General features: G+C 42.0%; 1 protein-coding gene across 1 annotated transcript; it reads right to left on the bottom strand.

Moving 5' to 3' along the window:
• Positions 1–10,166: 10,166 nt before the first annotated feature.
• On the bottom strand, positions 10,167–115,730 carry LOC104364513 (protoheme IX farnesyltransferase, mitochondrial). Its single transcript, XM_033000288.2, has 7 exons — positions 115,557–115,730; positions 114,886–115,010; positions 112,939–113,263; positions 103,757–103,881; positions 43,745–43,815; positions 25,103–25,335; positions 10,167–12,487 (listed from the first exon to the last, which is right to left on the bottom strand). Exons 1-7 carry the CDS (start codon positions 115,597–115,599, stop codon positions 12,045–12,047), a joined length of 1,365 nt encoding a protein of 454 aa, XP_032856179.2. The 5' UTR covers positions 115,600–115,730; the 3' UTR covers positions 10,167–12,044.
• Positions 115,731–126,007: the final 10,277 nt, after the last annotated feature.

Here is a 126,007-nt window from a genome sequence, read left to right as displayed (position 1 = left end):
AGCCATCGTTCCACAGGTGACACAGGCTGGCTCTCCTGGACCCAGATTTACTCACCTCTTTACTCGGTGTTTTGTACAATTCATAATGAAACCTGCTGCTTGCGTGCAGAGGTTGCTCCATCGCACGTTCTAACGCCCATGAGGTAAGAGGAAAACCCTTCAGATGGAATAATTCTTGTTCCTTATGTCCACCAGCACCAGCCAGGATAACATCAACAAATAGTCACAGAAAGTTTGGTTTAAGCCCTTAATATATGTCAGCTGTAGCTTGTAAAAGTTGGATTGGCTTTTTAAGAAAAATAGCCCCAAGATAGGTTTTACTGTAATTGTATCTTTGACAGTTGGAAGTCAGAAGTTTTTTCCCTAGCAATGGCAAATGGATAAGTGATCAGAAACAGCATCTGAGCAAAGGTAGGTCAGGAGAATGGCTGAGCCCGCCCAGTCTGAGCTCTGGGGGCAGGTTTGGACAAGTGGGTTGGGAACCAGTTGTGGGTCCATCCCCCAGACTGACCCCCATGCCCCCCGGCACCCACCTTGGGTGGCTCTTCCCAGGCCACGTGTCCTGCAGCCGCAGCCAGGCGCTTCCCAGCAGCTTCTCAGAGTCTGACACAAGGCAGCACCTCCCGGTGCTGATCCTACCCTGTTGGCCCGATGCTGAGTTTCAGCTTGTTGCTTTATCTCTGCCCAACTAGAAAATCCGTATGTCCTTTTAGCAAACAGTATTTTCCTGCTGCTGAATAGTCCAGTTCTGAAATGCTCGGCATATTTATTTCTTCTGAAGTAGTAAGACTTGTATGTCAGTGACAGAGCACACACAGCTCTTGACAGATCTGCGGGACCCAGACCTGCTGGGGTGATAAATAGGAGCAGGTACCCGAAAACAAGCCAGCATGCTTTTGGTTCCAAGCCAGACAGGATGCCGTTTTCCTGACATGGTCACAGTTCTGTTTGGAGAAAAATAATTCACCATTTCATGATGGTAATCAAGTGCACGCTCGTGGGAAAATAAGGCGTTCTGGAGCGCGTAACCCTGGAGTGACCCGGGCAGAGGAGGTGACCAGCCACCACCAGCTCCTTTCTGGGAACATACAGCACCCAGCACACTGAGATGCAGGGCTTTGGTGTGGGGCTTCTGCATGTTATCTTGTGCCCTCCTCCATACATAGGTATCTATAATGTTTTTGTTTTTTGTCCTCAGTGGTCTTTTGCAGGACTCTGAGATGCCCCTCAGCCATGGGTCCATGTCCCCAGCTCTTGCTCCCTTGCAGGGTCCCAGGAAGAGAGATCCCACATATCTTTATTCCACTTCTTCCGCCCTAGGAAGCCCTCGGTGATGTCCCCTCTCTTCCTTTCTGCCACATGTGTCCTTTCCAGTGCACCCTGTGGGCTGCAGCTATTTCAGAGCAGAGGGGAGCTGAGGATTGCTGATGTGTAAATCTTGTGCCTCTGTCAGCAGCCTCCTCTCCTTTGTACTGCAGCAGCTCCACCACTGCACACATCTGCTGGACTCATATTAAAGTCACGATAGTGAGGTAAGAGCTGGGGGAAAGGGCCACGGGCATTTGGGAATTTGTCCTGAAAAATGCATGTGTTAGTATTAACCCGCGGAGGCACAGCTCGCAGTGAGTGCTACGTGGGTTGGGATTGCTGGACCAGCAGCCAGGGACCATCCCAGCTGCAAACAACCAAATGGTGGGACCGGGCCACTCTGGGGGCAAGAGGCGGTGGGGTGGATGCGGGTAGCATCACTGGGACTCAAAACAGGTCAGCCACCGGCAGGAAAAGCGCCCAGGGCTTTAGGGAATCCCTCTGCACATGATCCCGAGTGCCACGTACTGCCCTCGAGCCCTCAGACGTGGCTCCGTAACCAGCCCAGCGCGCAGGGACACCCCAGGGACATCGCTGCCTCTTGCAGCGTTTTGCTGCCGAGTCCCGGGCGTGCTCCCACCGCGGCAGCGGGCAGCACCGCTGTACAGATGTAAGAGGAGATCTTGTTTCTCTCAACCTGAAACCATTTCCTTTCCCCCACTGCCCTCCCTCCCCTCGCCCCCTAATTTGTCCCTGGGGTTTTAATATCTATTTCTCCAAGTGCCACGGGCCAAATTTACTGCCCGCATAACTCCACTGACTTCAATGGAGAAGAGCGTTTAGGGTGCTCCAAGGAGGCATAAGTAGGAGTGATGTGATGGAATTGAGTAAAGGAAAATATAGTCTGACTGTCAAGAAGAGTTTCCTACCAGCGAAATCTATAGACTGTGGAAGTTTCCCATGGGAACAAGCAGAAACCAAGTTGCTGAAGTCATTTTAAAACAGCACAAGAGAATAGGAAATCAGCCCAGTGACTGGCCAAAAGGAAAGGCGAGATGACATAATGCTACTTCTCCTTCTCTAATTTCTGTGGCTGCATTGCTTTGTCCATGGAATTATTTTCATGCAACTGGATTTCTCCTTGTTTTCTGAGCGATGCAGTGGCCCTTGCTGCTTCTGGAGAGGTTTCAATTCCTCCGCTAAATTCTGTCCTGGGTTAAAGCAACACGTGCTGCAGCCCCCATTAGTCCTCCTGTTATTCCTGCTGCTTGCAAAACTCTTCTAGGGTCTGTTGAAGTTTCTTCCCTGATTTACCTGAGCCTTTGGCTCCAGTTCCGTACTTACGCAGCTGTATGACAGGAGTCGGCCTCATTCGGGGATAGTGGCAGGGCTCATCCAGGCCAACCCCGAGGCTCGCTGGGCTACACAAGCTGTCAGACACGGATCTGTAATTTACTGGCAAGCAGGACAGAGACAAGGGATGGAAATCTTCCTGTCCACAGAGATCCTTCTGGGCGATTCCTGGGAGATAACTGCTGGAAAATCACAAAGGCAATTAGCACATGGTGAACCACTGCTTCCCCTGGTGACTTTTGGTTCCGGTAACTACTGCCTGCCCATTTTGGGCTCGGCGTATAAAGCCAGGTCTGCACGTGCAGTGGGCATGCCCAGCTACCACTCGGCGGCTTTTGCAGTATTTTGCTCATGGAACTTCCTAATGTATTTATGAATGACTTAACATTCGCTCACCATCTCAACATTAGCAACTTACAGCTCTACTGCTAGCAACCTCCTACCTCGCACATTTCCCAGATAATTACAGATTAGAACCGGCTAATTTTTATTTTTGTAAAGCTGTCAGAGATCTATGTTTGTTATTATTGTCTCCTAGGTTGCCAGTTGCATAAATACATATGTAAAAACCCCTTTGATCTCTAAGTATAATGACACAGATTTATCAAATGTTTGCCTTTTTCTGTCTCTTTGAAAAGGCTGATTTATGGAGTGCAGTCCCTACCTCCCTTCCTCTCTTGAAATATGAAGTGTTTGTGAGCAGCCAAGGTAATATTTAATATCCTGCCAAGAATCCTTTGCACTTCCTAACAAATGAACTACAACCTAACCAAATGGTTCACATCTGTTTAGCCTCTTCTCCTTTTTAACTAAACAAATTAGCATTAGAATACCTGGGAGGCACACAAAGTCCCTTTCTAGATGACAGAACACGGACAATTATTAGCAAGGGGAGTAACTGTACTGAAAGGAGCAGGCAAGGACCGAGCAGATGTTTTCACATCTCCTGTAGTGTCCATGAATGACCCGCGCCGCAGCGGACATGCTGCCACGGCCTTTTGAAGTGGGCGAGGAGTCCATTCACAGTCCCCCCTTCTGAATGAAATTCAAGGCAGCGGCCTCAGCTAGTTAAATGTTTCATTTAAACCGCTTCCAACAAAGGTAAATTATGCTGGGTGGGTTTTTTTCCCCCATAAATGGCTGAAATAAAGAGCATCGCCCTGCTCCTCCCCACCCACACGCCAAGCTTGGAGACAGTGTCCTGCTCAGGAGACAACGGGCGGCTCTGGTTTTATTTCTGGTTTCAGCAGAGGGTTCTCATCCCAAGAGCATCAAACCACCCAGCCTCGTTGCCCTTTCTCCCTCTGAAAGAAGGTATAATGGGTTATTTGGGATTTAGGAGACTCGCAAGGCACAAATGAGCATCTGCAAAGTATATTTTGGATTATTACAGGCTTCTACAGTCTACACATAGGCAATTACAAAATCGCACCCCCCCAGCCACGCGGGACCTTTCAAGCACCCCTCTTCCTGCCAGAGTCTCCAACACCTTTTAATCAGAGGTTCAGGAGCAGGTTTTGGGGGTTAGGCAGGACGGGATGGGGTGAGATGGGCTCTCCGCTGAGCGCTCATTTAATTGGATTCATCGCTGGAGGAGGGAGCCAAACGAAACACACATTTTATTAGGGCTAACACTTAGCTTTTGTTGTAAATGTGTTGAAAAAGAAAACACTCTAAAGCCTTACAGAGATACTGCTGTTAATATATCATCCGAATAACAAGTGATTAAAACCAACAACAGCTACTATGAAAATGTGGCTTTGTAGCACTGGACCGCATGGGACGCAGCAGGGAAAATCATTATGAACACACCAGCGGGGTGCAATTATAAATAAAAACAGCTCTGCAAAGGCTACAAAAGCAGCAATAATCAGTCCGGTCTGTGGTTTAGTACGGGCTAAAGACACTTACGGAAGGTGCTATTTATTACCAGAGACAGGGACACCACTGCATTACGGGGTGCAACTTCAGGAGAAGTCAACAGAGGGAGTTCACTGCCATCACGGCCAAGCAAGACGCAGCCCGCACCTCCCTGCGAGCGGCCGGATGGCTGCGTGTCCGTCTGTCTGTCCCTCCCGCGTGGCTTTCCTGCGGTCCCTGCTATAAGCAAAGCACACGAAGGGCCGGCGGTGCTGGAGCAGGCTCGTTAGCCCCGAGCTGGGCAGTCAGCCCGTGTCCCTGGTCCGGGGCAGGACTCCACCACCAGACCCCGGGGCAAGGCAGGTCCTTCATACCGGCGTGGTGGCTCCTCATCCCACCCACGGGCAGCTGGTGAACACGCTCGCCGAGCAGCCCTTGCAGGCAGCCCAGCGAGGTGCGGTGCAAAAGCCGTTGCCGATGCTGGGCGACCCGTGGGGACCAGCCCCGCTGGGCAGCAGAGCAGCAGCGCGGAGGACAGACCCCCTTCCCATCCCCAAACAGAGGCTTTCGTCATCTCTGGCAAGGCCTGGGGGCAGTGCCCGGGGTCCCTGGGGTTCCCACGGGGAGGGACCAGACCCGCACCCTGCGCGGTGCTGCGAGCGAGGAGCACAGCAAAGAGCTGCTGCAGCAACATCTGCCTGCAGGTGCTTCCGCCACGCTCTGCCCACTGCTCATCTTTGAAGTGAGGAGGGTTAATCAGCCTCGCTGGATGCATCGCCAGCTCCTGCCAGTCCTTGCTCCTGCTGCAAGCTGAGTGCACGTAACAGTGGCTGTAAGCAGCAGGCCAGGGGCATCAGACTAAGAAGAGATCTAAAGAATATTCCTCTCTCTGCTGCTGGGTGACCGGGTGGCCCCAAGCATCGCGCTTCCCCTCGGCATGCCCCCGTCTCCCTTCTGCGCCGGCTGGGAGCGGGTTGGGGCAGGGACGGCCAAGGGGCAGCGTGTCGGTCCCCCAGCCCTTCGGGTGCTCTGCGGAGCAAGTAGCTGCACCAGCCTCCAAGTTCAGCTGATAAACTCAGGCTGTTCCCTTCCCCGGTTTGGATGGCGGCCAGCAGCTCCCCTGGAAGCACGGCGGAAATGCCTTAATCACCTCGTTTGCGTCTCTGTTTCAAGTTTAATTTGATGCAGTGCCTCCTCTCCCCGGCCAAAAAAAAAAAAAAAAAAATAAATCCCCAACATCTCCCAGCCTTTCTTGGCAGCACAAATCTTTATCTTTCTCATTGCTCAGAAAACAAAAGATGAGTCCCTGTGCTGGTCACTTCTTTACAAATGAGCTTCGACTGCCATGCGCCCGTCTGTGTCTGCGCAGCCTGTTACCTGGCCTGGGGCCGAGAGGGTCGGGGCAGAGCCCATCCTGCCCAGCTGGAAGCTCTGTCCTCCCCCGGCACCATGGGCTGGCCTCTACCCCACCCCACCCACAGGGATGCTTCTTTCCCTCTTCCCCCTTCTTGCTTTTTGGAGGAGGAAGATGGGCAAGGTGTCCCTGCTGGTCCCAGTTAGGGACAGTTTGGTCGGTCCGGGAGATGGGAGCCCTTCTGTTTCCAATCACTCAGGGCAATTCCCCAAAGTCTGTGTTTCTGTTTAAGACAAGACAGTCTGGCTATAGCTGCAGATTAGACAGGTGTAAGCAATGTATTTTGTAGCACATATTTAATGAAAAAAATGTACCAAAGGAAAGCTGCAGTTACTATAGAAAGCGTTAAAAAGGAGAGCTGAGGACAGTGAGGACCTTGCTATGCGTCTTGGACAGCAAAACCAGGGGGAAAAAACCTCAACCACTAAAGTGTCCCAGGCTCTGGGGCCGCACAAGCCTCTGAGAGACATGAAAACCTCCCTTCGGGTACTGCACTCTGCCTCGCTCAGCGAGCAGGACCAAAGCAGGGCTCCTAGAAAAATGGGAATACAGGTATGAATTTCAGGCAATTTTTCCAGCTCTAGCAGGGACAGCCAGGCAGCCTCCTTTCTAGGCTCCTCCTTTTAGTCCTTGTGCTCCCCTAAAGCACAAGGACCGTGGCAGCAGCTCCCCAGTACAGTCTGTGCCCATCACGCGCAGAGCATCTCTTCAGAGGTGTCAGCAGCAACGCTCAAACAAGCATTTGGAAGCAGTAACCTCTCAGGGACTTGGGAAAACACACGGTACCTTCTGAGAATGGATAAACGCACCTACCTGAACCCGCACGAGCCCGCTGCCAAACTGTCAGTTCTCGCTCCAAGGCCTGCAAGTGCCAGAACTGGTTAGGAGCAGTAGGAAAAACGTCTCCACATTGTGGGAAAACAGCTCCTTTTGCCAACGTTGTTCTGTGAAACACTTGAACTGTGCCTTTTGTGAAACACTGGAAACTAAAGCCCAGCCTGAGGCAGTGACCCAGGCTGGAAAATCTTCAGCACAGTTAAAGTCTGGAAGCAGAAAAGCAGAGGTGATGGAAAGTGTACAAGGCAGAGCTGATGAGAGATATTCCTGCCAGCTCTTTTAAACACGTGTACTCCTGATGGCGGTCTAAATGGCTTTGGGACGCTCTGCACATGCTGTGCTTGAAAGACCTCCTTTGCTTTGGGTCAGGGAGAATTTGGCCGCTCTGGGCCTGCTAACAGCCCGCCGGAGGCGCGGGCATCCTCGCGACATGGCAATCCAGACCAACGCAAGCTCTAACAGAGCACAGGAACTGTCTCGTGTTCAAGAAATACTGCAAGCTCCGTTGACAGAAGGGTTTGGAAGGCAGCTCCAATGCGTGCTAAACTTTGAGTCAAATCCCTAAAAGTCTCCAGTACATTTACTTCAGAAGAGACTAAAAACCATCGATGGAACCACGCAGTAAGTCACCGTCTGAGGGACTCTGATGGAGGAGGGTCCTCACCAGTGGCACTTCTGACCTCACGACTCGCTGTCGTCTCCGACTCCAGATTACCAACATGCCGTTTGGGAGATGATGAACGTTGAAACCAGGCTCTGAAGTGTCTTTGGCAGGGCCAAGTGTTGGACACACACCTACGGGGCACGAGCCCTGCCCCGCAGGACTGACCTTCTCCGTGACTGGAGGAAGAAATAGCAACACCAAGAGGCAAACAACCCGCCCAGGCCAGGCTGCCAGCGCGGGTGGCATCCTGCATCCCACGAGCCCTCGCCGGGGCTGGCTCTTTGCCTGGTTAACAAATACCATGACTAGAAATGCCATCGGGGACAGCCTGCAATGGAGCTTCTAGTATTACCACCTCCAGCAGAGCTGCTTGGTAGGAAAACAGTGCCTGAGATTTCTGTTTTAAAAGCAAAGTGTTCTGTAGACAGCCTGTACTTCCAAAGGAAGGGGAATATCTAATCACCTCTGGAGAGCAACCGGGACAACACACTTTCTATCTGTAATGATAATGATTTCTAATAGTATCACTCTGTTTCCATTCCTACTCTCCTGGGATCATCAGAACTGAAAAGGACGTGTGTGTTTTGTGTAAGCCTTGAAATGCCGTGGCCTGGCTGAGTGGGAAACGCTGCTGGAGCCAGGAGAGTGTGAATGTGTTACTCTGCTGGGGCAGATTATATCGGAGATTGATACAGGAAGCGAGAAAAAAAAAAACAAAAACAAAAAAAAAACCCAGTGGGGGAAACGAGAAGGGAAAGAGCTGTGTGTGCAGGGATTGGGTTTCCTCATTCACGCTGGAACAAAGCGCGGAGCCCCACCGACTGCCTGGCTTGCTGGGACGCTGCCACGCCGAGGCACCGCAGGCGGCTTCACGCAGGACCCGGGGGCTCCGTGCGAACGCAGGAGCGCGGGGCAGTTCAGAGGCGCGTAGCTCAGCTCCCCACGCTGCCCTGCGAGGAGGGCCTTGCGCTGAGATTAAAGGGATTTGTGAAGGGCAGAGCAAAGAGGTGCGGGGGGGGGGGGGCACGACCCAGCGCCAGCTCTGTGCAACCCTCCTCAAACCCTTAGCCAGCGCTCTCTTTACAGGGCCATCCAGAATAATGGGCACGGGACTGACAAAAACATGAGCTGTTTACTCATCCAACAAGGCAAAACATCATCATCCGTATTTTACAGACGGAGCGCATTTCTTCAGCAGAGATCTGGAAAGAATGAAGATCCCCTGAGCCTTAGGGCTACTGTTTTATCCACAAAACCACACACACACAAGGTTTAAAGTTCAAATAGACTAAAACCAGCTTCATCCTCTTGAGTCACTGGCTCCGATTCCTCTGTGAGCTTCAGCAGAGGCTTGTAGTGGTGCAAAGCTGCCCGCTGTAACAGCAACACCTAGACGGGACCATCTCGGTTACCAGCAGACCCAGGGCTAGGAGGGACTTGGCACATTGCTGCTATTTTTTTCACCACCCCATAAACAGCAGGAGAGCTGTTTCAAGGGGAGATCCTGAGTAACCGGGACAGTGAGATGACAAACAGTCTATATTCAAGTTCCCCAAATGGGACAAGGAAAAAAACGGTCGCAATTCTACGTGGGAACCGCTGTTTCAGATCCAAGGAGCCGTGCAAAGCCCGATGCTTGCCCGGCCCAGCACCCAGGTGCAGGATGCCCGAGTTTAACTCCCGGCACTGCCCCGGCCGTGCAAAGCCACCGCAGCCAGACACTCGGGCACCTCCTGCAGAATTCTGGCAGCAGGATCAGCAGTGGGGATGGCTGACATTAATCCTCCATGGAGGGCCACAGGGACCACCAACCCCCTTGTTTTCATTTCCATAGAGGCGCCAGCAGTATGGAAAAGGACACCTGAGAGCACCTACAGTACTGTCTGTCCGCAGCCAAGATTTCAGTTTGGCAATGTTTTTATTTTCAGAGCACACGCAACAGAAAAAATTCCTAAATGCAGTAAAATGACAGTAGATGGCTTCATCCATACCCAACACATGGCCATTTTGTAGCAAAGCAGAGAACACCTTCTAGGTGAAAAAAACTTCTTTTTTTTTTTTTTTAAACTAAAATATTTCTTACCTTTAAATCCCAGATCCACTCACTGTAAAACCATGCTTCCTCTCCAGGCCAGAACAACTGGGTGTGGAGATGCTGGTGCAACTCAGTGACCTGCATTTTGCAGACACTTAGTAATGATTACAAAGCTCCTGCCTAGCCCTAAAGCCCATGAATGTTACACATTTTGGCCCAAGAAATGAAGACGACTGCTCTTCAAAATGGAACCACAGGCACGTCCTTGGGACCTTTAATCAAAACGGAGTTTGCCAGGACAGCACCGGGTACTTCAGGCCCTCCTGAAGCCTGGCTCAATAATGACTTAGGAGAAAACCACAACCCTCCTACTTCAGCACCACTTTCTGCCTCTGGGAGTGAAATCTGCGGGTTTTGTGAGCCATCTGCTCTTTTCAGGTTCTCCTCCCAGCTAAAGATTGACCAAATTCTTTGGGTTTGCACAAACCCTTTCTAATCACATGCAACTTAGCTTCAGCGTGCTTTTTGCACAATAAACCAGTATTTCACAAGCTGTCCTTGCTCTTGCAGTGATCAAGAACATTGTTGATGTGAGAAATGCCAGAAAACTATTAAATACCTTTTCCATTAACTGAACTGTACCAGAGTTTCAATCATAAGTGAATTTTTTAAAACAGATTTTGAGCACTCATCTCTTTTTTTTTGTACAGTATGCACTTTATTGCAGAGAAGACTGGATGCATTTTTGAAACAAATTCAGGAGTTGCACAGTTTCCAGACATTTCTATGCAGTGCTGCCCACAGTAACTCGAGTACGATGGACTCCGTCAGACAAACAGTAAGGGGGAACTCAATCCTGTCATCTGCAATCACTTGAGAGAGTCAGAAAATCTTGCAACCGATTACTTACGAGCCATGTAAACCAGGTGGCTCTGCTCCTGCGAGCACCTCCGCCAGCAGAACAGAGGTTAACCGTGTCACTCCTGATTTACACCAGTGTAACTGAGACCAGAAGTTGGGCCTGTATCATGAAAGCAGCCAGTGAAGATTTTTATGTCAGCGTGATATGCACATGGTGGCAGATTTGTGACGTTTCCTGAAGGGCTTTATTCAGGATCAGATTAGAGACAGTGTCTCCCATTTCAGGTATCACTGTGTCTTTGGATTGATGCACAACCGTGCTGCCCAGTCCCTTTCCACGTGGGAAAGAAATCTTGGCGTGAAAACACATCAAGTCATAACAGGCACTAACTACCACAATAAACTATAACACGGACTTTGTCTACCCTGGATGCTGCTGTGTCTGGAAGCATCCCAGTGCGTCCCAGCCAGCCCCGGGAAGGCTGAGAGTTAGCCACAGCCCCACACTGGGATCACGAGCACATTAGACCGTGGTTAGAAATGTTCTTCAGCGTATCAGTTAACAAAGATAATGCATTTTCCTGGTGAGACCATCCACAGCAATTGCTTTTGAGAGACACTGGCTGCACCAGCAATTTGAACATTATAATATTAGATAAAAATCCCAAACTTTTTTTCTGTAAAATATGTTTCCTTACTGATTACAGACCCCAAAAGCGAGGCCTTCTCTCTCAGCCTCCACAGGGTGATATGAAACACAGTTCAAACTCTCGATGCCAGTCCAGAACTTGTCCGAGGACACTGAGGCTGAATGGGCTGGCACAAGACACATCAGCATAGAAAAACCTGGAAACTACCAGACTCTGAGACCTAGTTCTCACCTCCTACACCTTTTCAAAGCTTCACTGACATAAACAGTAATGGCAATTTTTACCAGCTGAAGATCTGACACACAGGGCTCAAACTCTAATGGCATAAAACCACATGGGAGTCAGAAATTCCCCGTGATGGATGTACAGCAGAATGGCTCAAAGTGTGTTCAAGGTATATGCTACAGGAGAGCCGTTCATCTGGTTAATGCTGACGTGCAGTGTGCTGAAAGACAGCTTTCTTACTCCTTTAGCATTGTGCCAGCTGTATGAAACCGAAAAATCTACTGGGGTGAATGGGAACCTTGGGAAAAGTAGCTGATTGAAAAAAGCCTCAGGAACGGAAGGCTGCTGTGTAGTATCAGAGCAGGGACGGCACAGACCAAAGCAAGAAGAGTTCACCCAAGCCACCAAGTGCTTCAAAGCTGAATTTGGAAAGGACGCTTGGGGAGAAGGGGTGCTAAATCATTCATCTGTCGCTTCCTGACGGGTTCGCCAAGGCTGCCAGTGCTGGCGGTTAGTAAGTGTGCGCATGTGACTTGCTAACTGAAAACCTAGCCACGAGACGAGCCCACGGCTCATGGAGACTTTGGAAGGCCATCCCGAAGCGAGGTGCTTCGGACGTAGGCTAAATTGTACCCCGTGATGAGTGAACAGGCCTGAGGCCCGTGAATGCTTCCAGCTCTCGTGTCTATTCCCTTTCAGAAGAAAATAAAAAATTATCGCATGAAATGGTCACTAGGCACAAATGATTCTTCTTCAAACAGTTCCCCACAGGTTTCCCCCTTGTAATTACTAAAATATACTACCTGATGTGTCACAATGATGACAAGTAACTGACATTTAAGGCAATCTAATTTCCATAGCCCTCCCATGACTTTCACCGAGCAGATCGCCTTTGTCTTCCTCTTCTAGGAACGGTTTCTTGCACGTGAACATGACCAGCAGCAGCAGCGGCAAATGCCACAGACTGCAGAAGAAGAGCTTCCTGGAGCTGCTGCGGTCTGCATCCCTGTAGAACTGAAAGGCGAGGTAGGAGATGTAGAGGTTGATAGGGAGCGAAATGATGGGGAAAGTCCACGTGGTGATGTCGAGAACGGGAGCCGCCGTTGAGAGTCCAATTAAGGCCAAGCAGTGCCGCAGAGCCACCCGCCTGCACAGCCCTGGGTGGGTGACAGACATCATACAGTATCCTCCGCGGGAGTAATCCTCCCGCAGCCCCCAGCTCAGGGCGTTGAAGTGAGGGAACTGCCAGGAGTAGAGGATTCCTCCTAACAGTAACGCGCCTGCAGTGGGAGAGAGAGAGGGAAACGTGTTAGCAGGCCAGTGCAGGAAGGGCTACGTAAAAACCGCTGCAGATTTTGGGCTGTGTCCTCAAAAGGGCAGTGCTACGGACCCGTTACGTCGCTCTGTGCAGAAGGCAAGGCATGCTCTGTAAGATAAGGCATGCTCTGTTTTTAACAGGATTTACACCAGGTTATGCACGGTGGTTCTTCTATTTTTGGAGCGCTTCATTTGAAAAGCATTTCAACAAGTCACTGCCTCCTAATGCACCACTGCTCATTGCTTTCTGCACCAATTCGGTCTCTACCTGAGGGAAGATTGATGGAAATGAAGCAAAGTTGGGCGAGAAACTTTTCCTGGGAGCCTCTAACTTCCACTCCCGGGTTCCTGAGTTGGTGCATCCGAAGAAGAAAAAAGCCGGCGGGCAGCGTCACATCGAGCAGAAACAGGGAGCCCTGCTCAACCACAGCAGAGAAGGAGGATAAACCAGGAAAATACCAGCACCCTGGTAGCCTGGAGCATGGCTGAGCTTTGTGTTTGCCCACTGCGTGGAGGGAGGGAATTGCCCACGGCACAGGAGCTCCTGGATCACGGACCTTGGCCAGGCAGGAGTTGCTAATGAGGTGAAAGAAGATGAAGAACTTTCTATTCCTTCAAACCAACTGTAGAAACTTCTAAGTAGTTTGATCAAGTAACTTTATTCATACCAGTTAGCTTCTTTCACATTTAAAAAGAAGCTATGGAAGCGCATTTTTCACAGCTATCCTCAGGACACGGAACAGGGCTTATCGAGGCAGAAGCAGCTTAAATGCTGATTTCAGCAAGCTCCAAGGAGGCCCTCAGACTAAACTCTCTTTACTAATTTTGTCTGAAGACACAAAAAATCCCCCAAGGCTGTTGCACATTATGAGCATTCCTGGATTTTCCTTTTGTTTCCCTAGCTCCCAAACACTCTGCTACAGCATTAACACTTTATTCTCATCTCCCTGCCTCCACGAGCTCATTCTCTATGGAAACTATTCCTCAGTTGGAGCCGTGAGTCTCTCATCTTCTTAATGATTTGACAGAAACAGAAACAGCAACGCTTATCTGCGCACAGGTCAATGTATTTAAATTCTTCCCCAAATGCTCACTTCTCCCCCAGTAACTGCTCGGGCTCTAACAGAAACCAAGTCCATCTCCTCTGAACTGCCTCGTGGTTCCCACCTTTTCTCCACCTGCTCTGGCTCTATGCTCTTTGGGGCTGTGCATGTCTAGTTCCTGTCTTAAACAGCCCACCATAAACTGCTGTTGTCTTGCAAAAATCAATAAGTTAAGTTTGCAAAAGAGCCTTTTTTTTTGCCCTACCTTATCAACCAGTGAAGGAACGGTCTGTTAGACTTAACGTGGGTTTCCACTTGTTTGTAAGAACCAGTAGTGGTTTAAAAGATCTGCCTCACTGCTCTTTAAAAGGAGTAACAAATACTCCGTTAGGTGAGTATGTGCCTCAAAGTTGATTGCATGGACACAGACACTCACATATTGGGCGTGCAGCTTTCAGATCAGCATTGCCCACTACAAATTACAGGTGATTTCCTGCATTACGGTCCAGAACTTCTGCAAATTCTGCCATTTGATCCTGCCAAAGTCGACTTTCAGGGTGTGGATGCTTAACACCTTTTCTACAATGGAACCTTTTAAGATAGTTGAACACGGTGCACCCCAAAATCACCATTAATTTCAGAAAATCACGGCAGCAAAAGTAATTTTGGCCCTAACAAAATAGGATTTGATTCAGTTCTGCTGAAACCTAAGGGAGCAGCTGTACTGAAATAAACTGAAATAAAACTTAATCAAGGAGCAGTACTCCCTACAGCAAGGGAACGGATGGGGAAAACGTTCTTGTAATATGTCATTCTTTCGCTTTTTCCTGTTCTTGTAAAACATATTACCGGAGGCAAGATCCTGAATTTGATAAACCTAAGATAGGAATATTTTTCAAGTTTCACATCTGAAGTGCTTTAGAGACATTAGCCTGTCATTTTTCAGAACTCGGGGAAGGTAAGCTGGGATTACCCATCAGCTGAGGAGAGGGAACAGGAGGAGCCGGGGCCGGGACCCTGCGGCAGAGGCTGTCCCCGCTTCCCTCGCCCGCCGCCCAGCCGGCTTCTCGTCTGGCACGCGCCGAGCCCCCGTGTTTCGGCTGCAGCGCGGGCTTTGCTTATTCAATTGTTCAAACGTTGTGTGCAGCCAAGCTCAAAACACACCCTAACCCCCAAACACAAAAAAACCTTTACCAGTTCTCTAACTACAACACCATTAAAAAGAAAAAATAGTCATCTGAAGAAACTTTTAAACGCAGAGACCAACTAAAGGACTCGAGGCTGGATTCCCATTTACAGAGCTCTGTTTTTTTCATGCAAGCCTTCGGAATTTAATTACTTTGATTACATTACAACCATGGAGATAATTGATATTTTACAGAGAAGCTGAACAGTAAAACAATTTAATAGCCCATTATGAGGATTTTAACTGACCCGATCTTTCTGTTAGTTTCCCATGTGCCTTGGACATCCTGTAATTTCCTCTGCCCAGGCTGAGGTTGTCAGGCTGTCAGAGATTTTTAAGTGTCACGTAAGACTGATGACTCGCCAAGCACAGCACATGGTACAGTACAATTCAGCACCAAATGAGCCCACAGTAGGAATCCCGTCAAGCTCAGAGCAGACACTGTAATACTCATTAATTACTAGATGAATGTTAACTATGTCATAATTAGGTCAGCAGTGTTTTTAAGCAATATTACAGCGAGATTAACTCTGGGGACTAACCTGGTTCAAAACAGCGCAGAGTCTGCTCCGCTGCTTCTGTGCAGTTCCCAGCAGCTTGGGAACTCAGTTTAACCAATGCAAATCCCCTTTTCCTCTACGGAGTTTATAATTAAGTGAGGACCAGACGAGGTCGTTGGCAACCGTACCACGTGGAGCTGGCACGGAGGCTGCAAAAGCAAAGGCGGCCGTCGGAGCAGAGCCCCCCCGCACCAGCACCCCGCGGCACGGCAGCGCCCGGCCACCCTGCGCACCGGGGAGTCCTGACCGCGGGCGGACCGGCCCAAAGTCCTGCCAGATCTCGCGGCTTATTCCACAAGTGTTCATGAACTGCAGGACCACAAGCACCTGGCTCGTGGGTATCTCAAACTCTTTGGCCCTTTTGGCCAAATTGCTAATAGCTGCAGGTTAAGCCCATTTATGGCCACTTCCAAACGCTTCGCTTCTCCAAGCGTGAGAACCTGGGATGGCTGTGAGCAGACACATAAATCCTGATAACTCGGCAGCCGAGTCCTGTTTGATTTTGGAAAAAAAAAAAAGAAGTCTGTTTAGGCAAACGGGAGCCGGGTCTCCAGTATTCTTTCACTTTTGTGTGAAAAATAGGTATAAAATGTTTCTTCGTTGAGTTCCTATTGTTTAATCACTTTGTGCTAGCTTAAATCATCAGTTACAGGATTGCAGCGAACCAGGTAGGTCTTACAGCATCCACTGAGTTGAAGACAAATAACAGGTTTTACCGTTCATCATGTATTTTAAGGTTAAGCTATTATTTCTTTTCTTAAATTCTTTTAGAAGTATTTAAATAGCAATATATCTTCTTTTTAATAAACAAGAACAAGCTGAGATTTTTATTTTATTTTAATATCTAAGATAAAGCCAAAATGTCAAGTGGCAGTGAAGAATGTAGAAAATGGTTTTCTTTCTGTAAGTATATTTTTATCTAGTGAAATACTGAAGCTTTATAAATTGCACTTTTCCTAAAACAAACAAGACACTAAATTCCACAGTCAGTCGGAAACTGCTTGGCAAGACGTTTTAAGGTTCAATAAATTTGAGTAAGACTTGGAAATAATGGTGAGATGAGACTTACAAGAGCAACTAGTGATTCTGGGCTTGCAAATCGTGGTAGCTGACAGTCTAACTTTCAGAATTCTAAGAGCAAGAAGCATCCCCCTCTGAAGTTATGCTCTTCACAATGTCAAGAAGGCCATGTGGTAACTCTAAACTTTGATTAAAATTTTACGGTTTATTCCTTTCAAAGCAGTTTATGATGACCTTATTTGCTGGATGGTCCAAATCTCAGGCAAGGGAGCAATGTCAGCCCCTGAGCCCGTTGAGCCCTTAGCCTCTCTGCTCAGAAGAGCACCTAAGAGAAGGACACTGGAAGATGGTTTTTAGGGTGTAAGCCCTTGCAGGGTGTGAACTCTGACCACTGGCTAACAGATGGAGAGGAGAGCCGAGCAATCAGGTAGCAACAGCTTCTCGTCCTGTCCATCCTGGGTATGCACCGGGATCAGCGACCCAGGGACAAAAAGTTCCAGACCCTAGTGTGAGTCCCCCAAACTTCTCATGTCCTGTAAAGGATACAGAGTCTATTCAAGTCTATACATCATCTACTCAAGAGAGTGGACGCATTCAGCTGCTGAGCTATCCGTGCCAACAGATATCGTGCCAGTAGCGTCGCTCTGAGCAAACCGTTTCATCCATGTAAAGCAACCTGAGCACTGCAAACCTATTTTCTCGTCCACTAAAGGGCAGAAGTAATGTTTGGATCTTGCTTGACTGTCTCATGCTGAGGATGCCACTCTCTTAAGCAGCGATTTGAAATATGCCTCTTTTATGCTGGCAATACCTTTCATCATCAAAGAGCTTTATACATTGCAGAGTTGGCACACGGAGCGGTGGCGATGATTTCGCCTGCAACTGAATTGTTTCAGCTGTCTGCCTTAAACAAGGCACAATAGTTTGGGATGATCCCATTGAAACTCTTCAAAAAATTTCTGAAGGCAAGTTCTTCCAGGGCAGAAAAGGACTTGAGCTACAAGAGGGCACAGGCTGGAGCACAGCGTGTACTGGTGGAGCACCAGCCTCTGGAGCAGGGCCAGCTGGAGCCCAACCAGCCGGGCAGGCAGATGAAGGTGGGCCTGTCCTGTCTGCACAAGCCGAGGCAAACATGTCCAAGGTTATCTACAGAGACTGCTGTATCAACATTGTGTTCCTGAAAACACAATGGAGATGAACAACTTATTCTTTCCTCTTATCCTTCTCGCTGTTCTTTAGACAACACACAGTGCCTTCCCTCTACGTAGTGTTCTGCAAACATCTTGTATTACTTTCAAGCTCTAGACAGGACAAACACCTACTTACTTAATTAAAAAAACAAACAAACAAACAAACAAACAAACAAAAAGAAATAAGGAAAGGGGGGAGCTGATCTGTAGCATCAATTCAAGAACAGACTCATTTCTTCTGTCTTTGCTTTGGTGCTGCATATGTATGACTGGGAAGTGGCCAACCAGGCATTAAAATAAACATGGAATGGTTAAAATATCAGCTCCAAAACAGATGTTGAAATCTTACTGCATTTCCCAAAGCTGGTGTTTACTGCCTTGGCAACCTAAGAATGCTGTTTTGCTTAAAGCACAGTTTTAGTAATTCTTCTGCCTTGAATAATGTGAAGGAATTTTAAAATTATTTCCAGACCTTGGTAGCTCCCTGACTTATTAGAGGAAAGCACCGGCCTTTTGTCTCTAGGAAACTGGTACGAGTTTGGCTGCTGTCAGGAGGGGAAGGCTTTGGTAGTCTAAGCTCAGCCTTTTAATGGATCGTAGTCAGGAAACAACCACACACCGTTTTACTTGATAGCACACAACTGGCTCTCCTCCCTTAAAAGATGTTGAACAAATTACTCCTCTTTAATCCAGACAAGGTAGATTAGAGCTCAGAGACTTGACTTGGTCCAGATGTATCCACCTGTTTGCGAGCAACCACACTGTCTCAGACCACATTTTTCACCTTTTCTACGAGAAATGTAACATTACCAGTCCAAAACTCTTCACTGTGGTCCTACATGATTTTTACAGGATGTTAAGCCTGCCGGAATGTACTGGATACAACCCCAAAGGTTTTATTTTCTATCTTTTCTTTCCTGCTTGTTCACAACAAGTTTAACACAGTAGTCTTCCCTAGAGACTTCGAACTATGCAGCAATTATGGGGGTAAATAAATATGTTGAAGTCTTGTCAAAGTCTTGCTGCCCATTGCAGATTTGATGTAATATTAAACACCTAAAGGATTGTTTGGGGGAGTTGGTACAAATTTTCAGTGTTTTGGAGAGTCATGTCCATAACATGGCTGTTGTGTCCTGATCCGTAAGGATTGGTTTATTAAGCTGACAGTGGTATTTGCTGTTTGTGAAGGAGGGTTGGAAGGTGTGATAATTACTGCCATTCCTTCAGTTTGTTTCAGTAATGGAAAATGACTGTTAGGGTAAATCAGTTGGCCTCCGATTACAAGTGTTCAAGATACTGCCCTGATCAATCACTCCTGAGGAAAAATGTTACCTACTACTTAATTTTTCCCATTGTCTTTGGGAAGTAGAAAAGGGATTAGCTCTACAAAATTTACATCTTAATTTGTGACTACGAAGCCTTCTCAAACACAAAGACATTTGGGAATTATCTAGTCACGAACCTTAACCAAACCGAGGCAACTCCCCTCTGTTTTACCACTGCGGCATTTCCTATATTAGCACCACAGCAAGACAACAACCGGCACTTCTGCTTCCACTGGAAAACAAAAGCAGATGCTACTGCTTGTGTCAGATGCCGTGTGAGCAGCTAAGCAGCCTTGAGAAGGAAAAAAGGAAAAGTATCGCTTCTAAAGCTTTGCACAAGGTCTCTGGGCTGCAAACAATGGTCCCGGCTGTCAGTGCGGGCACGCACGGCCCCGCGCGTGGCCCTGATTGTGAGCCTTCAAGGTTACACAGTCATGTAAACGAAGGGCGAGGAGGAAAACACTGGAAAACTCAAAAGCTTCATGGTCATGGGTTTCAATAGCTGTTTCTTTTGAAGGAAGGCACAAAAGGCGTGTGGAACAGGAGTTCTCGGGGCTGCGATAGACTTCTCCGCTGCAGCACATAAAGAGAAGGGGATGCTGGCCGTGCGTACGGCTTGTCTGCAAAACAAACGATCGTCCGTGTCCACCACGAATGGGAAATGAAGTTGGCGGTGGGGTTTTTCGCCTCGAGGGCGTGTTCCTGGCCACTGCCCTTAACAGGAGGAAACCAGCTGTCCTCAGGTACACTCGCCACGTGGAGAAAAGGTGTCTGAGTATGGGTGCACACAGGCGTGCCCACTTTTTGTATGACACACAACAGGTTATTACAGCCAAAAGCCTCACAGGGAAACACCTTTCATTATACAGGCAAGGCTGAGAAAAAAACCGCTGTACATAATTTGTCTTAGATAACCCCAGCAACAGATGCCATAAAAAAAAGCAAGCCTGTTGGGTAAGATGAAAATATGGTCTTTGCATAGACCATTCGTTATGTGCAAATATGTTTAGGAAGTTATTTGCCAAAGGACCAGACTCAGCAGGCTACTGCAAACCTGCAGAGCCACGCAGGGGCTCCTCATCAACCGCCTCTTCCAGGCTCCCTCCGGGGCTCTCACGTAGCCCCAGGGGGGGAGTCCCTCCTGCAGACCCCCCCCCCCTCCCCGCTGTGCTTCTCCTGAGGGTGTTGTGTCTCGCACCCAGGGCCGTGGGGGCTGCTGCACAGCTCCACCTCCTTCCCCTGCCCCATCAGCCGTGCGTGGGGCAGAGAACCGGGTAAGGGCATATTGCCTGTGAATTCATGAGGTGTGTCCCCCAGGTGCCCCAGCAGCGAAACTGCCATTTCTTTTGTCTCTTGTGAAGATGGAAAAGGGGAAAAAAAAAATAGCCCACTGGCTTTTGTCCTAAATTCAGACCAGCTGCTTACTAGTAATGTCCCTCTGCCTCGTTTTTTACAGTTTTTACCCCCACAAAGCACACTCCTGGGGCCCCCAGCTTCCAATTCTCATATGTCAGTGACATGAATATCTCTGGTTCCTCTGGAACAGACCACAAATTCTGCCGTCTTTCATCTGAGAAGTGAAACCCCGAAAAGCTGAGTTTACTAGAGAGAGTTTATAGCCGGAGCCACCTCCGCTCCTGCGGCAGGACGGAGCTGCCCTGCTCCCGCGGGCAGCTGGCTCCCCGACCTGCTCGCACGTCACGGGGCTTTGAAAGCTCAGAGTGCTTAACTGGAAGGGACACAAAGATCTCCAAGCTTATTTCGCAGGCAGTTAAGCTGTTGCTTTGCTCTCCCTCCTCCTGGCAGACAAGTGCTACACCAGGGAAGGTAAGAGAGACTCCAGCCCTTGACAGGTTGGGCGCAGCCCCCCCTCTCCCCTATTCTCTTTTTTTTTTTTGTTACTGAAACCATCCATCTGCCAAATGTCACTAGCTGATAAGAACTGCCCGTTTTTAAATCCCCATTTGTAAATAGATGTTGGCTGACATAATTAATGTCTACCATACAACACAATTTGAATTACAAAGTAAAGGCAATTTAAAAATCAGCCTCCACATGATTACAATTGATACTCAGTCTATAAATTCCACAGCCCCAGGAATTATTTAAATTTCTGAAAATGAATGAAAATCAGTACAAGATGTCGTTCAGGAAAGCGAGACCAGAAGTGGAGCATCTGAGATAAACTAAATAGTCTCTTGAGATAAACATTCTTTGGTGCAGTAATACCTATGGCTCCAGGCCACCATGGGTCTGTAATGTCTGCTATACTGTCAGGGCTGTTATCTGCTCTGCCACTGCCACCTACTCAGAATAAATCCCCTCAACTGATAAGCACATTGTGTTGAGGACCCCTGCTTGTCACTTCCATCTAACTGGGTGGTTTCTATGAACGTGGTGGCACTGAATTGCTCCGCTCTAAGACACCGATACCGTTCGCTGGCTGGGATCGAGCCTTCAGTGCATAAGCACAGGAAGGTTGGCAGACGAAGTGCAAAATGTGCAACGTAAAAAATACTACAGCACTTGGAAACGTTTGTCCCAGATTCAGTTCAGTTTCTAACTAGAAACAACAAGTTTAAATGGACAGCAACCATTTCGAACAAGCAAATTGCAGCGTTAGTCTGGGGAGAAAGATCAGCAACACAAGAGTAATTTAAAGCATGTATATGTTGTGCCCCTCGTACGCCAAAATAAATAGCTGTTACTTCCTAAAGATGTCTGTACACAGGCTCAACAGCAGCGTGGCACAGCCAGGAGCTGCAGCACGTGGACCCCGTGCAGGAGGAGGATCCAGCACAGAAGAGGACACGCTGCCAAGCTTTGCCTCTTTTTCTCATCTCTATGCTATCACTTAAGGCTTTAAGAGAATTTCATTATCTTTCTGGCTAGTCCTTCCTTCGTAAAATCGGGAGAAATAATTTGAGGGTGTCTAGCTTTACTAGAAAAAAAAATCTCTTTAGAAATAAATAGTACCACCAAGGAGCAATGAAATCTTCATTCAAGGAAGTAAACGTGTTACTGCAAATCACAGGCTGGCAGTTAAGTTCTGCATAAATACACCAGATAAGTGGCAGCGACATCCATGTGATAAATTATGTTTATCACACACCTTTGACCATCTCACCTGCACTCAGCTCCCCCAGTGAGGAAATGTTAACATTCCTGATCTTTCATCACTTTCAAACAGCTGCCATTAAAAAAAAAAAAACACAAAAACCCCCAAACCCACAACAAAGAATTCCACATCTTCTCGGAGATAACCTTATCTTTTACTTTTGAAATGTGAGGTTTCCCCTCACAAAATCCAGGGTTGGGGGCAGGATGTTCAATCAGGCTTAAGAGCGTAGAATTAGAGGTACCTATCAGGGGCAGAAATGGAAGCAAGCATCACTGGGAATCACCGTAAGATATGCAGAAGATGTGTAGTGTAAGAATTTCCAGCAAGTGTTTGCATCACTGGAAATATAAGGGTCCCAGATTTTTACCTGCAAATATGCGCGATTTGTTTCTTGTGCAAGAAACTGTCAAGGTATTAAACTTTGAAAGCAGCAAGTTACAAACAAAATGAGGAAAATCAAATCAAGGCTGCTCCAGTCTGAGACGCTTTGTTACTGTCTCTGGAATCAGAAACGAGGGATCATCTCCAACTCTCTCAACCGGCCAGGAGCATCTCGCAGCCGGATCCCTGAGCCACGCCGGCGCGGCTGTCCCAGGGTACCACACAGTGCAGTGTAGCACTTGGTTACCCCCCTCAAATGGTAATGAAAGGTCTACACTTAAATATTGTTTTCCCTACAGCCAGAGACGTGTACAACAATGTGGCTGCTGTGAGAAGATTACAAGGAGAGAAAATCCACAGGAAAATGTAAACTCAAAAAAACACCAGTTAAGGGGTGAGAACCTTCCTTCTCATTAGTTTTCTAACTCCTTTCCTTCACATTCTTCTTTGTTACTGAGTGGAATGATCTTTTTTTTTTTTTTTTTTTTCTTTAAACGAGGTGAAAATGCATTTTCACACCTCTACCTAAAACTAGGTTAAGTCTCCAAGCTAATTACACATTATTAATGAGTTCAACAACTGTGGGCAGGCTGGTTAGAGAAAGGACACGGGTCTGCACGTCGTGTATGTATGCACACAGATGCACGCTTGTACTCAGCACGGGGCAGATGCTGCCAGGTGCTGAACACTCTTCTTGTTTGCAACAGTGGAATGTTTAACACTGAAAATCATGGCCTACAATGCAACCCTTTTCTTCTACTTCTCTCCTTTCTTTTTAAAGATGTTTGTGGGGTGTGTTTTTGGTTTTGTTTTTTGTTGTTGTTTGGTTTTTCATTTTTAAATACTGAAATGCACTAAAATATTACATCCAGGTCACCGTTTTCAGGATTCTCCCCAGGTGTGCTTCATTATAAAGACCAGGATCGGCTCAGTAACATTTCTTCCTCTATCAAACAAGCTGCCTGACCTCACTGACACAGACTAGAAAGTTTTAGTTCCCCAGAACACACAGGACATTGGGTTACGCACCAGTGCAGATCATCATGTTTTGGCAAACTCTGCTCTGGTGGTTTAAAGTTATCACCTTCCAGTGATGCCATCACTGCCAGAGCTGATCCCCTCCGCAGCAGAGCCGGCCGTGGGACACGTAACCACAGCTCAGTTGCAAATCAGAGAGGAAGCACCAACCCGGGAGGGCAGCGGTGCTCTCTGCTGCCCGCCCTGCCTGCCGCACGGGGCCAGCTCAGCTCTTTGCGAAATGGGTCTCAAAGAGCAAGATATAACTTGACCAATTAAAGGTAACGAAAATCAGTCTCAGATTGCTTTCACGCGCTGGGCTTTAGCTGCAGCAGTTTAGTTGCCATTTTAAAACCAGGGGTGAAAATCTGAACTGTGACAGCCCCTACGGCGAGGTATTTTGATGAGATGGGGCTCTTCACTTCAGCTTCCCCAGGCTGGACTTTGCAGGTGAAACATGGGCCCACGAGCATCATCTTTTAGCATCAACTCTGCAAAGAGATGTCAAAACCAATGCAGAAATCCCTACACAACGCAAGATCCAAGATCTAGGCAACTGCAGCCAGAACGATACAGTCCTTAAAAATATGTATTTTGTGCTTTTAATTCATTCTCTTCTCTTTAGAAATACAGAGCTTCTAATATGTCTGTTACATACTCCTTAACATGAGGCACTATACATACACACATATATCATTTATAGGTCTAAAGATAAAAAAAAAAACTTTTAGAGAAGTAGATGTTTGTATAGAAGCAGTACACATGTTTAAAAAAAGCCCCACAAAACCTTTCATCCTGGCTCTGGATTAGATTTGTATCAGAACATCCGTACACAAAGCCAATTCAGACTGACTTTTATAGGAAGTGCGTAGCATAAATGAAAAACAGATTTTGCAGAGATTCTGATAATTTCTGGTTAAAAGCCCTGCTGTTGAAAGTATTATTCAAGCCTTAAATATGCCACATTGTGGGATGAGTGTGTGCTGAAACAATTCTTAACAGACCTGTTAATTGAACTTCATTAGTTTCTTCAGAATATAACTAAGTGGAGCCACTTTGATTCCTAAGTTTCTAGCTGGCAGGAAAAACAAGCCCTAATTGTGTCAGAGTTTAGTTGCTGAAGAGATCAGTGTTTTATGAGAGATGTAAAAATGGGTCTCAGTTACTAAAATAGAAATATTCGTTTGCTTTTCAAGGAGGGGGCAAGGAACATTTATAACTTGAGTTTAGAAATGGGCAATTAAGAAATACACCAATAAATTAATCTTCCTAGGATATTTTCTGGCTTGTGGAAAGACAGTAATAAACACATCTGGGAATTTTCCAGCTGAAAGCTCCTGACTTGTAAATTGGATCTTACTGGGTATGGTTTTAATCCTGGAATTATGTAACATTTTCTTCCATGTGAACCCCAAAGACACTATTCTCTTCTAGATCTTTTTTTAAGATGGCCTAAACACATATTTAATAGTTCACAGTCTTTTATCAGCTGACGTTTGCCCCTGAAATGCCCTTGTAAGGAGAATGATACCATCATGTCTACTCATTCAGTCCTCAGCGTATCGTGCTCTAACAGACTTTGGCATCGCAAACAGCAGAATATCTCTGCTTTTGAAGAAGTATCAGGTCAACAAGCATAAAGAATGAGGTTTACTGCCTTGTGAGTAGGTCTTTTTAGTCATGCCGAAGGCAACGCTGACAACTGCTCACCCAGATGTGAGGGTTTTATACTCACCAGCATCGAGACTACCAGTAGCCGCCGTCCAGCCCATGACAGGGGGAATGGCACCGACCACAGCTCCCACCCATGTGTTGGCAATGCTCATTCTCTTCATGGGTGTGTAACAACACGTGTACAAGAAAATGTTGAAGGCTCCCAGGGCGCCAGTGAGGGGGTTTACTCCCAGCGTCAGCAGGGCGATTCCCGGGACTCCGCAGGAGGCGGCAAAACAGACGGCGAGCAGGGGGCTGCGGGGAGAGAGCCGGAGACACACTGAGCAGGAGTCTGTCTTAAACACTGACTACCGTCCCGCTCCTTCTGCCTCCTCCCAAAGAGTAAGATTGGATTTTTGCTGTTTGTTCACTTGCCCAGCCCAAATTTTCCCATCTGAACCCCCATCCTAAGAAATGCCTTCCTAAAAAGTTAAGACAATCTTGCTACAGGTTGGCAATGACAGCTGATACTTCTTGTGATCAACGTGTTCACCAAACAAATTCAACCCCTGCAGGTTAGACAGCCCTTATAGAGAACTGCTGCTTCCAACAGATCTTTTACTTTCAGTTTACTCTTAGTAAATTTTGACCTCTGGAAAAAGCACTCAGGGTTTAGAGTAAAGGAGAATGTTTGGAGCTTTTCAGATTTTGTATTGATTGCAATTATCCAAGGGATCCTTTGACTGAAATGCAACAGGGTTAAACACAAAATTAGGAAGCATTTTCAAGAAAACAAGTACATTTAGTAATTCTGAAATTACATCAACAGGAATAAAGTATCTTTTGTCTTTACTGAAAAGAAAGGCTGAATATTCTACATTCCCATTTATCTTATGCCCCGTGCTAAGTAGCACAACAAAGCAATTTGGCAACAGAATCAAAATTAAAACTTACTAGCTTCTAAGTATGACTGGAACTAACTGAAGATATTTTAGGTTTGGTGAAAAACAGCAAACAACAAAGATGCAAATTATTTCTGTTGATTTCTACTGCATATCAGCTAAGATCTCAGGGAAGGTCGGAAATTCCTGTTAAAATCTGTAAGAAAGTAGCTGAAGCTATGTAGGCTTCTGCTAATAAGTTCCACAATAAACATCCAAATATGATGAACAAGGATTTTTTGTTTGGCTACCAGAACCACACTTCACAGGCAGCACCCTGATGCAAACCTAAGGAAGCTCCATTTGTGATCCCTTGCACCACATCAACATGTTTGCTGCTGCTGGGCACCTCTTCACATGTGCTTGTTCAAGGGCGTTCGGTGTAACGGGAAGAGAGAATTAAATGCCATGAAGAAATAATGTGGTGTGGGAGACCTCTGGAAGGGAGGAAAATGCCATTATCTGAGTTGTATTTAATAACCCATGTGGCTAAATACACACTTCTAGTCATCCATGAAAGAGATGAAAACATGCATGCTTGCAACAAATGTCTCTGCATGAAGTTAACCTTCGCACATTTTGTCTAATTGAAAATTATGCTGTCTTTGTCTTCTATGATCGCTCTGCCCTCTGGCCAAATCCTTAACCCGAAAATACGTGTTGCAAGCACTGCTCCAACCCTCATAAGAAAAATTTGCTGTTGGGGATGAAGTTTATGGGAGTTTTATCAGCCAAAAGTCCTACCATTCAAATTTTGATTTTTAAGATCTTTGTTGGATCAATATGGTATGGAGATCCTAAATAACTGGAAGAACTAAAACAAGCAAATCTCACACTAAAGATCTGCCTTCAATTTAAATTAAATTGACTAAGTCATTTCATCCAGCTTTTCAAAACCATCAACAGATTTTAGGTTACGGAGCATTCACAGAGCACATTTACACTCCTGCATTACCAATCTTGGTGTTACTAATATATCATGAATAGGGCAGGGTACATCATCACCATCCATTGACAATGAGATGTATAAAATTTGAGACTGTTTTCAGGAGCCGTACTGTGCAAGGAGCCATACGGTGCTGTGCCCTCTGGTTTTGCAGCTAGTGGTGTTCTTTTGCAGAAAGGCAGCAAAACACAATCTGTACCGTAAACTGCCTCATTGCTGACTACAGTTGCCGTACTCTGTAGATGTTGCCCCTCTAGAGTGAAAGCCCGACTGGGTTTGGTTAAACAAATCTATCTTGACTGATTCCTGAATAAAATACAGTCAGATGGTAAACACCAGATTTACACAATACACACTCTCAAGGTGACAAAAGACCAGCGTGACCCTACGAGGCCAGGCTACCCACGTTCGCTCCCACGGGGGCTCACAGACACAGTTTGACCTAATGCAACAAGCGCTTTTCTCACTAATCAAGAGCAAAGAGTCCTCTACACGTCTCCAATTCAGATGAAGGCTACACACCGTGAGCTGGTCACGGAGCAGACACCAGCCCTCCAGGCCTCTCCGGGGAAGGCCAGGCGAAGGCTGGGAGTGCAAAGCCCTCCTTCACGGCTGAACCCAGCATCGTGTCTCCCACGTCGCCTCCCTGCAGCAGCAATAGCCCCGCGGTGCCAGCCCTGCCACCAGCCGTGTGCTGCCTTTATGTCCAACTGGTGGATCAGAAAAGTACCTTAAAACAATTAGGCTTTATCAAAAGGGAAGGGTGAAGTCATGTGGCTGAGACCTTCGAAAAAGTTGTTCTGTTCCCAGTGGATGAAAACACATTTTTGTTTCTCAGTTTCTTTCCTTTTTGCGTCTTTAAAAGGAAGTTCCTGGACGCAGTCTGAGTAGTGTCTGTAATAGTCCTAATGACCTCAGGGGAGGGCACTAAGTCAATGTGGGCTGTCCTTCATAAGCAGTTGAACTATATTACTTTTAGACAACTTCAAAGTATCCCATTTTCCACTTCTCTCCAATGTTTCCTTAACAAGCAAGGAACTGTAAAATTCTTCTGGAAGAGTAATTGTCTGACTTACAAGTGCCTGCCCCTAAAACTCCAACTGAGATCAGAAACTCAAACTGTGATTTGATGATTCAGCTTTGTTATTTTTGCCCCTTGAAATACTATTTGGCATTACAAAGACACTGCAATCAGAAATTAGGACCTTGCTTTCTTGGTGAGACACGAGGTAGAGGAGAATTCAACTCCCTCTCACATAAATATGTCATGTTTATAAGGTCTAGGAGGAGTATAAGCACATCCTCATTGGGAAAGAGAGAATATTTGAGGAAAAACGCAGAGAGATTGCAGTCACTGGTGCAGTTCTTTCTGCTTCAGTGACTCCCAGGATTTTAAGAACAGACTGACCCTAGGTTTAAATCACAGCAGTTTAAGGGGTATTATGATTGCTACTAGTTTATGGTCTTCTAGGGACCATTATGCACCTCCATGCTGACATTAGGTCTGTCAAGACTCAGGCACATGGTGTGAGACTCACTGATTTGATGCACCTTCCTTTGCCAGGCTGCCTGTATCTCACCAAGGGAGCACAGGAGATCAGGATCTTACTCTGGAGCAAGAGAAAGGCTGTGATGCTGAGCTGTCACTGGATTTGCCCCATCACCTAATGTCCACACAGCTCCTCCCACTACAGCCTCGTGCCATCACGCAGTCCAGCGTGCATCACAGGAACATCAGTCTTGGGTAACCCAATGCCAGGGAATTCTCACACAGTGGTCAAAAGTAGCTGAGGGGTCTCTGCTGGTTTCCTTCACCCCTAAACCATCCCATGCAGTAAGCACAGGCTGATGACAGATGCTGGTACATAAGCCTCATTTCACTTGGGCGTTCACTTACGCTAAGGGAATCGCTCCCATGGGAAAAAAAGGCAATCTTCCATTGGAAAATTGGCCAAAGAGCCAGCTCAGAAAGCAAACATATTGAGTAAGAAACTAGGTTTTATGATGGATTCTTGGGAGGAGTTGGTTTCAGTTATTTGGCTGATGAAAATCAGACTTTAGAAAAACAGTACAAGTGCCAAATGAGTTCTCTTCAAATTTCAACTCTAAAATACCCAGTATGTCACCACATAAGACACCTCCTAAAGGAAAACCAAAAACAGGTAGTTCTGCCTCGTTTCTCTTATCTCCTGTATTGAGAATGCATATGCCAAAGTCTGCCTAATAATACCACTAAAAGACATTCACATTCAACTAAAAGCTTTTGAGAGAACTTGAGCTTGAATAGTGAATAATCAAACCTTTCCTGATCCACTTGACTCGTGTAGAGTTCACCCAAGACGGACCCTCCCCAGTCACACTCCACTGAGAGCATCCGAGAGGAGCAGGAGCAGGGGGAGGAAAAGAGCCCCAGGTTTCTCCTCATTCAACTCAGAGCTTTTGCTGACGCAGAGGTGTCTGGAGAGATGCTGTCGGTCAGGCTGGGGAGGATTGTCCGGGGACAGCCCGGAGCTCCCGGGGGGAACAGGCAGCAGGAATCCCACGTGGGCGACAGTCAGGCACTCCCTGCACACACAACCGCGAGGCGTCTGTGTGGACCCTCACTCATCAGATTGTTGACAGAGACTTTGGACAATGCAGCAGCCTTTTTTAATTGATGTGCAACAGCATAATCTCCAAATCTAGTTGCTCTTATAGATGATCCGGTTATACCCATATAATGGTCCTACATACATGTGCATGAAATATGTTTATTTAATAGGCTCCAGAGTCATGGATAATAGTACCTATTGACTCACAGCATTACTTGGTAAAATTGACAGGGGAAAACAAATTAAAGCATTTGCCCATCTATAAAATTAATGTACTATTTTACCTATTTCACAGCAGCATTAGCGAGCTTAATGTCTATAAAGATCAATAGCGTCAGTACTACATGAGCTTTTCATGCTGTCTTGGCTCTTTGGCAAAACATTTTGTGTAGATGACTGTCAAGGTACAGTTCAAACCACAATTTAAAAAACAGTATTAAAAAGGGGTAAAAAGTTTAAAGAAAATTTTGTTTGGAAAAAACAATCAAGAAGCTAGACAAAATTCCTGCTTAAAACCTATCAATATTTAGAAATATGGAGAATTCTTGTATCAGCATCTAATGCTTTGACCTATCTCTGTGAATATATTGACACTCCCATACAAATACAGACACAATGCCTATATGAATCCTGAATAGGTGCTTTCATGCAATCAGCAGTTGTATGCAATTCATGTTCAGATGTTATGTAAGTACATAAGAAACTTAATTTGTGACCTTGTGTTAATGGGAAATTGGGCATGCAAAACATATTTACCTAAAAGTGTAAGCCTGGATGTAAGTGTCCATTTAAGACTGCCTGCATATTTTTCAGGTGAAGCATAAATGCTTATATTTGAAAATCAGATTCAAAGCCTAATACAAAAGATAATAAAACAAATTCTGTCTTCTCCCTGTCTGTCAAAAACCTTTTATAGAAACATGACCCACTTCGAAAAGGGCAAACTAAAAAAAACCCAAACCAAAACAACAATGCCCTTTTGTTTTGCTGCAGCACGCACAGAATACCTTAATGGATTGAAACATTTTAATTCCCGGTTGATTATTTTGTATTAGATCTTATTATTATTGACAACTGTCCCTCGAGCAACAAGGCCTGGGACCCGTTCTGCCAAACGCAGGGTGATGATCTAACATAAGCAGGACGGGGATGGGGAAGAATAAAGTGCGTCAGGCAATCGCTGTGCCGAAGGGCCGGCAGCCGCGCAGAGGCCGGGCACAGCCCCGCTGCTCTGCTCCCGGGCACCTCCAGCCAGGCTGCACCTCCCCGAAACATGTCCCCTACATCCAGGATTGGGCCGGGGGTGAGAGGGAAGGTGGGAAGAGAAATAACTTATTTAGAGTCGTTTCCACATGCAAATGAAGCCAAGATAAGCATCCTCGCCTTCCTCTGCATGGGATTTTAGTAATGGCAAACATTCTGCACAGACTACACTCTTTAATCAAACTGCAATTTTACTTATTTTCTGATGAGACAGAAATTGGTATTGGTTTTTAGTGAGTTTTCTGCTTCACTCAAGACACAGGTTCAGCAGGGCCACCACGTTTCCTCCCCTCGCTTGTTTGCTGCTGCCGCCCACAGAAATGGTCCTAAGTCAACCCTGACTTCAGCATCTTCCACGGCGGCAAGTAAACAGTGACGACACAATAAAGGTGAGATTGACAGCTCAGATTAATCTCAATATTGCTACTCTGAGTGCAAATTCCATCTGCATATAGTGTCAAAACAATTTGTTGTAACAAGAAGAGGAACAGCCTGAACCAGCACAGACGGGCTGAAAATAGCGGGAGCTCGGAAGAAGGTATTTGGCAGACAAGGAGCACAAGTGTGATTCTCATCTCTGCAATTTCATTTCACCATCATGGGCTGAGATACAAGTCCAGTGCATGAACACTGTTCCAAAGCCATAATTAAAATCAGATTTCAGGAGTAAGCATCATAAGTTGCTTATTATTTCTGGAATCTGTAGGTACTAAAAATGTCCCCAGACTACTCGCCATTACAAGGCTGCTGGAGGAAGCCCCCTCGTCTTCCTAATTTTTTCCAGGACAGCAGTAAGTTACTAAGGATTCTGAAGCCACTTACAAGCTCAGACAAAAGCATCAGCCTGAAGTTTTTACATTTTTCCGACAGCAATGAGAGGTTACACAAACTGAAGTCCAAGTCACATCCCTCTGAAGGTTTCTACGGCCTCAAAAGCCCACGGTCGTTTCGAGAGGAGAGGATGTCCACGGAGATCCCCAGCACAAATGCACCTAACCCCATGCAGAACACCATCATTCTCCCCAGCTGCTGGTTTACAGTTTTGCTCATCTCCTGGCATCTTCTGAATTCCTGTGCAGCCAGGCAACACTAAGAGTTGCCGAAAACCAGTCCCAGGGTAGGAACTGAGCCTGTGATCACCATGAATGTCATCTGGTACTGAGCTATGACTCGGTCACCTCCCTCAGCCAGAGAAATATCAGCCAAGGGATTTTTTTTTTCAACTTTTATTCATTTTTTTAAAAGTTCAGAACCCAAGAACTGCTAAACCGTCCCCAGCAGCTTTTAGAAATCCACCAAGAAAATCAGGGAAGACCATCAACCCCAGGCAATCCCACCCGGCTGGGAAGAGACACGAGGAGCTGAGGACGTTACGCGCTGCCGCAAGCCTGGCCTGCAGAGGAGCCTTCCTGCTCCTCCGACTCAGGTAATGGGGATGAAGGCCCAGCTCCCTCACGCACACATCTGGATTGCATTTGTGCAATTTCCAGCTCTGCTTCCCCCGATGGACAGATGCCTGAAACCAGCAGTGGGGTCGTCTGCTGGCGCAAGCGCCGCAGAGTCAGCTGACTGCGAAAAAAGAGCCAGAAGGCTGGAAAAGGCACATTTTTGCCCTGAATAGCAACGGTAGCTTCCCTGAAATTATTTTTGATGGGAGTTTAAAAAAAACACTCATACAGCTTCTAAGCTCAAAGTAAGGCACAGAACATTCAAAACCAATCAGTAATCATGGCAGACAACTGAACGATGGCAATCTACCAACAGTGAAATTAAATTTTAACTTTCCACGCAAATCCTTTCAGGCTGCATATTTATATATTTAGTAATAAAAACCATATTCATGCCCATTGTCAGCCGTAAAAGTTCTACAGTAATAACACCACCACTAATGGAAACTGAAACTGGAACAACATTGCCTGGATCAGGAGCTTCATCGCTGATGACTTTTCTAAAATGATTCTAATCTTTTTGCAGAAGACATTAGAATAAACTCCAGAATAGTCCTACAGACACACTGGGGATGTACCTGATAGAAAAAACATCCACACTCAGATCTGAGTTTTCAAATCGAAGTGGTTGCGTGATGATACATTCTGACCTCTAATTAGTGTAGTTTTGAGGCAGCATATCTTATTTTTTTAAAGACTCAAAGCATAAGTGACAAAATATTTTTACATTCAAGTACAACTTTCAATTACAGATTGGATTAGTCTCAAGGAGAGGTACTTCTTTCCAATTAAAAGGAAAAAATAGCTTTAACACTGGCAGAATGGACATATTGCTAGAGCCCTTTATTTCTTTCATGTAGATCTGATTCATCATCAGAAGCTTCAGTAAACACAAGCAACCCACGCTCTCACTTTTGCTATCATCTTCCACAGGTATATTGTGACTGAACATTATGAAATGCCCAAGAACCTGATGATTAAGCTTAAACTTGCAACGTACCAGAATTACATTAAACTGAACAATATCAATGAGCAAAAATTGTACTATTTTTAAGGGAAAAATGTGGAGAAAGATCTTAATAGATATTCATTTATTTTCCCTCAGTCATGCAAGAAAGTTCATGACTCATGACAAGGGGTGAAGGATGATGGACTTTAAAACTCAAATGCGAAACTAAATTACACTTTTAATTGGGAACTCAATTTTTCCCCACCAACTCCAAATATCAGAATACATGCTTATCTATCATTTGCCATTGAAGACCGACAAGACATCCTTTAGGAGGTGCAAACAAACAGGGAGCTTTGTCAGATCTTTCTTTTTTTTTTTTTTTTTTTTTTTTTAATTAATTAATTAATTATTTAACTTTGTCTTCACAGGTTAAGAAGTAGTGTCTACATTCTGTCAGTGTCCTGTACCTCATCCCCAAAAATATGTTGCAGATCAGGCTCTACAGCCACTACAAGTACTGAATTTTATATCAAATCCCCTTTAAATAGGTTTAACACTACTACAATTTTTAAGATTGCCAGAACACATTTGTTGCAATTCTGCCTGCTTATGTTTTTGTAACTGGCTTTTTGTGATTTGGTTTCTGGTAATAACTGTGACAAAGCTGTTGATAATCCCAATTTGGACACTACTTTTCCCTAAATATAAAAAAAATAGTGTGGAAAATAGTGGAAAAGTTCTAAAACCAACTTGTAACACAAAATCTGAGCTGAGGAGGAACTCTGTATTAAGGGGTAGTATGAAACTAGTAGGTGCTCCCAGAAAGCCTAATGAGCTGGGTTAATGGGTAGCATTTAAACACACTTAAATCAGGAGTTCAACACCAAAGCATTGTGTCTCCAGACGAAGAGTTTACAGACCTGAAGCTCAAATAAACCCTTTTAAAATGCAAATCTCTGTGAAAGGAATCGCCCCTAACACCTTGCCTTTGTCCACAGGGCTCAGCCAGGCCCATTAGCACCAACCTGGATGTGGTTTTGAATGACATCTGGACCATCAGCAGGGAAACGGGGCAGGATTCCATGAGTGATGTCTAAATCTCCCAAGGAATGTCATACAGTGAGAATTTGGCATATATGGAGCTCAGTGATGGATAAACACGTACAGCTGGCTGGGTCTCATCATGGAGTTGCCTTCTTGAGTTTTGCCACTAAATTGCCAACCCATCTCCGGCTTCGCTATCTAATATACTTGTTCAGAAGTGTAGTTAGTGTAAATAAATACAGAGTAGGATAACATATCCCATGTCTGTGTCAATTCATTTCTCTCCCAATGAAGAATCAACCCATGCATGGAGCCCAAGCCGCCCTGTCCTGACTGTGTATTGCTGTTGTATAAAAGCATAATCAACACTGTATTTTAACCAAATTGGAGGCAATTAGTTCCCCTCGCTCCTCAAGAATCTGAGCTGCAGATGTTCTGTCTCCCCTGCCAGAACGAGGGACTTTAAAACCATCATAAACAAACACAGCTAATTTAAAAGCATCATTTCATCTTGAAAGGGACACATCTCTCTTTTTATGCTTGTGTAAATCAAAATTGGCTCGATCGATTTTGCTGAAAGTTTCCACAAAGACACGATGTGTATGTTAAGATGAGGCAAGAGAAATTTCAACTTGACTGAAAAAAGAGAAATCAGGAGTCCCACCCTCAGTATGGAGCTTTCTCCTAAACATATCCTGCTCTCATTTTTACCAGTCTAACTCCAGGCAAATGATGCCAGGACCTGGTCTTTCATTGAGCACAGGTTCAAGAGTCTGCTCAGAGGACTGAGACTAAAGCAACCACAGGTTTGGGATGAGATAGCTCAGCAAACTGTGGGGAGACTTGCAGTTCACAAATACAACATTCAGACAGAAATAAAACTTTTTATGTTGGCCTTTGTTATTAAGCAGGAGTTCCAATCGGGCCTCATCACTTCAGTCAAAGTAAAAAATTAAAAATGAAAAGGACCCATACTTATAAAATGTTTATGCTCTTATTACATTTGCTATACACACCGGAATGCTAATCATAACAACCCTAAGCAACCCTGCAGAGCGTTAGCACGCTCCTTGTTATATGGCTTTGTTAGGTAGGAGTGAAAGGGTGAATAATAATATTCACAGCTTCCCTGCAGTCATGAAAATGTAAATATTTTTTTAAAGTGCTTACAAGACAAACCTACAGTAAATTTGAAAAATGCCCCCCATAATATTTAAACTAAATCCTCCTCTTTAACCTAACAAACCTAACCTTACAACACGGCAGTTAAGTAATCCATTCATTTTATTTCAAAATCTCAGTTCGCTCTTTGTTTAAGAACTAGAGACCAGCTGACAAACAGAATGGATAATATGGTCTCTCCCGAAACATTTTGCCATGATTTAGATTGATTAAATCTAACATGTGCTTCCACCGAGCCCTCAGCCAACATTTGGAAAGCAGTGGGTAAAGAAGTCTCAGGCCAGTTCTCAATCTCTTTAAGATGGAGAAAACTGAAGTTCTAGATTATTTATCAACCTGTTCTTCAAAAGAAGGAGAAAAGATAGTCCAGCCGTCCTTGGCACAGGATCACTGATTCTAAATATATTCCCAGGAGCAATGAAAATGAAGGAAAAAGTTATTTGCTACAGCCATAGACAGCAGGACAAGAAGCAGTGGTCTACAGCAGAAGGAGGATCAGGCTCTAGACACCATTAAGTGGAAGAGCAAACATGCAGATGAGCCTGTCAAATTGAAATTTAAGTCAGATACTTCCTACTTATCTGTGAATTCCTCTGCAACACTGCAAGCATGCCTCTGATATTCCTATCAATAGTCTATAGCATGCTCTTAAGCAGTTGCTACGTTTCACCTGAAGAGGATGAGGATGGTTGTATTTTGGGATTTCTGCATTATTATTTTGGTAACTTATCTACACTTAGCATCTGGAGTCATATTTTACAAATATTTGGTGGGAAAAAAAAACAAAACAAACCAACCCATCAGATATACCATCAAAGTGCATGAATACAACATAATTATTGTCACACAGAGGCAGCAATATGAGTCACTGTGGCTGACACTCTTTTACAGCATGATTTATAATATAATATTCCTTGTGATTCTATGTCCCTAGCAAAAGAAATTAAACATACTGAAGAGGTTCTCCTCATTCTCAACCTCAGGAATGCAGCTTTTCCAGTCATTAAGACTGGACAACAAGCATCTGTGTTACCACAGCTAGCTAAAGTGTAAGAAAAACCTTTTTTATATCTGACTTGTGAAGTTGATAACAAGTTATAACTTGTATAAGACATGATAAACACTGTCCTTCATAGAAAGAAATGCACTTCTAACATGACTTACTGTAAACAGATCTCAGGGTATAGCAGCTTCTAATCAGAGGCAGCCCCATAATGGACTTGTTGAGTGTTGACACTTCCTACACCACTTGGCACACGTTGAGTAATGATGCTGTTGTGGTTAAACCAGATAAGGTTCAATACTAATACAAGGAGCAAAGAGTGGGGATTTTGACTTCCATTAAGCCAAAATTTACAAACATGAACCTGAAATGTTTGACAGACATGGGAAGAAAAGCCACCAGGAGAACATCGCACTAAGTTGGGGAAAGGACCTTGGGCTTCGAGCTTTAATTTTGCTTGTTTGTGCAGTATAAGGGAAAAAACTCACTTGAACATCACCTCTGAAGAAAATAACTCATCACTAGTCAGTTAAAAAAGAAAAGAGTCAAGGGTGACAACTAATGTCCAAGAGGCCCGTTCGTATCGGACACAAAGATGGAAGGATTAGCGTACAATAGCTTGGTTCCCTCCAGCTCACGGGGCTCTACCCCCCAGCGAGGAGCTGACATGAGAGGATAAGACAACTCCATTAGGAGCCCGTCTCACTTCCCCGCAGCGTTCCCCACAAGCAGATGGAGCAGCTATTTAGCCAAATGCACCGTGACTCCTGGTTTATACATGAGCATCTGGGATGTTTCCTAACGTGGGGCGATGTACAATGTACTCCGATTTATCAACTGTTCCACATGCAATTAACGATTCAGATACATAATTTGGTGGTAAAGGCCCCTCGGCTGAACTGAAAAGCAGCAAGGAGTGAGGGGTCAAGTGTTTCCACAGGATTTATATTTACCAAACAGAGCTGCCTGCAAAGGAATGTCTCCGTTGAGCTGCAGCAGAATTAGGTCTGGACAGAAGGAGCGAGCTGAAGGTGCTAGCTGGATAGCTAGCAATTTCTTCGTTTCAACTGAAACGAGTTTGAATGTAGCATTAGAGTTATTAAAACAACCCCCCCCCCCCCCCCCCCCCCTTATTACCCTAAGGAACAAAATATATATGTAGTTAGAGCTATATAATTTCCTGCTAATACACATTTTGATCTGAGGATAATGTGCAGTATCACCATTTTTTTTTGTGCATTCTACAAAAGGACTCTAATACCTTAGAACCATTTAATCAACATCCTATGCAGTCAGTGAATAGATAATTGAAATATAAGTACTGTCATCTATATCCCCTTTGGGAAAGTGACACAGTAAGCATTATATCATTCCATTAGTCCATCCTTTGATGTGGGTTTTATTCTCATTAAACTATGTTTTAGCCTCAAGGTTTCTTCCCCCCTCACCTCTCCATGATGTGGCCATGCCAGAAAAAAAATTAAAAATACCCTGCTGTTCAAAAGGCAAGAACTACATTTTTACAAGCAATTGTACATGTCAAAAATATAAAGGTGCCTTTTTAATTTCTTGTTTACTAAATACAGTCAATGACAGCTTCTGGAAAACACAGGGTGGAAAAAAAAAGGAAGCCAGGAGGGTGGTGGTGGGGAAGGAATGCATTTACTTGTTTTCAAATAATAAAGCCTGAATACAAGCAGGATAAAAATGCTTGAAAAGGCTGCTGTGGTGGTATCTGCTTTGAATTGTGCCCTGTTTAAACAAGAGGAAAGCCTCCCACTGAAAAAAGAAACATTTTTATCATTCAAAAAGATCTCAGGGCAGTCCCTTTAAAATGAGGTATTTTCTAAACAAAATATTGGAATGTTTCCCTGCAGGGAATGAGCATCTGATCTCTTAAAAATGATTATTCTTGAAGAACTGTAGATTTATGGAGGTTTTGTTTTATTTGTTTTAACTTAAGTAGAATGAAACCTGTCTGAAATGACCACCCAAGGGAGCAGACCAGTCAGCTAAGCAGAGGCTGATCTTTAAATGGGAACCGAAGTTGTACTGAAACCCTCGGGGAGGTTTTAAACTGCTGGCTTAAAACAGGGCTGGCTAAACGCTTAATGCAGGTTTCAGCATAAGCCGAGGACACGGATTTCCTCTCACTTCCATCAGTGTAGCTCCACTAACATCAGTAGACACGTTCCTGACTTACATTAGTTAGCAAGCAAAGCATCAAGCTAATTACACTGAGTTATCAACAGTGATTACAGGAGGATTTTTTTAAAAAATGTACACACTTTTTCAGCATGGACTGGTTTTGTTGCACTTGTAACAGTAGGTCTTCTGCAGGCAACCGAGTGGAAAACTCAGCTTTACACAGGAATAGACTTGAGTCACAATGTGATTTTGAATAAATAGGGAAAGTTTGATAAGCTGCAATTTTCTATCAGTTTATGAATGCTCAACTTATACATATATGCAATTATAACAATTCATAAATATAAGCCTTCAGTGAGAAACATTACTAGCTTAGGAGCTCTTTTTGGTCTGATTCATCAAGAGTTTGGCCTATAGTTTAAACTGACCAAAGTCAACACTCCACTCAGAAATGTCAACAAGTAGAAAAAGCATTACTGTCTCCATTAATTGCAATAAGCATCAGCCACGGCTGTAAGAAGGAAGAAGCTCATATACAGAACACAGCTCCTTGTGTGTTGCTAAGTGAGGAGGTTAATGGGATTCTAGGAAAAAAGATTCACCAAACATCTTTTCTTTTGAAGCATCCCAGGTATTATCTGTGCTGTGCCACCTTCTGCCAAGTTAACAGACTTAAAACTTCTGAAATGCACAAGGAAAAGCAAGCTTCAGAGTGCAAACATTCTGCATAAGGAGAATATAATTAAATTCCATAGCGTATTATTCTTATATTGAAGGTTTTTCAGACAAGCCTGGATAAAGCCCGGAGCAACCAGGTCTGACCTGAGAGCTGACCCTGCTGAGAGCTGATCTACAGCTCTCCCGAGGTCCCTTCCAGCCTGAACCATCCTCTGACGTTGCCTGGCCAGTGTTTCACCGCTGGGTGACAGGAAACGTGGAGGCAAAGCGAGGGAGAAATCCCATCACCGTTCCCAGGCAGATGCTGCAGCCACTGCTAAGAGCAAAGCCAAAGGACTTGGTACAGAAAACAGCTGCAAGTTGCAAAATATTGAGGGAGCAGAACTGAAAGGTGTCTACATGGTCATGAATTAGTTATTTAGAACACGCTGTTTGATGACTTTTTTTTTTTTTTTAAAGATGAAAAACTATTCTTGTACAACTATTAAGTTTTTTATGAGTGCTTAGCACAGCAGATCCAGCAGTACTGTAAGTTCATAAAAACAGCCACTTTTTAACAAGAGCGTGTGCAGTTCCATGTAGAAGGGCAATCAAAACTGCCACTTTGTACAATATAATGGAGCAGGACACTTGTCATCCTCGAGGCTAAGCTCACTCAGCTACTGCAGCTAATACTAGAGATTTATTTAAATTAATCTGCAGGAAAATTAAATCCATTACCTTAAAAAGCAAGGGAATAAATCATACCCAACAGGAAATCAGGAAAAGCTGCTGCCATTTCAGTCGAATCTAAGGTTGTGTGAGCACATGCCATTTTTCCTCGTCAATGACATAAAAACAATTCATAGCAGGAAAAATAATATCAGCTGTTGTTATAATGCAAAATGCAAATATGCTCAATGAGTTTAACACTGTAGCCAAAGTATGAAGAACATCTCAAGCTGTTTGTATTTCCAAACAAGACTTGAGGGGTCAGAGGAGGGAGGAGGACATGTGGGCAGGCTGGAATGATGGATGGCGTTTAGTGGCATGCTGTGTTTGGGTCTACTCTTGTTATTTTTGCAACAGGATGTCTCTGATTACTCTCTGAATAGAGAATAAGGACGGTTACGTCTCACTGCTCAAAGGGAACATTTTTTTCAGAGTCTTACAAATTAAAGGGGACATTGTAAAGCAAGCAGTCAATGAACTATCAGGTGCTGTTTGTCACAAATCTAGCAAAAGTGTCAGAGGATTCCCTGGTGGCATTAGTGGTGGGCTTCGGGCTGGCAAATAAGTTATCTCTTGTCCCTTTGTACAACAGACCCCAGCTCTGCAGAGTCTTTCTCTGTCACTGCCTGCACAGTTTGGTCCAGACAAAATTATATAAAATCTATATAGCAGGGGCACACTGAGCCATAGAGTTGATGTAATATGGAGAGGACTTCCTGAAGGATGGAGGACAATTGTTTTTCCAAATCCCATCCTTCCGAAGACCTTTGCAGAACTGGCTCCTGGCTTACAGGGTGCTGCCTGGAACGATGGTCAGGCCAAAGCTGCCTAACTTAAACACTTTTGGAGTGCCACCAGTAAGATAATGACACTGTCCCCAGCCAGACCTCAGAGGCCATGACGATGGTCAGAGTCCACAGTGCAGCCCTGGCCACAGAGCACTTCCTTGAAAGCTACTGAGGTTCATCACTGATACCAAAGGAAACTGCAAGTCCTTGGCAACTTGTAGAAAAGGCTGAGACGTGGGGACTGGAGAGCTACAGAAATGTGTATGCAGAGAAATGACCACACACAAGTGTTGCCAAGATGAGGGGGGGGGGCGGGTGTTGTTTTCTCAAAGTGAAGGCTTCAGGCAGAAAGGAAGGGGAGAATGTTGGAAGCAAGGGCAATTAGAACTGCCAGCTGATCTTAAAACTAAATGAACTCGGAGCTGATGTTGCAAATGGAGGCCACAAAGTGAAACGCACAGGAATAATTTCTCTACAACGGCATAACATTTCCTAATGAGCCAGGTCCATGAATTAACTTATCTAAAATAGAGACACTAGCTCATCCAGGGACTGGATGACTCAGTAACGCCACGGACCTCTCACTGGGGGTTACCAGTCTGATTCTGGCCCAAGCTCAAAGCGTCTAAGAATTGTCTTTGTCATGCCACAACCTCTATACAAAACGTCACTGGTCTCAGTGCAGTTCCTCAGTGAGCAGAAGGTCACATCCAAGACACCATCGAAAGCCTTTCCAAGAAGCGCAGTGAGCCACCACGATGGACAGTTAACAACCTTCTCACTCTTCAAAGGGGATCTCAAGCTCAGGACTGGATCATACAAAAACTGCTACCCATACTGACCAGTTCTGTAACAAGGACTGTGCAAAATAAATAAAAAGGAAGGAAAGAAAGAAAAAACCAAGGGAAATCACAATATATTTACAAACAGTGCAAATGAAGACAGATTGTAAAATGCCCCATTTGCATTGGATATCGCAGATGTTATAACACAGCAGAATTAAAAAAGCAGCAAACGTTTCATGATCCGAAGCAGCTAAAGAGAAGAAAATGTCAAAACTCAAATGTCAAGACAAATTTTGGGCAAGAACTCTGTACATACCCAAGCTCTCTGGATTCCTTCCCAGAGCCAAGACACCAGCCTCTTACATACAATCTATCCACCTCTGTCTTGTCTGTTTTTGACTAGTTTTAGCATAACCATTTAAGGGGTTTACTTAATCAGCCAGTAAGGAAATAGTTCAAGAAACACCAGGGAATATGTGGCAAAATATAACAAGGTTAGATCACTTGCACTGGATTATTCTCCTCTGGCACACCACAGAAGAAATAACCCCACTCAAGGCCTGCATGTTCAGTGGTCTACAGGGAATGAGACCGGCATTATTCAAGGTAAGTGACACTTTAAAGAACTTTAAATTAGCTGTTGACAGTCAGGTAGATAGATTGAGGAGTGATTACACAAAGTCCCCAACATTACCATTTTGTGGTGAAAGCAAATATGAAGGGGAGTGGAAGGAAGAAAATCCATTAAATACGGTTTTGCCAATCTGTGGTGCATTCAGATGACAGTGAAGTTTGTTTAAGGACACTGGAAACTTACAAAACAAATTGCTTTCTCTGAATCAAAAGCTGAGAGAAAGCTTCCTAGCTATATTTCTGACTTCAGAAATACTGCAAGCCATGCTAGTAGACTATGATAAAAAAAAATAATAAAAAAAATTTCCCCCCATCGTCTTTCTTCTTAACAAGTATTCCTTCTCCAGGGCTAAAGGACCACAGGCAAGCAGAGCAGAAGTGCAGCTCCCCTGAACTGCACAATTAAGGCTGACTTACTGTATATACAACAGATGCCCTCACTGCAGTGGTCCCTAAAATATGTTTTTAAATAAAATTAACTCAACTCAGGAATCTGTAATTAGCACCACCTTCGAGAACAAATCAGAACAAGTTTACTGAAGAGCTCTAACTATTTACAATGAGAATGAATTCACCCCCGAGGTTCACTTTGCTATTTTGTCTCAATTTTCTTGTAATTTCATCCATCACATTTTTTTTAGTCCTCCAAAGGTGATGGATAAAACACAGAAATAAATAGGACCAACTGTTCGCAGAAGCCTAAGGGAAAACATAATTTTGTTATAAATAATCCTTGGCACAAATCATGGAAATGCAATACTAAAATTGTTTGTTGAATCATTTATGAATTGGGCCTTCAGTTTTAGTTTGCAAATAAGTTAAGAGTTTTTTGTTGATGTTCTTTTTCACTTTGCTTTTTTAGCTGGAAAACAGCCTTTGAGAAAACTGAACTGATATATAATCCAGAAAACACAGTGAATGAAGGACTGAATTTTTTTAAGGGAATCCCTATGCTAGTACAGGGATATTTTTTTTTTTGGGGGGGGGGGGGGTGGAGCCTGTGGAGGGAGGAATTTACTTATGGATGATGATAAATTAAATTATGACAAATTTTTACTTTATTTTCATAAGATGCCACCATTGTGAGTTTTAACCCCAGTTTTATGCTAAACATGTAGAAAAGGCAAAGACACATTGCCTTACAAAACCACTAAAAAACATTTGCAGATACCTCTGCCATGAGATTCAAGTGAATGGTCATGATCTAACAGATAAATGTGACTACTAAAAACAATATACAATTTTGTGTTTGTTCTTAGATGTGAAATTTGGAAGATTTATAGTTACTGACCAATGCAAAAGTTCAGTGGAACATAACTGTGTGCTATCAAGCTGTGCATGTAGTCGTCGCACATGAAGAAATACACAAGTGTAAATTCTGCTGTCTTGAGAAATGGAGTATTTTAGAGGACAGCTGATTACCCAAACTCCTCACATGAAAGTTATAAACACGAAGAAATACTGAAGAACAGAGAGGTGCATTTCTTTCTTAAGTCTTTTGTCTGAAATTGCTCTATTTCGTCATCTGAGGAGTGAGAGAAGCTTGGAGATAGATAAAAGCATCGTGAAGACTCATTTCTCATTAACCAGAGCAGGTGTGCATAGCCTTACCTGATCTGTCCTCGCACCAGTGGTCTGTTTTTTGTCCTGTTCATATTTGAGTCAAACGGAACCTCAAAGAACTGTAATAAAAAAAAAAAAAAAAAAAAAAAAAAAAGGAAGAATCAAAATGAAAGGATGCCGGAAAGCATGCCATGCATGGAATGTACTGTCTGCATCTGCAGGTACTTTAATCTCTATTTCTGAAGGTTTAGAAATACAACGAAAATGGCAAACTCCTTTTACGGAGCTTTGATAGTCTTCATTAATGCTTTTGGCATCCCCTTAGAAAGAAAATCACCTGGAGGACAAAAATAGTTTGCGCAAGTCCCCAAAAGTTGATCATTTGAAGTAGAGTTTGATTCCAACTTCTGCTCTCAACAGGTTTGACACAGCTTTTATATGTACCTAATTATATATACACATACATACAGCCCTGCTCTCAGTTTTATATTAATACAAACAGCCCTTGCAAATGTTGTGCTTCTGGTATTTAAAAGACAAACACTGAATTTTTTTCAAGATCATCTAACTTCTGAGAACCTATAACCCACCCCAAAATCAATCAACTCTTGTAAAATGCTACTGAGACTGCACTGAGCATCTAGTTCTAGCAGCAGGGAACAAACACACCATATGGTGTTATTTAATGTCACAACCCAATTTGACTTTAAACACTGCCTATGGGAAAATTCAGGCAGCGCTATCTTCACGCTAGGAATTCCTGCAGGCTTCTGTATGATCCGTTTTACAAAGAATGTTACTGGAAACGCTGAATGAGCTTTGCTATACAGCAAACTGTATTTAGTTTTACGTGTGCAAAATAATAATAAAATTAATAAGCATATATTTACTTATAGACAGAGTAGGATGTATTTACAGAAAGAATATTTTCTGCTGACGTTACGTCTGAGGTTTTGGGGTAGGAACCCAATTATGGTGAATATGTAGGAAAAGTACCATAACAAATCATAATTCCAAACAATCAGACTGACAGTAAGCTGTGCACAGTCAAACTGCAGACAGATTTAAGGTGACTATATGATAAATGACTACATGATAAAATCTATGTTATTCCAGCAAGCTGATGTAACCTTTCATGCAATGAAAGACAAAATTAACAAACATCTTCATTTTGACAGTTTCCTGGTCTTGCTACTTAATGGGGCTGCACTCCCCGGAGAATGCCGGCGGACAGGGACCCGGGGAGCAGCGGGGACCCCATCAGAGCCCTTCAGGTGCACACCAGGGGAAAGAGGCTTCGTTTACAGGCACACAGAGGTTACAGGAACCACCTTTCCCTTCTATTACTCTGAAGTAATGACTATATCACAATTTGGGAACCTCTGCTGTGGCTCCTACCTATTGCAAGCGCAGCAGAGACGGGGTACACATGGATCATCCTGCCCAACACAGCCCACAATATTCTCCATTTCTGGTGACATTTCTAACCTCAGGTTGAGTCATCCTGCTGACGGATCTAACCATTCCCTGGAATAAGGTTATAAGAAAGTCCTGCGCGCATATGGGTGAGAACAAGTGAATGCACATGCTCAAGCTCACATGATCAAGTTATCCTGCTTAACCAAAACTTGCTAACAGTACGCTTTAAAGCCAAGAAATTTGGCAGCAGGCATCATCTTCATGTTTCATCATGCTTGGTAAACTGTCCAAACCTGGGAAAGAATGAGACTCAGGTGGTGGCAGGGAAGTGACGGTAGAAGGTCAAGGAAACAGCAGTGTCAGCAAGGGGGTCTCTGGCTGGGGGACCCCAAACCTGCACTCCCCCCCTGCCAGCCAGCAGCTGTGAAACCTCTGGGAAAAACAGCTGCCTCATCCTCTCCAGTGGCTGGCCAACACAAATTAATGGATAATTACTGTCGTTAACTAGGCTGAAGCCTGTGCTGCATATTGAAGTCCTCAGTTTGTCCATGAAGGATCCAAAAACTACCACGGTTCCGCAGGGCTGTCAATTTGTGTTAAAGGCTGCAGATCAAATGCGCAAAATCAAGAAATATAATAGTATTGGAATTGATATCATCAACGCAGCTTTTAATTACTAACACACATACAATTCACTGAAATTTCTTGCCTCCATCTGTGTGGTGGAGCTGGCTGGGGCTGTGTAGCCTGTAGACAGTTTGCTCGCAGTAAGCCTCCATCCGGAGCGATTGCACAGAGCACCTGACCCACATCCAATTTCTAGCAACTCTCAAAGCCTTCCAATTTTATTATCAATATTCCTGAAGCAAACTCAGGCTTCTCAGCCAAGAACTATCCGTGTGAAAGAGGAACTTTAGGAAGAAAATGGGTTAGTTTATACGTCTTCCATTTTGCCAGAGCACTGGGGTACAGTACGAGGCAACTCATTTATTTCATTTTAGCTAGGCAGCTAATAGGGTATTTCTTGTCCTCTGTTTGTTATGCCTGATCTGGAGCGGCAATGGTCACTCCGCCGAAGTTGGAGGAGACCCTGGTTTAGGAGAAAAGCCCAGAGAAATCTGGGGGGCAGGTAGGGGCCCCAGCGCAGGGAGCCTGGCAGCTCTCGTCGGAGGGACAGGTCGGATCCTCGCGGCTGCAACGCTGCCCTTGAAGCGCTGGGTGTTTCACAGAGAACCTCCACTGGAAACTGCTGCCAGTACCTTTGGAGAACGGAAAGCACCCCGTTTGGATCCGAAACCAGTGATTGCTTCTGACAGCCCAGCATTTTGCTAATGGTTTGTTTCACTGTTACATTTCAGAGACAATTACGTTAAATGAAGAAAAAATGTCATTTGACACCAGATTGGTAGAGCAATACAAGGGAAAAATTCTATAGAGCTAAAGCCTCCTGAAAATATTTTGGGCTATCCGCAGTTCTGTTTTGTTGTTTTTTTTTAAAGGCACGATTTTTACTTATATTTGCAAAGTCTGACTTCTTCGAGCTTATTTCCAGTTTAAACTTGTGCATGTGAGGAGACTCAGGCTCACTTGAGAGTATTTAAGGTTACGGACAAAGGTATTCCATGTGTGATGGACAAAATCAAAATAACGTGCAAGTTTTATACTCAGTGTGTCTCAAACACAAAACGACTGAAATGAAGAACAGTTGACACTCAACACTTGAAAGAATTTAAACTTATGCAGTTATCAGTATAACCTGACAATACTATAATCGGTGTACAAAATATTTCCATATATTTAATACAGTAGTTATCCCCTGAATATAAATTTTGAGCAAGAAACTTCTCTGCTGAGTTAAGTAGTGAAAAAATGTCTGTTTCTGTTGTATACAGACACGGCTGCTCCCGAAATTAAGATTACTGCATGACTTAAGTCTGAATTTTTTCGCTTTTTTAAATCTGACAATCTGAATAATCTGTTACTGTCAACTGTACGCATGAAACTACATAACCAATTGAACTACAGTTAAGAAAAATCCTTTTATTTGCAATGCCCTAGATTCTTTCACTGAGCTAGTTGCTATTACATGTCAGCAAGATGCCATTTATCAAACTTTTCCCATTTTGCTCCCAGATGTTCAGCAAAATTCTCTCTCCACTTTAAATTATTTTCCCCTGATATTCTAGAAAAAATGGAAAAAATGTACATCTCAAATATCATTCCATAGGAGTGAAAGAGTGAACTCAAACATATTGTCTCATGCCAGGCCAACACAGTACTGCCTGTTTTAGCAAACCGTAAATTCAGTAAGATGAATCCTGGATAAATAAATATTTTAGAAGCACTCAAGAGGCTTTTTCCTCAGGAAGTCTGAATGCATCAGTTCAGCTGGACAAGGCAGAATATTATCTGCCCTGGGTATTTGGGAAGCTAGCCATCAAAAGGACAGACAGAGGGTTAAATCTACAGCATCTAAAAATCCCTGAGTGATAAAACTTGGCAACAGCTTTCAAGACCCTAACCTAAATTTTAATCAGTAGGCATGAACATTTAAAACATGATGATGGAAAAAAATAAATCAGGCCAGCTAGTACTTTGTGGTTTATTTCTCTGGCAGGCTCATCAGACTCTTTGTGTAGATTTCATCTAGTTAATATACCGTAATTATATCTTAAACATCCAACAATTCTTAGTTTAGCTGTCACATTACTGCTTATAGCTGTTTACACTCATCGGGTTTTTTTACCTCAGTTTCCTCATACTGGTTACCACTTTATTTTTAAGTGAAACGTTAAAGAACATTTAATTTCTTCAAGCTACCTCATGGAAATAGCAGTTCGTGCAGAGGATAGCTCATCATTCAGACCTCCTGGGGGACACATAGATTAATAATTTTATTTGGACTAAGCCAAGATTCCCATAGCATCACCTTGCAGATACAGACGGCATTACGCTACACTGGCACTTTGGGGACTAACAAGATACAGAAAGAGCAAGAGAGCATTCAGGGCCTTTACAGGACACCCTCTTGCTCTTTCTGTATCATCAGTTAAACACCAACACCACCTATTAAGTTTTCAGAGACAGTGGCCTGACTATGTGCAGTTAATTAAGCCAGCGGAGCGGATGGAAAGCGCTGAGCACGTGCTGTGTTTACCGCCCGTGGTCGTTCCTGCAGGAGAGATTTTAACGGCTGAATTATGACAGTTCAATACCTCTACTCCTATTCACATGAAAACATAAATAGAGTGCATTAAGGGGAACAATATGTCATATAGTTTATCAAACGGATCACCCACACCTAGGCTAGTAAATGTCTCTCGTATACTGCTTTGGATTTAGAGCGTACCAAGCACCAGCCTGGCCCCGGTCCAGGGCCAGCTCTAATCTGTGACACATGGTGGAAACAGCAGCGGCTGAAATAGGCAACCAGTCTTTCATGTATTGACATAACATTTTACTCTAATGCTAAACACATATTTACATCAGAACCAATAATCCTGTGAGACTAAAGATGGAGTGGAACCCTGCTATTAAAAGACAATTTAATTCAAGGCAACTCAGAGGTCTTCCTATTGCAAAACCACCCCTGCATCTGAGCAGGTTTCCACGTGCTCTTTGGCAGCAGAACTGCCCTCTGTTGTACGTATTTCTCTCCAAGCCCTCTCTGAAGGGCAGTTCAGGTGAATCTGCAGCGGCAGTGAGTGAATGAGAAGATGATGCTATTGCCAAAGAGCTGTCACCTCCTCCTGCACTTAAGTGCAGAGGGTCTCCAAAATCCTCTGTGCCTTGCACTGCACCGGGGAGGTGGAAATGAGCTTCCAGGATGGGTGTGGGTGGTGGCCAAAGCCTCTTCTCTTGCTACAGACCCAAGCAAACATTTTTAGCACAATGCAAGTAACGACCAGTACAACTGAACTCCCCACTCGAGCACTTCACTGAACATCTATAGCCAGGGGTGAAACTGGGCTGCATAGGGCAAGTCTGGCAAATATTGGTCTTGTTGAATTAGATGTTTCAGGGGTTCTCTGATTTCCCCTGCTCTACAGTAGGTTCTGATCCTCTTTGGTTTTCTTTGGTATTGCCAGAGAGCAGGCAGTTAACCAGAAACATTACTGAAACACACATTGGAAATAAAAACAGCGCGTGAACCAGGGAGGAGCGGGTGGGCCAAAACCAGGTGGAGAGCGTGGCGGCAGAGTGGGGTCTGGATACCCGGACAATAACCTGAGGTTTCCCGGGAAGGTGACATCCAGAAAGCCATTCCTCACAGCTGGCCACGCAGCCTCCAAATTCATCAGGTTTTAGCACTAGCCTTTCACGTGAAGGCTCCTGATTTTCCCATGCATTCAAAGGAAAGTTGCTCTAAGCAGCTCTGGAAACCCATCAGACCACGAAGAGTTGAGTTCCTTCCTTTGTGAGCGCTCTTCCCCTCCGTATTACCCAATTATTTCTACCTCGTGTTTACAGTGATCTATCTTACATTGTGATAAAGTAATATATAATTACATAAAAGGAAAAGAAAAAACATAACATGTAATTTAGGGTAAATAAGATCAAAGTCAAGATTATTATTATAGGTTTTCTTCTGGTTTCCTTTCAATCACTTTTACAAGAAAACAACAAAGAATAATTAAAGTATATTACAAAGGTCTTTTTATTCAATTGTACACAGATGTGACTAAAAAAAAAAGCAAAGGGAAGGATTTTCAAAAGCACTCATGTACTGATCTAACACTATTCTCACTGAAGTCAATGGCAGTTTGACTTCAATGAGAGCAGAGACAGACCAACACTGAGTGATTCTGAAAATCCCACCCTAATTGTACAAACAAGGGAAGGCTTTAGAGATTGCTGGCTTGGAGACTGTATATTTGAGAATCATAAAGGGCACACAGCACCTGTTTGTCTTCAAGATATGAAAATAAAGCAAAGCAAATATTTTAAGGATTAGAAATGGGTTTTTTCTTTTTTTTTTCTTTTTTTTTTTTTTTAAGGCAGTATCCGAAAACCCTCTGGCTCTGCAGTTCCCAGTCTAGCTATAGCTTTGCTTTAATATTTTTCATTTCAAAGAAGATTCTAATTAAAAACAAGATTGATGCAAGCCTGAACAATGTTACAGATAGAGAAGCGAAACTAAACTGTCGTGTCCCAGAGAACCCAATAAAGGTCTGCTAGGTAAAGCATCTACCACAGTTTCATTTATTATTTTTTAAAAAAGCTTCCACAAAAGACACATTCTTCTTTTTAGCCAGTGTTTAGAAGCCCTTTGCTGTGTGCAGGGAAGAGAACAGGAAGTAATTGCAAAGAAAATGTTGATACCTGTCACTTCAGAAACATATTTTCAGGATGGAGAATGCAAAGACACACAGCCTTCAATTAGCACTGATTTGTCCCCTCAGATCAACGACCTGACACATGGGCTCTGCTTTTAAGTGCTCAAGAGGTGACATGTTGTTATTTCTTTGACCACTTACAAGCGCTTGGCTTTCTAGGGATTCCCAGAGACATCCACAGCCCTCAAAACTGAGGATTTTTTAGATTTTCCATTGCACTTACTATTTGAGTGCACCTAACTGGCAGCAGCGCACAGGGCTGCGGGCACGCCTGGCACGCTGCTCTGCTTTCAGTCCATCCAAATCCTTTTACTGGGTCTGACCGACAAAACAAGTGGCTATTAAACTCTTGCAGCTTAGTGGCCTCTTCATCAGCACTTTGGCCAAACAACATCCTTTGGCAATATCCGAAGTACTGCTACAAAGAGCTTGAAAAGCCCAGGACCGTGTCAACACTCAGGAGTGTCGATGCAACGTGGTCCTAATACACTGCTGCTCGGTCCACGGGTCCTGTGGTGACGATGAGGGGTCGGGGTGACGATGAGGATGATGGACACAGCCTGAAACACCCTGCCTGTAACTGCTGAGCCCCGCCGGATGAACCGCTGTCCCTGCAGGTGCGGATGCGCTTTGGCATTCACCTGGGGAAAAGCAGCGAGGGTGGGAGGAAAGACCCTGCGTACACATGCATGTGTCTGAGCACGCTGCAGTGAGCAAGGAACTAATGAAGTAGGAAAAGATAATTAAAGACCACATGTGGTCTTCAGCTGTACGAACAATTTAAAATGAAATAATGGGGCGTATTTGCACCAAATTACTTTAGCTACTTTACCCCTACATACAACATTTTTCTTGTCTTCATCTTTGAGTCAAATCTGCTAGCACAAAAGCATGGAAAAAAAAGCTTGTTTCATCTCCTTTTTTATAATGCACCTGATGTCCAAGACCTGGAATGGGAGAAAAGATGTGAATCCCGTGTTTTGGTAAAGAGGAAACAGGCTGGATGACCACCAATTAGCCCAGCTCTTCCCACTAAAATCATATTTTTCTAAGAAGATATTGTAACAAAAATTAAATAAAAATAAAACCAGGCCCTTATAAGCTGCTCAATCCTGAAAACTGCTGACATTGTGAGCCACCTAAATAGTGTATTCCTGAGGTCTCACAGAGGTCAGCCACAGCTTCAAGGGAAATGCAAGCTGGATACCGCATACAGGCTTTCACCTTATGTGATCCACCTTGGAGAAATAGCTTTCACAGTAAGTAGTACTGGTTTCTGGCCAGCTGCCAAAGACTTCTAACAATATTAAATATTCACCACCAAAAAGTTCTTTTTATTTAGCACACAATTAATGCATCCACAAACAAAGCTCCTTACTCCAAGCCTTCCTCCAGTCCAACTTCCAGGAGGGCACTTGCCCATCATTGCATTCAGGCTCCTTGAACCAAAAGAACCAATTTCCAAAGCACAGGACATACGCATTGAATGCCTTCCCATCCTTTTCTTTTAGGTATGGACTTTGTCACCGTTTGGCTCTTCCTTTTCATCTTAAAATGAAAATTGCTAAAAAACATGCTTCAGGTCTGAGCCCCTGGTTAGACAAACACCTCATGCCCTTCTCCTGTGCTGACCCAACCAACTGCACCCACAGAATGACCTGATCTGACAAAATAAATTCACTAATTTTCCTATGGATCTTTTCATTTTTGCCCTGTGTCACTGGATCAGGTCACCCAGGACATGAAAACAGGAGACGGAAAGGGTGAAGCTGTGACTCAGCTCCCAGGGCTGAGCTGATGCATCACGTACCCCAAGACAGAAACAGCAACACAACAGTGTGTCTCCCATTCAGGGGTTAAACTGCTCTCTCTATCCCTCTATCTATCTCTAACATTGTGTTGCCCTGGTATAATAAGGAAAAACTTAACCTACCCCCACACATTTCAACACTGGACTGCGATCACCCCAAATCCATGCAGGATGTTTGCAAATTTTTAATGGTGCATGATAAGCAGATGTCAGATGCAGAGGTACATACTCTCTCTTCAGGAACCATTTTATTTCTATATATTTTAGGAACAATTATTAGAGTTGAAGAAAAATACCACCTTTATGCCTACCAAAGTACATTCTCTCTGCAAAGCCATTTTCTTGAAGAGGTTCTTTTGCATTAAATCATATTTGTCGCGATGCCAGCATGCCATGAGTGCAATGTGTAATTTAAAAAACAAACAAAACTTCAAGTCACAATCTCTTTGCTGAAGATAGGAATTGCACAAGGTCAGTATCTGGTTTAAATTACTATATGTCCTAAAATACACAAGGCCGGGTCCTCTGGACACCGTGCAGCTGCTTTGAGCAATACTGCAGATAAAATTCGATACTGAAGATGGCTTAGACAAATTCTTGTGGTGGAATAAAGTTGTTACTCAGGAACTCTTGGGGAAGTATTTCTGCTGCTCAGTGCAAGTGCTTAAGTCAAGCAGGAGATCCAGAGTCAACTGGGAGACACGCATCTCCTCCAGATGGCAAGTGAGAGCAAATAGAGGCAGGAGCTTGTCTAATTGAGATGCAAAGCCTTTATTTCTCTTTAGTAACTCCAGAGGGATGCTGAGCTCCTTGCTTTAGCCAGGGCAGTTGTAAAAGGGGCAGGTAGCTAGACCGCCCTCCAGACTATCAGTATCAGCTGCTTTTCAGTCCCCCACGACTATTAGAGAGCTATAAAATAAAGCAGCCTCGCTGCTGTTCTCTTCTTGCCCAGGAGATTAGAGCAAGGAAGTGGAAAGGTGAGATTTAAATCACTTCCACACATCTCCTGGCCCCAACCCATGTGTCCAGGATCCAGGTCATTTTAATCAGCTTTTCATAATTTGTCACTCAAATGATAAGAATATTAATCCACCGCAATGTGCTTCCTGCCAGGCACACGAATATTAATCCATAAACTGTTCTCTTATATCACACGTAGATGTGTTTGCTTTAACTGCTTATGGCTGACACGTCCTGTTAGCAATGCTTTTTTTCTTACAAAACAGACAAAGGTAGTACCGGACATAAAGCAGCAGGCTTGCCTGCTTTTGGCTATGGAAAGGTTATTTATGTAGTTGCATACACATAAATTACTTTTCAAAACATTTTTTAGTTTTGGAAATAAATTAACTTTTTCACTTGAAGTTAATGGCACCTGTGAAACATTGTTTGCCTTGGTCCATCTGTATTCGTCAAAAGAAAAATCTACAGGTCTTTCTGGCCAAAATATATTAAAAAAAAAAAAACCAACAAAAACAACCAAAAAAAACCCCAACAACCACCCAAAAAACCCCAAACCCCCAAAACACACAATGAATGAAATCTGGGAACACGGTAACAAAGCCAATAAAAAAGCCTAAATATGAACAAGGGTGTAAAGCGGCACCGGTGTTTACTGACATGCCTCAGAAACCCAGCACAGTAACACTGGCCAACTGACACAGATCTGATCTGCTGGACTTACCTGCAGCTCAGACCTCTTGTTATTAATAAAATCATTCCTCAAAAGTTATTCCTTTAAAGTATTTAAAGACTTGATACCAGGAGGAGTTTCAAGTCACATTTTTATGTACGGCACATTTAGGGAATCTACTGTGTCTATAGGAGAGAGTTTACAAGTATTCCCTTTACAATAAAATTTGAAAACAACTTTTGCCTGTTGTTCAGATGTCTGCAAAGAGAGCAAGAAATCTCTGCGGGGGATTTAATGATTTACACTTCACTGGCAAGAGAACAGCCCCATCGCTTCACTCCACCATGCGCTCTCAGTGCCAGAAGGAATCTAGTTTCTAATTCTCTGAAGAGCTTTAAACGTTAAGAGATAGCATCAAAGGCACCTTGATGAGTGCAATATTGTAACCTCATTTGTATGATGTTTTGGGATTTTTTTTAAATCTTGTAATAAAGCATATTAGGAGAAATCACTCCTCTCTCTCCTATCTGTACAGAACTTAACAGAAACCTATCAATACACTAATAATATTTCTTATTATTATTAATTCAACAGACCACAAAGGAAAGCCACGACTCTTCTGAGGAATGGGATAGTTACAAAATCCCCCAGAAGTCTACAGCTGAAGATGAAGTAGCAGTTCTGCAAACAGTGGGCTTCAACCAAGGGTCCTCTGACTGTACACAAGAGGTTTGTTAAAGACAGTCAAGAAAAGCAAGTTGTATATGTGATGTGGCAGGCCACCTATGTGACGTTTTCATGGCATTCTCTCCTCCTGAAGCTATCACAGCCCTGCTGATCAAAAGACATGGAAGAGGTGTTCACAAAACTGCATGAAGTTTCTGGTCAAGACTAAGGATCTTACTCATAGTAAGTTAGTTGTGGTAAGGGATCTCTCTTCATAAAAACATGATTTTATGCAGAATGTGTAGATGTGCCAAATAACATAATGAGGTACTATGTAATAACAAATATCCAAGTTATATTTAATCACTTAGCACCATCTTTGCAAGTAAAATTCAGTAATCATCTACTTTTATCTTTTAAAAAAGCATAATGCACAAACTGGGACCATTAACTGAGGATGGCCATCATTATGCTCTTCTGCTAAGAGCTGGATAACAAACTTATACACTGAGAAGTCAAGTTACAAAGACATCTCAGACCAATAATTAGGTCTCACCTCTCCTTCCCCTTCATTAAGAATGAAAGTGAAGCAAGAGTCTCATGATGACCCATTAGAAAGCACAAACACCCAAACCTGTTGCAGGGGCATCACATCATCCATCTTTCTAAAGCTGTCAAGAAATGTTTGTCATTCCAATACTGCTTGTGTCTTCCAAATGCTGAGATAACACACCCATCAATCTCAGCTAGAGTTAAAAGAGGAGTTGAAAAATAAATAGTTCTGAGTCATGTTACTAAGAGGGATTCCACACGCTATTAATTTTAGCTTGGAAACCAATTAAGACACCAAATCAGCATTACCTCCCCCCTGCCTCCTTTTTTAAGGTATAGTGACCTATTTGCTTGCATAAATGTATTTATTTTGTGACAGCGATCCTTTCAGATGCTTTAGAAGCTTAAAGAACAATAATTTTAGTCCTGGCTTCTGGCAACAGAAAAACTTTTGCCAAAAGGAGGTCAAAGATACGGACAAGACAGCATGATTCTCTCTATTTTAGAAGGCCATTCTTAAAATAAAAGAACAATAATAAGAAATATAATGACACATAAGCAAAACTTGTCCTAAGCACTGCATGAGCATCAATATACTGGAATAAACCGGTGCTTTCCGCTCAAAAGCTGAGGCAGTCTTCATAGCCTTCGACCCAACAGCAGCTTCTTGCTCATGAGTGCCACAAGCTATGGCAGCACTTCTCTACATCAAAGCAGTAATCGAGTGATGCAAGTGTGCAAAACTGCACAATCCTTCTACGAAAGGTTATAAAAGCACAAATCCACTGCCCACCTGAAGGGCTCAGTGCTCCCGCCCGACTCCTGGAGCTCATGCAGGGGGTATTACCTAGCAGTGAACTTGCAGGAGCTTTTTAATATTGACATGGAAATGCCACTCTTGTCAGATTTGTCTTCCAGGTGCTTCAAATGTCACCTTTGTTTGCTAAGTGCTAGTCCAATACGAAGTTTTCTGAGTATCTGTGAGGAAAAAACCCTAATGAACCCCGCACCTCAGTGGCCTGGTTTCCCCTGGGTGCCAGTATCAACCTGAGAGTTTTTTGGGGGCCTATTTCAAACTCCATTCTGTCTGTGCCACCACAGGGAACTGGAAGCTTTGACTACATAGGTCTCTCTAAAGCTGGAGAGTTGGGACTAGTGCTTTATTCAACCACATGGAAAAAAAGAAAAACAAATCATATGGATTCAACAGGAGAGTTGACTGAGGGTCTTTGAGTTAAAGCCAGACTCTGCATCATGGGAGTTTCTGACATTGTGTTCTTTTCCATAGAACTAAACCCAGAATTATAAAAAGTCTTTCTGTGATAATGGAAGTCCATTATAGTACCTAGCCTTGGATCAAACACTTTATTTAGGAAAGTACGAATATATACATAAGGAGACAAAAGGTTGGAAGTCCAGCATCAAGGTACCACTGATCAAAGCAGGCTTTCATTGCTGGCAAGTACAGGATAAACCAAAGAATTTAATTTGCTTGTCCCAGAGCCCAGATCAGTATATAAAGCCACTCACCCATCTATCTACATATCTATGGACAAGCATAAAAAAGTAGAAAATAAAAAGCTATCAGGTCCTCTTAAGAAAGGATTGTAAAATCAAATCAGTCACTCTTGTGGAAAGTCTTGTAATAAAAAAATCATTACAAACTGGAAATAAAATGAACATTGTCTTATTTCTCTGACCAAAAAAAATATCTGTTGAAATATCTACCTTTGGGCCAGATTTCAAATTCTTCAGTGAGGAAAGTGTGGTATATACCTGAGAAACACTAACTTTGCAATTCCAAAAACAAGCTTGCAACAGAAAGTTCTTACTCCAAAACAAAATTACCCATAAAAGACACCCTGAGAAAAAAAATTCTGCCTTAAAATTCACATCCTACTAAAATTCAAATGAATTTCCCTACGTAGGCAAGTCCTTAAATGTATACCTCCATTTAATTACGCTGCAGTTCCTGTGTAGACAAGTCCCAAGATGCTCTTACATGATAATCATTAAATATGAAGTGGTAAAATGAATTGCAACATTTAGTAATGCTTCTTATGAACTAAGATTTATAGAGGAAGCATGAAATAAAAGTCAAAAAAGCACATGGTTACTGTGTCTGTATGTTGTACTGGAAAAAAAAAGACAGATATGAAAATAGCCATTGAAAATTATGAATAGCTGAGCACAGGCATCTTGCTAAAACTTCTGCAGAAGGTAATGCTCAACCCACCTACTTATTTAATCCATGTCACAGAAGTATTAAAATTAGAAAGAAATGTAATTACATTTTACAAGTCATTTAAACGCTGAAAATAATCATGAAAATAATTGTCAGAATTGTGCTATTTAGGAAATACAATTTTCTGCTTAGCTCTACACTTAGCACTTGTTTAAACTGAGTGGTGAAAAGCTGAATTATAACTCTCAGTTTCACTAAAAAAAAAAAATAAATTCCAGCTCTGAAAAAGAATCATCTGCTCATGGCTGCAGAAATGATGCAAATGCAAAATATCTCAAAATGTGGTCCCAGGAAAATAAAAAAAATAAAAAAAAAAATGCAATCAGGCAAAAGAAGCTTCAAATACAAGTGCCTTGTTCCAGTGAAACACAGCTGGGTGTCCAACTCCTTTACACACCTTGGCAATTCCTCTCTAAACATACGCTCATACAAATAAAGGTTTAAAATATATTTTCTACACTAAAATGTACACAAAGTAGGTTTGGAAGATTGCTCATAGGGTTTATAAGCACTTCATTTACACACAAGCATATGCATTCACTATATAAATATTTATAGTTTGGCAGTTCACTCCTCCAATCTGCATGGGTTTTCTCTGTTGGGTTTCACCAGCGGTATTTCCTCCGAATTTCCACATTTCCAGATGCTTTGCTCATACAGCCTGATGGAGAACAGTTGTGCCTATTAGCAGACAAGCTGCTGACAACTAAACTGAGCTTCTAAAAGCTGGCAGTGAGATAATCTGGCACCAAGATCTGATAAGTTTAAAGAGAAGAGGCTTGGTGGCCTGCAAACACGAAGTCAGAGAAAAACCTCGTCAAGCCCTGAACCTTTCCTTAGGATGCTTCTCATCTCATTCCAGTGTATTTCAGTCAAATCAAGGAAAAATCTCATCTCAGTCAACCATCCTGTTGCCCAGCACCACTCAGTTCTTAACAGACATAGCCTTCTATTAAAAAAATAAAAAGTTGCCACATGAAGTTAAAATTTTATTTACAAATATATTTAATAGCGATATGTTAAAAGGGCTGTTTCTCCTGCTTAATTTTTAAAAATATGATGAAGACAAAAAACCTCATTTTATTTTGACCTTCCTTCCCACAAACAAGCAGCAGAGTATAATCTTCTTCATTTTACAAAATATATCATTTTGGTGGTGGAAAAAAGGCAACTGCACCTGGGAGTGCAGGAGATGCTTACTGCAAGTATTCACGCCTTCCCTGAAGCCGTGAACACCGAACACCACTGTTCCCGCTGTCACCAAGCGCCGGTACCCGAGGACATCAGCAGCACAGGGCACACCGGGTACGAGCCAGCGAGCTTAGCAATGCATCCCCATCACAACCCCTCGGGTTTCCGTCTCCTTTCTCAGCCAGTTTCGCACGCCGCGCACAGCACACAGCGAATGATTTGCAGAACTTCCCCAGCCAGGGCTTGTCTTCACATCCAGGGGAAAAAAAAGTAACTCCACCGCACGCCCCCAGCTTATATTTTCTTAATGTCACGGTCATCTATTTCTAAGGTAACACCAGAGATTATAGGGGCTTCAGTTTTATCTCAATATAAACTTGCTGGGGCAGGTCAGTGCAGCCGGCGCAGGCAGAGCAGGAGCCCGTCCTTGTCTGGCCCCAGCAAGGACAAGTTCAGGCAACGTCGTGCTTAATCTATCCCAGCAGTAATGTCATCGCGACTTCCCGAAGGATGAGCTGTACCAGCGATTCCCAGTACTCTGCCAGACCAGACTGTGGTTTTATTCAGGCAGTGATTTTTCTTTAGACAGCACTGGAATCCTTCCAAGGTAGATAAAATCTGAATTTTTCCATGCAAAGAATTAAAATACTCATTAAAATTATAAGACCTCATTCATATTCTTATATTCCTCCTCAGGCATTCAGTTTTGGCCACTGTTGAGAGAGAGAATTTCTTTGTTTTGACCCCAAATGCCTTTCCCAATGCATTTTACAGGTGAAGGGGATTCCCTCCCTCTCCTGCTGCTGCCCTCCCACCCACTGCTTAATTACAGATCCTAAGGTTTAACAGAAACCATGTTACAGATTAAAACTGGACTGTGACACATGAACAGTAAGTATGCGGATAGGTTTGGGAAAACAAACTGTTGGCAATTATTTTAGTGCTTACTTAGAATCTTTAAATTGCTTTAAAATAGATAGCAAGGAGGATTATTGCAATTTAACAATAAAGAATAGGAAAAAAGCACAAGGAAACACATTCTTCACTCCTGAATGAACGCCAGGGACCTGGGATCTCTTCAGGAACGCAACTAATTAAAAAAATCTTTTCCAAAGTAACACAGCAAATGGAAACACTGTTTAAGCAGAGTTATCCCAGTTCAAAGAACCAATGGAGCCAGGACCAGCACCCTTGTTTTGACTGCGAGCACACGGGGGTTGCTGCTCCCCCAGACATCAAGGCATTAACAAACAGTCAAGCTGCCTCCGCTGTCAGGTTCATCCAAATACCTTTTCCATGAACTAATCAAGTAGGCATTTATCAGCTGAAAGAGGAATATGCAAAGCTAAGGGGTTTTATGTAGGAGGTTTTCCCTTCATAAAGCGTCCCGAAACTTTCAGTGCAGAAGGTCTTAAGATTATCACGCTATAGCCAGACTGGTACAAAGCATCCTTGATGTCTAGACCAAATGAAAAGATTAGCAGGTCTGCTCCAGTGCTGATTACACCAGGCTCATACTATTTTTCCAGCGGATGCTTTCATAATTAAATATCAAGTAACAGGAGGCACTTTAACATTTATGTCACCCTCACCTATGGAAATAATAAAAAGTTTTTTTGCATTGAGAACTATAAAGTATTAAAAATCACTCTATGGCTGTAACAGCAACCTGTCAAGCTGTAAAAAGAAATCTAGATTTTAGTGAAGAGGGTCCCTTGGGAATACCGTGTATTGGCAAAGCAGAACAGCAATCACATTATGCCTGTAACTAATATGGACAAAGTGGAATGAGTAATAAAACCTAACAAAAACCAACTTTCACTCTGATTAGCGATCACACACTAATAGGCTTCAATTGCAATTTAGAATTAGGTGGCACCATCAATCAGTCACTCGGGTCTCTCCAAGTAGCAGCCACTGTGCCTGCTGAGGAGGCACCAGGGTTATTTATCAAACACATATAAATATAGATACATTTCTTTTCCAAGTTAAGTAAAGGTGACCCATCCACCTGGGTCTCAATCAGTAAAATTTAGTCCAATTCAGTAATAAATGTCAATTTCCAGTTTTAAAGACGCATCATAAAAGAACAAGATGTAAGGCCCCACATACTATGATAGATTTTCAATATTCCTAGTCTTTCCCCCCACTATTCTATTCCTTCCAAGATCCTTCCATGTCAGCTCTTCCCATCTTTGTTTTTTTGTGTTTTTTTGTTGTTGTTGTTTTGTTTTGTTTTTTAATTAGAATAATTCAATGCAAAAAAAACATTACAAACACAAGGTGATAACACAACTATGATTTCACTACAGTTCCTACTTTACTACTAAATATCTGCAGAGATGGACTTCTACTCTGAGCTTTGCCAGGGCCTGAGGCTCCTCCAACGTAGAAGTTGTGTTGATCTGGAAGTGCAAACCCTGTAACACAACCCTGAATACAACAAGAAAGGGCCTCAAGGGCACGTTCTCCAATCTCTCAATTTTTTAAATAAAGTTAACAGACTTGGTCCAGACAGGTCTATCAACTCTCTGGGATGAAGAAAGGTGACAGATTTTAGCTGGCTTGAATAGTTATTGTTCTGCATGATGCAAATATATCACATTTTAAATTCAGACAGGGCCATTCATAGGAAAAACCCCAAAACATAAGAATTCCAAAGGGAATGAGTATTTATTGGAGAAATAAATGGACAAATAATGGATCTATCACATTAATACTTTCTTGGTAATTTTATCAAAATACAAAACAGGCCAGGCTTTTATGGGGATTTTCTGTTTTAAACAGCTGGGTGTAAACCTTGAGCAAGTTGCTCAACCCTCCTGCTGAACAAAGTTCCTCCTTGCCACATAAAGCTGATGGGGCTGCGCTGCCTCTGATACACAGGCAACCACGTCATATGAAAGGGATTACCATTTCATAAATTGCTAAAAAGTTTATGATAGTTGGAAACCTTCATTTAATTTCCAGCTTAAATTTACACATAGCTAATTTATGCCCATTTGTTCTTTTGCCAACACTGCTCTACAGCCTATGCAGGTCCTTTGCCTCCCTGGCACTTACCCCTTGATATATTTATAGAGCAATCATATCCACACCAGCTTTTGTCCTGCCAGGCCACGCAAGCCAAGCTCTTTCAGACACCTCGTGTAAGTCTGGCTCCTTGTTCCCTCCCACATCCCAGTAAGTCCTTTTCAGCACCTGTTCCCATCTGAATTAATTTTTCTTGCATAAGGGAGACCAGATCAGCGCACAGTTTTCCAGATGACTATCTGCTAATGGCATTAATAGTTCCCTACCTCCATGGAAATGGCTTGCTTGAGAAAGTCAAGATTGCATTTGCCTTTTTCACACTACTGCACAAGTCATTCTCTAAGAAAAGTAATTTTTTTTTTCTTTTCTTTTTCAGTTCCTTCTGCCTGAGAAACCTTCAGGCTTGATGCAAAAGGAGACAATACTCTGAACTAGAAAGCAAAAAACCTGGCATTTAACCTAGGTCAGGTATTAATAGCCCACAGAGTGATCCGAAGACGTTACTTCATGTTCCTTTTCTTCATTCCCACACATGCTTATTTAAATCCAGAACTCATTGAGGGTGAGAATCACCTCTTAATCTAAATTAACCCAGGGCCTCACAAGGATTCTCTCTGTGGCTGGAAAAATCTTCATGCCTCCCAGGTTGGAAAGTTTCATGAAAGTTTCATGAGTCTAACTCTCAATTATTTTACCAGTTTGTCTTACCTTGGAAAGACATATATATATAAATGCATACACACACAAGCATGTGTAAGATGGGGTGGCATTAGTAAATAAAAGGACAGCTGCTAATGGCATACTGAATCATGGCAAAATCTGAAGGCAATTCCAGGAACATGCAAGTTTTCTATTATTTTTGTGAATATTCACATAAACATCCATTACTGAGCAATCTTTGGGGAGACTGCAGTGGGTGTGAAATTTACTGAAAATGAGAAGAAAAGCTGGATTCAGGGAGATGTAAATTCACTAGGCAATTTGCAATGTCTGCTGTGAAACCAGCACGGATGGGGACAGTGCTGGTTAGAATTACTCCAGGCTCCCAGCATGCTGCCCCTGCCATAAAAATGAAATTGTGAACAGAAGATGAATCTTTTGGGTATTTTTCAGAAGTTTTTATAAAGTATAAAAATTGACAGTCAGTCAATCCTCACAAGCAAATACATAAAAACTGAAAAAAACCCCTCAGCATTAGAAAAAACCCTCTTATCTAAGGGTATAGTCAGCAGAGGAAACCAGTCCTTTCAGACTTGTCACAGGGCACATGAGATCTAAGCATTATTATTAATATACCATCAAGCTTATTCAGCGACAAACTATATACTCCCAGCCAATATCCAGACAGGAATTTAATGTCTCCAAGGAGAGTGCATCACTACCACTGCTTGTACAGGTTTCAACCTATGCACAGAAACACAAAAAATCCCCAGAATTCAGACAACTGCAACTCAAAATAGGTCTCCACCAAATGCACCCACTAATATTTCTAATTAAAAATATCATAGAACAAGATGTATAATTATATTAAATAGAACAGCTTCTGAATTTATAAAGTTCTGCCTGCTAATAATTTTTTTTTCCCCCCATTTTAAATAATTAAAAAAAACATGCTGGGTGGCAATAGCCAGCAAGGAGCCGTGGCATTATCCAAGTTTTTGCTGGCACTTGCACCAGCACCTGAGGACGAGCCCTCCTGAGGATGTGAGCTGGGAGAACCCTCCCCATTCAGAGAGCTAGGCAGCATGACTTCCAAATGGCACATTAAAAACAGATCAAGTGCTAAAATACCTTTTATCTTATTATCGGAGCAAAAATATATCCTGTGTGATACTCATGCGATGCTACACTGCTTTAACTGTGACAGCAGGTTCAGTCAAGCACTCGGCTCGGATGCACCAGAGGAGCCAACAGATTAATAGGTGGGACTGGAGAAAGGCATCAGCAGCTCTGTGCGGGCTCCGGAGGGCAATGCCGGGCACCCTCGGTGCTGGGGCTGGCCAGAACACACAAGGGGCCTTTCCAGTGGCAGAGCAAAACTTCCCAGGCTAGCAGCAACGCTGAGGAAGACATTTAAGAAGAAATTTCAATACAGAAAGTTTTACTCGAGCTAAGGAAATGGCCGATCCTGGTCTTCTCACTTACCACTACCACAAAACCCACATTTCACAGTCACGCTGTTACACTGCCCCAACACGGTGCCTTTGTGAAAGGCCTATTTTATTTAAAAATACACTTTAGATTCAAGTTCTCTGCCTCAACAACACATTTGCCTGAATTATTGCTAAAGTTATCCAGCTACCCACCACTTGTCTTTATGGCTCATCTCAGGCCAAGCATTTGCAAGCAAACCATCCAGAGTCATGCACAGCTATTAATTTAAATGCCTGTAGGATAGAAAAGCCTGGCAAGAAAACAATGGTGAGCGTCTGCTGTGGAAAGAACTGCAGTGAAGTCAGCAGACATATCGATAGGTATCGCCATCAGGATAACCCAAGTACAACAACATAAAGCTCAGCCGACCTATTTATGGGGAAAGGTTAAGAATTAATTACGTTGGGGATGATAGTTCAGTGGTTTGAGCATCAGCCTCAAAATAACCGGACTTGTTGGAAAGTCAATGGCTGAATTCCGGCGGGGCCAGCTGAAGCCATTCATCCCAGTGAGGTAGACAAGCTGGGCTCCCAGAGGGTGACTGCCTGCAAGTTCTCTGGGCAACTGCTTAAAACCCTAAACCTTATGTCTGAGTGTTACGGGACCATGGAACAATTTCCCCTAAACACACACTATATTGTGCAGCACGTAAGCCCCCATCCCGCGGGGTGTAGCGACAGTATTAGTGCATGAGGACACACGACGACTCGCATCCCATTAATTCACATGACCCCACTGTGCTGCTCCCCTTCCTACAAGTAAAATGCATTAATATTATTAGTGTTTTGCACAATACATATTTTAATGGCAAAACACAGTGGGCAACTACTTCTACCTATTCTTTATACCAACTGAATGCAAAAGGATTTTTCTAAACTGGGTCTTCTTGCCTGATACATGACTGTCATTTACGTTAGCTGCTATGTAGAATTTAATCCTTTTTCTCAAGGCATACAACATGACAACCATTCCACAGTGAATATTAGCATTTTTTTTAAGGAAATTCTTTTTATTCCTCATTATATTGAAGATTACCTGAGAGGTTGTTATTATTATTATTAACAGCAATTAGCGTCAGACAGCAATTTATAATTTCCAAACCCAGATACAAACATTAGCAAAACATTTGTGAATAGAAAGCCATGTGTTATTCCCATTGCATGGGAAACAAATTATAGAATTCAAGTGATTTGTGTCTTTACAACTGAATTGGGAAGCTTATACAGGAGTTATCATGCAAATAGTACATCAGGGATAGTTTCAGTAGACTACAAATTATTCTGAGAGTCTGACTCACAAACAAAATACTCTTAGTCTGAACTCTTACAGGCAGACTTTACTATAAAGCAAGAAAAGCTTAAGAAACCACTCAGAAGAAAACTCTAATAAAATTTTATAAAGAAAAATCACTTGTAAAACCATCATTATTAGGAATTATATTTGGACTCCAGGCTGAGAACTCAGCTGATGTAAGTCTATCCTAATGCCATTTAATTGAGTTATATAGATGTAAACCACAAAAGAATCCACTCCCAAGCCTACCAGGGAAACAATCTCTGCTCACATTCTCTGCAAATGCTGATCACTATAAATACATAAGAAACATGTAAGGACGAGCCACACACACAGGGTTTTAAATAGAGTATTATGTACACACAGACAACTTTAAAATGCATATATAATGTTCAGAGCAAAGTATGTATTTTTGTATTATTGGAAAACAAACTTGCCCATGTGAGTTGCATTTCTAACCTCCCCATGTGGCCAAGATTAGAGGACAGGAGAGGAGTTCAGGCTCTGGGAATGCCTTAGATGTGGAAGAAAACAGTGATTGCCCAAACCTCTGCAAGAAGCTAGGCTGGGACTGAAGGAGCACCCCAAAACACCCCCAGCACCGGCCAAGCAGATCTGTGAAAGCTCACCCTCTTTGCCAGGAAGACTGGGCTCTCCAGCATCACCAGTGCTGGACCCGTGGAGGAGCCACTCGTGGGCTACGGATGCGCCCCGTGCTCCCGGACTGATGCAGTGCAGCAGCACCCGATTCATCTACCACCTTCTCCTGTGCTTTTTCCTAAGCCAGAAAGCAATATGTTACCGGGGAGGGTGGGGAAGGGGTTATTTTAACATTAATCTATCACAATACTTCCAATAAGTGACAGCTTAAACAATACTTTTAAGACAGAAGCAAAACATCTGACATTTTGTCTCCTTGAATCACTAGTGAAAAGCTGAATTTCGTAGTACAGAAGAATTACAAACCTAACAATTGAAGAATAATAAGGAAAAGGCATGTACCAAGGGATTTCTCAGCAGAAGAATGATATACTAGACAAAAATAAAAGGATATACCATATGTTGAGTAATAAAATTGGCAAACCTAGTAAGGTTCAAATACTGCTATTATATACATCTGGGCAAAACGGGAGAAAAAAAAATCATTAAGCAATCTGAGAACCCCCAAACAAAGAAACTGTAAAATTCTGAACTGTAAAGCAAAGGAAACACACTTAATCCCTCAGGAGTTTAAGTATGTATTTCAACTGGGTTATACCATCCCTCATAAGGACATGGAAGCACACAAAAACCTAGAGACACAATATAGCCACTGTGAGCCTGCCGGCAGAAAGCCAACTGGCCTCAGTACCCAACAGCCCTGGCACCTGTTGGGTTTATCATCGGCAAATGCATTACCTCCTCGGGGCACGCAGGGAAGAAAAAGACTCTCCAAAGTGCCAGTTTTCCAGCAAAAGTGCACCACTGTGTACTGCGAGTATTTTAAATCGGGACTTCCAGCCGCAAAACAACCCTCCCTCAATGCTGAAGCAGTCGGGACTTTTGTGCGTTTCAAAGCAACGTGCAGAAATACATAACCAAGCAGCAAATAATGTAATCCCGCCCTCATGAAACTGTTTCATCTATAACCACAGATGTAACCTCTTCCCTGGGCTCCCCTGGGGCTAATTTATTTATGAATGTTCCTATTAAAAATAGGACTACTCACATAGTAGCTTACTTTCTAGAGTGGATAGGGGAGGCAGGATAAATGCAATTTACTGAATAAATGTCTTGTGACATCTCTTTTTATGGTTAGATGTAGCCTGGGTTCCCCCCACCAGACTGAAAACACCCGCACTCTCCTCCCTGCTCCTGGGCTGCCCTGATGCCAGACCTTTGTGCACACACGCAGCACACCACATAGGTCGAGTATTTTGTGGTGGCTTTTTTTGTTTTTCCTTTTTTTTTTTTCAAATGCAATTAAAAGTCCTGTGGCTATATCGTAAGTTTAGAAGGAAATTGCACACTGGTAGCCTGTACCTGGGGGTACTTGGGATTACAACATAAAAAATAATATATATCCTTAATAATACACATTAATAAAAATTGACTCTTTTTTAATTTTTATTTTTATTTTTTGACAGAGTGGTTTATAAACTAATCTCATGACTCTTGGCAACATGGAAAGGTTTGTTATTGCCATCACCCTACTTGTTATTAAAAGGCGGTAGGAGATGGATTTGGCCTAACAGGGTAGCAAACTGCACATAAACAGAACCAGGATGCAGGGGAAGTGGTGGGGGAAATACCATGGCTCACTTGAAATTGTGCTTTGCGAAAAGGGGGCTTGGGAGGACTGGAGAGAGATGGGGCAAAAAAGAAGGAACGTGGCTGTCCAATGGGACTGGAGAAACTTTCTAGAACATAGGGGATGGCATGCAGTAAATAAAAACGAAAAAACAAACAAACAAAAAATAAAAACAAAACAAAACCAAAACAAAACACCCACCAAAATGTGAGACTGCTATGTAAAGGGATGCACAGAGGCTTTGAACAATAGCAGGGCACAAGGGGAGGAGACGAAACAGAGATGCCTTTGAATGCCGAAGGCACAGAAGGGAAAATCCTTGCCATGCTTTTCATCCCTACGAACAGTGACTTCTGTTCAGGGCTTCTGGAAAAGCATGTGGTGGATTTGGAAAAGTCTCCAGCCATGGAGAAAGACCATGATGGAAGATCTTCATTTAGGGGATGGCCTGGCAAGATCCTGACAGCTTTCAGCAGCTGTACTCGGAGCCCCAAGCGCCCGCCCGCCGCTCCGCCGGCGGCTGCGAGCGCCCGCGCTCCCCTGCCTGTCATTCCCAGCCCATATCAAATGAAAAAGAGATGGGGCAACCTTGGCAGCCTGTGTGATAGACGGGCAGGACTGGGACCACAGGAGGAGCTGCTGAAAGGTCTGAAATTGCTGATGTGTCCCACGGCATGAAGGACACTTGCCATGCATAATGGATAGGATGCTGAGTATTTTCCCAGTATCCCAGTTGGCCTGTGTACCACTTGCTGCCTGCTTCTCAAAAAAGGGGGGGAAAAAAAAAAAAAAAAAGAAGAAAAAAAAAATAAATCCCTGTGAAATTCTGTGACGTGGTATCAGAACAGCTTCTGTGTTTTGAAAGAGTCATTTGTGTGTTGCCACCTTCCAGAAGGATGCAAAACCAAGAGGGGAGGGCAGGGGAAGGCTGTTCATTGGCAGTGGTACCTGCCCAAAGCAGGGGCATGCGGGTCAGGCCCTGGGGCCAAAGCTGAGCTTTTGAGTGCCTGAAAATAAAGCATGTGTACTTTTTATTTAACACCATGTATAAGAATGAAAATACAAAAACTGCTTAAAAAAACCAACGGCATTACCGGTAGCAAAAAACAGTTTACTGCTTGAAAACCAATATCCAAAACAACTTTAAAAATCCACGAGTTTTCATAAACACTGGGTATTGCCTGAGCTATGGACTTCACTGCTCATTCAGGAGCTTAGCAATGTCGGTACAGCAATATAAATCTTTTCTTGTACTCATATTGGATTGGAAAATAAATAATTAAAAAAAAAAAAAACAAACAAACAAAGAAAAGCAACATAAAACAAAAACAAAACTGAATTTAGCTTTTCAGGGGGGAGGCTTGCATTTACACTTCACCACCCAACAGCCTCAAGTGAGCCACAGCAGCCCTTTCCCTGCCATTCCCAAGTGAGAGCAATTCAAGATCGGAAAAAATTTGGGCACTGGTTTTCACATCCAAGATTCCAGCTACTTGATTCAAACAGTATTTCAAACTTGTATTTGGCAAAGCTGCGTTCACACACGCGTGTCTCGTAGCCTGGTTATACACTGCTGTATACATGGTTATATGCTCTTGTATGATGAAGACAGCAAAAAGCATCAGGGCAAAGGTTCAGTATGATTTTAGCAAGTCTAGCTGCACACCACTGTAGTTTGGACAAGGAGCAGAAACTGCGAAAAATTGATTTCCTTCAGTTTCCACGAGTGTGGAAACCAGGATTTTTTAAACCAAATTAAGCCCCCAAATGTAATTAAATCCATAAAAGCTATGAGGAAATTGAGTCTGTACCACATACTAGCGCTTAAATTTATAAGCGGTGGAAAAAAACTCCACAGGAAAAAACACATTAAATTCTATATATTAGTGTAACTAAATAAGGAAGGGAATGCTTTAATAAGTTATGCTTTTTATGTCATCCAATTACCAAAAACAATATTTAGGACTCCAGTTTTTCAAATCCAAATCAATTAAAAAAGACTGCAAGAGTAAGGTTTTGGTTGGATCAGTGTCACGACACAGAAGGAAGGAGAGCTGCTTGTGGAACAGCAGGAGAATAGAACAGATTTTGAGAGTGTTAAAATAATAAAAATAAATGAGGATTATGTGCACTACCACTCACAAGTTTGAAAATTTAATGAAAAAGAATAGGAAAATAGTATCAAATATATGAGATTCTGGATTCTAACAACAATGCCTCTTAACGATGCGGAAGGGAAAAATGGACTGAATTCACAATTATTTTTTGTGAAAGCTCATTCCTTTATGAAAACATGTAATATGATGTTGAATTTTTTTTCCTTATTACAGACAAAAGATTTCCTATATTCTGAAATGAAGTACTACACACAGTCTTCCATGCACTCACGTGCATGGAAAGTGATCTCAGTTTAAGGATAATGTATTTTTGTGTCAACCATTTATATTATATTTCAAGATATTTTAAGGAAAGTCTCATCAATTCTTCAGCTGAAACAAAGATTTCTTTTGCACTTATTTTCCTAAAATGCTTTACCTAAAATGTTCAAGTCTGCATAATTTTATTGATCTCTCGAGGTTTTTCAAGAGATGACGCTTCATTTCCAGAGGTAATTTCAAAGTTGAACATCAAAGTTTATATTACTTTTCTTCATAATTTTTCCATTTTCTTTTTTTTTCTTTATCATTTTGAAAGACTTTAGAAAAAAAAAATCTTAAGCAACATGTATCTTCAGAGAATTGCTAAAATATTTGATGATTGTGTCCAGTAGCTAAGTAATGTAAGGGATTCCATTGCTGTAAGTATTTCTAGCATATTTTCTGCAGAAACTATATATAAAGCACTATTATTTGATTCAAATGCTGACGATTACTTAATGTAAAGCTCTGTAGGTATATCATTAAAGACAATAATAAAATACAACTATTATTGGGCTCATCAGATTCCCAAGTAAAGGAAGCCTCATAAATTTCCACTATGACCTCTGACATACTAAAAAAAATCTCATACATAAGGACAATTTCCTAGAGATTTTTTTTATTCCATTAAGTTTTTTAAGGATACTGCAGCCAGCTTTCTCCTACACACCCTTTGCAAAAGAGCAAGGCACAGGAAACAAAGATTTCAGGATAAAGAGGGAGCATGATCTCTAAACCAAATCCCCCACCAGCGTTCCCCCCAAACAAGAAGCATGTGAAAACTGAAAGAGAATCTGGCCAGTCGAGAAATTGTAGTTGCAGAGCGCATTGCAAGAGCACGTAAGAACAAACAAACGGTTATCTGATGGCTTCAGGAAAAGGAAAGTGTAGGAGGAGGAAATAATATTAGTTACTCTGCAAGTACCATTCGCAATTGGAGTAGGAGCAACTGTGAAAGGAAATATTGCAGCTCCACTGGTCCCAAAAGGATTATAAATCTTTTGGCCCTTGGGATCAGGTAAAAAAAAAAAGTATTTCAATCATTAAATAATAAAGAACAGTGCTGAAACCTTCCTGGTGATAGCGTGTACAATCAGGTGTTGGACAGACGGACGGAAAGTGATTTACAGCAATGGCTTTGGAGGGTAAGGAGACTTCTCTTTGTAAATACAAAAAAGATGGATCTAATTTAGTAATATTAAAAATCAACATGTAGATTTGGATAAATTCTTTAATCTTGCAATGAATTTTATCATTCTGGAGTTCCTGGCCAACTCTTTGTGGTTTCTTAAACATTTTTATGATGTAAGGGAAAAGGATGAATGAAATTTTTCATTTGTAGGAACTGTAATAATTTTAAACCTTCGTTTCAAACTACAAAGGAATTAGGTTAAACATGGAACATCCTAACGAAAAATCTGATCATTGTAATAAATAATACCTGAAAACCACAGCAGCTTCAACATTAAGAAGTTCTTTCTTTTAGTCAATTGGGAAACAGCTACAGACTGCCAATGGAATGATGTGGAACAAAACTATATCAATAATACATGACCTTTTATAAAATAATTCAAAGCTAACAGGAGTCAATTAAAATATCATTCAAAAGTAAATTAAAAGATCGTTATGGACTCTTTTTAGATTGGGATTTATACCCTATAATGGTATTACAAAACCTAGAAAACAAAACCCCCTCCACTTCTGCTCCACATAGCACCTTCCCAGTATAATCCCCTGCATATAATCATTACAGTGAAATAAAAATATACAGATATAATAAATTATTTATAACATAGCATAACATGTGAAACGTTAAGTGGCAGATGTTAACAGGAACAGTAGATTTTCACATATTTTTGAGAAACGCCGCAAGTTGCTGACAGAGAAGATACAGAACAAAATTATCCTGTTAGCTAATTGAATTCCCAGAGCTTTCCGAACAGAAAGGGCTTGGTTTAGCTAAAGAATCTTTAGTTGAAGGAATTTTTCATACGTGCATGTACTTCAGTGCATTGATAATGAATTATAATTTAAACCAAATTATTTACAATTCTAATTAAATTACACTGCAATATAGGATTTTGGATATTGATTTAACTCATCTAAAGCTACATGACGGATGATTCAACTGCAGGCAACAAAAACTCTAGCCCTGATCTCAAGAGGCTTTGTAAGGACCCAACTCTTAAAATTAAACTTTGCTCCCAGTCTTTAGTCACTGGTTAGAAGAGACAGCTGTGGTAATCTTCCCCCAGCAAAATAATGCTGTTTATAATCTGATAATTTTTCTGGGTTGAATTGCATCATTTTTCAAGATTTGTTAACACAAGTCCAAATGACAAATTTTAAAAACATCCCTCATGTAGGCAAACATCTTTGCACACCCTCACATCCATGCTTTCCTGGAATTTCTTAAGCCATACCCTGATATAGAAGGGAGAAGTAGAAAAACAGATTTAGAGAAAAGCATAGCTGAAGCTACACCACTGGCTATTTTACTCCAAGATATTGAAACTATAATATTAAAGTTTTATGTTAGGGACAATGAACTGAAATAATTTTAGTGAGAGTGGGAAGGTAGTTTAAGCCATTTTTTTTCATTATTTACTTTTTTATACAAGTTTTGGGTATCAAACCTGAGAAAACATGGGGCTTTCTAGGTGTTCATAAGTTGTCAGAATAAACTATGAGTAGTAAAATCTCACTTGGAAAAAAGGGTCACTGCCTTAAGCAGATGTAAAAAACGCAGTGCCCCACTAGCTCCCCATCATCGGTACAACTGCTCCCCCAGCCCCGCTCTGCACCCACCCGCCAGCTGACCACTGCTCCTTTGTGGCCATCGAATCAAAGCAGACAATGATGTAAAGGGCACACTGCTGTCACCAGCCCAACATACACCTTCCTCTGTATGTCACAGCCAATGTGACTTTTATTAGCAGATTTTTTTTTTTTCCAGTAAGTATTTGCTAAAGCAAATCTCATGTATAAGATCATGGGGGGGGGGGGGGGGGGGGGGGGGGGAGGAGCGTAGCACACATATTTAACCTCTATATAAAAAACACCAAAAATGGCTGGAATCTAACAGTGGCTTAAAGACATTAAATACTTGGAGGCTCGATCCTGCAAACACTCACTTATGAGCTAACAGAGCTGTTTTCTGGAGGCAGTAGGATTACCCTCTGCTGTTAGCTGGCTGATAAGTACTCAGCGTTTAAAAGACACAGTCTTAAAACACTCTGTATCATACAAAAAAAAATATTCTTATATGTAATTGCTATGTTTCCATAAAATCTCCTGTTAGATTTACTTCACTTTAAATATAGCTTACTTGCAAAATGTTAATGAAGCCTCTCTCTGTATCAATTAGCACTATTACAGAGGGGGTGACCTCTCACCTTTGCAGGCAATGATTAAGGGCCAGAAATTTTATTGATTTTCCTGTTAGCTTGATTTCCTTCAGCCATCTCACCGTCTAGAATTCTGCTACTCGCCCTGCTTACCGCTGAAGGAACCTCACCTTGTCCAGGAATACTGGCTGTTTATACAAAGCAAAGCTGCACTGCCATTGATTACTCACAGAAATTCAGAAGTTAATTTATTCCATTCATCTAGCAACAATTTATTAATAAAACCGGGCACTATCGCTGCCAGCAGCACACAGATGTGCAGGTCTAGGTTCTGCTGCTACAACCTTGCCACCAAAGGCAGGACCTTCCCTGCCCTCCCCAACAAAATTACAGCCACATTTTGGAAAGGATTTTGAAGCTAAGTAGTAAGTGTAAAAGCTTATTATTAAAACAGATGTAAAAAGCAGGATTAAGTCATACTAATGCAGGGCTCAAAACACAGTAGGCATTTAATAAAAAATAGCTTATGCCCCATCCCTAAATATCTTGAGTCCAAAGACTGGATAACACTTAATTAAGGACTGGGTTTTTTTCTAATACTTCCCATGACAATTGAGATCAGTTCTTCTACCAGACATGTAGTGGATTTAACTGAAAATATGGTGGTTCCATCTTTCCATAGGCCATCACAGCTACAGCTGAAAGAGAAAAGCAGCTTACATGTCCATTCCCTGGTTTCCAAAAAATCTGAAGTCAAATCAGCAAAAATGGACAGAGAAGCTTTAAGAGTAACCACTGCATTTTTGCCTAACAAGGTCACCAGACTGGAAAGAGTACTAGCAAAGTTTTCAAACTAACTAGATCAACACCAACAATTATAGCTGTTTTATATATATATATTTAACCAACCCTATCTTCTCTTTTCCAAAGGAAAGAAAGAGAAATAAAGAAAAGCAAAGAAAGCGAGAGAATGAAAAGTTGTGTCAGACAGACTATTAAAAATTTAAGAAAAATGGAGAAAACTGGCAATAGAGGGACATGTTTGCCTTAAAACTAATCCACATTAATTTTTAAAAAAATATTTAAAACACTGTGCATTACAAAATGCACTTACTGAACCTCCAACTCACAGGGATATATTTCTCCTCTTCTGTCAAGCTTCATTTTTCCTACTGAATCTAGATCCTGACTAAGCCAAATATATTTTTGAAAGTTATCTCCAGCTTGCCTACATAAATACATTACTATCTGAAAAGACCCCTTAATGTTCCTATGAGGGCAAAGATGCTGAATAAACACCAGCTTGGTTTTTATTTATATTAATATTTTAAACGGCTTTTAAAACATTCTAGGAGAGATGATTTTTATTTATAGCTTAGATTTTTGTGTGTCACATTTTTAAACAAAGAGAAGGGAGAGAAGCTCTGCTGTGCACATTAGACATCAGGCAGACATCAGAGGTGTATAATTTCAGCAACGGAGAGACTAAATTATAAAAATAACATTGTATTTGCTTATGTCACTGACTTCTCCTCTCCCTACTATTAAAGCAGAAATTCTGTGTTGCAGCGCAGGTTTTTCAGAGCAACACACAACACCGCTGAGAAATCTTCCCGAAACCTTCACAGCATTACGGCAGCTCTGAGAATAAGGAATTAGAAAATGTGACATTTGACAGGCAGAGGATAACAAGGTGCAAAAACTGCAAAGTTCCCGTAGGTAGAAAGAAAGCAAAGCAATGTAGTGGAAGAAAAAATTCCTGACAGCTCTGACACATGGGACCTATTTTTCTCCTCGATGCACATGTAGTTCTCCTACGAGTATAATGAGAGTTGTGCACATATGGTGAGGAGGAAAGGTTACTCCACAGAGCAAACTGTCCAGCTGTCCCTTTTTAAAAACATTATGTCTAAGAAATTATAAAGATGTTTTTGGTAACTTTTTTGAGGCAACTAACCTGTTTGGCAAATGCTTTAGTTCACTTCAAAGTAGAAGTAGGAAAAGGCAAATGTTTATAACGTCTTGGCAAATGTCTAATGCCTCAAATCAATCACTTGTCTACTCAAAAGATAACTCCTCCAATTCCAGTCCCAAAAGTAACAGCTACATCAATCCAACAGAAAGCAAGGATAAGAGGATTGATTGCAAAAACTGAGATTTCAGTGATTAAAAAATATTGTTGAATAGCTGAACTACTCAAACTCCTCCATTTAATCTCATCAATGTATTACTCTGGGAATGGAGATAATAAAAAATCATTGTTGCTCTAGACCAGTAACAGGAGCTTCCAAGGAGAGTAACTGAAGCACAATAGCAGATTAGCTGTGATTAAAATACTCGTACCTAAAACTGCACAGGGGTTCGAGCATGGACGTGCATTACTCTAGCCGTGAAGAACACGTTCTGGCTGACAAACCAGGGGGCTGCCACTGCAGCTCTGTGATTCAAATTCTTCTCTTTTATCCGCGTAGCAGTTACAGGGTTAAACTTACAAATCATCAGATACTAGTTGCTGGCAAACATGCTTCCCTTCCACAGACCAGAGCGGGTCCCTCAGCACTGCACAGTTTACATCCCAAGAGTGCCAAGCAACTTCGGCCACTGAATTGTCACCAACAACATATTTTCTGCTGCTTAAGTTGCAGGCTGTTATTTTCAGTTCTGTTTTTCAGAGCATTAGATTTGTTGTTTTTTTTTAAACCCACCCCTAGGTACACTAATGTGTTCCACAAAACCTGGCCCGATCTCCTCCTAGGTGCAGCAGCATCCCTTTTCTGGAGGTGAAAACATACGTGGTGCACACAAAGCAGCCTCAGGCTGCCTGCAGAGCCCTGCTGTGCTCCGAAGCTGTGTCCGAGGAAAGAACTGGCTTTTCATCTCCATTGCTGGAGAGCTACGAAACACTTCACCACCAGTCCCCTCGGAAAACTTCCGCTCACGCTTTCCTGCACACACACGATGCCTCTGGGATGGGGCAGGACAAAGATGCTCTCCAAGCCACCCAAAACCCCGCAGGATTTTCAGCCCCAGTTTTCAATGGATCGCAGACTGAGTATTAAAAAGACTCCTGGCTGGTGGAGGTATTGAAGATGGACACCCAATGTTAAGCCAGCAAGCTAAAAACTCAGCTCAGAAGCAGTTCTGCTTAGCTGATTTCGACATGCCTGCCTGATCAAGGGGAAAAAACAAGACCTGCAGTTATTTACCATAGGAGGACTGTTCAAAGCAGAAGGACATCTTCTGTTAAAACCTTAATTCTTACAAACCTTTATCATCAGAACGCAGAGAATGACACACCTTTCAGCCGATGCCTATAAAAGAACAAGGTCTGTTCTCTAAATAGATGTTTATATGGAATATAGCTGAGGTTGATTAAATGTGATTTCTGTTTATTTTAAAGATGTCAAAACCTGAAGCCTTCATGCAACATTCTACATTATAGGATGCAACTTTTACATTAATTAAAAATGTAACAATGCCATCCTCTTTAAATAAGTAACTTATATTCACACATTTTGAAAGTTAATTTTTAGGAACATTTGTCAGCTCAAATGAAATTTCATCTTTAATAAATAATCCTTCCCAAACAAGAAAAAAAAAAAATCAGCAAGGGAAAAAACACCCTATGATGAACAACACAATCTAGATAATTGCCACCTTTCCAAGAAGATGTGAACTTAGTTTATGAAGTTCTTTAAAATTTGAAGCAAATTCACTCTTAAGGTAATTATTAAAATGCAAACTAAATAAATACTAACTTCAACATTCCCTACACACCCTCTCTGCAGTTTTCCTGTAAACAGCTTGATTTTCTCACTAGAAATTATACCAAAGTAGACAAAGAGGTTTTACTGTTCATAGCCCAGGGACATCAAGTGAAGGTGTGAAAGCAAGTGAAGAGAATGGGAAGAAGCAAAAATATAGTAATAACTACTGAAAACCGAAAAGTTTTCTAAAGGATTTGTTTCCAAATCATCTCGGGCCATTCTGGATTTCAGTGCTGAACCACGCTCATGAAACCTCAAGGTTGTTTTGGGAAATTTGAAATAAAAATAAAGCTACTTAATATTCTCACTTTGTAAAACAGGTGGGTAGAGCTCATGCTGTCACAACACGTGAGAAGTCAGGAGGGGCTCCAAAGCCAGCCCAGCAGAGCAGGGGCCGGGGCCACGTGGTGATGGGCCTCCCCCCCCCGCCCAACACGGCCCAGTCTGCCCCCAGAGCCAGAAAGTCCTTATGGGCTGAAATATTTTCTAAATGTGATTTGTCTTCCCAGCCCAGACCATCACTCAGAAGAGCTCACATGAAGGAAAGCAGATGAACTGCCTGCAGTGGGGAGGGTGAACGTGCCCCCACCCAAAGCGCCCTGGACTAGAAGCCCGGTCTCACGTAGCACACAGATGGGCTTCCAACGATACAGACACAAGTGTTTACACGTGCACACCCCGCCCCAAACTTAAAATCCCGTTTAAACCATTTTCAGAATTCCTCCTCTCCTCATCTGTGATTAAATGACTGAATTTCCTAAATATTTGTAAATGAAAACTCATAAAGATTTAATTAACTGAACTGATAGGAGAAAGGATCTTAATAGGGATATAAACAAGGTGGTCTTTCTTTAATCTGACACCATGGCTGTTGTAAAGAAATGTGAATAAGTACCTAGCTCTCATCCAAAATTCAGTACGATTCCAGTGAGCATCTGGCAAAAGCAAAACCATAGCAGCCTACGTGATAAATACTTAGGTGCATCTTTTATGCAGTACAATATTATCTCTCACATAAGAAAATGAACTTTATAAATGAGTCAGAGCACAGATGAAGGATCTTTCTCGTCTGAAGTTGATAATTAATGTTGTTAATTTGAAGCCATGCACTTCATTCTGTATGTAGCTACCTACTATTTAAGGTTTTGCTGTTAATCTGTCCCTCCCAACTGACTCAGAGACACATACTGAAATTGTTCAAATTAACCATTCAAAAATAGTTAGTGCAGAGATCCTGCCTAAATAGCTGGCTCTCATGAAAAGTACAGGGTAATATGTAATACATAATAGCCTGTGTGTCAAAACTGTTATATTACTGAAAAATGAGAAAATGTTACCATATGCGAGGATGAGCACTTCTATAAATTAAAAATAGAAAAATCAAGTCCCGCAAGCAATATATGCCAGTGTGGTCTAAAGGTAGCTCTGCAAATATCATGCCAGTAACCCTGCTAACTTGAACTCACGGCTGACACCGAGCAGCAGCAGAGGTGCCCGTGCCCAGCTGCGTGCCTTGCTGGCGCTCCGTCCCTCGGGGCCGCACCATGCGCCAGCCCAGCCACGACACTGCAAACCAACCGAGTTTGGGATTAGAACCCAGCCAGGGCAGGGGTTTCATCCTCTGGTGCTCCCTCAGAGATTTAAGTGACGTTACATCAATGATTTCAAAGTGCACACCAGAAACGCCGGCTCGCAGAAATGCCCTTCAGTGTTGTTGAGGATCGCTCGCTGCATCTCCTTCCAGCACGGGCTCACAGCCACGCGTGGGACAGCAAGGTTAGCAACAACAGCAAGAGAGGCAGAAAGTTCATCTGTTCAGTGCAGCTCTGCAATAACTTTCACAATAGTAGGCTTAACAAGTCACCTACTACATGAAAAAAGCACTTTTAAAATTAATTTACTAATAAAAATAAATTTAATACTAAAAAAAAAAATAAATCTTTAGATGAGTTTTCTGAATACGTTTTATGTCCTATATGCCAAGTTATTCTGCTCAGGTAGCAACTCCTCTTCACTGGAACAGTAAAGTGGCACAGCCAGTTCCAGCACCCAGAGGGTTTCCAGCAGCACAGAATGAAGTTTAAACAGTAAAAGTAGACTTTCACTGAACTGCAAATTTCAAAAAAGCAATCTTGAAATGTGCCTTTAATTTTAAAAATGTATTGGAAAAAAAAAAAAAAATAAAGACATTAAATACTCAGCAGACCATTTCTGGCAGTGTGTGGGAGGGGTCTTTGAATTTTTTTTTTAATGCAAACATGGATTCCTTTACCATAAACACTGACTTTTCCCGTTTTGCATTTTGATCCAGGGTAGTTCTCTGGGTTCCAAACAAGCACCAGCTCAGATACAGCTTTTGCAAGTGCAACCCGCACACCCCCCAGCTCCAAAGGCGCCCGTAGCAGCCCCAGCCCCCCACGGCAGGGTGCACATGTACTTCTGCAAACGTTTGCTAGACCTACGGTAGAGGGAATACAAGGAAAAAAAAAAAAAAAAAAAAAACCGAAACAGCGCCTTACAACATTTATTTAACCAAGATTTCCAAAGTATTCAAGAAATCATTTCTCACTCCACCACACTCCACAACCTAGATTGTGATCCTAAGTTATTTTGACAGAATCCTTTTAAAGTTCTCCATAGCAGAAAACGGGGGAAGCCAGTCAGCTTTACATCCAGGAACTGCAAAATCTGGGCTATGGGCTTTTTGTCTTTGCGGTTTGCTGCTATAATTTAAAAACCACACACAGTGCTGGAGCCTGAGACCACTATTAGAAACGCGACTTTGGAATAAATTAAGAACACTCATGGGAAGGGGACCCAAACTTTCATGTGGCTTCCTGGAGGCTGTTTTGGCACTGGAGAAAAATCAGACACTACACAGTAGTGGATTGGCAATAAACTAACCTATAGCAGGACTTACAGCCACTGTCAGGCACTCGGTGACGTGGACAGAAAACATATGTAGAATGAAATCATGGTCCCGTGTCATTCCAGAGCACAATGTGAATTTTTCAGTGTGGGCATAAACACACACACAAACATACAGACGTTAGATGTCCACATTACTAAGAATAAAAATTGTAAGAGCTTTAGAGTGGGTCTTTCGTTTGCATCTTTCTCACTATTATTATTTACTGTGTTAAAGAAAACTGTTTATTTTATAGGACCCCATATTCACTAAAATAAATGTTTCATTATTCAGATAATAAATGCAGAGCATATGCATAAAGCAAATCGTAAATTTGTGAGATACAGCAGAACTGTTCAGGTTTTCAAAGCGAGAAAGCGCTTGGTGTTTACAAGGCATAAAAATACATGCACCACAAAATACTTTTTTGTAATTAAAAGGTCTATTTCTGGCAACTACCGTGCAGTTTTCTCAAGTTTTCCATCTTCTTGGACAGACAATAATTTAATTCATGTTTTAATTATGTTACTGAGAGATTATTATTCCGTAACAGATAAATAGCATTAAGTCAGTTAGAAGTTATTTCAGGCATTACAAATTTACTGAGACTCCCTGCTAATACGGTTCCTTTGTTTTCCAACATTTTTCTGTCCCCTACTAATGTAAGAAAGACCTACACAATCAAATGGAAAATGCAGCTACATGCTTCTCAACGGGAAACCAAAATTGGCTACGCACCAAGCACATCAGTATTCAGAGATTTAAAAAAAAAAAAAAAAAGGAAAAAAAATCAAATTAAGTTGACTGTCTCCCAGCACTTTTGATTACTCCAATTATAAAATCAAAGACATTCCCATGTTAGCAGCGATGCCAATGGGCAGATGAATTAAATATGCTTTCACTATGACATGTCTCCTTTTGAGGCTCACTGTCCTCCTGTTTTCTAATAGTACATAACAATATTCATATTTAGCTCTGTCAGATAAATCCTGCTCCTGTTAAAGACAGCGTAAAATCTACCATCGATTTCTGTCCAAGCAGACTTTGGCTAAAGAAAACGTGTATACAATGAACTAACACACTACCCATGCAAGAGAATGGAGCATAGTACTGCACAAGGCATAAATAAACTTCTATCATCAAGAAATCAATCATTTTCTCAGAACTTCTACATTATATAATCAAATATATAGTTCAACTTTTTTATTAAAATCTTACTTTGCTAATCAAAGTAGTTTCTTTTTTTTTCCCCCTCTCCAAATCACTCCAAAGAGCGTATGAAAGCTCAGACATGCTGCTATTCAAAATATCTAAAAGTCAACACTAGAATTTACCTAACGTTGTTCCTAAAATATTATCATATTTGTTGGTAGAAAGCTGCTCAAGGCATCAAGGCAATTAGCTCACATAGCATGCTTCAGAAAAGGATGAAGAATCCCCTGAGATTACTAGGAAAAAATGTGAACGCTAAGGGCATGTTGTTCAATGTGATACACCCCCCCAACAGCCAAACACACATGTACGATTAAAAGGCCAATTAAAGGAACATTAACCTTTAACCAAAAATATAACAGTAGTTTAAATTAGTCAAGAAAGTCAGAGCACAATGTTATTTCAAACTCCTTTTCCTATGCAGACTTCTTTAAAGTGTTATCCATTCATTTTTGTTTTATGAGGGCAACACTACCCATAAAACTAACATTTTTGAGGTTAACACATGGCTAACTTCGAGAAACAATGTTTTCACAAGAATTTAAAAAAAAAAAAAAAATCAGAAAGCCAGACTACACCACGTATCTGCAATACACATTTTGAAAGTTAAGGAGGCAATGCAAGTTTAAATCAGGTTTCACTTTTGATTGGAGGAGATCGATCAGTAAAGTACACATATGTTTATGTAGCATAGTTTGCCACACATTTCTAATGCTCAATCCTGTAATATTAAAGTCTAATTTCAAAAAACAGCCATAAATGCTCAAATACAAGGGTTATACTGAAGTTTAATGGTTAAACAGAAGGCATTTAGCAGTTTACTGTATTAGGCGGTCAAAACGCAGACTGGCACAAAGTAAACTTTGGAGTAACATCTAAAATGAAGATGAAACAGTAAAACGCACTGAAGTTAAAATAAAAAAGTAGTGAGAGACGTACAAAATACAGGGAGCGGGAAAAAAGCCCCCAGCAGTGACTCAACAGAAGTGCCCCGTATTAACTGCAGCGCCCCGTTACAGGCGTTTTTCTAATTGACGCTGAATTAGCATTTGCTGGCCCGGCGAGAGCTCTCTGTGGCCAACACCTGGCCGGGGGCAGCCTGACGGCTGGGCTCCCGCCCCAGGTGCACCGCAGGCCCTTTAGCAAAGGGCGGCAGCGGCGGCGGCCCGGCCGCCCAGCACCCGGCACCCAGCACCCGGCGCCCAGCACCCAGCGCCCGGCACCCGGCACCCGGCGCCCAGCACCCGGCACCCGGCGCCCAGCACCCAGCACCCGGCCGCCCAGCACCCGGCACCCGGCCGCCCAGCACCCAGCACCCGGCGCCCGGCACCCAGCACCCCCACCCGGCGCCCGGCGCCCAGCACCCGGCACCCGCAGCCCCCGCACCTCTGCCACAACACGTTAACTAAGCGTTCGTCAGGGGCTTGGAGACTGGGCTTAATATCATTAGTGCTGCTGTCTACCCAACTTAAGTGCTGACATGTATTTTAAAAGATGAAAGTAGAGCGGATGTCCTCTGCTACCCAGAACATCCGATCTGAAGCCTTCTCAGAGGGCAGAGAATAAAGGTGAAACCTTTTCACAAGTGGCATAAAAGAAATGCCAATACTCCTGCACATACTCCCCCCTAGTACAGCTCTGCCTTGTTTTCTGGTGGGGTTTTTTGCTGGGTTGATTTTTTGGTGGGTTTTGGTTTTTAGTTGTTTTTGTTCGTTTTACCAGCAACAACAAAACCTATTTTCCTGTAAATTTTTTTATCAAAACTATTTTATGGTTATGAGTCTCTTAGACTCTGCCTAACTCCTAAGTGTGCCATCTACTATGTCTTCTCTAGCTTCCCGAACTAGTTCTCTTGAAAATAGTTTAATAACAGCAGTCAGGATTTGGGTTTTATTCTGTATTGGCAGAAGAAAGAATAAGTCATTAAATTACTGACTTGAAGATATTTAAGTAAAAGGTTCAAAAATGTACAAAATATGCCCTGAAAATTATTTTGACAGTATTTTGGTATTTAATAATATACTTGCTACCTTGCTACCAAGGCTATTTTAAATATGTGTCAAAGGAACTTCTATTTCTTTGCATTTGCTTGCAATCAATTGCTGAAGAGACTCTCAAGATGAAGCTAAATGCTAATTAAGGTTAGCTTTTAAGAAAACAAATCCTACAAAAGTCTCAGGAGTAAATTTATCATCTGGTTTTTGAAGCTGCAATCTACAGAAATGTAGGCCACTAGCACAGCCGATGAACTTGAAATTAAACTTCAAAGGGAAAACCTGACATTCCAAATTGTTTTAATACAATGAAAGAAAAAGACAGCTTCAAAAGTTAGTTTTATTAATTGTAGACAGGATCCTTGAACAGATCTTTAGCTGGCACGCTCTGGCCAGTGCTATCTTACAAGATAAATCTGTGGCGCTGAGCCCCACGCTGACAAGATGCGCCGTGCGTACGTTGATTACAGCTTTGGGAGGACCACCCAGAAAGTCAACGCCGTGAAATAACTGATGCTGCTGGAGGAGAGTTAACAGGGCACATGTATGCCGAATACAGTGCCTGAAAAATTAAATACTTGCCAACAGTTTAAAGCAGAAATCCACACACACTATAAGACAACAAACTGAAAACACTTACTGCTCAGTAGATGGTATCAGTGTTGTTTGATGTGCGCGCTACTCCAGTCCACCAGCAAATCTGTTTATGTCCTAGTTCAAGTGGTCTTTGGTAAAACTAATATTCCAGAACAAGGAAGGAGCTTGCCATTTATACGCATAAAAACATTTTCATGCCCTGAATAGCAGTGAAGTTGTTTTCTAGTTGCTACGCATTTCCAAATATTCTTGCATCAGCCACTGTAGGAAAACCCTGTACAGTGAGAATTTCCATCTCTCCATTATATTTATGCTTTGTTTTCACTGCATCTGTTTTAAAATATCACCGAACACTCAGTGTTGAAAGCTATCGACCAGACGAGCACCCTATTCTCTCCACATTCAAGCCTTGGTTATGTTTCTAATGCAGGCTGATGCTGAAGTTTCTTTAATGGCTCTTCAACCCCATAAACGCACTATTCTGTGTTTGTGCTCTTTGGGGCATCGCACACAACCCTGCAATCTCCCAGACTGACCTATATATAAAAGCAGAAAAGGCTAAACGGGCCCTCGTGCACTTACACTACCTGCAGCTGTTACTTTGGAGCAGAAAGATTAAAGTTTCAGCAACTGGGTCTTTTCTACATCCCACTGCTGGGTCCTACAGGACGTTGATCCCCAAAAGCACCAACCGCAGCTGGTTGGATAGCACAAGAAAAGTAGCCATGGACCCATATGGTTTAACTTAACATTAACTGATTAAAGGTATTTTGACTAGTTCTGCAGTTAAATTACATGCACCTGTTACACACATTAGTAGCACCTACATCCCACTGCAAACACAAGGACACTGGCCTGTGGATGTAAAACTCAAGAAGATTACATTTCACATGTTTAGCACTGGAACAGAATAGATTTATTTATCAATTTCACAGTTTCCTTGAAATAAACCATTTACATTAAAATAATTCCACCTAATATGCCATAAAAAAAAACATGTAAATACTCTAATTTATACCTTTTAATATAAATTGTACTATTAATTTTATGATCTGTGCAAAAATAATTTATCAGGATCCAGTTTATATTATGCATTTTCAGGTTTTTCAGGGCCAAACCATATGAATCATGAGAGAAAATGTTCCTGCCCTTTAATAGCTTTAAATTCAGTAATTAACCATAACAAATAAAGCCAGTCTGTCTAACATGTATAAACTTTTTAAATGCATTAATTATTTTTGCTCTGACAGCTGGTGACCAACATATATGCTTTTTTTCTGCCTAGAAAAAGGCTGGTCCTTTGGTTCACACACTAGCCTGACACTGATTCTGCTTCAGTTTTGAGCCCATTTGGTGGAAATAAAGAGATAAATGGGTATTGTGAACACAGACATAGTAAACAACCTATTGGGGGCACATCAGTACAGAAGACAGGTAGCTATGATGCATTTCTAAAATTCTCTTTGCCTTTGGGTTACTAGAGAATAGCAGACACAATTTGCTGAGCAACTGAAAACATTTTATTGGAGCAAGTGATATAGGGAGAAGAAGAAAAGGGACAAGTGTCTGAGCACACTAGTGATCCTCCAGATCTGAAACAGATGCAACTACTCAGCTGAGCTGGGAAGGGGAGGCAGTACTTTCTCTTTTGAGCCTAATGAGAAAAGTCAGCTTGCTGAAGAGAAAGACAGGGTGAGCACAGTAGTACTCTGGAAGGCCTCTAAAGCATATATGCATTTCCTCCACCAAATAATACACATCCCAGAATGGGCACTAACAACAAAGAAAAAGACCGCAGTGACTTGGGAGAAAGTCTGATTTCAGAAGCAGAAGCCATCCTTCTATCCAGACACAGAGCAAATCTGGGGTCCCTTAGATGGCGGGTTAACCTTGAAATCACCACGTTGATGTCTTCAGAGCCTCCCTCAACATTGCAGTTGAACATCTTCTGACTTCATGACAGCAGTTTAAAAATCACTATTCCCATGTGTCAAAAACAACACTTCAGTGATTTGAGCAGCACGGAGCACTCTCATTCGGATAAGGCTGCTCAAAGTCATCTGTGTCTCCCGCAGCAGACTTGGGCTCACACCTCCCCGTTGGCTCTGCGTAAGCTCAGCACAAACTACACATGCTTTGTAAATCAGACCTCTTATTGACATCCCTACATGGAGAATGTAGGGGATCTAAGTGTGTAACTCATATCTAACTCTAAGCTATACGGTTCCTAATGCAAAAACTGCAGGTTTGCACAACCTACCTAAATGCCTTTGCAATACACAAGAAATTCAGGGCCCTCCAAATGGGGTTCCACCCTGCTTAGCTGGGACTCATGTGAGCAAACCAACAGGAAGGGCTGAAAACAGGAGTCTTGCTGAGATCATCTTACTATTACGGCATGAAGGGCCTCACTGGATTAGAAGTGCCACCTGCAACAGGCTGATGGGCACTGTCAGCACTCCTATCCTGGATGACACATCTATGGCATCCCTTTCAAAAGATGCTACTTGTTTTTCTTAGCATGAACAGGAGGCAGTGGTGGTTGCAGTGACCCTCCCTTTATAGTAACAGCTCAACACTTCAAAACAGGGTAATTCCACCTCGGAAAGATGGTTAATGTACTGCACAATAAGATCTCCAGATCTTATTTCACCCAAGAACAGTACGTGGTCAGATGGACAGACCACTTGGCTTTCCTATCAAGCTGTTCAGACCTTTAAAGGTGGAAGTACCTTAAAATACCAGGTGATTAGATATCAAATGAGAGGTAGTATGTATGGATAAATGTAAATGTTATGTTACCCATGGAAAAGAAACCAATCAGCTCCAAGCTACTTTTCCTTAGAAAGGACACCACAGGGCACAAATAGATAGGTCTACGAAAGAGCCAGTTACTATTCTGAAATTACTTTTAAAAGAGAAGAAAAACAAAAGCTAGAGGCACTCTACCAGAGATAGTTGATTGCTGTGATTGATTACTGTCCCAAGAGGTCTCGTTTAATTTTAATTATGTTAAGGACTTGATTAATCAAATTTGCTGTTCTCCATTTGCTGTTCTCCGTTCTTCTCACTAACAGTGTGTGTGTGTGTGTGCACACATGCACGTGCCTGTTGAGGGAGGGATGCTGCCCTGTACATACATTGCCTGCTGTATAAATCCCTTCTATATCCCTGTCTATACCCTTAGGGAATGCAGTTTGGGCCCCTCTTCCTCAAAGAGAAGCTCTCAAACCTAGCAAAGAAAACACAAAGGTAATCACATGTACAGCTTTCTTGAGCTTTCTTCAGCCTGGGAAAGTGAAGAACACCATAGATGTCTATAAAGTCATAAATGGCATGGAAAGCCAACAGGTCTCAAGGAGTCCCCAAGACAAAACTTGCTGGAGAGTCTTCTGAAGACTTACCCCTTCACGCCTGTGCTCCTCTTAACCTTAAGTATCTACTACTGTATACTTTCGTTACTGATTTTCACCTATCAAATCAAAATTCTCTTTTCCATCTCCACTCCAAACAAGTGTGACAGGGAGAGCTCAAGGGACAATGAAAAGGAGAAGGAAACTCCAACAGTGCAAAAATAGGGAAAAGCTGGAGGCACTGGCCAGCCTTCTCCAGGAGTGCCCACCATCCCCGTGGCACCCAGGGAGATGGCGGGTGCTGCCCTGTCATGCTCCACTGAGGACAAGAAAGTCTCAGCTCCTGCGACCTCCCACGTCAAGAATCCTCCTCCATGTGCTGCCAACAGCCAACAGGGCCAGAAGAGATTAATGAGGAGGTCCAGCGACCCAAGGGGTCTAAGACAGGAAGGGCATCAATGAATCCTGCTGGAGAGAGAATCCTTGTGTCAGACAGTCCTTTGGCCTGACCCAGGATGGTCTTTCTTATGTGAGAAACTAAGAAAATAAAGCTTGCTTATGATTTAAAACAAGTGAGGAAGGCTTTTTTTTCCAGTTGTTTATAGAAGTGCTGCTTATACTTAGTGCTGAACAACCACTGAGAAGTTGCACCTTCCCACATTTTTCTTAGGGAACATTGAACAAACCAGCCCCACACACTCCCCATGTGCCACCTGTGACAATGACAGATCCTCAGCTTCAGGGATACTCTGTGGACCACGGAGTTAATGCTAGTGACATCTCAAGCCATAAAAACACTTATGGACATCTACTGGAGTGCTCTGCAGTCTACCATCACAACTGCTTTTGAACACAGCAGCCTGGGATCTGCATGCCTGCCCTCAAATGTGAAAATGTATTCATAAATAAGTCAGAATCCATCACAATTAAGCTACTTTCAGTATTCAAGATCATAATCAAAATCAAAGAGATGATTTATTCTGAAGATTTCAAGTGACATCTGCTGAAATAAAAATATAGTTTGGAAAAAGATTGTAAAAAGATGACTATGTTATTACCAATAACTTTTACATCTGTCATTAATTTTCACTTAGTTTTATCTGCGTTCTAGTCTGCATCCAATTTCACATTGACTTGTGTTTTATTACAATCCCAATGCGGATCCCATCAACCAAAAAGACTAATAATTGCATACGAAATGCCTATGAAATGCAGCAAATAGCGAGGATATTGTTTCCCTTTACATAGCAAACCATAGGGTCTTTAAGCAACTGGCAAAAAAGGAGTATCAATAGTCTTTAAACTGTCTGTTTTCAGATTGCAAGAGGCAACAAATATGTATGTATAAACCAGATTTTTCCCCTAAAACATGGAAAGGGTTAATTAAGTTACACTTCTTGAACTGGTTAGTGAATGACGTTGAAATGGCACAGAAACATTTTCTGGCACAGCATACCCTAGACAAACTTCCCCCAGTGACCATAATTTAAGGCTACTTTTTAAAGAGCCTTTTAAAGCTCAGCGTTACAGAGAACCGCTGAGGCCTGTAATAGTATCTCTCTTGCCTTCCTCCCCTGAAAATATACCGAACTCAAAAGTATACATTTAACACCCAAGGGTCCTACCTGTCTTTAAGGAATTTTTATAAAGTAGATGGCTACCTCAGGCTATTTAAGTACTTTGTAGTAAGACATCAATGGCATGTATAGAGATATTCCTTTGATCATTACACCATTGGAAAAAAATAAGAAAACAACCCTTAAATCTTCACTGTATAAATTTACACTTGGAACTCAGCGACGTAAGAATCATCATACTACAAAACCACAAATAGCATTCAATTTAATCTCTGTGTTCTCACTCATGTGATAGCCTTTGATATTCCTGAGGATGAAAAATGAATACATTTTACTACAAAGACGATTTGTGAGCAAAGCCCTTTTTAATTTTGGCTTTCCATTGAAGAACAAGAAATCAAAAGTTAAAGGGGGAAATCAATAGCTAGGCCAATTATTAACCAAGACCAACAATAAATGAATGAAATTGAGATATTATCTTTTGTTATTTCTAGCAATATATTTGAAAACTTTTTTTTATTATTCTGTTTTTCAGTTCAGAATTCAAATTATGATTAATATGAGGTAGAATTTAAACCGCTTTCATTTACATTGCCTGCACTGAAGATACAGTACCATTTTCCTTTAGCTGTATAATGAAAAGCCTCAACAAAAAAAAAAGTTACAGAAGTTTTATTTTAAGGGCTGCTCTTGAAGAGCAGGAGGATGTGAACATCTGTGGAAAACAAGTGCAGAAAGAAGACTAAGATATGTAGATAAATCATTAGTTATATTAAGATATGAAACAGGCACCCAAAGAATGGCATAAAATGTAAATGAACTTTGGGATCTGGTCTCTTAATTTGACAGCTGTTTGACAACTGCAAAATGGAAAACTGACCTCAGACAACTGTGTATAAATGAGACTATTAAGCAGAAGAATTTCACATGGAATGATACAATATACATTGCAGTAACTCCTCACATGGGAATAGATAAATGCAGACTGGAATTTTTATTGTCTTTGAAGGTGGTGATGTTAAAAAGACTTGAATTTCACAAAGAGGAGCTGTACGCTATATTATCACAACTAATGTCACTCTCTGAAATACAACGACTGTCGCCTACAGAAGTACGCACACACATAACTCTCAGGCATTTAAAAAAACGTACCCAATGAAGCAGCTCTGAGACAAGAAAACATCTTCTGCATCGGGGCTGCAAATCTGAAGCCAGGAAAAGTATGCAGCGACTAGGTCATGGAATAACTTATTTGTGGGGCTTCTTTGGAAGTTATGGGTAGTCACAATTATGCATGGAAATATGTATCACCAAAGCAGCACCAGAACAGAGACCAATCCGTGGAGAGAGTGGTTTAGGGGAATATTCTGCAGTTTTGGCCCCTATGGAGAGACCTTCTTGTAGCAAGGCAGCAAGGGGGAAACTTCTACCGTGACTGCCTGAAGCATGGTTTAAATCTGATACTCTCAGATAACAGAGAATTAAAGAGAAAATGGGGAGAAAGCCTACTTTTAGACGTAACCAACCATTTCTACTCATAGTTCTGCTCCAAATCCCACTGAAAAGGGCAGATCTTCCAAGAGCATCCCCAAGCAGTACTTCTTCATGTCCTCTAGCAATGCAAAGAGCCATTTGTGATAAACATGTTTCATTCCAAAGCTGTTAAGCACTTGACTGTTTCTTTTATTTCTCTCTCTGGGACAAATACTTAAAATCAGCCTTCCCAACCTTTCTTTTTAACCACAAAAAACCCCACAGAGGTTGCATAACCTGCAACAGAAGAAAAAAAAAAACCACCCAAGCACTTGCAGTGAAATCCAGAATTAAAAACAAAGGTTGCAGCTCTCCAAGCACAAAAGGTGAGCAGTAACAGCAGTAGAAACAAAGCAGATTTTGAGGGTCAAGTGAAACCAAAGGGTGGATTTTTGGATAGAAAAGCAATGTGCTGTGCAGCTCCTTTAATTTTCAGCAGCAGCTGGGGCGGGGGGGTGGTATTGGTATTGTTTGCTTGTTTTTCTTTGTTGTGTTTTTTTAAAATCTTGTGTTCAAATTTATGTCTCAGTGTCATTCAATTTGTTAGTAACTAAAATGAAACTGAAAAATAAACAAAGCAAATCCAAAGAGGTAAAAAAGACATGAGCACCATCACCTAAAGCTTTATCATCCAAACCTTTTGTAGCAAGGAGTCCCACTGTAACTGCACACTGCGTGAAAAGCAGATTCCTGTTAATTTTCAGCTTGCCTTTTGCTAAAAGGTCTCATTCTTGTTTTCAATAGACAGTAAATAAGTATTTTCTAAACATCTTCTGCCTGCCAGTTGTGCTTTTACAGACCTTCATCACACTCTGCCTCTCCGTCACCTACTTAATGCTATTCAGAACCTAATTATGGCATTGTATTAATACCACTGATTTATACTTACACAATCCTGGCATAAAAACAGCTCTTAAAGTCTCTAGATCTGACCAGAGCTATGGAACCACATCCACATGACGACTTGAAGAAAGTTTGTGCTTTATAGGTTATGCCTTTTCTCTGACTCTAGCGGTACTTCTAATAAAATACTTTAACTCTCCCTGCAAAACCTGCCCCATTCATAAGCCCCTGCATCACCTCTTGGCCCCACTTCAAAAGAAACTTTAGAAACACCCAGATCAGGAGGGAGTTAAAGTCAACCGTCATCTTACAGAGGAGGCAGGAATGATTTCCACCAGGAGTGGTCCCTGCTCTGAAGACTTTGATCAAGGATGAAGAATGTGAACGCAACACACAGATTGTAGCTCAACATTTCCCCATGACGGCTGAAACTCTGCCAGGCGATACTCTGTATTTGTCCCTTCCAGACACTGCTCTGCTACTTATCCACAAATCAACAGGAACTTTCCTCGGAGTGAGAAAAACTTAAGGTAGCAGACACAGCCCGGATGAACGAGGGGCTGTCTCTGCCCCGCACGCTCCCGCTGTCGGGAAGCTGCCGAGAAGGACGGCAGGGAGGCTCTCGGAATCGAGCTGTAACCAGCACAGGGAGCAAATGAAACACGGCAGAGTCCTCCACTCCACTGCAACTTTGTTTTCCATTTCCAATTCAGTTCCTTTGCTGTCTAGGGCCATTTCAGATAAGTATTTTTATAAAGGACGCCCTTCAAAGATAGTATTTTTCTTTTATTGCCCTTTAATAAACACAAGGCATTCTAAGGCTTAATGCATCTTGTAAGATTATTATTTTTAAAAGTATCTAACTTCAGAACATAAAAATGAGTGTGAAGCTGAATTATTCAGCCTGCTTTCAAATGCCATCACCTTTATGATGCTCTCTGAAGTTAAAACGGATTGTCATGTCTCTGTTAGGAGCATCAACATAAATCATAACCGTAATAATAAAGAAGTCTTAAAAGGAGGATTATAGGGACAGATTTTCATCTTCTAGAAGTCTGTTTTACTTCAAAAATTTACATAATCTATACAGATCCTGACAGAGTTAGCCCTTAGTGACCTGAAAATACCAAACCTCAGAGATTTGCAAACATGTTTGGTTTAAAGTCAAAGCTTATATTTTTAAGCTGCTATAACTCTTAAATTTCCAGCCACGTGTCCCATTTTATTTCTTGTCCTCGTTTAATGATACTTCCAACATGCCTTGTGCTTTTTAATCTGGATGATGCACCTAATGATTTTGGTATTGAAAACTAACCTCCTCCTTCAGTTTCCATACAGATCTCATAAAAAACAGAAGAAATGGATTACTGCCCAGAGCTGTGGTTTACTCATTCATTAAACAGCTTACGCTTAGAATCCTCTTAAAAAGTCACTTAGTGGTAAATGGCTATTCGACACTACAAATAAAAATTTTTAAAAAGAATTTACTACAGCTTTCTATTCACACCAGTGTTATAATCCCACTGGGGATACTGTTGAATTTTTGGTGCAGTTCGGACGGCCGTTTTCCACCTGAATTCAAGGAATTATGAAGCTATATGTATATATATTTCTACACATTCCCAAGGAATGTGTCAGATGCCCATCTACTTAAGGCATGGCAAATTTTAAAAGAAAAAATCCAACCATCAGCAATTCTGGGTAGAAAAGATCTTTTTAGGACAACTGACAAATGCCTCAAAAGTTGGCAACATCAATATTGTACATGCGGTGGGTGTCCATCCTACCATAAATTAGGCAGATCACATATTGGAAACCTCTTGGACAGTGTAGGCATGCTTCCAAGAATCAAGCAGCATACCTTGCTAGTGCCTAGAGCAACATGCAATCCATGAGCAGAAATACAGGGAAAAATTAAAAAGCATTTTATGAGTAAGAATTTTAATCAGCATAAATCAAGTCTCAATGACTTTCTTGTTTCTCCTAGGATGTGACGTGTGTTGATTTTTAGTAAACCTCTAGGCTGACGCTAGTAAGTAGCCTTACCAACAAACACAAGCTTTGACAAACCTTAATACTTCCTCCAGCGCTTCCAAGGTTCAGTTAAGTCACGTCCAGAAAGAAGATGAATGGTCTCTGAGTTTTTACACGCTTAATGCAGCTTGTTTCCATTCAAGACTACATCTCTCATGACAATAACAGCCTTCTTTGATTTCTACAGACTAATCAACTTGCTGTTCAATCTTCCCTCTATACTCCCCTGAAAAACTAAAGTATGTGACTCAGAGAAGTGTTTTGTTTTTTAAAGGCAAACCTACCCACTTTCACACTCTGTAACTTCCCAGATTTCAAACTCGGCAGGACATACATCATTACCTTCTTACTCTGCAAAATCACCCGACTCTCAACAAGCTATTGCAATAAAGACATTAAGTAATAAAATTCTGTGCTACCACCATAGATATGAAGGGAAGGATCCTCCGTAACTTTTTTCTGCCTTGATCTGCAGACTCTACTTCAAAGACCTGTTATGGTACCTTCAAAAACTTAATGTTTAAATGCCATAGAATTGACACAGGAGCAGATGACTGCTATTACATAACAGGGAGTTTTCAAAACTGGAACCAAACCCACCTATTGGTGCATTGCTTCTGTCAGAAAACACTTTATCATGCTCTTCGTGACCTGCTACTCTGACAAACCTAGAAGTGCTTTTCCAACAAACTACTTATGAAGTTTGAAGGAAAAATCAAAAGAATTATGTCACTCTGATGTCTGTGCCCAACCACCAGGAGAGTTAAATTCTATACAAAGACAACAAAAAAGTATCAATGATGTGACCAAGTAAAGAATAGTTGAAATAATTAAGTGCTTCATACTACACTGTCACCAGACTTTCTAGTATTAGTTCCTGCATGGGTTATGGATACATTCACCCAAATACGCACTACATATGCATCTGTTTACATCAGACCCCTATAGAAACCTGAAGTACAGTTACTCTGAGCTTCCCTGTATGAAAAGTCTCTAGAAAACAAGAGTTTCACTGTTAGTAAAACAGCATATATCTTCACCCTCACAGTTACACCAGCCCCAGGAACTGCACAAGAAAGATCCTTTCCATTTTCAGTGGGGAACATCCACAGCAATTGCTCCTTCACTCTTTCCTAGGAAAACGTGTGCCAAGACCCTCTTCATCCCCTTCCTCATAACCTAGAGGTATCTCTTCTTCCTTCTCCCTACTCAGCTACAGCAGCGAAAGAGATGATTCCCTTGGGACACCTCCCTGCCCAAAACCCACTACTGAGCTCTGGCAGATCTGGGCAGCAGCATCAACTTTGCACTAGGTTTTAGCTTTAGAAAAAATAAGTCAAAAGCCACATAAGGTAAATTAGCATCTTGCAGCCCACACAAACAAGAACATTATGAGTGCTTGCCCTAGCCCTGCTTCCTCTGCCAATGCCAGTTGCAAAGCATGATCAGCACTCAGCTAGCTAAGTCCACTTTTCACCACCACAGTTGTTAACCAGAGCATGTAACACAGACAAAGCAGAGTAAAACTTTGTATTAACAGCAACAACAGTCATGCAAAATTAAGTAAATAGGCCTTTTACTCCATTTTACTGCACATAAATCCTATCCAACATTATGAAGACAAAGAGTCTGAAATCATAGCACTTGCATATTATTTTTTAACAATGGAAATTTGAAGAGAAAACCCTAAAATAATTCAAAAGGAAAGGGACTGTTAGAATGCTCTGGGCTTGTGTTTCAATGAGCTATTCCCTAAAGGAATGGTATTGGTAGGCTGTTTCAGGGAACCAGGAAATAATTCTTCTTAACCCTTATGAGTCATACTTCACCACATACTCGTTATTTTTCGTATAGCACAGTACACAAGGTACTGGATCCCCGTTTTTGAAACGGTCAGGAGTCTAACTCAAGGCAATAAACAGGATGAATATAACAACATTTAAATTACAAAAAGAAAATTACATTTCACTAATTATCTAGTAAGGTTAATACTTGCATTGCTGAAGAAATTCTCAATTATTTGGAAAATGTCAAAACATGTATTTATAGACTGACAAAAAAATACCAACTAGTTATTTTCACTTTTCCTTCTCTAAGCTTAGAAAGGCAATACCCCTATGGATCAAAAGTCCAGATAAATCTTATTAAGTACTAGGTTTTCCCTTCTGTCTGGTGCTCTCTCCACATTCCAACATTTCAGTCCTTTGAAATTCCTTTGTTCTGCCTGTGATCAGGGTTTTCAGGGGAAATCTGGCATTGGATCTAAAGGGAACCCCACACCACTGAAGTATTCCTGACAATTAATCATTTGGTAAATTATCTCTTCCTTTTCCCTTTACCTCACTTGCCCCCAGTATTTCCAGAGAACCTTTTAGTGTGGTGCTAACGAGACAAAGCTTCTTGCAGCATCAAAATGCGTTATCTTGAGGATTCACGTCTGCATAGAAGTTAAGCTGTTTCTGCAGTTACCACCTGAAAGTTCCTATTCGTGAGACTGATATTTCAGAAAACAGGAATTTTCTCTGTACTCGCTCAGAGCACACCTATCACCAAAGCCTTGGCGGCTGAAAGGACAGTTTCAGGTGTGGAAAAAGAAAACACAGGACTGCAGGGCTGTTTCCCTTGCGCTGCAGTCCCCACAGCCACATCTTCTCCATAAAATTCCCTTTGCCATGCCCCCCACTTTCTGGTGTTTAATTAGGACATAAGCTGCTCATCAACAAATGCAACCAGGGAGTGGAAGAGTGTACCCAGTACTTATACTGATTGTCCGTTCACTAAATAACAAATAGTGGAATGTACTTATTTTGTGCATCTCCTAAAGAAATTCCTTTATCAAATCAGGAAGCATGATGATCCAAAAAAAGGGGCACAACATTAAATATAACTTTTTAGCTAATCTTTATGATTTTTTGTTGGGTTTTAATGTATATGAAATGTAACACAGGAGACAGAATCAAATCAAAACATTTTGATTTAAGCTCCTCTAAAATGTGAAGCTTTATGCTAATAATGTATGCCACAGAGGGAGGCAAAGTAGTAAAAAAGGATGCTGTTTTATTTATTTCCATTGTCTTTGTTGAGCACCACACTTCAGTGACTGGGGTCTAAGTGCCCCTCTCTCTAGGGCTATGGGAAGCCATCTGCTTTCTTTCGAAGACTCTTCATGTACCATATTCACACAATATGCATATGAGGAAAGAGAATTTCTTCCAACAATGGTATGCATTAATTTATAATATTTTTCCAAGATCCTTTATCAAGTTTCACTTGTAGGTCAAATAATTTATGCTTTGCAAAGATAATCTCTGCATTTAAAATTTATCGGTCCTTCAGAGGTTGGTTCTCATTAGTGCTCATCATTTTCACTGCTCACGAAATACATCTTCACAAGCTCAGCCATTCCTACTCGATATCAAGGATTCCTACACACTAACTTGATCTAACTCTTGCAATTATGAATCATCTGACGGAGCCATAAGTTATGATCTTCAATGACCACTAATGAAGGTTGCCTAGCAGTTAAAATATCAAAGCAGCATATATCAGCACACTTTAGAGAGCAAGATAGACTTCCAGTGTTGCACTTCTCTTATATTTATTATATACTGTAAATTACGTCGCAGGCTGCCTCCAACACTGACAGTCCTGTACTCCAGAGTTAAACACCAGGTTTTAATAACCACTCCTGACAATCTTTTGATCGCTGGGGGGGGCAGATGAAAGGCAAGGCCGCCTGCTGCAGGCAATCTGCTCAGTCAAAACAAAGGGGACTTCAGAGAGAGACAGAGATGCATCAGGTGTTAATCTCAAATGAACAACCAGGAGTGTAGGCTGATTGACTCCCTCTCCATTTCCAGCCGAAAAAGGGTAAGAGCCTGCCAGCAGGCTCATTCAGGATGCACACAGGAAGGGAAAGGTGCGATTAGCTAGGCATGAAGTATTTTGATTTGGAAACCCAAAACCTTGGAAAGTCATTTTAGGCTCTTTGTAAATCACTTTAAACTAATCATTCAACTATCTGATTTTTCAAATATGCTGTATAGAGCAAATCTTGTTGGCATTTCAAACAAGTTCTCTCATTCAAACATGGCAGTGTAGTAATCTGCTAGGGGAAGAAGCAAGTAAAATACATTTTCAGAGCTTTTAAAAAGTGGACAAGCTGAACTGTGAGGAGATTACTTGGGAAAAACCTCCTGCATTGAGTGGAGGTGGGCTGGATGATCTGACAGAGGTCATCTCCTCCAACTTGGCTCTGAATGAGAGCATATTAATAACGTTAGTGTCAGAATAAAAAGTTCCCACTACATGCCTTCAGACATTCAATAAAACACTTATTTGGTAGGAATAGTTTAGGCATAATGAGATAACACCAAAACCCACTTGGTTTAGGGGAATATAAAAGAACTATTGCTGTTCTCTCTTTTTTGTTGAATTTCTTCACTGGGAAATAAGAAGAGAGGGATCTGAGGGACTGCCAGACTCCTAATATTTTTCTTTTCCACTTCTTCTCTAATCCAAGCATCTATCACTAACCATCACTTTCTGTGCAATAGTTTAACCCTTGTTTTATTTTTTTTCTACTGCTTCAATTCTTCTAACAGACTTCTCTATAGATTTGCCCAAAAAACATAGCAGCACTCTCTGAAAGGAACACAGCTACTAATGTCACATCACTTTATGGTATTTTTCACAGCCACTGAAAGAAAACAGTTTACTTGGGGTCTAATAGACCAACAGGAACCATTTTTACTTATATGAGCCAAAATCCCGCATTAAGCATCTCTCAGACAGGGAAACTGAGAAACAAATAGTATTGCAGGGCCTCTGACCAAGCTAAAAGAAGAATATCTATAAAACTTGCAGAAACAAAAGAACATATAAGTAAAAAACCTCTGTATTCACAAGATTGGTAGTACCCGACCACATACACACCTCTCAGGTTCCTTCTCACTCACAAAAGCTGTTTTATGGGGCAGGGGACAACAGGGGAAAGAAGGGTTAATACTTCATACACTGCATCTCATCCACATAAAATCATTATTACTGCTTGACAACCCTGAAACAAAATGTGGAGCTGATAAGGAGAAGACGCCGCTCTACCATGGAAGCTGGCAGCACATCTACAAACTGCAGCCCTCCTCCTCCCAACAATGCAGGTGTTCACAATAACTAATTCCTCATGTTTTTTTTTTTTTTTTCCCTGCTTGAAAAATGAATTACAATTTTTACTGGCCCAGCAAGCTGAAACAGTTACAGCCAATATGTCTTTAGAGAGGAACAAGGTGTTGTACTTCTAACAATCAGCACCACACATTCTTTCATAGCATTTACTTCAAAATTCAAAAAACCCTCCAACTTACTTTTTTCCTACTCTTTTCATCCTGTTACATGACCTTAGATATCAGGTAGTTCAGAAAACTACAGATATACAAACATCAACTCGTTATGATTGAGTGCTGGAACACAAGCACATAGGCATGACTGCAACTGATGACGTTGCTGCTTGGCCATCATGGTATGAACTGTTCATCCAAATTGGATTCATTTGCCCATCTTACTCCCTGGAGTCCAAGTATTGATCATTAACCTATATTTGCAAAAACAACTGTAAAAGAGTTGAGTTCAGACCACCAGTACAGTAAACCACAGCTTCATCTACAGGCCATGGAGGTGCACTGAAGATTTTTAATTACTGTACTTGTAAGCTCCAGTTGACCTTTCTCTGGAAGATGAGGCAATGTTTGTTAAGTAGACTTATTACTTTTTTTTATCCTTTTTTAAGTTGTTTTGTAAATACTGGTCAATTAAGTCATTTATAAACAGCAAAATATCAAAAAAGGTGAAGACTACAGCTATCCATATGGCAGCATTGAGATAGTAAGTAGATTAAAAACTAGAGGAGAAGCTTCTCCATTTTGATTTTATTTAGCCTGGTGCTCATCACTGCAGTATCCAGATGATGATCACAGTTTGTCTTAATACAGAGGATCACACATAGGGTCCATGGGCTGGCAACTGAACTCAGATCCTGAATTTCACTTCATTATTTTAACACCAAACCCATCCTTCCCACCCATTACAGCTGCACTTCTAAGGGATCATTGCTGTCAAGAGAGGATGACATTAAGAGCAAAATGCAGCCATCAGATCAGACCCTGAAGGGACAGGGATGTTAACTGGTCTTACATTTGTTCTCTCATTCTGGTTAACGTGTTTACCATACTACTTGTTTTCAGCTAACTGCAGCTAAGATATTCAGTCCAGTCTGCTTCCTTTTCAAGGTACCATCAGTCAAACTCAACCACATCATTTTATCTCTCGGTTACTAAATTCAAACCATTTTAAACATCCTGCTTTCATCTTTGTAGCTCTCTCCCACTTCTTAACTGTGCTGCAGCTAAAGAGGAATGTACTTGACATATAAAATGTGCATGTGACTCCTTTAACATTTTAATGCCATGTATTGTGTTGTAAACATCTCTTCATGTTTTATCTCCTTCTCCATAAATCAGAGGCCATTATCTTAGAAGTCTCAAAAATGACATGTTTCCTCCATAATATAAATGTAAGACTCTACTCCTTGAAACTTGAGTCAGCTTTCAAAAATCATCAAAAACCAGAGCTATGAAAAAGCAAAATACTATCAACTAGCTTATTACCATTTTATCCCACTCCATTTCTTAGACAGCATGAGTATAGTATGGGAAAAAGAAAGATACAAAAATGGTCTTCACCAATCAGAAAACCAGTGTTTTGATTATTCTTTTTTGTCAGTTGTAAGGAACAACACTTCCTGTGTATCCATATCAATACACAACACTGAAAGAGTCAGGAAAGTGGACAGTATAAAAAAGTAATATGCTAGGAATAATTATTCAATTTATTCAAGATTAATATGCAGTGTTTATAAGATGAAACCCCAGAACATATTTCCATTTCCTTACAATAACTGCAATTAGTAAGACTGATCTCTTATAATGGGGTTTTCCGGTGGTTTTGGAAAGATAAGTAATGTTACAGTAAAAATGTGTCTCAGTCTATTCCTTGGTAAATGCATTAAGTGATTTTATTTCTTTTAATTAAAAACCATTGTAAAACATTGATTATTTTGAAAAGATAGAACATCAATAAACAACACCTGTCCAGAATAATTTAAAGTTACTTCAATTACGTTTAAAAGAGAGAAAAAAAAGAGGAAAAAAAAAAAGGAAAGCATTTTTAGCAGGTGGGACTGAAAAGTGGTGACATGTTGTAGTACAATACTGAAGGGCTGAAGGATGTAACACAGTGTTGCGTGATGTGGAAGAGACCCAGGGACCACTGGCTTAGTGTGCCACTAAGATGCTAGATTAGGTGTGAAGTACAACTCTGAAGTATTGTGATACGAAGGAGTGAGGCAGAGGCAGAACTGCTGGTAGAGGACAAGAGAAATAAAACACTATCTTTTCTTTGGCACCTTCCAGCAGGAACTGACTCCCTTAGAGCCCACAGACCCAACACACTACAGGAAAACCGAAGGACCCTCTGATATTTATCCAGATGCCCAGAATTCATAACATTTTCCACCAGCCTGAGAGATTTGGTTTCTCTCAAACTACTGTCTAACATAAATTATTCCAAGATACTTTTCTTGACATTTTCAACACAAATGTTTCTAGAAAAACCTTGCTGTAGAACAGGCACCACGTTTCTCCCCTAATGCAAGTCCACGCTCAAGTATTTTTTGTCTGTTTTCCACGTTATTTTCAAACACACACTTTTCACTGTCCTTTCTCTTTTCTTCTTTTGCAAAAAGTCATCACCTTCTTAAAAATTGTTATCCAATTTCACAGAATTGTCATAAAAATACATTATTTCTACAAGCATTGGAAAGTACAGCTAGAATTTTGAATTTACCAGCTGTGAAACTTGTTTGCAAATACACACCTTTGATAAATATCCAGATTGTACTTCTATAAACAATGGAAAAATACAGTGTTGCCAACTCACATTTTTTTATTATTGCTTTGTTGTTAAGGACAGTGGAAGTGGGTCAAGAGCCTCCACTCCAGCAAACTTTAACTTTCTAGCTCTTGCCGTTAGGAAAAAAAAGTATGACATACAGACAGCTGAAATCAAGAGAGCTAGTGATAATTAAAAGATTATTTTAGACCAACTTCATAAAGAAACAAAACATGACTTCTTGGTCTCTGTGCACTATTTAGAATAGTCCTGGCTCCTTCCCCAGTAGTTAATTCAATTTAAATAGTTAATTCAGCTTAATTCAATGAGGGTCAACTGGCCTCAGCTTCTACCAGATTGCTAAAATGAAAAGGTCGAGAGAAGGAAAATAAAAAACCCCAAACCACTGAATTTGAACAGTTAAAAATTTGCATCAATACTTCCACGAATATTAATGGAATCTGTTACATCTTCACAGGACCAGGCTCCTCACATCCTGTCCTAAATCACGGGGAAGAATCTTACACAATCAACACTTTACCTTCCCACGACATATTTGAAGACTGTAAATCTTGAACAGAGATTTATCAGGGAAATGAGGAGTGGGAAAGACGAGTTGCCCTTAAAGATGTACAGATTTATAGCAATATGGGAAACGGAAAGATGGTTATCATATAAAAAGGTCCTTAAGGGATAGCAAGGAGCAACAAGGGAAACATGAGTCATGAGCTGCCAGAGAAGAGGATGCGTATGGGGAGCAATGGACAGAGCAAAGTAGCAATAAAGGAAGTTCCAAGTCAAATGTGCTCCTTCCCAAAGGTCGAAACAGATACCCAAGCTTAAAGTATTTGTTGAAAATTAAATTCCCAGCCAATTCAGACACAGCACCAACAGTAACACCAAGAAAGGGACACTCGTCAGCTGAAAGGATCCATTGATAAACAAGGTCACAGACCACAGCTCTTTTCTTTTGCTTTGTTACCAACTCTGCTTCTTTATTTTCCTTAATAAGAGTAGCTGCCTTGATGGTCTGTCTACATAGCCGAGTGAGTGTGCAAACTTAAAGCATTCAGCTGAGATTGTGTAAGACAGTTTTACACTCTGTGAGGCTGGAGTAACCTCTGCTATTTAAGGGCATATTAACAGCTGTTCCTATGGTGAGACAGCAGTGAGTAGTGAATTTTGAGCCCAAGCACAAAGTTATTGCACTCCTAACTTTCCTTTCCCATCCCAGCAAGCCTCAGTAGTGTGAAACTCCAAATTATGGCACAGGATTCCTGGTACTCCCAAGTATCTCACAATTTTTAAAAGTGGCTTTCAAGAGTTTTAAAAGTGGATACTTTCAAGACAAAATACAACACTGAGCAATACATGGAAGCTGAAGACAAAGAAAACCAGTCATTTGTGCGTGCATATCATCTCTAGGAAGATCTATCAAAATCTGAAGACAGACAAGTTGCATGGGAGACTCTAAACAAGGAATAATTAATTCTCCTCTTAGTCCAGTAGTATCCACAAAGGTGAAAGTAAATATGACAGTAAATATTTCAAAAGATTGATAAGTCACAAAATGAAATTTTACTATTAAAACTGTAGTAAAGGAAAAAAGGGAGGAAAAAAGCGCACCTCCAAAAGTGTATCAAAACCAAGAAAGCTTCACTTTAGTTGTGACAGCTTTTCTACCCAGACTTTATGTGAAAAATATGCACATGCTCACCGGATGTATACATCAGAAAATAGTGTGACTGACTTAAAATTATTTTTCAAGGCTATCTAAGTTAGGTATGCTATCTAAATATTTCCATGCAACTAAAAATCATGCAATATCCTTCCTATTTTGCAGAGAAAACAGACACAACATTAGCTGCCCACCCTAATTTTAAGCTCCGTGAAAACAAACAGTAAAACTCATACTTACTTCAGTCTGAGCAAGATGCGTGCTTGTGGGTGTGATCTCAAAAGCACATTGGGTGCCTACAACTGCGGTGTTCCACAGTGTGAACGTCAAAGAGTTCAACCCAATCAAGGTGACCCCAGGATGTAAAATCACAGGAAAGCTCCTTGCCCTGTTCCATTAGCAGGGTGCCAGGACTCAGCCTCCCCCCTCTCCCAAGTGATTGCTGAAACCATGAAGTGCTATCAGCGGTGGCACTGCTACTGCCACTTCTTCCAGGCCATATTTCCAACTGAAAGTGCCTGTGGCTACTATGGTTTGTAACTCTGCTCAATACCACAAGTGTTACCTGTTCACTAGCTAGACTCTCCGTTGTGACTTAGGAAGAGCCTAGAAGCAACTTCGCTTCACAGCTGGATTGCAAGAGAGCCAAGACAGAAGCACCATGCTCCACAGGCATATTCACACATGCAGGGAACCTCAAGTTTGGGCACCTGGCACATCTCTGGCGTGAAACAGCTACCACACAATGGAGTTTTTTAGTAAAGTTTTGTAGATGCACAGGAGATACCTTGATTCCAGCCTGAACAGAATCACAGAAACCCCACCGAAGCCCCACTACAGATGTTTAGAAAGGTGCTCTGAGCCAGTCTTTAGACAGATCTGACAAGGCCATACAATAACACAACTGAAGAACCAGGCCTGTAAGGCTGAAGCCCCAATGGCTATTCTTATACTCCAATTACACAGTTCATCCTATGTCATTTTCAGTGACCCAGGCTTGGTATTATCAAGATAAACATTATTATTGGGTGGCTTAAAACCTCATCAACTCCACACTGTGCCTAGCAGCCATACTTTAATACTCAGACATAAATTCCTTTTGTGGTGTCAGTAGCTCAGAGCTCACACGGCAGCTGAAGGCACAGCACTCCCAGCCATGCATTTACTCTCCTTGGCAGCATTTCAGAAGCCAGGATGACACCAGTTTGTGGTACAGAGGAAGAAATGGACTGACCTGATTGATGGAGTTGGCAGCACAGGATGCCAGTCCAGTTCCAAGGGAGGCGAGCAGGAAACAGGTCAGGTCAAAAGGGACCGGGGCCATGGCAAAGCCGGCAGACGTGGTGCTTACAACCAGAGCTGCAACACAAGCAAGAGCACAGTTCAAAGCATCAACTAGAAACCACCCCTTTGTACATAACACAAGAGTTAAGGGTTTTAAAACCTGTAAGAACCCTTGTGCAGATTAATTTTTTGCTACTTTTATGGATCAAAGAGCTCCAGGAACCATGTACAATTAATACTAATACTCCACATAAAGAAGTCAAATATAAGAACTGTCAGGGATGAAATGAGAAACGCAGAAGCATCAGCACATTAGCGGAAGAGGTGAGAATAAAACTTATGCCTCTGTATTCCCTATTTTATAGATTTGCTACAGGATCAAACCACCCCACAGAACATGTACAGGAGGTGCGTTTGTTCCAGTAGCTCACATGCCACTGCAAAGTCTAACATGGACGAAAGTCAGTACGAAAAATCCTGAACTGAGAGATATGCATTATATCAAATTATAGTAGGAACTCAGACAGTGTGGAGGGTGAAAAAGAGACTCAGTGCATGCAGGCTACAGCTGGTGAAGCCAGTAACTTCACTGTACAAGTATCTGCTCACACTGTTCCCATTTGGCCTGCCCACTTCAGGCAGAAGGTACAATCACACGATCACATGGACCCAGCAGCTCTTAAAGGCCTCAAAATTTGAGTGGCTTAATAAAAATCCATTTCAGTTTTGTCATCCAAAATTATAACTTTAGTACAGTACTGCAAATCACATCCTTAAAATCAGTTACCTAACTCTCAATCCTAATACTGTAATTACCCAAATAATAGGTCTTACAAACCTCACTTTTGGCAAGGAAGAGTAGGACATCAAAAATTTCTTATACTATAAAAGTCAGCACACTTACTGAATATCTTACTCATGACCTTGAACCTTACAATCTGAAATTTATAGTTATTAAACGAAGTATTTAAACCGTATTCTGCATGTAATTGCGCATTTCAGACCTCAGCAAGCTCAAATCAAAGAACAAAAATGTTCTTCCTGATTCCTACGAAGTCTCCTGTTTGTCTGAAGTTAAATGACAAATAAATAACCTTTGCTGACTGAAAATATCTGGATTATCTACTAAGCAGCATTATTCATTGGGATAAAAAACTAAAAGTCATGGCAAAGCCCTGCCAGCAAGGATGCACATGCAAAGTGCTAATTTTAAGAACTGTGCCTGCATAGGAATCTTAGGATATAATCCTAAAAGACAGAGAAGAAAATTTACTGCTTATCAAAACTTTTCTCCAAGTATTAATATCCATTGGCAGCTGAATATTATTATAAGAATATACATTATTTAGCCTTGTTGTGGACCAACAGGACGCTGTGCCGATGGCTGTCGCGCAGGCTGGCTGTGAGCGCGCCGTGTCAGGGTCTCTGCCCGATGCAGAGGGAAGTGCCCTGGCTTTGACTCCCCAGGACAGCACCCGGCTCTCGCTGCGGCCCCTTCAGCTACTCCTAAAATACAGTGAATCTACAATGGAGCCTTATCTCTCTGAAAAGCTGTGAAATAACCACAGATTCTGTAATCCCACTGGACAGACTAATGAACATGCAGGTACTGACCCCGTCTGAAAGACCTGGACCCCCTTTATTACATAAATACAATAGCATCTTGGTTTCGGAACTCTTGGATCCTTCTTAGTAGAGTGCACAAAAAAACATGAAATGCATTGGTTTACAGCTGATAGAGTTAAAAAATACACTGAAAAGATGACAGCGAAACAGTGGCGTTTGCATTTCTAAGAGTGATTACATTCATTTTTTTGCGTAATAAATCACACGTTCACTTCTAGACAAGAATTTAATTAAAACTTATCTTAGAGAGCACTTTACACCAATTTATTATGGGAAAATACCAACCCATTTACTGAAGAAGAAAGGTGAAGCAGATTGGCAAACAGTCAGTGTAACATTACCATTACCCTGACCTCAAAGAAATTCTAATACTGCACAGCTACAGCACTAATTAAAGTCCCCATTGATTTCTCCAGATTAATTTTAGCCAGTCATTTCAGTGTGACTTATCAGGATCTCATTAAAAAAGGTTGTAGTACATCCCCTCACTTACCCCACTGAAACAGGTATTTTTAGTTGTTTGGGCAGTGCTCTGAACACAAGGCATTCCCTGCTTGTCTCATCACCCAGCAATTCAAATGCAACATGTTAAGAGTAAATAAGAAAATGTTCCCTTTGGATTGGGAAGTTTATTTTATTTTACTGGGGAAGCAATAATTTACTCTTCTACTTTCCTCATGGAGGAAAAGTATATTTAATTGAGATCACATCAAGGGAATGAGGTCATTGACTATTTGTTTTTTAATCCCTGTTAGTTTAGTGCTTTAGGGGCCAAATTAACTTCACCTTATTGCATAATAGATGGAATTGATCCTTTCAAGATCTGTTGATGAGAGTTGGCATTATATATGCTCTTCAAAAGAAACCAGGATTTAAACTTATGATCTCAGCTTAAACCTAATTTTCAGTCTTTTAAACATCTTTAGCTTTAACAAAAATTAACAGGGGACATTTGTCTCCAATTTCAGTGTAAATGAAAAAGAAAATGCTAATGGATTGGTGACAAGAAGAGTGAATTATAATGTTTCTAGCACAAAAACGCATTCAAAAAGTCTACAGTGTATTCTTTACATTCCTCTTCAGCTTCATTGTAACGTGATCTGCCTTTATAAATCTCTGTATTGGTATTTATAGCATGCGAATCACTATGCCATATTTTGTTTACCTCCTATTAAAAAGTAGCCAAGCCAAAATAGAAGCCTAGAAAGACAAAGCAAACCAATTCAGCTTTAGATTTCCTTTCTACTCTTGGACTGATGATGTATCAGTGCACATGGAAGGACAAAAGCAAATGCGTTTCTACTTTAATTTAAGATACAATTTCACTGTTTTACCACAAATGTTTATATATTCCTTAAAGGAAACTAGCTTTTCAAGAGCTGATGGAATTTTCTGTCCGGAGTTTTCACACTTTGGTTTCTGGAAAACTAAATGTAGCATCAGTATTAGTACTATACAAGTGACCAGTGTTTCCTTTATAAAATTACATCTGTTTGGGCGTAGGCATATCTAAATTTTGTTACAGATTATAACCTGCACTTTAAAGAAGGTCAAGCTCCTGAAACAAACTTAAATCTGGGATAAAAATTTGAAACAAGTCTTTGCATTATATCATATAAAATTCAAGTGCAATATTACAAACAGAGCATATAATCTCTTTTTACCATCAAACAATTTTAAAATGCTTTGCAAAAACTAAACTGTAATAATAGTTTATTTTTATTTCATTAGTTTTCCTTGTACCATGGAAACCAAACTGCCAGAAAGCTACTATTAAGATTTGTTTCTTTGATAGGATACTTTGATAGTTTGTTTCTTTGATAGTTACTGTTAATCACAAAATGAGAACTACTTTGACAAACGTATGAAATATATTTAGAACTGAGAATAGATGTAGACCAATGATACTCTAAACAATATATACTGATTAACCTTTGTCAAAGTTTCTGGCTATATTAAAGCTACCATTTAAAGAATAAACACCATCATAAATGCCATTATTCCAGATCAAACTGGAAACATACTGGAACTCCACTAAATCAAATAGATCTTTTTTACTAGAGCGGCTGTTAACAGATTTTTAGCCTATGAACACAACATAGGCACTTTATTTAGTCACTGTTGCTCTATTACATAGCGGTTTGGTAATACTCAAGTCATTATGCAAAGCTGGATATCCATCATCTTTGTAAAACAAATACACAACAGACAGAGATGAGGCAGGATGTTCATGACCACATCATAAGTCAGTAGCAAATGTCTCAGGCTTCTAACTTCCATTTCAGCACTTCTATACTAGAGGATCACTAATGTACAGACACAAATTCATATGTGAGAAATGTTTTCTAAAAACAAGACAGGATTATTTTCTGAAAAGGGGACATATGAAAAAACTCTCTAGTTTAGTCTCCAAAACTGAAAATGCTCCTAAATTATCATATTTATCCACTTCGCAAATCTTGAATGAAGCTCAGTAAGTCCATGATGTAGAAACCATGCACAATTTTATAGCTGTTAGTCTTTACTCCTAGGTTTTTGTTTAACATTGTCTGGAAACAACACAGAGTAATTCAGATTGGAAGGGATCTCAGGCAATCTTCAAGTCCAAACTCCTGCTCACATCAAGGTCAATGCTGAATTCAGGCCAGGTCCCTCAAGGCTTTGCCATCTCCAGGGACGGAAAGTTCACATCATCTCTGGGCAACCTGCTCCACGATTTGACTGTCCTCATGGTGAAACTTTTTTTCCCCTTACGTCAAGCCAGAATTTCCCATTTCAATTTATGAAACCTGTTTTCTCGGTGCAAAGATTCACATATTTTAAAAGAGATTTTAAAACTAAATCACAGATGCTTCCAAACTTGTCTTTAAAGGAATTTTGGCACCTGATTGGAAAACTTCCACATCATCCTTCATGTGGAAGGAGCTACCTATGATCGGATGGCATCAAAATGATATGTAAATCTTTACCTTAAAAACAAACATCAAACACATTTATGGGCCTCCTCAGATAATTGATTATATCAGTCTTGTGAAATCTGTCCGTAACATGTACATTACACTTTGATGAGGAAAAAGCACAATAGGTTTGATTCTGATCTGACCACAGTAAACCCCAGCATAACTCTTTTAAAGATGACTAATTACTGCAGATTTACAGACACATAAGCATCTCAGGCTGGCCTCTTTTAGCTCTAAGGTATAGACCATAACAAAACCAGAAGTAATTTACTCTCAACTGTTCTTACATACTGTTAATAGGATACTGGGTTGAACTCTTCAAGAGTTAGATATAACCAAACAACATCTCACATCCACAATGACAGAAGCACAGCAGAACATAAGCTTACTTTGAGAAATTCTCCACATTTCTAAGCATTTGGAGAAGTAGTAACATACATAAAGTGAAGCAAAGGAAAATTTCTGTTAGACACACAGAGAGACTTCTCAGCAGTAAGGGCAGTAACACACAGCTGCAGCCTGCCGGGGGAAGCTGTATATTCCCTGGTCGGTTTTAAGAACAGACAAAGCAACATCAAGTCAGGCATAATATACCTAATGATGATCCTGCCTTGAGGGAAAATAGATTAGGTGACTTCCTGAAGTGTTCCTTTGAGGTCACCATGATTCTGCATGGATACTGCACACACTGAACCAAAGCAAGATATCAAGTGCAGAAACCTCTCTGGCGAGACCTGAAACAAGTCTTCAGTAATCAGAACATAAAAGCAACATTCTTCATGCTTTAATGGATTGACTATTAAAATGTACTTTGAAGAAAATACTACCAAAACTCTAAAATACCTTTTAAGAGTTGGAAGGTAAAAGTGCTTTGCTATAAGGTGGCATAAAGAATATAAGGACTTTGGAGGAGAGACTTTGTATATGATCTCTGGGTAAACAACAACCAGTAATGCACAATTGTAAATAAAAATGAATCTTTAGACAAATTAATATTCATATGAACACAAATAAAGATGTTAACTGTAGTATATTAAAATGCAGGATACAGAAAAAGTAGATAAGTGTTTGAAACATATGGGCTCTAGCATGACTTTTTGAAGGAGATCAGTGTTACAGTAGACTGGAGTCAGGACTCGACTATTCCAGGCACAGCAGAGATAAAGATAGGCTAAAGATACAGCCTCTTCCTCAATGAGCTTGCAAGTTATATAAAAATTCTACAGATGTTTAGAAATTAGCTGTTAAGTTTACATCTGACCCATACTGATACATTCACTTCTCAGACAGGTGCTACACATCTAGCTGGTTGTCCTCACCAAGACCAACATGCAAGACATCCTTTACAAGAGCAACAATGACAAAATGATCCTAAACCACAGAGAAATATCTAATGAGAATACGCAGCATTTTTCATATCGTGCCTTCATCAGACTTCCTCCAAATTAAAAACTGAAGTTTCATTCTCCTGTGTTTTTGTATATAGCTCATCTTAGTTTTCATCGGTGATCACTGGGGAAAACATCACTTAAATGTAAACTTGAATTTAAAAAGATGAGACAACCTGAAATTCTTAATGTGTTTGCCTGAGAAGTTACTAGAATGTCCTCTGATTACCACACCTTCACCTCTCTTCCTACTTTCAGCTACACAAGAACTTTAGGATAAAGTTGAAAACAATGGCATTTACAATTCTGAAAACTTAATCAGACAGATGCATTAGCTTTCCAAGTGCTGGGAGGGTGAGATACAGCTGTTCAGACAGCAGCCAACAGAGAACACCACAGAGAAGGGAAAGGATGGAAACCAAACACAAAAAGGTGGATTATGCGACAAGCAATTAAAAGTTCCCTAATTGTTTTCTATGGCAAAAGAATATAAACAAAAATCTTTTCCTCTTGGTAAGGCAGAGCTTCTAATGGCAGAGTCACAAGAGCTGCAGTTTACATGAAGCAGGAGGGTATGGTAATAGCTAAACTCATTTCCTTTCAAAGGTGAATTACAGTTCAGAACACAAACAAACATTCTCTTTACTCCAGCAGCGGGAAAAGAAAAGGGCATAAGGAAGTCCCATTTTAGCATAATGCAGAGTTTGTTTTTTTGTTATTTCATACTCTAAAAAGTATAAATAAAGAGTCTGCCAAAAAACCCACACAGGATATGAGATCTATCAGAACTTCATGGGTGAAGGGAATTGAGTTGTGTGTCATTTGTAACTTGAAAACTGACCTCAGATAATTTATTTTTCTTTAAAAAAAAAATAATATCAAAGAACTACACCACCATATTCTTTATAGAATATATAATTTGTCTAAATGATTACACAAGTTGGAAAAAAGCTAATTCTTTCTTTACTCTGCACACCACCCAGTATTTTTCCTGCTCATCTCCTACATTATCCTATGACCAACAAAGACCAACAACAAAACTCCCATCCTACAAACCCCTCTTCATCCAACTTATTCCTTTACACTTTCTACTTCCAATAAAATCTCCGCAACCCAGATCATCTTCCCCACAAAATAGAAAAAGATCACAATAAGAAGAGAGGTTGAGGTTTTTTCTATATCTCTATACCTTCTCAACAGGTACGAAGTTTACTACACTTACCTTGGATCAAGAATAGAGCATCTCGAAAGGCAGACTCATACAAAACAACAGTCCTAAAGGGAACACAATTCTGTAACCTGTGCCTTCTACAGGTTTCAAGTAACACCCTGTTTTAAAACCAGAGTGGTACTTGCTTGCTTGTCAATATTGCCTTTTGCATTTAAAAAAGAGCCTAGTAGAAGCTGTTGAAAAGTTTCACAGTGACACTGAGGCCACACAAAAAGAAAGTATCACATAAAATTACTTTCTCCGGAAAAAGACACTCTTCCATCTTACTGCAGTTCTTGACACTCCCGTTTTTGAGGAGGACCAGTAATACTCAGATGTGCTACTAATATTGAGCTTACCCACAAGGAATATCAGCAAACGTAAGTACATACATTTCAAGTGCTTAAAACAATAGCTTGTTTTCTCTTTCTCTAGTCATTTAATCATGGCATTTTAACTTTTCTGGATCTATTGAGATTTTTTAATTTAATCTACTTCAATAACTAGCACAGCTTTCAAGTTCACATAAAAGAGCCACTGAAATAAAATCACCTAATTGAAAATATGCCAGAAGAGCTAATTGCTCATATAGCACTTAAGTTATCCATGGTGAGCCAATGAAAACAAAATATTACTACAACCGAACAGCATGGGGGAGGAAAAGGCAAGACCTGTATTATGCAGAAAGAAAGAAGAGGCAGTTGTTGAGGTTGTATGTGTCACAAAACTGTTGCAAATCTGAAGTACAATAATCCTGATAACTGCTTAATATGCTAGTAAGAGTTTTATAAACCTAAATTTGAAATTATCAAGGCTAATACATAAATGTGACATGGTGAAGTATCGAAAGACATGCTTTTCATCCCTCAAGTCTACCAACCTAGCACAAAATATATGCCTTGAGGTTTTTTTAAAATAATGAGGAAGAACATTTGGACATAGACTCAAGATCAGTTTTGCCAAGTCCAAAACATGAGATGTCTCGTCAACGCTGAGAACTGCAAGGCCTTTTATTAGAGAAAAATTTAAATGACCATTGTACAGTGTATGTGGTCAATACAATGAAAATATATATATTGCAAGACCAAAAGTTTCAAAAAGCAAACTGAATTCAGGATTTTTATTATAACAAATTGTTATGGCAAAGTACAACTGGGTTTTTTGTGAAGAATTTATTTCGTCCACTGGAGAGAACATCACAGTAGGGACTTAGGAAATTGTATTTCTGTTCTTGGCCCTGATACAGACAAAATGTAAGGCTTTGGTCAGTTCACTAGTTTCTTTAGATATAAAAGTATATATAGCACTACCTATTGGCAAAGAAGTAATTTAAAGTTGTTAAGTATTACTATTAGAACAAGAGAAAATGTAGCTAGGCTACAAGGCAATTGTTTAACAAACCACTGGTTTGAAGATACAACCCTATCATTGACTAGAAAAGTAAATTATACCTTACTTTAAAAAATTTAATTGGTCACACTCAAACATTTTCCTTTATAAGGCAGGAAATTATTTGGATTATCTTTTCCTGGTACTTTTAATGCTAATTCCACAATAAGCAGTACTAAAGTGAAAGGTAAGTAAATAAGACAGAACATTGTTAAACTTAAGCAAGATGGCTTTAAATACTTAATACAATGCTTGTAAATTCACTTCTTAGCCTAGTTTCACCTTATTTTTTGTAATAATGCTTGCATATGATTCCCAAACACTAGCTGACTAAACGATGCAAGCTCCTCCTCACAGTTTTTAAACAAATTTAGGGGGAAAGATACTAAGTTCTTCCACAAAACAATTCTTCCTTGAACACATTTGATGGAATTGACCCAGGTACGTAGTGTCAGCAAAGTGAGAATTATCACACAAAAACCTACACGGTACCAGTAACATGCTAAAGAATTCTGGTATCAACCAGGATGCACGTAAGTGAAAAAACGACCAGTAGTACCTGTAAGCTTAATTTTGGACAAGCGTGCCAAAATTCCTGGCAAAGCATCCAGCTGTAGCTTCATTTCTTTCCACTGTCTGTCTTCTTTGGATTCTGCTCTTACTGGTGTGACTGAGTCTTCAGTTTCTGCAGCTGACTTAATTTCTCTCAACTCATTCCTACTTGACGTCGCAGACAAAGGTTGCTGAACAGGTGAAATTGGTCTAATCTTGTGTATAACCTTTTTTTCTTGATCCAGTTGCTGAAGCTCATGAAAAGGAGATGCAACTGAATCTGACTTAAGTTTGGCTCGTTGGCTGAGGTCTTTGTTGCATTGCGTTACATACTAAATAGAATGAGAAATGTTAAGATGAATAGTTAAGAAGATACTTCTGTCCATTTCAGGTTATTAGCAACATCAATATTATTGATATATACTACTTCCTATGATGACACAACTGAGTTACCCTGAATTTCAAACATCTTTTCCACATGCAAAAAAATTTCTGAAGTTGGAGAAGATATTACAAAAGCAGCTTTGCAACTCACAACTGCATCAATAATGTTTACTTAAGCCTGAAAAATTGCTTCTGGATAAAACTACTTCTGCCCCCATAGCTTCGACAGCAAACTCTACTTTATTCATACTCAAAACCACCAGGTAATACCATTTGATTTACAACTGATCAATTCACCTTTAAACAGAGGTACACACATGTCACTAACAACTCGTCTCCACATATAAGCACTAAACTTTTTGCACCTTTAACATATGAAAAAAAAAATCAGAAAAATGACACAAAATACAATCTACCTCCTATGATATAAAATCACATCCCACATTAAGCCATTACTATTTATGACAAACTTTACTCTAATTAGCCAGACAACAATTTTCAGCATGAGTTCAAATGAACATATACTGAACAGAAAGTTAGGAGGCAGTTGTTTCCTCTCTTTTAAAACTCTTACAGAATAAAACACAGAATAAGAGTATTCAGCTTCTATCTTTCTATGTTATCTCCCAAAACTTTCTATATATTTCAAGCACAAGAGACAGGTGTAAAAAGACTGCGCTTTCAACTAATCCTGATTTAAAGTACACAGTAATCATTATAATGAGGAATGAATGAGTGATGTGAAAACAGGTCAAATCAACAGCAGAAAAAAAAAAAAAAAAAAAAAGAATCTGAGAAGTGCTGGTGATTCCCAGAAGTATGGAAGAAACCTCCCTCTCTTGCTTCATACAGGACTGAAACCTCAAAAAAAATACCAACAGGCTCCTTGCGGTCATAGCAGTTAAGACTTACTCTTATGCATTTTTCATAGATATGGCTCCAAAGTACAAGTAACAAACAGGACACAACTTGAGGAAGAGCAAAACATGTCATTTACTACTACCCTTTTACATGCAATACAATTGTTCAAAGATACAATTTTGAGGGTTTGAATGATAATTACATCTCTTAATATCTAAAATTAACAGCACACTATAGGATGTAACCTGTTAAACTAATGAGCTTAGGAATTTTAATTCAAATTAACTGATAAACTCTTCAGTCAGAACACTACCTCCACAAGCAAGTTCCATCTACCACTTGTATGACTGCTAGCCAAGATGTGACCATCTTATTACCATTTTTTGTAAACAACAGCTTTAGAAATCATTTCATGTTTCTCGACAGGAGATAAGCACCCCACTTCAAAGGCACTAAATGCCCCTGTCAAGTAAAAGACACACTGCAGCACAAGGCATTGTCCTTGCTACAGCAGGTTTCCTCCAACCTCAAATGTTTTATATGCCAAGTGCTTAACCCTGATGTAGTGGAGAAAATGAGATGCTTGGAATTGCCTGAGCTTAGTTGATAAGAAAAATATTTTTATCAACTAATCTCCATTTTGACTCATCACACGGGACAAATGAATTAAAGAATGAGAAACATGGGATAAATACACTCCCGCACTTACCATTCGTTTGAGAAAGTTAAAGTACTGAAATGTAATCAATCTGTCATTGGCTACACGACACAGATGCACAAACTGGCAGGGTATCTGCCGTATTCCAGTGTTCTTCAGATGCCAGACAAATAATCCTATTTAAAGGAAGAAAAGAAAAAAAAAAAAAAAAAAAGAAAAAACACACGAAAAACCAACAAACCACCAAAACAAAACATTCGATTCCAGTTCCTTCTCTGTCACCAAGTTTGCTTTTAAGTCAGACCACGATGTCTCTTGTCAGCTGTTACACAAGGCACCCCACCAAACGGGAACTAGGGCTGCTCGGGTGGGGAGAAACGTGTTTGCAGGCTGCAGGGGAAAGAACTGAAAGAGCAGGCTTGCCCTAAGGGTTTGGGGGCTTTCTTTCATATCTCTCAGCTCCCTAGGGATGCATTTTTAGTTTTTCATTCCACTACTCCCTCTCTATATGTTGTCGACAAAACGATCTTGGCGAAAGGGGGCCAGCAGCCCTGAAAGGAAGCCGCTGGAACAGGGCAGCGCCAAGAGGTCAGACGCATCGGGAGGGCACCCTGCCGTGACACGGCGCCTAGAACCCCCCCGGGACACCGAGAGGCGTACAGGCCCCGCGTACCGCTACAGAGCACGGCCCCGGCCCCCTCCGCCCCCAGACCCGGCGGTACCTGCCAGCGCCCGGGGCGGGCTGCAGCGGCGGGCCGCGCTCATGGCCGCGCCGCCGCTCCCGCCGCCCTCTCCCCTCACCGCCTGGGCGCCGCCATCTTGCCCGGCACGACCGCTAAACGCCTTCCGGGTCGGCGCTTGCCGGCGGGGGCGGAGGGATGGGTGGGTGTTACCGCGGGGACGGGGACCGGTCGGTCTCACAGCCCGGGGGCTGCGCGGAGGCCCCCGATCCCCGTCGTTTTGCGGCGGGGGCGGGGGGGGGGGGGGGAAGCGCTTCACGGCCTCGGCGGCGGGACTGTGCGTGGAGGGGCAGCCCCGTGAGGGGCGGCGGGGGATGTGGCGCATCCCGCAAAGCGAGAGGCAGAGCGGCTTCCCGCCTGTAAAGCGATAAACACCTCCCGAGGGGGAGAACCGCTCGGGTTCGGGGGTGGCACCGCAGGGCAGGGCGTCCGGGCGGGAGCTGGGGAGCCGTGAGGGAGCGGCGCGGAGCCCGGCCCGCGGCCTCCAGCCTCACGGCTCCGGGTGTCCGGCACCGGCTGCGGTTCCCCCATCTGCATCCCCCGGCTCGTTCCCAGTCAGCGCTTGCAGGCTTGTCGTGGTGGAGAGCAAGAGGATGCCGTGGAGTTCATGGGGAGGTCACGTAATACTTGGAAAATAACCAAGAGAAGTCTGATAATAAATTAATTCCTGAGGACATGGAGTCTCATTCCCAAAAGGCCCTGATCTTTAGCGCGCCAGAGGCTTGGCAAAAAAAAAAAAAAAACAAAAAAAGAAAATCTGTGTTCAGTTCCTAAAGTAAAAATAGAAATTGAAACTTTGATTTCTATACCTGTTGGCTTGCAGGAGGTCAGACTGAAGAGCTGACCTAGCTGTCACCTCACCCTCCCCTCATACAGTTCCTAAGAGTGGCAGGGTGCTTTGCTAAGCTGACTCAACCTGCTAACCTGAAGGGAAGAAACGGCTTATTTTGCTGGTTTAACTGAAGTCACCCTGTGCAGGGTCTCATAGGTTGAAAGCTGGTGCAGGGCACAGAGGAAGGGGCCTTGGACTGGAGCCTGAACAAAAAGGGAAGGGAATGGTTAGGACTGCTCAAGCTGTAAAGCGTAATTGTACCCTCAGGCATCTTTAAAATGTTTTCTCTTAAGAGTTTAAGTTCAGGAGATGTAGGCTATAAGTCACTTAAATGCTTTTGAAAATCATTCTCAATATTTTAACATGGAAATCTTCCTCAGAACCATCTTCCTCCCAGGCTTTCATTTCTTTATAGTGCTTAAATTCATGCAAAAGTCATCTTAAATCATTATTAGGAAGATAAAATGAAAACACTCACTCTAATTCACCAAGAATATCCTACTTCGAAGCATTTATTTCCACTCTCTTTCTATTTGGGGAGCTGGGGAGAAATTAGGACTTCACATTTCTTACAGTTAATATCCTGTTTTACCCAGAGTTCTCATCACTGAGCATATATCACTTTGCAGTTCCTGTTTGCGTGTCTAGATTTTGTAACTTCCACAGATTTGGCCTCAACTTAAATTTACACCTGCAAAAACAACATCATGTAGCAAACACACATAATGGTTACACAGAGGGCTGGAATGGTTGGTTGGTTTTAGGGCACTTTGGGTCAGAGAGGAAAAGGTTGAGGTAGCCGGGTGTTCTGTGTCAGGGCTGAGATTTAAGGTTTAATGATTTTCATTGCCTTTCACTTGGGCAATAAATTGCACCCCTGGAGAGAGGGGGTAAAACACTACTTTTCTAATTAAGGAGAATGTTATCCATGGGCCTCAAGACCTCCTTGTGAAACAATAATGATGATTTAGGGCACACAGAATGTCACATACCTATTGGGGTTTAACCCCTAAAGCTACTCCTAGAGAGTAAAAAAACCTTGGGATTTTTAGTGGACACAAGTATCCAAATATCAGAGTTGTATTTCAGCCCAAAATGGCTCCACAGGCTTTGGTTCCCGTTACCGAAGGTTTGGGTTTGCAACGTGCCAATTCTGCGGAAGCTGGCTCCACGAAATGCTGAAGGCTGCGGAAGGCGCCTGGGCAAGGGATTACAGAAGCGGGGGTACAGCCCTGCCAGGGAGCTCTGGGCACCTTCCCCACGCCGCTCCCGCAGTCTAGTTCAGGTACCGCTGTCCCGGGACCACGGGGAGGGCGGCAGGAGAAGGCTCATCCTCTGTCACAGGGCTCCAAGGTCAAGCACTGCCGTGGGGCAGAGTGATTCCTGAAGCATCTCTAACTTTTTTGCTAATCGCTAAGATGGGTAATTGCCCAGTATCTATCACTACTTCCCCACAGTTATAAAGTAAACACTACACCTACGGATCCATTTTCAGGGTGATGCGAGGGGTGTTTAACTACGCGACTCCCATTAATGTTAATTATAGAGCGCATATTAACAGCATTATACGATCCTTTTTCCTATTAGCACTACCATAAATCTCATTGGTGGGGCTTAATTAGATCTCAACAGCAGAATGCAATAGTTTGATACACGAAAGAGCAAATTTGTGGAGACAGCAAACTATTATACTTTAATCTTAAAATCTCTCCTCTTACTCATAACACCAACAAGGCTTCTTGTAAGATTGATTTGTTGTCAGAAAATGATTTAAAGACCGACTGTAAAAATATTATATTTTCCTTGCTTCATAGAATGTGGCATTGATGTTAGAGCTCCACAGAGACTTGATGTACTTTCAGATAGGGAACTCTAAAAGCCAAGTGCAAAATAAATAAGATGGCATCCTGCTGTTATTGTGGTAACCTTTACAGATCATTTCAGAACTGTGACTGTTGTGTAGTTTAGTCATACACCATGGGGGAACCTGGGGCTTAGTGCAATTCTACCCCGGTCACCTAAAGCCCAACTGTATTTGCTTTTTGGGGGCCCAGTATGTAACAGAAAAAATGGTGTCCAAAGTGAAGGGCACTAGGACATATCTGAAACACAGAAATAACAGATAAGCAGAACTAAGAAAGTATTAAAGGCCAAGACAGATTGTAATGATAGAAAGCTGATTGACTGCTTAAAGCATCTAGACTGAGCAGGTCTCTGCTCATCACTACAGTTGCACCCCTGCTGAGATCTCCTTGAGTCAGGGCTTGTCCCAGCTTCAGTGGCTGAGAAGCTCCCAGTGATCCTGATGACCAGTTAAGTAGTTCCTTGGGTCACTTTGTAATGGCATGGGTTTGGGGATTTCTGTGATTTTCTACAAATCAACATTTGTGGTGCACAAGCTTTCTATCAGTGCAAGGTTAAACCGTAGATATATTTTTGATCTTAAATAAAGAAACCCCACAACTGGGAGCAAAATGTACTCGTACCAACGGAGAACCTGAAACATGCCAATTCCATGCTGTTAAAGACTTGCCTCAGCACATACCGCCAAGTGGAAAAAAAAAAAAAAAAAAAAAAAAAAGGAAAAAACAAAACAAACCACATCAAAAATGCCAAACCCTTCCCACCATCCTGATTCCAGTGTTTCAGAGTAGTTAAGGCTTCCAAGAAAAAGGGAAATAGTAGTCCTGGTAGATCCAGGCTCAGTAGCCTTTCTGAAGTGGTGTGCCAGACTGATTTACTTCCCAAAATAGAGTTCAAATATACCATAGGAAATCAGCAGAAGCTAGATATTGCTGCCTCTTCCCATCTATGAAAGGTGGCCTTATGCTGACCCTGTAGTTATGCCATTTTTTGGCAATCTCTCTCTTGCTTGCTTATCACCTGCGATGGACTACGAGCTATAATAGCTTACTTTGAGTAAAAAACTTCCAGTCTTTCCTTAGGTAGAGCTTTGCTGAGTGTCTGGTGTGTAAATTCAGCTGTGATCAGATGTGGAGCTGATGTCAAACCTGGTGCAAACATGTAGGCAATGGGAAGTAAACAGCAGGATGACTGGGGGTGAACCGAGGGCAGTGTGAGGGGAATGGCCCCTAATAAATGGCAAGACCAGCCTTAAGGCAGCAGCAACCAGCCATGCAGAGTCACAGAGGAGCTACACAGCCCACTGCAATCCCCCATCACATCAGCCATCCCTTTATAATTCACCCTGACATTGCTGTTTCTGACAAGTAGTGATACCTCTTATCCCTTAAAGTTCTCAGCCAGATTCAACAATAGCTATTTCCAGCAGCCCTTTGCCCTGAAAACGACAGTCTGAAGAAAAGGACCTGTGTCCTGTGCTCTTTCAGCTGAGAATTGCTGCCTGAATATCTCCAGAGCCTCCTGGTTTTTTTCTTACCTCCTTTCAGAGGTCTTTCTTTTCTTGGAAAATCTATGTCAAATTCCCAAGCTGCCTAAGACTCAAAAGATCTAATAAAAATAAGATTTATTAAGAGGAGAGGGAGGAAATCAGATTAAAACTGAAGAAACAGCTTGCATAACTGATCTCCTATACTCAGCAACTGCTCAGGAAGCGCTCGGTACACACACATTAACCATTTTGTGGAAGGGCTTTTCAGCCTGATAACCAGAAAAGGCCGGCAGCAGTCTGCAGAGTCTGTCTTCTCCGCAGATACGGCCATTAGTTGCACAAAGCCCACCGGTGCTCGTGCTCGCAGCTTCTCAGTACCAGATGCAGAGTTGTGCTTCACTAACCCATTGCTAACTCATTTCGCCTACCGCTCGGGAGGGACAGGCCCCCGGGCAGTGGCGGAGGGACCCCAGGCAGCACTTCTCGGAGGGGCTTGAGGCACCGAGACTCTCCAAGCTCCACAGCCCAGTATCCCCCACCACAGCCACTATCCCTCTGCTTCTGCCCACCACCAGCTCTCTTATGTGCGTGCTGTGAGACCTATAGAATGGCTCTTTCTGCCTCTCCTCCCTCTGCCCCATCACTCTTTTCTGCTCCCCCTAAGGCCAGGATTTGCTATCCCTATCAGCCCATCACCCTGTCTGCCTCTCCACTTTGGTTAGGTTTAAACCCCACCCTGCAGCACCCATGTTGGCAGGACTACTCTTCTGACTCGTTTTTCTCCCTCTGTGGCATTTTTGCCCAGGTAGGCAGCGCTCAGCCCCAGCAGTACTCACGTTGAGGTGCAACAAGCAAGGCAGCACCCGTCTGCCCAGGCCCTGCCTCCCATCCCTCTGCGGGGGCTCACTGGGCATGATGAAGCCCCCCTGTGCCAAGCTCCAGGAAACAGCTTCAGCTTCCCCCTCATTTCAAACAATGCCCAAACAGTCCTAATTCAGTTGCTGTGGGCTCCAGATCCTGGAAGCAATTCTCACTCTTTACTGTTCTCATTTGGGTGCCTTTGCCTCTGTCCTTTGAATGTAGATTTTGGACTGAGTAGCTCCACCAGCCTCATTAACCTTCACCAGGCATCTCTCCTCTTCTCTCTTGCTGAGTCCAAGCGCTGCACTACCCTTTCACTTCTGCTTCCACTGACATAGCTTCTGCACTTACAGTTCTTACGGTTTCTTTCAGAGAAGACCTCTCACAAAACATCATAGCTTCTTCTGGGTATTTTTCCTACGCTTTCTCCAAGATGAAATGAAGCGGGAGCAAATAGATTTTTTCCCCTGTATCTCAGTGCAGACCTTGTCCTGTGCTGCTTCTTGGATGCAGTTTTTCTCCATGTTTGTTGCCACCCCAACCAGGTGTACAGGGATGTGGTGAGCTTGGAGGGCTGGTAATGGAGATGACCACCATAAGAGGAGCGTGGTTTTGAGAAATGATCCACAACATGACAGTGGATGTGAGCCCTGTCCCTACACCCACTGGAGCCTGCGTGGCCTGATCCTCCTCCTTACCCAGCCGTGGAAGAGCATCATTGTCCTAAGGCACCTTTGCCAGCACTGTGAGCCTTCCCACTCATGTAGGCCCTGCAGGCATCTGCCCCAAGTCAGGGAAGGACAATTTGTAGTCTCTGACTTACTGCCCAACCCGGTGTGTGAGAAAGCAGCACAACCATGCCCAGGTATTTACAGATTATGCTTTATATGTTGTTTGTTGTTTCTGGACTTTTAGATAATTCAGCTGAACTTCAGAGAACCAGTTGTATTTCTGCACATTTGTACACTTCATCTTGAAACTTAAGGCCCAAACCAGCTCTTACTGAAATCAATCAATAAATGCTTCCACTGTCTTAAATGGAAGTTGAATCAGATCCACTGCTAACGCTTACACATCCCTAATTAACTGTCTGCTGCATCGCTGAGGTGAGGGGACATAGATCCTCACCCATCTCAGTGAAAACTGTGGCTGAAGCCCCACTGGCAACCTTGTGCTCGCCCACACTTGGGTTTGTGCAAGACGTGTCCTCTCCTGTGGGAGCTGTAGCTCCAGTGCCTGTAACATCAGCACAGCTTGCTCAGTGCCTCCTGTTATTTGTCTCACAGACTTAACAGCTTTCCAGCAAATTTCCCATTCCGTGTTACTTCCTCCTGCCCTGTACTATTTCAAGCCTTTATGTAAGAAGCATCACAAGCCCCTTAACACTAGGTTGTTTGGACAGTTGTTCTGCAGCAGAATTTCTTGGATTCAGCAAAAATGCCTTCTGCTGTCATAGCAGCACCAGGCACGTAAGTGCAAATGACTGACTTGCAAGGGTAACAACACTCCTGAGCTTTGCAATTATGCACAGTGATGCTATTATATAATTGATCTAGGGATTTCATAAATTACTCTTTTTATAGTTCTGAGCAGTTCTGAGAACACCCAAAGTCAGATTAGGGAGAGGTTTAATGCCCACTTTCCCTGCCACCAGGTCACAAAATAAAAGTGTCCTTTTATTTTGTGACCTGGTGGCTGTGGGAGCAGCCTTGCTGCCTGATGGCCATGCTGCCTGACTGGCAGGATTTCTGTCTGTTCCGCTGCCTAGCTCATCCTCACCTCAAAAAAGTACGAATGCAGAGATAGCAGATCTTGGTATAAATAATTCAGCCCTTGGCAACTTCTCAACAGCGTAAGCCTGAACGGCTCACAGAAGGAGAGGACGGTGGCACTGGTGACACAGGGTGTGCTGCGGGCAAGGGTTGCTCAGGCTTTATCCCCAGGATTCGCCCATGCGCTCACTGCCTTGGCCTGCAGTGCACGGCCAGTGGCCAAGCTGCTCCTCCCGCCTGGGCCTGCCATCTTTCACATCACACCGGTTAAGTGAAATTTGGTCTTGTTATTACTTGGATTGATCCCTAAGGAGAACCCATAGCGCTGCAAGAAGTGGTTCTAGTGTCTCAGATGCTGGCACTTTTCCTTCTGAGTCAGTGCTGAGCCCGTGCCCAAACATGGTACAGGGGCACAGCGTGGAGAGAGGCTTTGCCTTTCAGGTGTGGAACATAATTGAGGTCGTAACCACTCATCATCTTATTCCCCTTACGCCTTCCCATCCTCGCTGATTAGTTGCTGCCTGGTTCAGCTCTGGATCCCCCGGGAAGCAGCACTTCCTTGCAATAATTTCTTTACACCTACCTCACCGGTGAGCACAGCCCTCCCTGGCTGGGAGATGGGAGCGCTGTCTGGTTTCCCTCCTTCTCCTGGGTGTTAAGCTAGACAAGTCCCTCGTGGGAGAAGAGTGAGAAACTCCAGTGTTCCCACTCGCTGTGAACAGAGGAATGTTTTATATTTTTCTAATTTGAACATGAATCAATTTAGTTTCTGAGGAAAAAAAGTCACATAAGAGAAACACACCAGAGTTGGCAACAGGAGGTGTGGGAGAGACCCCTCAACCCTACCACTCTTAGCAGTAATCTATGTCCTCCCCTAGCATCTTGCAGCCTCGGATGCTAGATGGCCAAAATAAATGAATGCCTTGCTTGTGTTTCCAGTAGATCTTTATGTCACAAAATACACCCAAGACACAGCAAGTCTCTTTTTTAGAGAAATACCATATGTATCCTGTTGACTGCAAACTCCACAAGCTGTTTGTGGCCTGCAAGCTGCAGATCCAAGGCCCTAAGCAAGCTGATACCAGGAGAAAGCTGTCATGGTCAGGACGATTCATCTGCCTGCAGACTGTTCCCGCCAGGTCCCCAGGAAGGGAAGAGCCCATGGTTGGAACGAGACATGGAGGAAGGCTGCAGGGGTGCAGGTTGAGCAGCCCTGCTCCGGGGAGCAGAGTGATGCTGGACACCTTCACCTTTGGCTTTGATCCTCCATGGAAGAACGTCTCATGGGGATGTTGGCAGACCGTGCAGAAACCCCTCAACAGGGGAGGGGGCTTATGTGCCAGGCAAGTTAAGGAATTCAGAGGCTGCCTGTTTGGGTTCCTGGCTGCTGCAGTGAGTCCTCGTCTCTCCAAAATGAGCGTTGCGATGCTATTGATTTCAACTGGAGCAATGTATAGCTCATGGTGTACATCATCCTGAAAGACAAACCACGTCCAGTGCAACCTCCCCAACTTAAACAAAGGAGACTGAGGATGTCTTGATTATAGAAAAGCAGAATATACATTCTCCTTATTTATGGACGTTTAGAGCAGTCAGAGTTATTATAAATCATGCAACCAAGCAGTCATTTTTTGAAGCTCTCACATCCCAGACCAACTAACCGTGTTCATATTAGCCTCAGCACTTGACAACCATAGCAAAGAACTTGCAGAAAGGATAACATTTATGAACATATCAAAATGATTCATAATGGGCTATTAAAAATAGCAAGAGATGAAAGAGGCAGCCTACAGATAAGCCATTTTGAGATCCTCAGTAATTCAGAACACTGTTTTTAAAAGTCAAGTTTTAGCTATCACAGATCTGTCCCTGCTGCTCTGCAGATAACAAGGTAGGCTGTTCTGATCAGGGTGAGAGCTCTCTTCCACCTAAAGCTCTTTATTTCACTCTGGCAGCTATCACATAGATATTGAAAAAAGCTCTATGTAACTCACACCCACCTTCCATCTCCTGTACTCTGCCAAAGTGACAAGCCTGAGCACACATAGAATTCAGCCTTATTTTCCGTGGGCTGGCTGCGCTCAGTGCTGCCATATTCTAAGGGTTAATTTTGGCAAACAAGGGTAGCTGGTCAAGTAAAGTGTGTGCACCCCCCGGGCAGTTTTCATAGTCTGTCAGGCACTTGTTAACACACTAACCCATTCATTTTTTGATGAATTTGTGGCATGTTGGACACAAGCCAGAGGCTGAGCTGGGAACAATATTTATTTATATCTACACACAATAATTCATGTCTGCCCAAATCATGGACTTTCCTTAATCCACAGTATTTCAAAACATTTGCAGTTCTCTCAACCGATTAGCATTGGCTTTGCTTGGCCCGACCTAGTGGAAAGAAACATAAGACAGCGAATGCAGCTGAATGCTTTGATTCACTGATAGAGGCTGACATTTCTGCCCTGGCTGTTCTATCAGCCCATAATTTAACGATTCTTCTGAGGTGTGAGGAGCTGTGTTTTGTGCTGTGACAACAATATTGGACGTCCAGTCCTTTTTTTGTGAAAGGAGTCTTGCCAAATACCAGTCTGAACAAGGGGGTGATAGTTTTGTGAGCCACTGAAACAAAGCCTGCAAAAGTTGCTTCTTGAGAGCAGTTTTCTCAGAGTGAATCACTATCCACAATCTGGAAGGAGGGAGTTGATGGAGACTACATCATCAGCTTAATGGATCACAAAGTTTTCATAGATTTGGTTTCCAGCCACTGTGCTAAGATATATGAAACATAAAACACAGTGTTTGGGTTGAGAACTGCACAGCAGTATAGGAAGCTACTGAAGATAGCTCAGAAATATCCTCCATACTTTCTAAGTGTAAGAGGAAAAAGGAAGAAAGAAAAAGAGAAAAAAAAAAAAAAAAAAAACCAAACCAAAACAAAACTATTCAGAGGTTTGTGGCTAGGTTTGCGAAGTATTTAGAGAAAAATGGAGCTGCAAACAGGTTTAGTGTCCATTAAAACTAGAATGAGACAAGCCTGCCAAGCCCAGAGCTGAGTTTGGGTATGAGCACAATATGATGTTGTACCTGGATGGTGGGCAGAGTGGTGATTGTGTAATTAGGAAAACCTCTGAAATAGCACATGCCTCTCAGAGCTCTCAGAACATCAGTGTCATCAACCCTGTCATACAGATAGAGAACTTAAGCTCGGATTCACCCAAAATATCATGAAGAAACAGGTCTTCTGTCCATTAGACCATTTCCCCATAAACATAACTACTCTGGTTTTGAGAACTAATAATCACAGCGTTGCCCTATCTGCACCTCTGAGAAAGAGACAGGGAAGGGATGGACACGCTTCACAGAGTGCCATCATCCAGGTAAGAGCTGGAGCAACAAAGAGGAAGGGTTTTGTAAAGGAAAACCTATTTTCCACTTGTCTGTAGCAGATATGGAGACTGAGTAAAATCAGCCTGGCTAGTATGACATATTAACCAGTCCTACATTGGTTTGTCAAGGCACTGTTTGTTTTCAAAACAGGCCAACGTGACTTATTTATGTGTGGTGGTAGCCCAGGTCTTTTTGGTCACATACTCACATTCAGGAGACCTTTGTAATTTTC

Source organism: Tyto alba, unplaced genomic scaffold (genome assembly GCF_018691265.1).
Source record: "Tyto alba isolate M040663 unplaced genomic scaffold, T.alba_DEE_v4.0 Super-Scaffold_39, whole genome shotgun sequence".
In the NCBI taxonomy this organism is placed as follows: Eukaryota; Metazoa; Chordata; class Aves; order Strigiformes; family Tytonidae; genus Tyto; species Tyto alba.
Note: the sequence above shows the minus strand (reverse complement) of the source record. Positions and strands in the feature narration are given on the sequence as shown.

Bases quoted from the DNA above. Each gene is read 5' to 3' on its own strand.
- LOC104364513 (XM_033000288.2), bottom strand. From the start codon at position 115,599: ATGAGCGCGGCCCGCCGCTGCAGCCCGCCCCGGGCGCTGGCAG. The intron at 113,264-114,885 runs GTAAGTGCGGGA...CATTCTATTTAG, and splicing joins TTAACTTTCTCAAACGAATG to TATGTAACGCAATGCAACAA. The intron at 25,336-43,744 runs GTAAGGCTATGC...CTCTCCCCGCAG, and splicing joins CTGGTGCGAGGACAGATCAG to CCCCCTGCTCGCCGTCTGTT.